Below are 144,179 nucleotides of genomic sequence, written 5' to 3' on the forward strand. Positions count from 1 at the left end.
CAGCAGGTCCCATCCCTTCACCCCAGTGAGGGGAGCGGGGCAGCCCAGGGCTGCCATCACCAGGTAGGGACACAGGGATGGGTTACACTCAAGGCATGGCAAGGAAGCCATGCTGCGAGGGTGTCCTTCCCCAGGATTGTGCTTGGGGTACTCATTTGTGAGGTGGTGTGGCCATGTCAGGATCATGCATGTTATCCGCTGGGTCCCTGGGCGGGGGCCCAGGAAGGCACTGCAGGGCTATCTCAGAACGTACAGTGGGGAGAACTTAAGATGGATGGATGAGATGTCGGGCACAGTTTATCAAGGACACTTTATTTTCAGGGGAGTGAGAGAAAAGGGAGAATTTTGGTGTCATTTGACACCAAAGTGGGAACTTGTTTGTGTCCTTAATTGAAGCTAGAAATTCTGCGACACTGAATGCATTGATACACATGACCCATTTCTTTTTGAATCTGTCTTACAAAACCTCTCCCCCTTTGTTTTTTTTTTCTGCTCAGCTGCTACCCTTCTCAAGTCTGGTCTGTGCTGTCTGTTTCAGCACAGAGACTCGTTCTCTCTACAGCCCCTTCCTACTGGTTCCAATAGGAACTAGCTTAGTTATAAAAGATCTGTAGGATATTTTCACCTACTGATAAGAGTAATTGAGGCCTTGTGAATCCTTGTGAATGCACCCCTCTTTTGTGGTATTACAGCCTGTGGCAAAACCAGGCACAGAATTTAGATGGAAGAAGGACTCTCTAAAATACTGTGTAATTACTACAGTAATTCTCCTCTGCTGAACTACCTATAGATATGTGTGTAAAATGATTATCAATTAAACTTTTCTTCATTAAAGCTCCAGTAATTTTATCTACGTGAGCATTACAAAATGCACCAATATAGTGATCCTTGTTAGAACAGGGACCTACACTGTATGTGCTTTAGATAAGACTGGGATCTCTGTACTTCATATCTGTGAGCTACCAACCATTCTGTGGGTGTGATAGAATACTAAATAGCAGTAACATATTTAAAATATAATTACAAGTATTTGACTACATTCATCCATGGCATAATGGGGCAGCTGTATTATTAGGCTGTCCTTAGGAAATTGAATTACTCGAATAAATGGAAAGGACTGTTATTTAAATGAAAGACTATTTGCATAAAATAGGCCAATGCTAAGTGACCAGCTGTTAAATAGGTGTAAAATCTAATCTGAAAGTTCTGGGTCAAGGATGGATGGGTTCTTGCTAAAGATTTTCGTATTTGGGCACTTAGCCGATATATAAAAATTTTGCAGTCAGAAGAAGCTTCAAGATCTGAAAACTGCAGCTCAATTTGTTCATTTTCCTTTTTCATATTTTTTTATTTAAGAACAAGCTAGTGATTGTCATTCAACAAAATCAACAATTTCTCTCAAATGGAAATAAAGAATAAAAAGTCAGATGATGCACCTCCATTTCATAAGGAAAATGAAGGGAAATGTCACTGTTGGACTCCTGGCATTTCTGAGATAACTAAGTGTTTATTTCACTGTTATCTTATTTGATATCAGGAGCTTGGAGATAATTCAATGCAAAAGAAATAATTAAAAACTATCATCATCTTAATAACATATGTATTCACTTTATCAACAGAAATGCAATGAGTCCGTATCTTCCCAGCAACTTTCCATACCTTATTGCAGCTGGGGCTCAACTCAGACTCCTGTGAGTGGTCCTTCTATTTTGGAAAATAATGCCAACTCTTACGACACCAAAGCTTTTGGAAAGGCAAGCTGGAAAAGAGTTTTTCAGCAAGATTCTTGTTTAGAAGAAAGGTTGTACAAGTTACCTGAAAGACCACTTTCTGTAACGCTCAGCCTTATGTTCCCTGAGAAGGCTGTCAAAAGTTATAAGGCTTACATCTACGTATCTCCACAGCACGCTATGGAGCAAGAAGGTGAGAAGTTTTTCCTTTCACATATAATTTTTTAACCAGGAGGGAATTCAGCACTTTACTGTTTGCCCACTGCTGCCTTTTTTGTCATGAGGCCACATTCTCATGTGATTGGGCATTGGTACTTTTCCATGTCCATTAATAGATTTATGCAGCTGATGAGCTACGTTATAATCTTCTTGGTCTGTAACTATAGTGTAGCTTGGTTTATGAATAACACACACTAGCAAAACTGCACAGTGAAAAAAATCTTGAACAGAGCACAATCTTGGAAAGGTTTTTTTGTTGTTGTTTTCTGTGTCTCACAAGTAACTTCTGCAGAAAGCAGATAATTTGGATATAAAATATTAATTTGCTAAAAGCTCAGTTTCCATCAAAATGGTATCTTTTCAGCTAACAGCTTTTTATATTGAATATTACCCTTATTTGTTTTCTCACAATGACTCTCTGAGTCACTCAGATGTGGAAGAAAGTGAAGCAAGAAGTCATGTGAATCATGTGACTGTTCTGTGGCATTCATGTGATGTCATGTGATTGGTCCTTGTTTGGGCTCAATTTATTTATTCCATGATGTGGAAGGGAACTTCACTTTTTGTGAAGTTAAGGAATTTTTTTCACTGGAGATCCTGAACTCTGTATGTCAGAAGGGGACACATTCTCCACACATCTCTCTCTTGATTTTGCTTTGAAGACTGGAATTTAATACCCTTTTAAACATGAATGTCCTGACTTCGTGTGTTCCCCTGCCATCTGCTAAAAAAGAAAAGTACTGCAATAATAGACATCATAGAAATGTCTCCAGCATTTTCAGACCTAGCCAGCTGATAAGTTTAACAACTTTCACTAGTTCTACTTGAGGTAAAACAAAACTTATATAGGGTTATAAAGGGCTGCTGGATGCGTACCTCCGAAGGAACGTATCTGTAAGTCTGATTTTTCCTTTTCTGTAGAGCAAATGTTCAAGCCATTCAACACTGAGAAAACGGTTTGCATTTTGGGGAAAATGCTTCCAAGCTTTACTCCTTTGGCCTTGTCAAGTATTTATTTAGAGATAAAAGGAATGAAGCCACTAAATACTGCAGGATATAAACCAAATCCAGCTTCCTGTCATTTTTAACCTATAGACTTTAATCTGTATTCTGTTGTCGTGGTTTAACCCCAGTCAGCAGCTAAGCACCACGCAGCTGCTCCCTCACTCCCCCCTCGCTCCCAGTGGGAGGGGGAGGAGAATCGGGAGAGAAGGTAAAACTTGTGGCTTGAGATAAGAAGGGTTTAATAACTAAAGTAAAATATAATATTGACAATAATAATAATGAAATATAATAATAATAGTAATGAAAAGAAATATAACAAAAAAAGAAGAGGGGGAAAAAAAGAAAAAACCCCAGTGATGCACAATGCAATTGCTCACCGTGTGCTGACCGATGCCCGAGCAGTGGTTTGCCCCTCCCGGCCAACTCCTCCCCATTTATATACTGGGCATGAGGTTCTATGGTATGGCATATCCCTTTGGCTAGTTCGGATCAGCTGTGCCGGCTATGCTCCTTCCCAGCTTCTTGTGCACCTGCTTGCTGGCAGAGCATGGGAAACTGAAAAATCCTTAAGATAAGTGCTACTTAGCAACAGCTAAAATATCAGTGTGTTATCAACAGTATTCTCACACTAAATCCAAAACACAGCACTGTACCAGCTACTAAGAAGAAAGTTAACTCTGTCCCAGCCGAAACCAGGACATCTGTACAGGTGGCCCAAGTTCCACAGTACTATGAAATTTGGCAAGTTCTAAGGGAAAAACACGATCTTTGCAATTTAATAAGAATGTTGAGAAAGTCTACCTGGCAATTCTGAAACCCCAAAGATCCACTTTTACATTTAGATATGTTATTTCCTTTTTTTTTCCCCATCAAGAAAGAGAGTACCTACTTTTGGTGGATTGCACCTCATTTCAAACACTCTGAATCAAACCAGCTTCTCCATAAGTATCCATCTAGATATTTAGATCGATAACTAAATGTATTTATCTGAATTTAGATATCTAAATATCTAGAGTCAAACCACAGCAAACAGGATTAAGTAGAGGAGACTGATACTGTGATATGTAGGTGAATATGTAAGTGACCACTTGGTAAAAGGTGACATGGAATTTACACTGGTTCATTTCATTAGCTAAGTTTGGGCCCAACAAGGAGATGTTGACTGATACCTGCTATCTTATTGAAGTATGTGCGGTTAAGTAGTTCTCTCCAGACATGAGAGAAAATGAGAGCATTTCTGGAGAGAGGGTGTCTAGGGCAAAGTTGTTTCTACAGAGAGAATCCCTAAACAACAAGGAAAAGTGAAGAAAAGAATCTCTGAACAACAACAAAAAAGGGGAAACAAATCTGAAATTTCTATTTTCATGAACTCGTACTTTCTTCCAGTTTTGGTGCCCTATTCCTTGAGTTAGTCACACAGCAATAGCTTAGATTATCTCTTTTTCTGTGTGTCTTTATTCTTGTACTGGTAAAAGTGCAAAATGGACAATATTAACTCTTCTCTGCCTAGTTAAAATTCCAGTTCTCTAGTACATAATGAGCCAAGACAGCTCTTAGATTTTTACTTTCTCCCCTAAAGAAAGCTTTCTTACACCTTGAATTATACTTGCCAAAATGAACAGAGTTATTGGGTTGCATCTCTTCTAATATTTTCTTAATTTAGGAGCCCTTTCTTCTGGAGTACAAGGATAAGATAGCTACAGAAAGGATAGCATGAGCATAACTATATTAGCACACTGTGGTAAATTTTCATGCTCAGCATGAAATCCCTGTTTCTGCATGTTGGAGTAGGCTTGAGCTGCTACTCAGAAAAGGTTCAGGGACTTCTAAAAAAATAAGACCTCCTGAGTGTGTTCGCTCACCTAACTGAATATTTCAGTAGGCTTAATGCAATTATTAATCAGAGCGGGACTGGCACAGAATGTGTGAGTAGTCCCACTTTCTTTGCTATGTTTATAAAACTGCCCAAATTCCATTAAATAAACTTTTCCTTAAAATAATAATTTTATAACTTCCTGTAACCTTCAGCACTAACCTTTTTTAGATACTTGTGAAATTAGATCTCCTGAGCCATCCATGATAACATCAGAAATGTGTAATGCATTAGCATTGTATTTGTTTAACCGCATAAATACAGGCAAGCAGATTTATTCATTTTAGCCCTTGGTAACAGCAGTCTTTCAGAGTGCTCTCATCCCCATTAAGTCTTTCTAAAGACACTGTTGTTTTTTTTCTAAATGTAAGTGGCAAAGAAAAGTATCCTAGGCATGTAATTTTAGTAGTATCTTCTTCCCTTATGACTCATTACTGCTGAAATCAACACAGCTTGGGATGTGCTCAGGAACTTCAGTACCTCTTTAATGTTTTCAAATAGTAACATCTGTGCATGCTTATGACTTCATGCTCTGCCTTAGCATTAGTCTTGGGCAATGTTTCTGGCTGTTAAATGGTTGTACTTTTGGAGAGTAAGGTTCCTGCACATTGCGAGAAGCAAGAGAATTACCATTATTGAATATTTCATTGAGCAGAACAGCAGCAATGCTGCAGAAAGAGACCTACTTTTATCAGAACAATACAGGTTTGTTTAGAACTTGCACCGTATATTCAAAGGTAATTGATACGCATTTTTCGCCCCCCCACCCCCCAGTCATGACCAAACCCTTCCTTTCACTTTCTACCTTCATTTAGAGACAATAATGCTTCTGGATTTGAACGCCTCTGGATCTTCTTGCAGACCAACTTATTTTAGCTTGCCATCTACCGTGATGGCTGGCTGAGGGCAGAAGAGATACAGAGGGGGAGAAAAGACAGAGGTGAAGAAAAGGCTGGCTTGAAGATAGATGGTGAGAATAGGAGAGAGTGGATCTCAGGGAATGGTAGTGACCTAAAACACCCCTGCTTTAGGAGATGGCTGAAAAGGAATCTAGCAGTGGAAGCCTGCAACCATTCTTGCTTGTACTTACGTAAATGTGTATTTGTATAGAGGCTCTATAAGAGAAATATCTTAAAGGACAATTACACATAGTCTTGATGAACCTTTTGTCATCACCTGACACTGTATCTTGTGTACTAATATCAGAATGGCTGATCTTTGAACAAAAAATACAATGTACAAATTGCTAGACGTGAAGCTGCAGTCTGGCAGGACTGCTGGTTTTGCTACTCTAGACAAAGGGCAATTATACTAGATCGATTTCTGGAATGCTTTCAGGATAATTATCTGTGTCTGACTGTACTCCATCACTATCTTGCGCTACATCTTTATATAGTGTATTCAAAGTTCTGTGGCATCTAGATATAGCAAATAAATGAGCTATCTTTTAAAGCTCAAAGTGCTAATAAAACTGTGAAGTATGAAATGAAAGTGCCAAAATGTGAGAGAGATGTTGCAAACTTGCATGCAAAGAGGAAAGACAATATCAGCTGGAAAAGCCATGGGATTAATGCTAATATTAAGTCTTCTCATAAAAGTTGTGTACCTGGCATTTGGAATGGTAGTGTACTGCATGCTGGGGAAGTTACAGATGTCCTGTAAAGCCTTTCCATGTACTTGATGATACATAAAGAAATCTTGAAAGGTTTATGCCAAAGACAGAATTTTTCTGCTTGGTTTCTATATGTGAAATTCAAATTCTCCAAGGAAAATTCTCTGTTGATTGGGGAGCTAATGACATGTTAATAATCACAAGAACAAAGAGACTGAAAGATGTACAACTCAGAGGAGAATGGGTTTAGGGTCATTCTGTTTAAAACAGAGTTTGCAAAAATGCATAAATGTATTGAACACAAAACTGAGGAAATATCCAAAATAAAGAGAAGACCAAAAATATGCAGCCTGCCTAACTCCCCCTGTGGAATATGTGAATTTACTTATGGCACTGAAACTGGAAAAACTTTTACCTGTGTTAAATGAACCTGTACGCATTTTAAATACAAAAGAGGAAAGATCTTTGATTTCAAAGTGATATATTATAAAGTACGATATAAATCAGGGGGAATTTTATATTCCTAAGCTGGTACAAATCAAGACATCAGCACTGCTACTCTGGGTTTGGCACTCCGTCTACTAGAGATACATGCTTTGGTGGTATTTTTTTCTGTCTTATACTTGAGTGTGCTAAGGCTATACAGGCGTATTGCCAGGCTAATGGGAGTGAGCTGTTGCTGGGTGCAAGTTGCATGGGCTGCATTGCATCTGCTGCAGTGAGGTGAGAGCAGCTCACAGGACGAATTGGAATTGACTGATTTCTGAATCCCCTTATATTCATTACTTTCAAATTAGAGTTCACACTTGTATTCCACTTCGTTTTACTGAAATTAAGGGACTTCATTTGTTTTCTTCCCAGTGTTTTGTTTCTCTCTGAAAAGTATGAGTGTTTGTAAGAGAGAGACTTAAATAATGATCTGTTTGCCAGTGTGCTGAACTGGCATGGTGGGGCTTGGAGGAATACGCATCTTTGGTTCTACCTCACCCATAGCGTACTGTGGTATGATTACGTGGGTGCTAAAAGAAACAGAAAGCTTCCAAATTCATCTGTCTGTGTGTGTGAACACAGTACAAAATGTAAAACATTTTTAAAACTTAGAATATGTTAATTTGGGGAAGTAAATGGGAAGTAAATACAGAGGGAATATTTTTATTGTTTAAGGAAAGCTTCTGAAGGGAGCGAGGGGAAAGAAATGGTACTTGTAGTGTACATATTTGAAGGCTATTGAATGTTTTTGCTATCTTTGGTACTTTTAAAACAATTGCTGTATGTGTACATTCCTAATAAGATCTTTTCTAAAGCAATTTTTATGCTTAAAAGTGGTTTAGTTTTCTCCGTGCTTGTGAATATAAAACAGAGCTATGTGGAGTGTGTGGTCCACTTGCATAATGGTTTGGAGTCCAAAATTAAATGCAGAGTGACATTGGAGATGTCTGTTTGCAGTATGTGCATATGTTTGTAGTTTTCCTGAGAAGTTTCTCATACTCTTGTAGAAAAACATGATGACTTGGTGTCTCTCTTGAGCTGGCTGTGCTTGTATATATAGAAATAAATATATTTTAAATCTTTGTTATATCACTTACTTTTTTCATAGAGAGAATAAGTATAACAGAGTTGGTGTCCGGGATTGACTCTGTGAGTAAAGCTTTGGAGAATGAGAAAAAGGAGAACTTCTCATCTCTCAGGTAAGACTTGGGATAATTGACTGGACTACTAATTGTTTTTCCTCTCAAAGCCAAATAAGAAGTTGACTCTGCCTTTTTACAGGTTATATGTTATATTTACTGTAAATTTCTTACTGTAAATTCTTTGAGAAATTATAAAGTTCTACAACATCTAGGAATAAAAGTTCTGTTTGATTGCTTGTTTACATTTATTGTTATGGAGTTCACTATTGCCTCTTCAATATACAGATTATTCCCAAGATCTCACTGAAAAATGTAGGATAAGCTATCTTTCCAACGATACGCTTTAAAGACTTTAGTTCTTATAGTAAGAAGAACTGAACCTTCCTTTTTATATGCATAAACTTACTAGTTTAAATTCCCAATGTTTTTTCTCATTGATTTTAGTGGTCAAACTCATATTTACATCCTGTGATCTCTGGTCAGGCCCTATACCTAAACTAAAACACTACAGAAACGTAAACTTAAAAAAAAAAAGAGAAAAAATGCACTTATATAATTTTTAGAGTATCTACTTCACCTTTTTAAAACATCAGTTATGCAATAACCTACCATATCTACAAAAAGAACAAGATCTTTGGTTGCCTTGACCTAAACAAGTTGGTGATCATTTACAGCAGCTGAAGATCTGACCCAGTTCTGCTCCCAAAAATCAGCTTTTTCCCTTTGTTCTGTTCCGATCAGCATGGCATAATCATTCTGTGGCACATTTCTCCCTTGTGGTAGCACCACTTCTTGTGAATCTGCATTGACCTGGGCTGCGCAGCTCTGAACTGTTTTGGTAAGTATTTACTCATGGCTGCAGCCCATGTGCTCTGATGAGATTATGTGTATGAACACATGCCCGCCCACCCACCAACATGAGTAACAGAGCACACTCTAACCCATTATGGATATTTATTTGCAATCTTGGCTGATACTTTGTGAACTGAATCTTCCCAAAGTTGCTTTATGCTTTTGATAGTTTTAAAGATTTCTCAAACATCCTTATTACCATTTCAAACACCTTTCTAATAATGCCTCAAAACTGTTGACAATAACTTCCTTTTATCATCTGAATTCTAGCACTTTAAGGAACATTCTTAGTGGAACATTTTCAATTTCAATTTGAGATTAAAATATTGGTGGAAGAATATAGAGATCTAAGTGTGTAGTTTTAGAGACTTATCATTTTATCTGTTTAGCTGGGTAATTATATTTGCCTTGCATGAGCACAATGAAATGGCTGCTCACAGAAAACAGTTTAGCCATATCAGTGAGCTTTGGCTGCTTCTATCCACATATCCTTAAAGGAAGACAAAATTATAGCTTATGAAAGACCTTTCATTTGCTTCTGCTTCCATCCAAAAAGAACAAACCTTAATATATTTACTAAAATATTTATTTGATGATTTTGAAGGGTTTCCACTGTTTAGTATCCCCTCTGCATCCCCCACTTCTTGTGTGCACCTAGATAGAAAAGAGAAATGGAATCATAATGAAGGGAGGAAGTAGGGAGTAACAAACAAAGAAGACCACTATAAAGCAGAAAAAGCAGGGGGCAAGGATGGCTATGTGCAAACGGATTTTGCATTGAGGTCTATAATCCTGAATTTTCGGGCTTCTTTTTTGATTACTTTGAGTTTACCTGCACCTTTGTGACAACATTTTGCAGACTCAACCCTGTTTACTGGCAATCCTTCTGTGTGCCTGTTACAGTCTCCCACACCTGTGGTTGCATTTGCACCTTCTCAAGTGTTTTCTAAGTGAAGGTAGTAACATGAAGACATTGCCTAGCTACTTTAAGGGCACACGCACATGCACTGCAATCGTATATATCTATTGAAGTGCGGAGACCTGGCTGAAAATAAGATTGATAGTGGCCCACCATCATCAGTAGTACATGAACATGAACCTTAAACTCAAAATCAATGGAAAATCCTATTCAGAATTTCTCTTTTGCCTTCTCTTACATCAGGCTCTTAAGATTCTTCAAGAATTCCAGGAAAGCTCATTTAGTCTCTCCAAATCCTTGTGAATTTATGTAAAGTTCCAGTGGTGACACTCCCAAGGAAAAATAAACTACAGCTATACTTGTGATTTCATCTTATGTTGCTTTCAGTGTAACCTCTTTTCAGCCTGAGTATCTCAAGTAACCTTTCCTTCACACTTGGAATTCACAAACAACTTAAGATCAGCCTCCTGATCACTGCTGGAGTACATTATAAGAGAACATGAGAGATTTAAAACTAGGGCATATAATCTGGATTTTATTTTTGGAAAGTGTAACATACCTCAGTAATAAAGCAGAGTTGGGCACTATGCTTCTGCATGATAACTGTTCTTGGTGGGTGTCACAAGGTCTTGGGGTAAACAAAAGGTTAAATACCTTTAACACTGATGAAATCTGATAAGCCTCTAGTAACTTTCCATACATATTGTATCCTAGATCTTCATGAACATGAATTTGGCTGTTAAATAAATAAAATAGGAAAAAACCCCCACATTCTTTACAAGATGGCATACTTAAATACCAAACTCAATTACATCCCTGAGTTGTGATAGTGATTTCCTTTCCATGAATTTCCTGTTGATCTTTTGGTAATATCTGGACCCTTGTGACCATGGTTGCACAGCAGATGTGGGAAAAAGTGCTCAAGTTTTAAAAGTACTTTGTGTTACTCTTGACTATGGCAATTCTTGATAGCCTTATTTCCAAGCCAGAGCTGAAACTGAACTGTGCCCATCCCATGGAGGCTCCTGTGGCTCTTAGTTATTTCACAACAGTTCTAGAAACTGGCCATGGGAACAAACTTGTTCCCTGGGATGAGTATGTTTTATGCATCCAGCATCATGCAAAATTAACCAGCGAAGCAGCTAGGTTAAAACATGTTAGATAAACTTATTTATGTTAATATAATGTATTTATATATTTAATGGAGCCCAAAAGCACAATCTCCATGACTGAATTAAAATTCAGCAAATCTGTGACTGGTACTCATGAACAGAGTAGTTTTCAGTAATTGATTTTTCAAATAGAATATACTTTTTTATTTCTGAAAATTACCCACCATGACAGCTGCACATCACATTGTTTTAATGGCAAAATAAATGAAACATCTGGAACTGACAGAATTACTCCACAGAGCATCCTGTGAACAGATGAGCAGACAGATTGGCATGGCTATGAAGAAGCAAAAGCCAGACCAGCCTGCTCCCACCCATCCAAAAGAGAATGAAGCTTCACAGAAGTCATTCTCCTTGTCTCACTGACACCTGTTATTCACATAACAGCTACAGCATATCTGTAGGCGATGCCACTTGCCCAATCTTCTTTACCAATATGGACAAATCTGTGTTTTGCAGTGCTACCATAGAAAATATTTGTTTACTTTCATTCTTTGACTTCCATACCTACAACACCAACATGAGTGGCAGCTAATTAAGTCACAATGACAGAAGTCAGTCTGTGAAGAACTAGAATGAAGCCATCAATTTATTTCCTGTTATCACAAAGCAGTTTTTAGATTGTAATGATTTTAAGCACATCTAATAAGAACAGCTAATTTAGAAATTAAAGACTCTAGCATTAAAAAGTCCGCAACCCAAAAGCTAGTGTTTATTCAAATGGTTAATTTTGACTTTTAAGTGTTTAAAAACATATTTGGAAGTGATGTTTTACATGGTATGAGACTTTAGCTTATAATGTAAGCTTGTAGAGATAGAGAAAAGAGAAAATTCGGCTTTGTTTTTATTTTTTTAAAGCAGATCCTTGGATTTACCCTGTGCTTCTCCTAGACCATATGGTATTCCTGGGTTTCGGATCACACACAAAGGTAAAGAGGACTAAATTCTGTTCTGGTACAGAGAGTACATATAATCTGATTAACCTATACTGAGTATTAGAAAAGAAAAGTTATCTTGAGTTTTTGGAGGGAGAGGTATTTTTTAAAAATCCCTCATGTTGAGTGTATTCTTTCTAATGTTTTGCAAAACTTCAAAAGGTTTACAATATTGATGCTAGACAAATTTAGATTTTTTTTTTTTTTTTTAATTTCAGAGTTTTTTGTAAATCCATGTATCTCAGGGACAACACTCCATATTTATCTCCTAATTCCCTCCTACTGAATGGGCTTTGCTAGCTTACTTGAAACCTTTATGCTCTGTCCTTCAAACCCAAAGTGAAAGGTGTCTGTTTTCCTGTGTATTTCCTGCGTATTTCTTTGTATACATGAGCACGTACCAAGAACTCGGCTGACTGACAGTACTATTGTCAAGTCCCATTGTGCCCCCTCCTGTCTTGAGCAGTTCTAGCATGCATCAAACCCCTTCCAAACCTTTCTTGGATACTTGGGCACCTCATCACCGTCAGTCCAAACAACAATCAAATGGCCTGGCCACAGCCTGTCCCCCAGGGATTTAGATACTGGCTTGAAAGCTTGGCTGATGGTTTTCCCATCAGTCAGGTTTCCCCATCAGGCACTTGGGTGTAGCTCTGGTCTGTGATCCTGAGACCTAACACCAGTTTCTATCTGCTCCAGCCTTGGCTCTTGATCCCGACTCTTGGATATGTCTCCTTCTGTCCTGCCTCCTGTCCCAGCTTGTTCCTGCTGCCAAATAGACAGCCTAATTCTGCTCCAGCCTTCTTTGTTTGACACCTCCATCTTGCAGGATGGATCTCATAACCCTCAGCTGAGTCTTCCCTTTGCCAGCATCGACTGCTTGAATCCTGACTTTAGCTTGTATTAGCTTTTCACTGGCCTAAGCTGCTGTAGTATAAGGGCCAGCTGAGAGCCTGAACCCCTATTCCTCTGTGGAAACTCACTAAAAATAATGTGACTGAAAAGAGATCTGCAGTAAAAGCTCCCGATTCAAAATTGGAGACTTAATGCTTTTGAGACCTAAGGAACTTACTCAGTTCCATCTCTTTCAGTCAAAGGGCACTGAGAAATAGAGAAAAACATCTGACTCTTGTGAAAATAAGACACTTATCTGACCTGAGTTTTCCTTGATAAACAGAAACAATAACAAAAATGTGTTTGCCATAAATGCTTCTTAGGGCTTTCACAGACTTAGCCGGGCTCTGAATCATGATAGTCACTAAACATTTTCTTAATCTACTGCGCTTAAAAGTCCCCAGGTAGACTGTTGCTAGCAGTAAAATGATCTGTCTGCTCTGATCTTCCTTTTTTCTCTGCTCTCTATAATCTTGGTATACAGAAATGTAAGACTATGAAAAGCCAATGGATTCTGAGACAATCAGGTATTGAGAATGAGTTAACATCTGTTCTGTCTTCCAATGCCTTCTGTTTAGGTCTTTTACACATTTCAAAATCTAAATTTTCATGCAAGCAGACAAAAAAGAACTGATTTAAGCTACTATCAATAGGATACTGCTGTCTCAATGAACGGGAATGTTTAGACTATATCCACAATGTGTTTTTGCAAATATTGTTTAGAAAGGCAAAGAAAGGCTCTAAAAACCTTTATTTGATTGTTCTTTAGGATTAAATTGCAGCATGACAACTTGCCTTAAACTGACTCAGTGGCAGCCTATAGTTGTCCACCCCCAGATCAGATCAGGCAGGGAGCTAGCTCTCAATTACAGTTTGTGCTTTGGTCCTCCATTCATTACAAGGAGGAAGCAATCTGTTACAGTCTATTCAGCACAGGATTACTTCTCCTTCCTAGCTGGTCCAGATCTGCTGGCCAACAAGGCTGGATATCCTGCTCCCACCACTCATGCTGTGCACATCACTGTATGCGATGAAGAGTAGAAACCTCTGTGGAGTCACTGATAGAGCTGTGACGCTATTCAGTGGAACAGAAAAATGTGAGACAATCTTGCAAAAAATTGTAACTGTCCTTTTTAAAGGACATAGTTGTTTTTACTTTGTGACAGTCTCCTATTTTGGTCTATTAGTCAGAAACATATACTCTGGTTCTTTGAGCTGATTAGTCAGAAACATATAATCTGGTTCTTCAAGCTGATATACATGAGTAAGCCCTAGACATGTGCAAATTTCCCTATGTGAATGCTGGCAGATTAGATTGCAGTGCTGGGGTCATGAATGAAAAGAGAGAGGAACATAATTTGACAGCATATTTTAAAACAAAATAAGTGATTATTTTATTGGTACTACCTGTACATTTGTACTATAGGTAGAGAAAGTTGAATCTGAGCATCAGCTCAGCTATGAGGTGATGTTTGTTACGTATCTTTATAAAAAAGCCTCATGATGATATCCTTGCAATGTCTGCAAAAATGTTGATTTCAAAGAAATAGTTTTTAAAAATCTGCTATTTAATGCTTTTAAAGCTTTTAAGTCCATGCATTTGTAAAAATATGATTTTTTTTTTTAAAATATACTAAAAGAAAGCAAACTGCAGGTTATCCCTCTCTGAGGTAAAAGTGATTCTTTCTTAGGCTTAGTGGATTTTATCATTAATAGTGATAAACAGTGGTGAAAATGGCTAGGAATATGCAAGAAAAATGTTTTCTAATAATTTATTCAATGATTAGTGCCAATATTCCTCAAACCATATTCAAGCAACTGTCAAACTAGCTGAATACCTAAGTCTTCAGTAAAAATAGTAAATTATTTGATTAAAAATGTCCGGATTAATTCTAAAATGTTTTTAGCAAATGACATTAGTCCAGCTGCCTTGTAAAGTAAGAGGACCAGAGCTTTTTCCATATCTTCTGGGAACAAAAACTGACTAATTCTGTAAATGTATGCACAGATTTGGTTGTATTCCTTTGAGTCTAAACTGCATATTAAATTATGAATATTGTCATTCCTCTTGTGGGAGAGGCTTGATACACTGTTAAAAAACCTAAATAATTCATTCAATTAAAAATATGAGGCAAGAGCTTTAAGGCTGTAGACAAACATCAATTCTTGTAGGTTAACATCAGTGTTTGTGTGTATATCACTAAGCATACATAAAAATACATTTGAACTCCTAAGATCTACTGATCCACTTTCCTTACAGATAGAGCAAAGTGGATACAGATACTTTGTTCATAGTATGGAATGGATATGATCTGTTTATTTGTTAATGCCAAATAGCAGCCTGCCTTTTTTGAAACATTAATAACAAGAAGAATATCTCTTATTAATGTTCTGTGAGCTTATTAACATAGCTCCTTACAGTATTTACATGACCCTCTGTTCATGAACCCTTAAGGTTCATACTACCATCTTGCATGACGGAGAGGCAACAAGTATTTTTGTCGGGTTTCTATCTGGCAGTCTTCCTCCAGGACTGTGGAGAGACATTCCACAAGAGCAAAAGTGTGCAAGTGAGGAGAGACTGAGGGAAGAGGAGTAGAAGTGCTTCTTTTGCTGTCTTCTACTCGTCTTTGTTGAATAAAGTTCATATGAGTAATAAGATATAGAGGAACTAGATGGGTTTAAGGTAGTGTAAACTGTGGAGAAGCCCTGATTCTTTTCTTCTGGTAGTCCACTGTGGCCTGCAAGAGCCTAAGGGGCCCACAGGTTGACCTGGAGCCTGTTTTTCATTCCTCCTCCTCTCAGCAAAAGTGTGAAATTTTTTGAACAGAACTTTGAGGCTGTTTTTTTGTCTTTATTTTCTGCTATAAGTTATTCCGTATATAAAGGCGATAGAATGCAGAATATTTCTCTTTCAATGAGCTAGATAGCTAAAGATGTGAGTTAAATCAAGGGTCTAGCTTATCTCTATCAGCCAAAAACAATCCAAGCCAAAGGAGCTGATGACAAATATGTGAGAAATCAAACATATTTGATGATAAGGAAATAATGCCAGAAACCTTGCATTGACTTGGTTCATCCTTATTCATGAACAGAGATGAGTCACAATCAGGCACTGGTTTGAACTTAGTTCAGCTTTTTCATTCTGTTGCCCACCTCTATTTCTGTCGTATGGAATAATGATTTTCTAGCAGAATACAAGGAGGCAAGTTGGAATTCAGTTTTTGTCTAGTAGGGTGTTTTGGGTTTTTTTTGTTGGTTTTTTTTTGTTGTTTAAAGATGCATATGCTTAGCAAAGAAAACTTTAGCTTCAATAGTTGAAGTTCCTCTAAGTAGCTGAAAACAGAGCATTGTAATGGAAAAGCGTTGATCAGTTTTCATGGGAAGGGCTTATGTTGCCCATTCATGCAAAAGCATGGTTGAAGAAAGACTCACTGAACATATTGGCAGCACTGTCAATGTTGAGTGAGGTGCTTCAAAGAAGCCATCTGTTTTTTACTTTGAAAAAATAATGCTATGATTGAAACTCTTGCAAGACCACTCATCTTTTATGGTTGGACTTACTCAATAAGGTAATACTGCTCTCTCCAGAATGGCTCATCCTGGCCAACATAGCCTGATTCATATTCTTGACCTTTCTTTTAATGCGTTGAAATAGCGAGCTTTTTCCAAGTCACTGTTAGTATATACGTTCTCATAGTTAGGCTATGACAGATCTGGTACTGGAAAGAAAATAGAAGCCCAGAAGCCATACATCTATAAATATCTGCTAAACCTATGTTTTCTACAGATAGGTCCTATATGAAAAAATTCATTAATATTGGCACTTCTGAATGCCCTGATGAAAATTAACTTTTACAATGAAAGTCAGTTTTCCTACCCTGACTTAACAGATGATGCTAATAAGAAATCTGTTTTCTGGATGAAAGACTTGGTGCAATAGAGGCCAGAAACTGAAAGGCCAAGTGTTGGATGGTACTGCTTTATCTATGACAGCTGAACAGTTTTGAAAATCTGATCTTCAGAGCTGAAGGGCTGCCAAAAGCTGGAGGCCTTTGTATGTTGCTCGGGCTCCCTAGTAAATAGGGGTTGCAGAATCACACTCTCTTTTGAGTTCACTCAGTGTGAAAACATCTGCACCCCCTTTTTCCTCTATAAAGGGACATTGGCTAGTTGCTGAGCTTCAGCAGAAGCATAAATCTAGCTCTAATTCCTTTTTGTGTCACCATTTTAGGTGATCTGTAGTCAGTCACACCTGACTAGAATGGAAAAAATCAAGGCTGGGATTCAATTTGAGTCCTCAATATAAATGGGTTTTTAAGAAACAATCAAATTACTCCTGTCTGCTTCAGGCACATTTACCTAATTCTTTCTTATTGTGCAAGAGAAATGGCCAATTTTTCTGTCAAAAAGAAAAAAAATAGTGTCAGATGAAGAGAAGTTATCCTTTTTAGATTCCAGCGTAACTGGTTTTCAATTACGTGCTCCTAAAATGGTGGGGCTATTGGTAATTAACACTATTACAAGTGTAAGTTCAAACCATCTAGCACAGTTTGTGGGGGTTACGTTTTATGATGGCTCACTTCCATCTTACAACAGGAAACTCTGGAACCGATTATTTGTCTTGCTTGATTCATCATGGTTCATGGTCATACATCGATCAGAAAAAAACATACTTGTTTAATAACATGAGAATACACAACTGATGGGGCTTTTTCATGGGAAAGCATGTGAAATGTTTCATTTCATAAAGGGCAGTGTTAGCTGGAAATAAGATTTGCAGGAAGGAAAGGAGAAGAAAGAGCTGTAGCACTGCAAATAAACAGTGCATTTTCAAATACAGCTTGAATCGTAAAATAAAAAAGGTGAGGAGATTTCACTTTCTAAGACAGGAAAACAATTTGACCTTTATGAAAGATATTCACACTATGTATTGCTCAGGCACTTTGATGCTTTGTTAATAAAATCAAAAGCTGTTTAGAGCAAATTAAAGTTATCTTGATTTTGAAGCAATTGAAAAAATGAGAACAGTTTGCAGCAGTGATAAAACAGACTTCTGCTCTCCCAATCAAGGCCATAGTTGTTTGAACTACAGTCTTTGTTCTTTCCTCTGTTTCTTCTGACCCAGTATTATTTCTTCATCGTCTTGTATTTTTGCATTCCAGTTTAACAGAAAAGCTTTGCTGAATGGAACAGGGTTTGTTTGGGACTACAGCTTTGTATGTATTTCTAAAGGGATTTGTAGGCAATCTTTATGAGCGCTGCTGTATTTTTAGTAGTCCTCTCACTTGCCTATTAAATATAGGGCTGAACAATAGTAATTACTGCACAAATACCAAGGTCCCAAAGTAGTGCCATTCACTTCAATGAAGAGCTGCTGTGAAAGCACATTTGAAAAATAACCCATGGTGACAAGAGATGGGGAAGAAGGGAAATAAACTGCAGTTCAAAGGGCTTTTTCTGAGGGAGCATAGTTCATTCATGCGTATACAAGATTCTTTTCCCTGTTGTTTGCATTTTCACTACAATAAAGTAGGCCCATGGAAGTGCCTTGTGGGCAGGAAGTGAATTCTTTAATGGAAAGGTTTATATGACTGAAGTAAAGAAAGGCCATGAAATAGGGTGTCGCTGGGAGGCTGGAAATGAGCTGGATCAGCTAGGAGGGGATCAGCTATACAAGGGGTAGCAGGGAGAAAATTAACTGTGGGATCAGACTTAGAGAGTAGCAGGTGGCAACAAAAGACCTGCAAGGTGTAGCAGGAGAGATGTCAAGGAGTGTCAGTGATGACACAGTATCTTTTCTGAACTGGAAACTTTAGGGCCGTCTTCCATCAATGTCCCTGTGCCAGTGCAATGACAGTGAGGGACCCCCAAGCTATTCAGGTGCATGCTAGTGTAACTTCTATTTTGTTTGTAAATCCAATATCACTTTGGTGAAAGTGAGCCGTTGTAGTGGCATAATATTTTCATTATTTGCAAGCACTAGTTGTACACTGCAATGGAAAACTCTATATTAATTTATTTTTTCAGGTTACGTTTCTGCTCTTTCAAGACTGCTGCAAACTAAGAACTGTTCTTTTTATTAAGCTTTTCCCTTTTTTAGAAATGAAAGTTTTCTTGAGAAAGTATCACTTGTCTAAGGATTTATTTTGTTTTTGCTAAAAAAATATATTTTTCTTATACCTTCAATTTTTTTCTGTGTTTATGGAGCTCACAATCTTTTTCTTTTAGGTTATAAAAGGAATTAGTGAAGAAATAAGGAAAGAGAAAAAGGCATATGTTTCCTTTTGTCCCAAAATCTTAAGAATATAGAAGATAGGACATTTGACATTGTTTTCACTCATTCCAGAATTTCACATTTTGTCTTTCTTTCATACATTATGTAGTCCAGATCTCAAACAAACTAATACTGTCCCAAGACAGGTCCACTGCTTGGTTCAGAAGACTGTGTCATCATTGAACTCTGGCATTAGGGAAAAAAAAAAAAAAAGGGTCAGTGGCTTTGCTCACATTTCCTTTTAAACAGGATAGCTTTGTAGATCTGCCTCATCCCATGTTTAACCAGTGAAGTACAATTCATCACAAAAAAACCCCAAACCCCACAACCCAAAAAACCCCCAGGCTTGCCAAAAATGCTGTCTGCAAATGCTATATGGGAACCTTATTTATAACTAGATTTCTGCCATTCGGGTTGAAGACTCCTTTCCCTTCCCTGGTGAGGTGTGGGTGTGCTAACCAAGCAGCTGAACTGGGTAAATGGTACTCTGATACCACAGGTACTTGGAAGAGATTTCAAGATTTCTAATGCACAAAAATAAAGCTGATGAGACCATCATGATGTAAACACTTAATATTCTTCTTAACACAAGCAGGAAATAAGACCAACTTTCAGATGTATTTCTTGAATTACTGTGGTTTTCTAAGTGCCCTTGAAATGTGTTGCATGTAAATAAATCTGTCCTCTGGGTGGGATAACCAGACTAACAAACACATGCATTCTTGATTCTTCAAAGCGATTGTTTTACTTGCCAATATCAAATTCAATTCTAAAGCCTAGGAAAAGTTTAAGGACATATAATTTCAACATATCTTCTGCTTTTTTTGACTAAAATGTAAAACAGAGTCTGACTTGTTTATGATTTGAAACACGCTTAGAAAAAACACACAACTTTAATTGAGGGTTAATTTATTATAACTCTAGTATGGGCCCGCTCAGTTGCAGTATATAGCAGCTTTACCACAGGACATTTTATCAGGGTTTGTGCTAAGCAGACAACACCATAATAGAAAGTTCAGTTTGCAGAGAGCATGTTTATTTCAAGTATTTCATGCATGTAGATGTTTTCAACATGAGCTGGCAAAAACACTTTACATAAAATGTGCAACAATGCAGCTACCTTTCCTAAACAAAACAAGGTTGTTCTGTTTGCTTGTTAAGTCAGCTTTAGCAGTTCTTAGAAATGTCATTTATTAAATGTCAAGCTAATTACTTGTAATATCAACCCTGAAAAGCAAACCTTTGTGGGTGCACTTTCAGAGCCTTATTCTTCTCTGCTCACAGCCTGTCTGGTACATTCCTAGTAAACAAATTGATGTTTTTCCAAAGATACTGAACTATTTGCTAAATATGTATCTTTGTTTAGAATATAGAAGGATGTTTCATAAAACTTTAATGAAAAGAAATGCAGAATATATTTTTATTTTAAATAACCAGGTTTTAAAAAAGTGGCTATGATACACAACAAATGAATTCTAGAAAATATCCCATGTCTGGCAGGACCAGTTCCACTTCTGTGGGGTAGTGGGAATTGGTTTTGTTCTTGCTGCTGAACCTGACACCAAAAGTACAATTAGTGTCGATTCAATAGCTATTTCTATACCATGAATCATTACATCTTACATTGGCTGCTTGGCACTGGAAGTGTGCTACCAGCAGTAACTGCACTATTAGGAAGAGTAACAGACCTCCTTTTGTTGAAAAAAAGAGGTTAGTAGAAAGAAAACAAATTTCAGTGTTACAAGTGCTTTGTCTGCAATGACATGTAAATCAATAAAAAAGAAATGAAAGTTGTGAACCAGTAGAAATAAAAAATAAACTGAGAATTTCTATACTGTTTAGACTACAAAAACAGAATTCTTGCATTTGAAAACTCTTAACAAGCTCTGAAGTAGCCTAAGTATATATCTGCAAGGGAAAATGAAGATGGGGACTGTTACGGTGTGTTAGTTAAATCTGGTTTACGCAGGTAACTGTAAAGTAAAATTGCAGCAGTCCAAAGGAGCTAGCATAGGGTGAAAGTTGAGAGTAGAAATGACAAAGGTTGAAGCTTGGAGGTGAAAGAGGTTGGGAGTAGAAACAGTAATTTTTGCATTGGTAGCTGCTGTACCTACGCATGGGCACAGGCAGTTCCCATTCTGGAAAGTTTGCATTCTGCATATCAAAAAAGGCAAGTAAAATTAATACATTCACAAAATAGACCAAAACTGAGGCTAAAAAGTCAGACTTTACTAATGTTTTGGCATGTCAAAATGCAGTCTGAGCACTGGATATTTTAGGAAAACCCATCAGGTTTTAATTGTTCTATTGATCCATATGGGAGTTAAGGTCTTAGATTGCTCAAAATTCCATTAGACAGATAGCTAAGTTTTTGTATACTTTTAAAGTTTGCCCCAAACAAATCACATGTCAAGGAAAAAAGTTAATCAGCAAATATTTTCAGATGACGTTTTGAAAACAAAAATAGTTCATAACAAACGAATTCACTAGCATGATATTATATCTTTAAATGTTACGAGTTTCTAATGAGATCTTGAATGCTCTTATATCTTATATTACCTGAGAATTGCAAAGACATTGTAACATTATGTTTATTCTGGAATATTTAAATACTTTCTGGCTGCTCTGAAGTTGTACTTTTAATTCTTATATATGTATATAATCTCTTACTATATGTACACATAAATATACATAAAACATTTACATAAATTTATATAGAGTTGCATAAAAATATTCTAATTCTATTACAGCCTCAGCCACTGGAGACATACAGAAAATACTTATTTCTTGTTATGCAACTTTATTTAAAATAAATGTAATGGAAGTTGCAATGTATACAGGGAGTGCAATCTCCTATTTTGGTGCTCGGATGAGCCACAATCTTATTTATGCTATCCTGGCAGCGTAAAAGACATCAAAGTGGATACAAACTTCAACCTCATGCATTCTATGACTGCTTTATATTTCTAGAACCTGGCCACTATTTTTCCTGTTCACTGTTTCAAAGCACTTATAGACTGACTTTATAGATAAAATTGAAATGCTTTGCACTAATTCTCTAACACGAAGTTATTAAACTAGCCCCTCCCTTTAAATTATACATATAAACTATGAACTGCTAATTCTATATTCTAGCTAATTATTGCTTGTAAGTACTATAGATTAAAAATGAGTGTCCTATTTAAAAAGGCATTAGCTAGCTGTGAATTTTCATCAACTTCCTCCTCTTCCCTCCACGCACTCATTTTTGGAGTGAAATGGTAACTAGGAAAAAGAGTGCTTTTGTGAGAAGCTTGGTTTAAACTCTGGCTTTTCTCACCCATTTGTTGGATCACATAGACGTATCTTTCACAGGATTCCTGCAACAACCTTTGACTTTAAAAAGGGTCCATGAAGGTTAAAAGCACTCCTGGCTGACCTTGCAGAAATGTTCTTTATGGGAAAGCGCTAGATAAAAATGCCTGACATCAAAATGGAGCACAAAGGGAATTCAGAAGAGAAGTTAATTTGGGACCTGATAAAGTTCAATAAGTGTCAGAGAAATTGGGAAGGTATAAAGAATATTAATTTGTTTATTTCCTTTTTAAACTGAATTTTGACTCACTGGTTCCTGGAATTGCAAAGCGATGTAAACTCATTGTTTTTTCCTCACCAATCTTCTTTTGATATTGCTGATATTTATTAAGTTCTCAGGCTGCAAGGTAAATGGTGTTGTGCATAACCCATTCCCAAGCTGCGGGAATAAACAATCGAAGCAGAGAGCCCCAATATGTTGTGATCTCTGAATGTCTCTGCATTAAGATATTTGCCTGTGATCAGTACACGGCTCCTTTGTCTTTCATACCTAGGTGTCTCAGACATTTTTCAAATATAATTTCTCTTCATAGAGGAGGTATTAATGCAAATACAGACAATAGACAACATTCTGTTTTTAGAAGTGACTCAAACAACTGAACTTTGCAGTGGATTCCCTGAGTTAGGTGTTCACAGAGTTAGAAGTTGTAAAATCCATCCCACTAAGCAGAAACGTCCTTAACCAAAGAAATAAAAGGTGCAAAACAAAGAGATGTATCTTTAAATCCTGTTCATTCTCACATGTAGAGGCTTAACTCAACATCATTTAGCTGCATGTTTCCTAATGGTATGCTGTGCCTGCTCTATCAAATATAGAGCAGAATTTGCTGTGGGTTTTTTTAAATATAGTCTAGGACGTCATTCAGTCCTAAATACTTAGTAGTTAGGAAACTCAACTCTCCTGGTAGCAGCCATGAGAATACCATCAGTTCCCCGCAGGAATTAAAATTATGTTACATTAGAGAGAATGCTAGATCTAGCTGGCAGCGATGGCAACTCCTAGGCTGGCAGAGCTTGCAGAACGTATCTGACAGAATAGGAAAATAGATAAGCATGGCCTGAGTCTTAACCATTGTATCACAGCATTCTTTACATTGTCATCTTTCCCTAGTGTTTTTCATCTTTTATCATCGGTGAATCCTTGACAGAATTTTTGTTGGTTTTGCGTAGAAGGCTAAGCTCTCATGTGCTATTAAATGTAAGTGTTGTGACCAGGAGAATAAAAGAAAGCATATTATGTTGTTAAGGGTTAATATGGCAACTGCAGAAAGAATAATAAAGTTTCTTCATAAATTACCGATGCAGCCTCCTCTGAAATACAGTGTGCAATACTGGTCACAGCATTCCAAAAAGCATGTGGCAGAAGCAGAATGGCCCTTTTACAGTCCAAGGCCTTGACAAAATTTACCTGGAAAAAGCTTCAGAAAAGATGACTATACTACAAAAAAGGGACACTTAAACAGGTACATGTTAAACAGGTATGTGTTAAACAGGTACTACTCAGGCATGCTGAGTAGTAAAGAAAAGATGGATCAGGAAATTCCATCTTCATGTGCTCCCTTGTTCCTAATGGAAAAACAAGAGGGATTTTTAAAAGAGAAAATAAACCCCCATACTTTTCACAAAGCTGCAATTACTTTTTGAGGTCATTTTTTAATGAAATTATTGATACCAAAATGTAAAAATATCAAGAACAGCTAGTCATTATTAATTGTAACACTAAAATGCACTAGTGACATTAAACTTCATGACTGAAGACCAGCCAATCTAGAGAGGAGAAGAAGCTCTGTTGATTAGAGATTTCTCTATACAGTTTGCAATTAAAATTTTTCTCAGAAGTGTTTAGTGTGTGCTATTTTTGGAGAATGAGTCCTGGACAAGAAGGACTGTTGGCCGCTTTCAGTAAAAGGCGGCTTCTATTGTTACGTAAGTAATGGGCAAAACTGGCACGATTAAGATTTTCATTTCGTTAGCCAAATTTGATTCCGTTTTTCTGAAATGGTCACATCTACTGCAAGAGGTATCAATGTCCTTTGATCTCCCTGGTGTTGCAGTGCACTTGCTGAAGTCAAGGTTGTATTTTCTTTTTAAAATCTAGAGCAGAAAATTCTTTCTCCCATCAGTATCAAAACTATGGTGGTATGGGTTAAGTGTGTTACCATTTCAAATTTGTATTATTATATACAGAACATAACAATCACTACCATCTGATGGAATAACTTGTATATCATTCTTTTCTACAAAAACATTAGATGATCTAATTGTTTTTGAGAACTTTATAGTGAAGTACTTTATCTTACAATGTAAGCTGGCAATTCATGATTTTAAGTAATGCATGCATTTTCATTAAATAAGGTTGTATAGGAACAAGGAATTCAATGCAGTTGAAGTTGATAGGGAAGGGGTTTTTTTACAAAATAATGTAGTGTATGTGCATTTTACCATTCAGAATATTTTGAAGATAGAGTATATTATCACATTAGAGCAAGAACTAAGTTGTGACTTGACACAAGGCACTCATACTGACTGTGGTGGAGTTGTAGTTTGATAAGAAATCAGACAGGCTCTTTAAAATACCTTCAAAAGCAGCCCTGTTCTTGGTTTCAGCCCTGATCTGAAAAGATATGTACTTTTCAGTTAGGTAATTTTCAGGAGATGAAAGAACAGTAAGTCTTGCAGCCAACATGCTTGAAGAGAAGAACAGGAAACTATGCTAATTCTCTCTGTGGTAAAGTGGGTGGAAGAATGCAGAGCTGCTTTTATGCCTTTCTATGGAGGATATCTGGATAAAAATTAGGCTTTTTATTAAAAGCTATGCAATGAGATGCAGTTTTTGAGATTTTACTAGTTTTGTTGTCATTGATCTAGCCAATGAACTTAAGAATATTTGAAGTGATTTCTGGAAACTCCTGACTGACCCAGTAGGAAGCAGAGGTCAACCCCACTTCTGGGAACTGAAACTACTAATCCAATGGCTTGAGTACAAATAGATCACGTGAAGTAATTTGGATAAACAACATCTTTTTCAAAAACACACTGATCTTCCCAACAGGCAAAGTATACCAGGACTGGAGAGGCATGATTGCACCAAATCCTGTGAAGGAGTACAGCCAAGCAAGGCAAAAAAGCATGAAAGGCAAGGAGGTATGTAAAATGACCAAGCATTGGTTGGGAAGGATCAGCTCTGCGTACATTAGAAATTCCTGCATTTTAGTAATGAACTTTGCTTTCTACATCAGTGATCTATAATATAAACAATATTGTTATCAAAACAGAGAAACAAAGTTTATAGTTGGAGCAGTAGCCATGATTTTGGGTCCAGAAAATTCTCAGTTTACCAGATATCCTTACATTATTACGAGCACTATGAGTCCATTACTATAGACAAAGCAGTGCTTCAGTATTGGTGCACTGCCGTGAGTAGAACTTCCATGAATGTAAGTCTATTGCATTATGTATATACATATGACATGTTACATACAGACCATCATATAAAGAACAGATCCCTGTTTTAAACTAAACCAAACAGTACATCTAGATTTCTGGAGTACACAGACTTAAATGCTGATAGTCACCATGTGTTAGATAACACAGGCTAATGTCAAAATTGAAATAACTTTATCTAGATATACCCTTTCTTTAAGAAGAGGGACAGGTAGACTGATATTTGTTTTCCAGTATTCGCATCTTCATGGCATGGCTATCTCACTGTTTCACCAACTTGATTTTTACAACACGCTATCTAGAAAAGTAAGCTTTTTGCCCCAGTGGGCTAATAAAGCTGAAATTATTTGATCTAGCCTCATGTAATGTAAGGCAGAAACTGGATAATTTAAATTATCATATCTTTATAGCAATTTTAACAAATATTTTATGAAAAATACTGAACACTGCAAAGTTTACAGATTCTCAAATTCATATCCTTAAAATGAAGTAAGGCTCAGAAAGCAACAGAAACATTTAACAAAACTTTGCACATTCTAAATCTACACAAGATTTAGAAACTATATGGTTTTGAGGTACAAAGATTAAATGTTAAAAGTAATTTAAGGTAGAAAAGAGCTATTGGAGGTAACTTCCCTACTTAAAGTTTTCTGTTTGACCTTAGAAGTTAATAGATCCTACTATTTAATAAAATAATTTTAAACCTATTTTAACCTGTTGGAAAACACTTGTGAAGACTGAAAGGCTTGCAAGAAACAAAAGCGGAAGTTTTCTTTTTTCTTTAAATATTTCTTTTGTTCTTAAAAAGGAGCATCTATCTGTGAATAAAGCAGAATATAAAAAAAGAGATAAAGTTTGATAGCTTAAAATGAGTTGGACAGGATTCTGGATAGTGGCCGTTGAAATTCTAGCACCTCTTCAATTGAAAGATGTTATCCCTAAAAGCGTCTTATAATGATAGTTACTTTTAAATGAGTCATCCTCAGATAGATACAGTCAGATAATTGTTCTCTGTATTCTTTGGAAAACACTATGAACATAGCCTTTGTATAAACCAGAATTTTTCTTTCTGTACTGGAATTCATTTCTCTTTGTAAATTGTCCTAACAGTCAGTTAATTCACAAAGAGATTGGCTTTGGACCGATAAGAGTATTTTCACCTAATGAATCCAGGACCTTGCTGTAGGCGACTGTGCCATTTAGATATTTATTAAGCACTAGTTTTCACCTAGTTAATTTTTTTTTTTCTTTTTGCTCCTATTACTTCCATGGAAAAACAACTCTTGTCTCCTTTGGTGGTCAGAAACCTGCAGTTTTCAGCCTAAATTTAGGCAAGGCCAGTTTGTACTTACTCTTTATTTTGTCAACATTGCCATTTGGTTTTATAGCTCTTCTCCCTCCTTGACTTTTTACACCTGCTACTGCCTGAATCAATTGTGTCCGCTGTCAGCCTTTGCCTCTCTGGGCTGAAAAAGGTGAAAATACTTTTTTCCTCTCATATGAGACACTCTTCATTGCCCTAATTGTCCTAACAGCCATTTCTCTGCACTTTAACCAGTCAGAATTCACCTTGTTGGAATGCTGAGTGACCACAGTGATACAGAATATAACAATTCACAGAGTAGCATTAAGCTTTTCCTCGTCTGATATTTTTAGGATCAAATTCACTTCTACTCAGCTATGGCTTATTTTCATGCTGGAAATTGCTGAGACATCCAGGTCTTCCTCCTCCACCATTATCTCTAACTAAAAAACTTGTATAGAATTTCTTCTCATTAATCAATTTATAAACTGGTACTTTTACTGTTCACTTTGTTTCTATAACTCCAGTCTACAGTATCATCCAGTTCTTCTTTTCCTATATGACCCTTTGATCTTCCAGGTTTATCGGTGCTGTACTCCAACTATGTGTCACTTCACTGGTACACTCTTATTCTATGCCAGTATTATTAAGTTCACTAGTGACACAGATTTTGGAGGAAATCCACCAGTAACCTCCTGCTAGCCCATAGTTTCTTGTTTAGATCAGTGCACCACTCTCCTTTACTCAGCTCCTTATCCACCTTACAAATAATGAGAAACCACAGCTAGGAACTAAATTTGAGTTAGAATTGGTTTAATGTAAAAAAAAGCATAGCTAAGAAATTAATTTTTTATTGTATTTTAAAAAAATAGGTTTGAAAGGGTAAATAACTGTGCACCTATGCATACTAAACAACTCATGGCTGTGTTTCGAGATTTACTTGTTCTCCATCTTAAACTTTGTATTTTACAAGTGGCCTCAGAAATTAGCTGCAAATTGGTGACTCATATTGTTGTTTCTGGTTTGAAAACTGTACTAGAAAGTGTGATTATCTAAAGATCTTTTGGATGACATTCATCAGTAAAGACAAAGTCTAAAATTTAGTTTACAGTATGGAATAGACTTACCAAAATAATCTTATCTTTAGTAATATTTCATTAAATGTTTTGTTAAACAGCACTGATCAGTCAAAATGATTCAAGATTACAGGGACAGGGACAGTGACAGCATGTCTCCAGAGATAGTTCAATGACACTATTGTATTCCTAAGTCTGTTGTCAATATTAATGGCATGCCCAAAGATGTCATATTTAGTCTCTACTACAAGCTTAGACTGACGGTGGCTAAAAGCAAAATGTAACATTCAGCCTTAAGAGTATTCTAACAATTGGAATGTCTTAGGAATTTATGTTAAGATCATTTAAGCTGCAATAAAGGTGTTAAATGAAGAATCCTGCAGATTTATGAAATGATGGAGTGAAGTAACTCTTGCTAGGTGATGATGTGCAGACCTTTCTGAGGAAGTCTTCCTGAGGAAGAGTGAAAAGTCCACAGACTACACTCACATTTAAAAAATAGTACGGAAAAAATAGAAAAAAGAGAAATAAAAATCAGATGGGATGGAATTAGTGTCCTTGTCCAGTTTTAGATCAAGAATAAAGTTCAGAAGAAGTATTGCTGAATGCCGTAAATTTTCAGCTTTGACAGCATGGAAGAGTCTTGAGGAGTCTACATAAAACAGGTTACCTCTTGCCTAGAGAGTCACCAGATCATTAAGTCTAAATTGAAATTGCATTTTATATTTATTTGTAGTGTGTTGTTTTTAATCTTGCACCAAAATGCCTGACCCTATCTTTTATTAAATAAAGAGTTTCTTGATTATTAAGTTTGCTTGGTGTGAAGGATGGAAGGATCAAAAAGAAGGACTAAGTGTCATGAGCAGACATTGCTGAGAAACTGTCGCAGGGTGAGTTTATGGAATTTAGGGAGTTAGAGTATCTCCTGCTACACTGCAAACACTTGCGTTAGGAACAGGGGCTGACTTTACTGTGTAGTGCTTATTCAAAAGTGGTTTTTTCAGCAAGGATAAGCCAGCATTTCCTCTACAAGGAGCAAATGACTGAGAAATATACCCTGACTTTAGGCAAATCCTGAAGCTCTACAGCTGAAAAGTTTTCGCCCCAGAAATGAGTTTCAATGGCATTTTTGTCAAGACGAATTTCTCAGGCCTAGAGTATCTGCAGTGGGGAGGAAAGGAGAAAAATAGAAATTCTAACCCTCTCATGAAACCAAGCATGCAGAGGGGGTTTGGGGTAGGCTGTGAAAAAGTGAAGTTGAAATCACTTTGCTGACTTATTCAGGGCATTTTATTCAATGAGTTTCTGGCATCACAAGTGAATGCCTTAGCCATTGTGTAGAATCTCTTGATTTTGTTCTGCAACATAACACAATTGAACTTCAAAATCTTGAAATGTCATGTGAAGTTATGAGTGAGCCTGTAATGAACACATTATCCAAAGACAGGACAGTACTCTTTATTTGTATAGGTAAACATAGCTAAACTACCTTCTCAAAAGGGCTTTGATGATAGGCCTGTATTGCCAATGCAGTTATGTTGTTTTCACAACTGAATCTAGGGCACATCCTTTCAATTATTTTCAACATTAATTCAGCTTTCTGTTTGCAATACCCATGTTCCTGGTAGGTAAGTTAGCATGTAAACTTATGTGCTTGCTTCATGGCATTTTGATTTGATTAAAGCCAGCTACAATGTCTAATCTACCAAGAAGAAAAGCTAACCTGGATTAAAATGCAGACAAGAAGTGAGGAAGAAGAAGTAGAAAGCACGTCATGCACAAAGACATCTTTGTTACTGAACATTTCATGTGAAAGAAAATCACCTTGCAGAGTATTTCCATGTCTGATTGCATTTTCTTTAATGAGAAAAGGCAACAGAGATCACTGTAGCTTATGAATCTGGATAAAACAGTGAGTGTGCTCAGAAAGTGCCTGTAGCTTTGCTTACATCTACAAACAAGGGGTATTGTTGTTTCAGAATGGCTTTCGTGTACTCTCTGAAAAATTAATGGAAACAAAAAAAGTGAGAATGGTTCATTAAACTTTAAAATACGCTTAGTAAAATCTTTCACCAAAAGACACATGAGGAAGAATGGGTTGTAGACAAGGTGTTACGTTACCAGAATGCCACTATTTTGAATTATTGATTTATTTTCTTTGGGAGGACATAGAATATAGCTGTGGTGTTTTAAGAGATAAGAGATAGCTTGGTTTGCTTGCAATTTGCACTTTAGTATGGTTTTGCACTTGACCTAAAATAGGAGACAGTTATTTAAATCGAAAGCTCTTTCAAAGCTAGCTGTGAATTACCCATTTCTGCATTATGATTCAAGGCTGATAAAGCGTTCTACTGTTTATCATGCAAAGTGGTTCCATGGTTCAAATTCACTAGTTTAGACAGAATACCATAATAATCTGAATTGAACAAAATATGAAACATCCTTTTCCACTCTATCATCTCTGATTCACAATAGAATGATCAGCTTCTATTCTTCCCATTGATGAATGATGCCAGTTTCAATGTTCCAGCATGCAACTGCAAGTGTTTTTCCTGTGCTACCTTGTAGGTTTGGCAGAAACTCTTTGTAGATAGTCCAAAACAACCTCTTTAATGCACTTTATGTTCCTTCTCAAGATTAACATTTACCACACTGTCTGTTCTAAAGTAACAACCATTAAGCTCCTGATGTACTGTCACAACTCTGTGTCATGCCAATCAAAATCACTTCATTGTTTCTTTGTGTTACTTCATTTGTCTCTATTCCTCTGTTGTCTCTTGATTTTTACTGCAATTGTGAATTATCTGAGATAGTAATTGTTCTATGCTTATTGTATTTAAGCAGTGTCCAGCATTATGGGGCACTGGGACCAAGACTAAGGTCTTGAGTTTCTGTGGTGTGGTACCACTAACAATAATAGATGAGCTGAATTTTTTCTCTGGTTGCAACCTAGTCACCTCTTCCAGTCTTTCATATGACACTCTTAGTGCAATTTCTTCTGGGCTGCAGTGATCTGTGGTCTTATTGCAAAAGTTCTTTTTTTTTTTTTTTTTTAAACTTTGGGACAGAAGTCTTAACAGTTGTTTGAGTCATCAGAGTCCTGCATTTCAGCTTCTCCCCAATTTCAGAAATGCTGGAAATGTTGCTTTCAGAAATTGCTGGAAATTTTTAAATTATATTTTGAGTAATTTTTCATTCTTTTTGTAGATTAATGTAATTATTATATCCATATATATCCTATCCTAGTAAGAAAATTTAAGGTATTTGCAAATAGATCTTGGGCCCTGTACAAACGAGGAAGCAGACTAGCAGAGCTAGAATGGAATAAATTAATTTGCTACCCCTGATTCTGGAGCAGTTTTCCATGCAGACATTATTCTTAAATAAAAGTTACTTTTATTCCAGAATAATTATTCTGCTCACAAAGCAGCACCGGCTCTGAGACAAAGCTGAGACTTCTAACACTTTGTAAGTTTATCTCTGAATTCCTGCTGTGCAGATGGCACAGTGGGCTGGGGAGCAGCAGGACTGGGAAGCAATAGAGGAGTTGGCAGGTTGGCGAAGAAGATAACAGGTGGCTTGTGAAGTGGAAGCAAGGTCTTTATTGCAGGCCACCCTTGCCTCAGGCAGAATAAAACTTTGAATTCAAAGGGGGGAGGTAGTCTCACATGAAAGCATATGCAACCTACTGGACCACATACTGGAGACTTGAAAGGTAGTTTGGGAAGTAAAGGAAAAGAATTGTGAACTTTTGGATGGCCCTAGGTAAAAACTGGAAATCTAGGAGGAGGAATGGCTGTTCAAAGGGTAGCTACACACTGAGATGGTGGACCAGCACAAGTAGAGGGCTGTGGAAGAAAAATACTACATGAGGTCTTCAGATGAGATAGTTTTGGGGTTTTTTGTTTGGTTTTTTTTTCTCTCAGCAACCGTATCAGAGTACAGATTGCTGTAACAGCCAATTAAATTCCTTTTGCAAGTGGGAGGCAGGAGACTGAACTCAATTGGCAAGTGGCTCATCATAGTGTGAAGTGGGAACAGCTCATTCCGAGTCAAACACATGCTTCACTGCACTGTTTTATATGGAAGATTCTGAGAAGATAAAGCCATTTGACTCCTTTGTTATAGCAGTGTATCAAATAGCCTGGGGAGTGCAAATTGTAAAGAACCTTTGCATGTATTTCTCACCTCCCACTTTTCAGGGGTTGATGATATGATTTTCCTTATTGTTAAAAGGGAACATACTTCAAGCTATGGGGTCAACTTACTTTAAAAAAATAAGATAAAATACACCTTACTTAAGAAAGAATACTTAATACTTAAGAAAGTAAGGTGAAAAATAGTTTTCACTCAGATGTATTAAGCCTTATGGGTAGCAGTCTGCTGATCAAAGGTTTATCTTCTCAAAGTGTTCATTTTTGAAAAGAACAATACTTGTAAGTATTTGAAACTTGATTTGGGAATACCAGAGGTATTCAGAGATCTGGTCCTGGCACATACTGATCACATGCATAGTAGGATTTTAGTTTCTGTTGTCAGCTCATAATCAGAATCATGTACTGATAAGCACAGCTGGAGGACCTAAGAATCCCTTGGACAATGTCTTGATAGCATTTGGGAAATGTCGTGTGAATTACTAAAATATATTTGAAGTAACTTAGAAAGTTATCAAGTATCTATCTTGCTCTGAATTCATACATTTATACCCAGACATGTGCAAAGTCACTTACTGTAGTGTTGGATCTTTGCCCAGAAATTCATTTTTGGAGAACGACTCTTGAGGTTTTATGCAGATAGTATGCTTATTGCACCTCTATGTCCACTCTTTCTCATGTTTTCTCTCAGACAGCTGGTGTTAACATCCAGACTGCATTAAAATAACTAGTCACATCTCAATTGCACAAGATGTGTAATTTCATCTTCATATTAAATCATAGATGGTAACTTTATTAGGCATTGGCTTGGCTTTAGACCACATGAACTAAAATGTAGATTGCCTTTCAGCATATACCTAACACGCCTGACAGGGTTTCCTGTGAATGGGGTTGACAAAATGATAGGCTTTAGCCACTCTAGTTCTGGGAGGAGCAACTTCAGGACTCAAATCCCTAGATCAAAACCAGAAGCGAAGACCAAAATATAGCAAGCTAGTATAAAAGCGAACCAAACTGGACAAGACTACTCAGTGGTGACACAGAACTTAATAAATAAATGAACAAAGAACTATACACCTACAAAATGAGGCACTAAATAAGACTATTCCTGAGCACGTGCATGCATTTTAGCTCTCCCACCAGATAACAGTTAATTGCACTGGTGGCTGATGATCCTAAAATAAACAAGGGTGTGCAGAGCCAGGTCTTCTATTTGCAATAGCAATTACTTGAAGTGCATTAGCAACCTCCTAAGAAGAATGTTTTTCTCTAACTGTTGGGTAACTCATACCTCACTGCTTGAAATCTGCAATACAAATCAGTGCACTGACTTGCAGCCTTTAAAACCTGCATTCTTTGATTAAAAAATGATAATCAGTGTCTAGCATTCAGGCTCTGTGGGTAGATTTGCTAAATAGAATGCTTGAAAGAGTGGTTTAGTTGTACTTAATGCATTGCCGACGTTAATCTAGCATGTACCACATCTGATTTTTCAAACAAAATCATGTTTTGTTATTTGTTCATCAAAACATTCTGGTAATTGAAAAAGTAGTGAAAACGTTTGGTGGAGGGAATCACTATATGCATGTACACCTGAATGAGCTCTGAATTTGGCATTTTCACACAGGCAGCAACTTGGAATCATTATGGTTAGTTGTCTGAAATTGCTAACCAAAGGGAGTACAAAACACAGTAGGAGGTTGGGTATGGAAAGGAAAAGAACTTAGGGCTGAACAGAAAACATCACCATATCTGTGTACCTCGAGGCAGGTAGCAGCGTGGAGAGAGGCTACAGTGAGCAGTTAGTGACAGAAGCCAAGCACATGAGGTCAGAAGAAGAATCAGTGGAAGTGTTGGGAGAATAGCACGGCTGGGAGCTGGGCTGAAGTATCAGAAAGTCCATAGAGCACGGTAGGGTCTAAGGTGGTAGATAATAGGCAAGGCTAGTGTACAGTTGAATATGAGACTGGTTTGAGTAAATGAGACTCAGGAACAGGATCTGAAGCATGAGGTAGCCAAAAATATGTGGAAACATGCAACCAGTAGGACTCACTTTTTCATGAGGTGGATAGGAGCAAATCATCTGTCAGGTATGCAGTCTTTCCTTCAGCTGAGTGAATGCGTCAGGTCCTTAACTGATAGGAAGACTCCTAAGATGAGGTGTAGCACTGATAATCTAATTGGAATTTACTAAGAATATCAAAGTACCTGTGTAGCTGGCTGCTGATCGGGATAGAGTTCTTACTACATCCACAGTACACCCATGTCTTAAATACCACATGTCAGTCATACTGTGCTAAAAAGAAAAGGAACCTAGAAGGTAGTGTATGGGATTGCCAGAGATATGGAATAGTTTCTGTCATAAAACAGACTAAATAAGCTGGGATTCATCAGGTGGGAAAATGTTTCATGCTGTATTTACTGATAATGGATATCATATACCATTTTACCATCCATTGATTCAGTATCATAAAATCTAGGCAACAGAGGTAAAGGATCAGGAATATAATCTTGAAGGTAGGGGAAAGGCTAATAAAGAATAATATATATTGTTTTTCTAGCTCAAGAACTAGAGGGGCCTGATGAAATTATCAGGTAACAAATTTAGAACAAAAATACAAAAATCTTTTTCATATAATGCATAATTAAATTGTGGATCTGGCAGCCACAGGTGTTGCAAAGTCTGAAAATAGAAAAGGGATCAAAAAGGGATTAGACAATTTGATATCTGATTGGTTATTCAGTGGCTATTGTACATAAGGCTATAGATGCTGCCTCTATCTCAGTCACTAAACTGCTGATAATCAGAACTCTATAATGGAGACGAATCACCCTTGAAAGCGCCATGTTTCTTATGCCTGCCTATACTCCTTTGTTGGCCATTGTTAGGAAGAGCATATTGGGATGGGTGGTACTTTGGGGTGACGTCAGATATTCGTTCTTTAACATGCTTTGTTTATCACTGTGTTTCAGGAACACAGGAGTTAAAATGGCAAGGACATCTGAGGGGGTTATAGTTACATGCTTCAGTTATATACTGGATTGTTCTTTTTTTTTTTTTCTTTTCTCTGAGTCTTTTACAGATGATGTATCCTTTTTAAGAGGTAGCCAGATAAGAAAGCATCACAGCAAAAGCCAGACACCCTGATCTATACAAGTGATAGCAAATGTTTGTGGGTTTTGTGTTTTCATAATTCATTAAATGAAAACACTGTTAGAATTATAAGGTAGCAGGACAGAGAGTAGTCATTGAGGAGATGGAAAGGGGAAAGCAATATTTCCCCTTTTTGAACCTGTACATCTGAGCTTAAAGCAAAGTATTGCTAGGTTCATCCCTAACATTTTCAGTTACTGATTAGGTTGGGTTTATTTCTTTGAACTTTTTAGTTTTGCTCAGTAAAGCTGTAAGTCAGGTCTAAATTTAGAACTTTTTAAAGTATATGTGCAGTTCTTGAAATATATGGCAGTTATGAGCTCTCTTAGATTTTACCTAATTCACTTGGTCTTTCTTTTGTCTTTTCAGATTACAGTAGACTTCCAAGTCAACAAAAGGGGAGTGCTGCATTAAGTGCTAAGTCAGAAAGGAGGAATATGAGGTGCTTTTTTCCTATTCATCTTTTGTAAAAATGACAGCAGATGAAACTGATGTACTTATTTTCAAACTTATTTTTTAAAGTTTTTCTTTTGGAAATTAATATTGAAAACTGACAAAGGCATTAGAAAGCATGAATAGGTCTTAGTCATACATTTACACTATTTCCAAGTAGAATCCACAGATTCTCAATGTCATTAAGTTGGAAAACCTCAGAATGGTGATTCTGAGTTCTTCAGTGTATTCCAGTGATGAACGAGATCTGTTTGTGTATATTAACCTCTCATTAGCATCACTGCAGCCTCAGGAAACTAGCCAAATTTTAGTATCAGGCCCTGAGACCAACTAAACTGGGCCCACCAAGGTTGAAAGCTGTGTCTTCAACTGGAAGTGAAATCTGTTGTTGTGCCTGTCCTTATGGCTTGTCTTTATGCCTCCATATTGTTTTACTGTCACATTTTGTCTTCTGTGTACATCCTGAGTGAACAATTTGGGATGTATCTTTGAGTTTAAGCAGTGTTTCATCACCTTCTTAATTTACGTCTGCATGAATTGTAATTAGCTGGGTCATCAAAATTCTGCTCAGCCATACCTTGATTATGTATATGCATATCTTCAGATTTTATTTGTAAAGTGATAATTTCTGGATTGAGAACATACTGACACTTACAAGTAATCACTGGGCTCCAGTTCAGCACTCCATCTGTATTCAGCAAAACACTTAAGCGTATGCTTAATTTTAACTTTAGCTCAGGTAAGCATGCAATTGCCTCCATCCAAATTCAGCATAGCATTTTAAGTATGTGCCTAACTTTAAGCATATCCTTAAACCCTACTAAAGCTAAAATCAAACACATCCTTAAGTGTCTTCATGAATATGGATAACTACTGAATGAGGTTTGATGAAATGAACTCTGTTGGCCATTAAATAACAAGAAATGCCTGGCCATGATTTCATTAATGTCCTACAGGCAGGGAAAATGTAACAAAGAAGTAAACCAATCTATTTGTGTCTTGAAATTCTAAAAACTAAGCTGTGTACTGTTGAAGACAAAGTATTTTATAAACTGTGGGAGGTCTTTCTATCCCTTAAAGAAGACTGTATCCGTAGGAAATCAAGACGTCATTCTCAGTGTTTCATTAAGTTCAGAATGTTCAATAAAATTCTTTTTCATTCTTTGAACAAGACATTTCAGATAATGTCTCTAAATCTGTTTAAAATTACAAATAATAATGAGAGTGCAACTGGTCACAGAAACTTACAAAGAAAATGAATAAACTATATACAGGTGGTAAGCATGTTACAGCTTATAGCACATTTTCTATGATTTTGTTTTATTTTCAATGCTAAAGTGTTTGATTCACATCACCATTCTTTGTTTCAGTCCATTTTCAGTTTTGCAGGTTCAACCTCTACAATCTTTCTGCACTATTTGTGAAAAGCTCTTTGCATTTTTTATTTCAGATCTCTCCTATTGCAGTTCATGAAGTCTTTCAACAGTAGGCTGTTAATCCTTTGCAGATTAATATGATTTCAGTGATAATCCTTTCATTTGTTGAATTTTTAAGACATATAATCATTAAAGAAAATGCTTGACAGATTTTCCATTAAAGTAGTACAAAGCAGGTGGTATGTCTTTAATGTACGTCGGTAGCACTTTATGTTGCTCATTTATAAGATTAAGTTTGCAGATGAAGCAAATAAGTGTAGGGTTAGTTATTGGTCTTTTCCCTTTGGTATTACAGTTCAAATCCAGTCAAGAAAAAAAAAAATTATTCAGGGGTTTGCAGTCAAACCAGGGTTAGAATATCAGTTTGAATACTCTTTAGACAACTCCATTGCTACTTTTCATCTGGAGTAAGGGTCAGTTTGGGTTCTGTCCTGATACTGTAAAGCATCAAGTTAAATATATGGAGAAAAAGCAGGGTATAATTTAATACATGAGATTTGCCTTCAGGTAGGCCATAGGATGTAAATTGTATACAGGAGTTATTCCAGCTCTCTGTACAAGGCTAATTCTTGTCTTCGTTTAAGTTAAACATATGACTGAAATACTCTTCCCCAGAAGGAACTGAAGTCTGTGATTATCTCGCAATAATGACACACATAAATCTCTTGCCATTAGAGTTTTTGGTTTGATGTTCATTCCCAGCTCACTGTCCACAACTGTCCTTTTCATCCAAATTCTTTACCCTCTTTTTTGTCTTCTTTTTCCTCTGATATTTCCCATATTGACTTATTTCTCATTTTCCTGTGCACACTGATGAAACAATAGACAGGAAGGGAAGGCACAGGTATTAAAATACAGTGATACTGAGTGCTCTTGTAAGCCACATTTTAGTTAAGATCCCAGAAGCAATGCTTCAAAGTTAATATACAAACAGCAGAAATGCTTTTTAGCTAGACATCTGAAAAAAATTCAAAGTTTATTAAAACCTCTGTTTAAACAAGTAGATAGTAGGTGTGGCCTATCACAGTAGGCTGAATTTTTGCTTTTATATACTGAAAACTCATAGATACTTTAGGCAGGAGGGAAAGGAAGCAGACACCACAGCTCTTTAAGAAAATCAGGTCCTGAACTTGGCAAACCTTTAGCTGATTTTGTCACATATTTGCAGCTTTAAAATGATTTGGCCTTTGCAACAGCCAAAATAAGTGTCCTTTAATCACTTCCAACCTATTAACAGATGGGCAAACAGCTTTTATAAATGGGGCATACAAAATACTCCAATATCAGCCAAAACTAATTAGTAGCATTATCTGAACTGAAATTTGTAAGTGATGGAATATATATTAATGCAGATAAACTGTTTGATAGAAATTCCTTTTCAAACATCATGCTTGGTATTTGTTCTGCTCTAGTATGTTCTAAACACTTATTAAATAAAACCCACTTTTTTTTTCTGTTTAGCTATTTTCTTCTATTAAAACAATAATTTTTCCTGTAAAAGTTATCATTAGAGATAGTGTAACTGAGAGAAATTACATTAAGCAAGAGGTAGTTTAGCATGCATTTTTTGTGGCATATAAGAGAAAGAACAGTGTAACTTGAACACAACCTTAAAATAAATTCATCTTTAAGAACATCACAAAATACTGATATAAGACATTATTTATACAGCAGTGCCAGAGCATATTAAATATTTCTTTACACAGCACTATTAATCAGAATATGTAAATTGCATGAAATTAAATTGTGAGATTATAAAAATAATAGCCCCATGTATAATTCAGTAGGAAGAGCCATTCAATGCATTGCCATCAGATCTGCAGCATGAATTTGATTTTACAAAGACATCTGTAGTGCAGACGGCTGCTGTACCTAAGTGATGATTTACTTGTACACTCGATCTTTCAAACAGCTACTTGTCCATATCTTTCATATAATTTTTATTATCATGGATCTAAAAAAGAATGTAATGGTTACAAAATCAGAATTGTTCTGAAATACATTTTCATTAAAAATAATAAAAATTTGTGGATTTTAGGAAGACTTTCTCTCCTTCCATTTGAGTGCCCTGCCCTCCCCAAATACCCTACCTCTACCTCAACTTACATAGTGATTTGAGGATCTTGCTTGAAAAGTCAAACTGTATCTAGAATCTGAAATAAATCTGAAAACAATGTTAAGAAAACATTTCCAACTTTTCTTCCTCTAAGATAGCACAATGGGATCCGCCCTCCCAACATAGATAATTGCCTCTGATATACTTTTTCTCAAAATTTGGAAAAAGATGATCTCTAGAAATACTGTGTATATTCTATATAACCATGTATCTAATAAGTCACGTAGTTCCCTTCCTGTCCATCTGACATGATGTTGTTCCTTGGTCTTCAAAGACAGTGGTTTTGATCAGTGCAGAGATGTAGCCCTTGGATATCCTCATGCTTGGCACATTCTCATGTCTCAGAGTAGATAGACATCACCTGCAAACTGGCTAGACCTGTCTAGAAACAGTTGTGGTGATGAGTCCATTCAGGGTATTCCCTGTGCAACCTATGAAACTGCAATTTCTTTGAAATCCTACAAGCACATTAAAATGCTGCTGTTCTCTGATGGAATCTCTGGGGAAAAAAATAAATGCATAGCCTCTGCTGGTATGGAGCTGAATTAAGCTGGTAAAGGGTTCAATTCTTTGTTCAGTGGAAAAGGTTAGAGGGTGTATCAGATTATAAGTGAGCGGTGGAATTGTGGTCCCGTACTGTGAGGTTATATGCAATACCTGAAAGATTTTTTAGCCAGTAGAGAGATCAAGATTGATGGAACAGATTTGTCTTCGTGGCATAGAGTGGAATGATGAATAAGTGCAAATGATATTTTTTAATTATAAGAAGATGGTCTGATGAGAAATCCTGCAGGCTCTTGGCTAGAGGGAGAAAGTGCTACAGAATACCAGAAAATAACCAGTTTGAAATTCATCATCTATGTTATTTTGTTTAAAAAAAACCCCAATATAGTATAACTTCAAAAACAAATACAAACAAAAAAACCCAGCAAAAGACAAGATTTTGAGAAATACTCAGATCTCAATTTCTCAGGCATTTTATCTGACTAGCACCTTGCTTAATTAAGACCAGACATCAAAAAACATTTTCCTCTCAATTCAATGATATTTCAAGCAGATTGGTTTAGTCTTGGCACAATCTGGATGTGGTAAGTAAAATTACAACTGACTTCACAGCACACAGCTACTTATGACCTTAACTATTCACAATTGTATCTTCAGAAAAAAAGAAAGCTCTAAATGTGGTCGATGAAAAATCCTCATCTACGTTTTGTTTTACATTTCTGCCAGTTACACTGCTTGAAGTGCAAAATCTAGCATTTTGATTATTCATCACACATATTTTGATCATTTCCTCAGTTGGGACATAGTGAAGTAATCACACAGGAGGACTCTAGAGATGAAACTTTGGAGAGTTCCTTTCTACTCATTCTGTATCAAGACAAAGTTGAGAGCTCTCAGGGTTTTAAAATTACTTTCACTAACTTTACTGTAGCAAATACATGTACAATTCAGGTTATTGAGTATCTTGGCTTTTCTGGTGTTTCTGCTATCTTGTTTCGACAAGAAAATCTCCAATACAGAATTTCCTGGTGTGTTCTTATGAAAAGGATTGGGTTCAATATATTTTTATGTTCTTGTAAAATCTTTTTTTTGGGGGGGACATTTCCTGGCAACTTTAATGAATATGCATTAATAAAATCAATGGAAGTTAGCATTCAGATTGAAGAGACACTTAAACGTTTCAATGTGTCTATCTACTATAGTTCATATTATCAGTTCAAATGTAAGAGCTGGTAGGTAAATTCTTACTCAAATTAATTTTTTTGAAATGGTGTATTTTCACACAAAATATGACTTTTTGTGTTCTCCATTTTGTAAAAAACTGTACAGTTGAATAGGAATTCAAATGTTAACAACGTTGAAAATAATAACTTAATCCTTATAGTTTACAAAGCCATGGGCATTGTGCAGATCTACGCAGCTGCAGCAGAACAGTTGGCAAGCAGATTTGGATGCTAATTCTGTAATTGTAGATGGTAAATGACCAACAGTTCCTTTTCAATCTTTTCAAGCTATTCATGTAAATAAAAGGATTCTACATGATTCTGTAATTATTTTAGGTGCACATTACAGTTTCTCTTCTAGAATTTTGATTCATAGTTCAAACATTTGTCCACCAAACTGAAAAATGAATCTCTGTACTTTAATTTCTAATGACAAACGCCTCGACCTTCAAACTCAGAAGAAAAATGTAACTCACCTGGAAGTCTTCGAAGCTTCTCGTGAAAGCATCCTAGAAGTAGAGAAGTACTTAAAACAGTCATTTGCATTCAAAGATATGTGAGAGGATGCCTTGAACACAGGGCACTCAAGAGAGTAAAGATTAAGGTAATGTCTTGATTGTTTAATCTTTGTACCACTTATATTCTAGTAGTGTAAGAATTCTTGATTATTACTATTTTGCTGTGAAAAAAACCCCATGCTTAGCTAGTCTGTCTGTCATGACTGTTCTGCACCTTCAAGGTTAGGGAGAATTCAGTGATAGTGAGTGCTCTGCTGGGACCCATTTCCATTACTTGATCTGAAGAAGGCTCTCTCATAGTTTTTAGAAGAGAATGGCATGTGTGACATTTGATCCCTCTGCCTTCAAAGAGTCTTGGTGTACATGCATATTGTACTGTTAATTCTGGGGTTTGCAGTTTTTCAGGTAGAGAAACAGGCTGTAACTAACAGACTGTTTATTGCACTCTTCTTCTCCCACTCTGTTTTAAGCTTCAATTACTGAAAAAAAAAATCATGGATTCTATAGTATAATTACTGTTTTTCATGTTTATCATCTAGTATTGCTAAACGAAATGCCAGTTCCTGAGAAATGACATACTAGAATGTCGTAATATGCACTTTTGCCTTCTACTCAGAGATCATACCAAGTTAAAAGAGCTTATGCACGTTGCAGGTTGAATGCTGATGGAGACTGCATAACTTCAGTTAAGACACCATTTTTCTGGTGATGCCTAAGCCTCCTATCTAAGACGCATACCATAAGAAAACTTGTACCAAATTCAAATAAATGGGTCAAGTAGGAACTAAGTAATCCATTAAACAATCTATTATATTAGTTTTCCAGAATCCTAAAATAGAGTAATAAAAATCAGGTTACATTATTTGGTAATCATCAACTTTTCAAAATATTCTTTCACTTTATATACTGGAGGAGAGGGAGTTTTTGCTGCTGATATAATTAATGATGAGGTGAGACAGCATTTCTTGATATCTACTCCTGGGCTGTAGAAAAGAAATATGTATTTTTCTGCCCATGACATACTTTTAATCAAAAAAATGAATGTTGAACACAAGAGTTTCTCACCTTGCCAACTTTCACTGTTCCACTTTTCCTCTGCTGAGATACAGAGCCTTGTCTTTGCCCCAAGACTCTGATTATGTGCAGATAGTATTTCACATAGTTTCTGATCTGCTTCTGTAATTTGGGATAAAATGTGTTTATCACAAAATAGTTTTATCCAATAGTTTTATCCAATCACCTTCGGAAAGGATCATCCCTTATCAGCACTATGGAGTAATTATTTTTACGTTTCTGTCCATATGAGTTTATAGAAATGGAATTTGTTCTTGCTTTCTTCCAAGATTTTCTTATACGCTGCACACCTCTTAGTTCCACCTCCTCATCTGTTTCTTTAGTCACCCTTCACTTACAGTACTTCACTTACCACTGCTTACAGTAGTGAAAGTGAAAGATATCTGTTATTACAGTCTACAAGTCGTGGACCATCCCTACCAGCAGTTGTAAGGTACTACTGTAAAATGATACACCGCATTAAATGTTGAGCTGATGTTTTGGATCTCTCTACACCACTTCGGTAGTTTGAATTAGAGGAGTGGATGGACAAGAAAAAATGTAACTCATCCCATTTTTTAATAGAAATATCTTTTAATTTCAGTGTCTGTCTATTCTTAAGTAATATTCCATGTCTGCAACACAATTATTTTAAAGTGATTTTTGGTGCAAGGAAGATTTCATGTCTCCATATGCACAGCTGCAGTTCTAAGATGTCATTCTGGCACTGCAGAACTGCAGGATTTAGCTTGAATAAAGAGATTCTCCTGGTCACTTGATGAGGAGATTAATTATTAACTATTATCATTAACTATTTTATCTCTTGCACACTGCACTTTGTGATTGTGTCATTGTGTTGCGGTTCTTAGACTTTGTTAACTGTTAAATGATGGGCAGTGTCACAAACTGTCAGGAAGGAGGATTTGTAATGAGATAGTAGGTGAGAAAGTGCAAAACTAAGTATCATCACAATTTTCTTAACACTTTATCCTTTTCATTCATTCTTGCCAATTTTTTTTTCCCTAGTGTTATTGCCCTATTGTATTTTTGGGGGATTGTGTGGAAAATGAATAGCACTTAAACATCTCTCGTAATTAAATAAATAACTTGTACGGCTCACTGTACAGTCAAGCAAGTGTGGTAGACAAGATAGATGTTGTTCAGCTGTATGGTAGGAAATTCGTGGACGCACACAATAGCATAAACAGCAATGGTCAGGAGAAGCATAAATGATAATAGCTTGAAGGCATAATCAAGAGTGCACAGACACAAGGGCTGCTTCTCCTGATACATAAGCAGAGAAGTGTTGAAAGAAGAGGAAATAGTTGACTAGTACCAAAACTGCCTGTTCCTTAGCTCCAGATGCTCTGCTCACTGCCTTCTGCATTCTTCTGAATGTTTCTATTTGTGTAGTCCTTATCACACCAAGGATTATATGAAGATATTAAGGAAAATAAAAAGCAGTTTAGACTGCAAAATTTAATCTAAACTTTCTTTTTGTCTGATCCATTGCCCTTCAAATTCCTCTTCCAGAGTAAGAGGTGGCCATTTCATCACAGAGGATATTTAAGATTAGATGAATGTGTACACTAGAAAATAGCTTACCTCATGGGAAAAAGCTGAGAAAAAGAGAATTAGTATAAGTTTTCAACCATGCATCAAAACACAATACTGCAAGTTGAACTTAGGTGACCATTTTCATACTTAAGTGTTAGAAATGTACTGCTTTTTTTTTTTCTTTCTCTCCTTTAAATAGGCATTAGCATTCCAGAGAAATAAAAATGTACCACCCATTAAATACTGAAATTAGATTCTAATTGATTCTTATGCGTTTTGAGCTTGATATGTATTAATTGTTTATATCTTGATTCCCATTTCCATTCAGTCCTTTAATACTGCATTCATAAAGCTTTATACTTCAGTATAAAGTAGGAGGATTGTAATACTTAATTTGAACATATTCAGTGCTTAGGCTTTGAGTTCCCTCCAAATGCCTTACTGATGCAAATCATGTAATCTGAAGATTCATGGTATAGTTTCAGTCTTGACTACTAAATTTCATAATCAGGTCTTCTATTCCTAACATGACATAGAAAAAAAATATATATATGAAATGTATATATATATAAAATTTGATTTTCCCCATGTGTTAGGAAAAAAAAAAATCAATAAAACTAATTGATTCCTAAAACATAACCCATATCCTCCTAAAAAGGTATATTCTTATCCTAGGCTGTGTAACTAATAACATACTGTCTAATGCTGTCTGACTGAAAAGTTTGTACTACTCTTCATATTGTAATGAAATGCTGGTTGATGGTTGAGTCACTGATGCTTTAATAGGAAGTCTTAAATTTATACCTTCAAAGGTGCTTTGTTTGTAGATGTGATACTATGCTGCAGCCCAATGTATTGTCTTTTTTTGTTTTTTTGTCTTTATGGTCTTCAAAGACTAGAGCGCAAACTCTGTCTTAAAAGACAGATGCTGTTTTCCTGAAATGTTAAATTGACATTAGTTTGCTCTGCTTTGAAGACAGAAAGAGACATGTTATAGATGCTCATGCATAATATAGAGTGTAATAGGATCTATTGCTGTTAATTCTTACAGGAAAACTGGTGGTTTTGTTAATTAATAGTAAAGCAGCTAGACTAGTATCCTCTGTTTCTCCGGGAGAAATATTTGCAGAATTGCACCAATTCTGCAAAAATCTGTGAGCTTAGGTAGATCAGGTGAAATGTTCTGTGGACGTGAAAGTATAGGAGACTCTGAAGTTTTTTATTTTTATTCAGTACTTTTTCTTCCCTGAGCAGTACAAAATAAATCACACAACACCTATCTCTGAGTTAGTCTCTTTGACTGAAGGTATATTATTTAATATATTAAATTTATCAAGAAAATAATTAACTGTTAGCTTACCGGTATAAGTCCTCCTTGTTCTTTTTTAAAGTAGCTGTGGCAAGGCATCTATGGGCATTTCCATTACGATAATACTGGGGACAATGTCTTACACTGTGAGTTTTCCCCTTGCCTTTTACCCTAGGAGGAGCAGTTTAGTGTACTGCTTTAGGTAGGTTGAACATATCTGCCAAGTAAAAAAGAATATTAACCACTCTAATTATCTACTTACCTCGATCTCTTTCTACCAGCCTAGTTCTGCAGAGTCCATCACCTTTCCACACTGAGAAATTCTAATATGGGCAAGAGATGTTTTTCAGCCTAACTGTTCCCCTTTGCATTTGGTAAGGATGATCTGTGAGTTTCACTTTAGTGACCTCTGCATAGGCCTAAGTTTTCATACTAACTAAGTTTATCAAGCATATTAACTTGATTCTGAACAAAATAGTTCTAAAAAAGAAGAAAAGATTCTGAAGAAAATATTTCTAAAAGAAATCAGTGCCTAATAACTTAGTGTAAATATGTGGCTGACGGAAGCTTCTCTTCAGTTTATGAAACAATGTTTTCCAAGAGAGAATTTGACAAAAAGATGGACAGAAATGATCTGCCTGAATTTTTGAGAGACTGTGGATATTCAATATCTGCTAGTGGAACACAGCGTGTCTTCCAGCTTGTCTGTCCAGGTAAGTGGTTTCTTAAAAATGCTTTGCAATGGTACAAAATTTCAACTGCAGATGCCACAGGCTTTGGGTTTTTTGCTGTTTTGTTTTTTCCTTGCTTGAGTAAAGAAGCTACTATTCTTAAAAGCATAGTCAGGACAAACCCTACCTGATGTTGATGATCTTTTTCAAAATGCAGCATTTTATCATTATACTCGAAATAAAGTACATTTTCTAGAATTTCACTGTGTCTAACAATGCTGGAATATAATCCCGTACTATCTTGAAATATACTTAAGAGGGTGTAGAGCAATTTTGTGGCAGGTCTGCACTTGCAGATGTTTCCAGGCAAAACATTTGCCCCCTTTGTAAACTCAGTGGTGCTTGCCTTCCAACATCTTTAAACAGCTCAGCCCAACAAACTTTTACATTCATCTATGAATGTTTGTAAACAAAATAAGATGTCACAAGGCAAGAATCAAGATATCCTGTACGGTAAACAGGAGGGAGATCATTACCCTTTAAAAATAGAAATAAAATTGTAACTGTTTAAGCCCTTCAAATAAATCTAGAGTCTCATCTTCCTTCTGGCTTTTCTTTTTCCCAAGGCAGTCAGTGGAGGAGCCTGCAATGCTCCGTTCTTAGTGTAGAGGAGCAGCAGCAGCTCCTGGGTGAGACTTATGAAGACAGCCTCTTTGGGCACCTCACAAGTTGAGGTGGGAGATGCCACTTGCAATTTCTCCTCTAGCACACTTTAGTAGCACACTTTTGGTTTGTACTGACATGTGTAGGTGCTGTGAACCCAAGCTGGTCTAAACATGAGTTTATATTACCTCTGTGTCTTCCTAAGTTTGACAGTCATCACAACTGGGAGATTCTTGCAGACAGTGATCTTCTTTGGAGGTTACAGTTAATTTTATGTATCAGCAATTCCAAAGAATGCTTTTAAACTGCAGCTTTGTTTAGTGAGAGAAACCCATGTTTAATTGGTACTTTTGATTTGTTAATGACCTACATGTAGTTTATTTTTGTATGCTTTCTTCCAGCCAGCTCTCTGTTCAAGCTGCATCTTTGAGAAGGTGGTCTCTTTGAATGCCTGACCACACACCATACTTGCACATTATCTGCTTCTCAGTGTTGCTTCCTAGTAAACGCAATTAATCTCTCATGGAAAATCATGTATTATATGTCATTTAGGTCACATTCCTAAGACAGTGTGAATAAGACCAGGTATTTTTAGTCGTTTGCTCAGTCCCCATCACTATGGTAACAGGATATTTTGTGACTGTGAGACAGATTTCTGTCTTATATCCTAGATTTGGGAGACTATTGCTACTTTTCACTGTGTTCACAGACAGACTAGGAAAGGTTCATGCTTCCCCACTCATTATTTAATTTATTTAGAGTCTTTTAGCTATGAAGTGTCATCAAGGCTTGTTCGGCCATTTGAGGCAGTGTGTAGGCTTCTTATTCATTTTGAGTTCAAAACTCTCCCAAATTATGAACGTGTAAATGATGAATAATTGCTGAAACGTGGAGATGTGCCTGTGTCCAAAGGGCACCCATAAAATGATTTCTAACATGGAAGCATTTTGAATAAATGGCACTTATCTGTAAAGTGCCCTCTCTTTCTCGATTTTATAATACAAATGTCATTATTTCTGAAGATAAGTTATTAAGAGAGTATAACCTTGCTAAATTGCCTGGAAGAGACACTGCAACTGGTTGAATGTTTTGAATTGCTGAATACTGATTTGATGCAACTGTCTTCTGTGCCAGTGCAGAGCATCCCATACCATCAGACCGCCTATTCAGGAACGGAAAGATAAGGAGGAGGTGGGGTGTATGTGTCTGGGCAGAATGGTGGAGAGATCTACTGATAATTACTATACTGAGCTTTTTTGGGTGAACATTGCATCCTGTATGGCCATGTGACCGATTCATGGAAGGTTAAAACAAGAAAAGGGACCCTGGCCTTGTGGCTATTTATTCTGAGCACAAGGGGAAAAAAAAGATTCAGATTTTATCTTGAAAATTTTTCCATCTCATTTTACTCTTACTGTTGTCTTTTTTTTTTATGAATCTAAACATTGCTGAAAAACAAGGCCTGTGAAAATAAGTGCCCAGATGTTAAATGTCCTGTCACTTTTCCATTTCCAGTAATGAAATGATGAGTACTCTCTTTGGCTAACAATAATTTAGGCAGGAAAAGCTTGAAGACTTTTTATTTTACATGTTCTCTTGAGAGTTTTAATTACATCAGTCATACATAACTACAAATCTGATTTGTATGGGATCTGCTTATTTGATGTAAAGGTTAGACACTGAAGATAAGATAGTAAAATTATCAGAATAAAACAAGGATATTTGTAGCAAAATGCTAATATTCATAATTATATAACAAAGAGCTTGCTGTCAAAATAGGAAAGAAGAATATCTGTTATAAAATACCTGCGAAACGTGAATTGGAAATATTAGGTGGAATAGAAAAAATATGGAATATATGGAATGCTACTAGACATACTGTTTTGAGTCTCTGTGTTTATACAAGCAAAGCTAATACAACAATTTGACCAAATGAGACTATAGTAACGATGCTGTCGGGAACTAAAGAAGACATTGGTACCTGGAGTGGACTTATGAGTGCTGAATGGAGGCTTATACAGAAAAACGTGTCTGTGGTTTCCTTTTGAAATCTGCTTTTTAACTTCTGGGGAACAAAGGGAGCTTCCTTTAGGTCAAATGAATTTAACCACAAATGATTCTCTAGATGTATCTACACATATCTTGTTCCCCACAGTGTGAGGAAAAATAAGTGACTGCATTACTAGCTAACACATTGCTCACTGAGGAGTTAGGAACTGACTAGAAATAATTGAATGGTTTTCTATCAGTGACGAGGTTTAGCTGCTGGTTTTAAGAAAAAGCCAATTAAAATCAAGGTCATAGTACAGTGATTTTTAGATTTCATACACAAATAATGATGCTATTTCATCATATTTCAAAACAATTTGTGCTGCTACTTTATTCTGCTATTGAAAAGCAGAATGCCATGCACTATGCAGTCAGGAGAAAACCTCAGTGCAACAGTGATGTACTTTGTTTGAATAAAATAGGAAAAATAGAGGTAATGAACCAATCAATTTTGACCATATGTTTGAAGTATCCATTGAAATTATACCTAATTGTTATGAAAAATGTCTTTAAATATTTTTCAGAAAGCAGTATTGTAGCCTATGTTTAAATACACCTTTTTTCTCTGATGCAAAGTGCTACATGTTCTATTCAGGTATATATTTACATCGAGTTCAGAGGAGCTATGCATGCATGTAGGTTAGATGCTGGGACTGCTAGTTATTTTGCTTCTAGATTTGCTGAGGAGTCTAGCAGTAATACCTTGTTATTTAATGTATTCTGCAGTCGCTGGAATTACTGCTATTAACGCTGGTTGAGACTGGGTTAGGTAAATAGTTGTGAGCTGATCCTGGTATCTGTTGTTAAGGCAAACTGTTCACAGTTGCAGCATCCTGATAACTGGAGTATTTTCAAATAAAATGTAAACACAGTAAGGATTTTTTCTGCAATTGGCCCTTCTGAGCTGCCTCTACTAAAAAACAGATTTTTCCATCTTCATATTTGTGATCTTGATAACTAGTCTTGTATTTATACAAAATATCCAGTGTTTAGGCTAAGGATATGAATTATAACATATTCTACTTGAATTTGAATTGTTGCCTATAAGCCATCTCAATTTATATTAGCCTTGCCTCATTGCTGATTGTTCTGCCTTTGCAGGGAGATAGTAAACCATCTTTTCATTTAAGTACTGAAGTGTCCAGAATATTCATATATTTAAATTTTCATATATTAGTGGAAGGTAAGGTTTTTTACAGGAGCTTTTAGGTTGCAGACTGGTCTGGCTTGATTTGAAACAACAAATGATAGTGCAAAACAATGAACTCTAGCAGACACGTCAAAGCAATGTGTCTTCATTAAAGCCAATGCCAATTCCCTTTCAAGCTGCAGACAGGAAGGGGGGATGCAGAAGTTCCCCAGGATGTGCTTCCTTGCATGAAGCTAATAGAGGGTATTAGAGCAGTCCCACACTGCCCTTGTCACAACCTGTGGTTCAGAGCTTGACTCATGCTGAACCTTCATCATTTTTCAGTCCCACTGGGCTGTTCCACGATAACTGGTGCCTGTTACTGGGGCTTTTGGAAAGCTCTCATGTTTTTGGAAGTTCAGCTCAGAAATGGCACTGTCTGACTGATGCTTTCCCCAATGCACCCTGCAGTTATTTTCTCTCTCAGTTCTTCCTTACTGTAGTTCATATTTGTGACATCTTATGCATAAATTGTTAAATATAAACAACACCTAATAGCAATTTCTGTTGCAGTCATGCCAGAAAAGCCTTATTTATAGAGCAGGACACTTCTGTGTTGAGTGCCGTGCACATTCTGAAGAAAAACATGCTTCCTGCATCACTGATGGGAAATTGCCTCCTAAAACTGTTTATTTTTCATTACACAAAATCTTACAGGACAAGCAACAGGAAGCTATGAATACTGTAATAGGAACAAAGGTGTAATAGCTCTCGTATCTGGCAGAACACAATACTGGGGAGTTTCTTTCATTGTACTGTTGTTTAATAATGTTCTCCACGCCGATGTGGTAATGAGCCCTGAGGCAGACGCAGGCTATCATTATGACCATTTAAGCCAAATATAACATCAAGAAATTTAAATTCCACCGTGGAAGAACTCTACAACTGAGTTAGTAATAATGAATAGATGCATTAATAAAATGTCTTAATAGAGCTATTGCAAAGCTTTGCATTTCCTACGTAATGGTTACTGGATCAAGGCTAAATGCAAATCTGATCTAATGATCCCTTCAAGTCTTAAAGACTGTGGGTCATTCACTATCAACTGCAGCAAAAGGAAATAAAATATGTATAGTATACCCCTCTCCTTGACTGCTGATACTCTCCCAAAAGAATTACAGATTAATATGAGTTTAAAAGTTTGAAGAACTCCCACAACATTTGAAAGTTTGTGAACAAGCATGCAAGGATCCCTGCTGGATCCAAAAGCTATCTAATCAATGTTTGTCCACAAGCATCCTTTCTGACCTACCACGTATATACAAACATAAGCCTGTGTTTCTCTTTTTGTTTTTTTCCTTCTAAAGGAAGGTAAATTTCGTGCTGAAGAACTTAATTTGCTTGAGTGTTTTGCTGTTAGCATATCATCAGTATGCTCCTCCTGGGGTTGGCAAACTGGAACAGGAAATTCAGTTTGGGTTACCCACACAGCCCAGAGTACCCTAGGCCAGCCACCAACCTTGTTTTAACATGGTTAAAATGTTATTTCTTTTTGACAGTAATAATAGTCCGAAACATCATTATGGATTTATTAAGACGTTTTGATAATAAAGTTGAGACCTAAACAAAACAAATGTCCTACTTAGTTGATGAAGAGAGTTTTTGCAAGTCTGTTCACATTTTGCATCACATTTAAAATTATTCTAAAAACCTACTTTGGAACAACAATGCAACTATCTGAGAAGTAAATTTACTCCTTAAAATTCTCCTTTGCTACAATGTCTACAGAATAATTGACAACAGTTGAACTAGTTGTATGCTGACACTGCTGCCTGTCAGCCAGACTGATGCTGTCTTGTTTATATTCTCCTGTCTTGTCTCTCCCTCTTATACCTAAGCTATAAAATCTTGGACTGGCTTTTTGTTCCATCTGTGTTAGAATCTGGCACTGAGGGTCTTGTTCTGTGCCTAGGGCTCCTGAGCACTATCCTAATACCAATAGATTGTACAAATAATGATGCATTGTCAAATATGCTTTAAAGAAAGTTGGGGCATTTTTAAATTTAAATGATGGAACTTCTCTACACCCGTATAGGCAGAGTATAAGTCCTTACATTTGACTAGTTTTCTATGCCAGCTGTGTCTCTCTACCCCCAAATATAGGAGGGATGATACCTTTCACAGTGAATCCAGTGGCAGGTTATGAGTGGGAAGCACGACAGGATTGCAGTACTTATCCATCCGTGTATGGCCAGTGGTGGAACACAGAGCAGTATTTATGCTGGTCTGACTGCTTCTGGGACCATCTGGCTGAAGATTAGGGAGAAAGGACCTTCCCTGGGCCAGCATTTTTCATTGTAAGTGCTTATCACAAATTTGTGGGGTGTAACCTCTTGACTGAAGCTTAGGATGGTTTTTTCCCTGCTCTCTCTAATGACACCATTTAGGATCACTGCAATAGAGTGGCTTGATCAAGTTGCCTATCTTCTCTCTTAGCACTTTGGCCTGTCTCAGGCCGAGAAAGACAATTTCATCAGACCGCATCCCTTTCCACCTGGCAGTTTGTGTTTTCATTAGTGTCACTACAGGGAATTTATATTTTTATATAAATATTAGTGGCTCAGTTTGCTAATATATTTCATGCAATAATATCAAGCACAATTCATTCCCTTGATACAATAGCCCACACATTTTAAAACCTTTTTAAAGATATAAGTAAATTAGCAAGTGTGCCACACTGAAATGATTAACAAATAACCATAATGCTGCTTTGTCTATTTTGCATTTGTGGACTCTTTATCTAGGAGATTTTCCAAATCATCAACTGGTACATGTAGGCAGTCCCAGTTTCGTTATTATGGACAAACATGAAAGTATTGTAGCAGTGTACACACACTGATTTGTCTCCAGCTCATCCTCATCTGTCTCTGGCCTCAGGTTTCCTCTTTGCTGTGGGTGGATCCTATTCACCTGTTGAAATCTCTGACTGTTGGTGTGTTAGTATCCACATGAAGTAAAAAATGAAGTGCCTTCCATTAAGACAACTCATCAAGTTTACTTGTGTTTTAATGGCTTCAGCTTTTTAAACTTTTTTTTCATGTAGAATTTGATTTTAGTTCCTTAATTGGATGAACTGCTCTTGAAGGCCCACCAATACTGATGGAGCAGGTTCATCACCTCTTATGCCTGAATGGCAACGTATCTGTTAAAACATCTCAGGATGACATTTGTTCTTTTTACAATCGTGTTGTTAACTGCCGTTCTGTTTGTTGTCATCTATAGCACAAATCTTTATTGCTGCCTAGACAGTTTCCCCCATTTTTGAGCATTTGATTATTTCTTTCCAAGTTTACTACTTTGCACTTGTCTTTATTGAATTTTATCTTATTGACTTTGGGCCATTTCTCCAATTTATCAAGATAATTTTGAGTTTGACTGCTTTCCTGTAAAGTGCTTGCAACTCCTTCCAGCATGGTGTCACCTACAAGCTTTATAAGTGTCTTCTCTATTCCATTATCTTAGTAGTCATTAATGAAAATATTGAATAGAACCGGACTCAGGACAGACCTCTCTGAGACCTCACTCTATACTTCATCTCAGTTTTGACAGGAAAGTATTTATCCACCGTTTGAGTAGGATATTTGAACCCTAATAAGAAAAAATGAGTCAGCGGAAAATATGAGCTTAAAGATTAGGTAGCTATTGAGAGATTCACAAATTCTAGCATAGAATAGAAGTATGTGGGAGAGAAATTAAATGTTCACCATTTATTGCTACAAATATGTCTTTTACATGATTTAAGAAGGTTTATTCTCCCATAATACATGAAAATATTTATCATTGCAGTATTCTTGGTCAGAAAGATATATATTAGGTTTTAAAAGTTCGAAGAACTTCTTGCTGTCTGTGAGGAAATGGACTATATAAATTGACTTAACTATCACTCCTATTAAAATATATATTGTAATATTTATAATATATTTTAGTATATGAACAGTACCATGCAAATATACAGATATGTGGATATGTATGTATAGTATAGAATATATGAAAATAAAATTGAAGGCTTGCATAATATATCTTGAAATAAAAAAGATCTATATCCAGTGAACAGAAATCACTTGTTAAAGAGGAGGAAATGTGAATAATCGCTGCTCCCATACTCCAAGATCTCTTGACAGGGCAATGAATGTAAAGAGTTTAAACATCTTATTTGATAACTATGAAGGGAGAATCATTCTAATATCCAGTTTATGTATTAGTTTACGGATTATGTTAGAGTTTCATCTTTTTTTGTGATTTCTATCCATACTTTAAAAGCACAGTAATCTTTCCAATACTGCTGTGTTGTAGATAAGTATATATTATTCTCATTTCTTAGATGGAGAAAAACAGAAAAAAGTTTAGATTATTTGTCTCTGATCGTATACTGAATTGGTGTTAGAAATTTGGCCTGAATTATTTAAAATTAGCTCAGAACAAGTTCTTACACCCATGATCATCCAATAGGTGATTTCTAAGGAGCAGCTTATTTTTTGTCTGTCTTTCATATGTGTATGCATATCCGCACTCATACTTAGTTCTCTCCTCCAGGCACGTACCTAACACACACGTACTCAACTTCAGCTAGTTATTGTTGCCTGTTGAGACAGGTACTACTCATGAAAAAATGTCCTTGAATTCTTTCTGTCAGCAGTGAATGTGTGCAGGAGACTGAGTAGCGTACAAAGGCTTTTAAACAAAAAGTAGACTTGCTTTTTCTGTTGAAAAGTAGTTGTCAAAGTAGAGAAACTGCCCAATTTGTTTACTAGAACCCTAAAATCTTAACTTTGCTTTGTTTTTTTTCCTGTTAGGTTTTGATAACTTGACACATTTTAGGCAAATTCTAATCTATCAGTAATACCAACATTCGGCTTTTTGTCATGATTACAAAAGTAGGGGCATAGGGGCTTTGCCCCATTAAAATTACTTTGCTGATTAACTCTATGTTATTATACAGGATCCTTTTCCAGTTGAAAACAGTGGCAAAAGAACCTTGTAAAGTGGAACAAATAAGATCTACAGCAAAATGGTTTTAACTGTAAAATTGGTCTATACAACATTATATTAAAAATAACAGGATTGTTCTATGCTGTCATCTGCTTGACACTTTATTTGTAATATTTTCTTAAATTTTTCCTTACTTCAGCAAAGCTAGTCTTTGCCTTCTGCTGTTATGTAAGTTATTTGAGTAACAACATTTTGTTATTTAAAATGTCTTGTCATGTGTTCCTGCAATCCATTGTTGTATTTAAAGCTCTCTCAGGTTAGATGGCATAAACTTAATCAATCATTTGATTGACTTAGATATGCTTCCTTTTTGAAGAATAGTCCTCTATAAAACAACTCATCCACCCTTCAAACCTAAAGAAAAAAGAATTCTATTAGCAAAATTATATTGTGCAATATCATCACATCAACCATTTGTGATATCAACAATTGATGTTGATATAAACCATTTCTGTTAAATTCATGTCCAGACAAATATCTTGAGCTTATTCTGCCCCTTTCACACGCGGTTTAAAAATGACACAACTACAAAAAATATAATTAAAGAGCTCGATAGTTATGTGAATTTTATCATTTAGGCATTCTGTGTATCAAGACTTACCAAGACCTTTGTTTCCTTTCAGATTATATCTTTTTGCATTCTGTTGTTGTAGTAACTCTATATGAAGTAGTAGTTCTTGATCTAGTGAATAATTTTTTTTTTTTTTTCCCTCTAAATCATCTTTTGCATTCTATTCAGTAGAAGGATGAAATAGTTGTCTGGCTATCAACTGTTATATCTGCTCGATCAAAATCAACACAAAACATCCTCTTTAACCGTATAACTCTCCTAGAGAATTACCAGTCCTTCTACCAGCATGTGATTTGGCTATCAACGTTTGTGTTGCTCCTAAAGAAAACAGACTTGATTGTCAGTTTTGATGGTGAGTAACTTTTTGGTTTTCTGTTACTTGGCTTGCTGGGATTACATTGGTCTCAGTTCTGCTATTCTATCTGAAACTGAGTTTTAGTGTAGTATCGCTAATATTGTCTGTCACCCAGCAAGAAGCTATGTTTCTGCACTGGGGACATCTATCATCGTGACCATCATTGTTGGAGTTTTCTCCTCTGGTTCATGAATTATTATTTTAATTTCTTTAAGTTGTGCTGCAAGCTGCATACTTGTGGTAATTTCTTTTGAATCCGTTGTTTGAAACTGCACCCCTTGCGTTGGATCCCTTTTATATAATGTTGTGATAACCATCCAAATTCTTGAAACAAAGTCTCTAGAACATATATGGAGAATAAGATCCAAGATGTGTCTCTGCTGTAGTTCAAGACAGCATCTAATAAATCTCTGTGTGGTAGATGACTGAATACTTTAGGATACCCATCAACAGACTGCATTTTCTTAAAGTAAGTCATCAACACTGTCAGCTAAAAACTGCACTTAATATATTTTTGCCACTTTAAAAACTATAAAAAATGATGGGTTTATGCATTTCTATATTAATAAATGTTTTCTTTTAAATGGAAAAAAAATTAATAATACCTATATCTAGATTTCTTGTTTCTTATCCAAGAACATGCAATCATGGTATATGTAGCTTAATACAATGATGGATAAAATATCTGTAACTCTTTTGTTAGAAAACATTCCAGACTGAATGATTAAGTCTCAAATAGATATTTCAAAGTGTATTGTCTTCTAAATATACAGACAGTAGCTCACTTGTAGGGTTAAATCCAGAGGCCAATGACATCTAATAGAAAAACTGATTCAAATTAAGCTCATCACTCCAAACAATTGGTCTTGGCCATAGGTTCAGAGACATATGGGCAACTCTCATTTAAGTATTGGCATAACACTGTCACACTGAGTTAAATATTTGTGTGAAAGTAATTAAATAATTACTTCAGTCACTTATATCCCTTTTTTGAAACAGTTCATGATAGCAGATTAAGTCTGTAAAACTTAAGTTGAAAGTTTATGCTGGTATAATGAAAACAGTTACTAAAGCTGCTTTTGCTATTTTGTTTTTCCAGTACTGAAAGGCTATTTGAATGTAACAGAAAGGGTCTAGGTAAAAACCTAAGAATTGAAAATTAAGATTTTTATTAATGTCTTTATCCTGGAAAAAAAAGCAGCATGTGTGTTACACAGCTTTACTTATGGTCCATTCCATTAAATTCTGTAGTAACAATTGCAGGAAAGTCCCTGGAAAATGCTGATATTTTATGAAGATTTATCAATTTCATCAGTATTCCTAGGTCAAGGAGAAAATTGGCAATCTATTATGAGAGAGCATTTTGACAATGTTCTGTTTTATTGACAGTTTCAGGAATGCTTTTTTCCAGAACTTTCTTCCAATGAGGAGTCAGAAAAGAATCTCACTGTAGAGGAATTAGTGGGAACCACCCTGTTTTGGTTGTATGGATTTAACAGGGTTAATGATATGTTTTGTGTTAAAGACACATGTAAACATTTGAAATTGCATGATCCAGAATAGAAATTACATTTTTATTAATTTTGCTGTCTGTCATGGCATAAAGTCTTTGCCATTTTAAAACAAAATTGCACCTGGATAACAAAAGTTATTTAGACTTTCACAGCTTGATCCTACGCTTCCTGCAGCTGAAAACAAACCTCCTGCTGACAATAACGATACAGGAAAAGAAATTTTTTACTTTCAGAAATGACCAGGAAGCCACTGCTAAGTGTAAACTTGTATTTGTTAAATATAAGCCACTGCTTTTATATTGCCAAGTTCATATGGAACATTTGTACATGGAAGAAGTGGGATTTTCAAAAGCTCATAGAGATATGTTTAGACTGTGTGACAGATTGTGGTTTGGTACCCTTCAGAACTGTGGCCCCTTGATCAACCAGGGCAGAATTAGGCCTTTTGTCAAAGCACTAGGAAAAAAAATGCTTATTACACTGGTTCTTCCTTTCCCTTGAATGTGGAGTAGTTCAAACAATACCTCATGCAGAGGAAATCTACATGTACATTTTCTGTTACTAAATACATTGTCAGTGATACCTTAACATAATAGCTCATGAAAGGTACTGGCCACAGATATAATTATAGAAATGACAAGGAAAGGGAAGAATGTAGAAAATGGAGATAACTACCCAAAATTGTCTGATTATGAATCCTAATAGGTAAATCGACTTTTTGGTACAAAAAGTACAAAAGTTCAACTTAGAACAATATGAAATTCTTTTATTCTTCTGAGTTCAGCTCATATATAATTAAAATTTCACAAGAACTATCACCTGCATGAACATTCAGCCCAATGGTGAAAAATTTGGCATAGTAGCTTATCTTCTGCCACCTTTAAAGGTGGAAATTTCATTACGTTTTAGAGGATCACTGTTTATAACCTTGGTTCTGTCAAACGCAAACATGTTCCTAATTTATCTTCACACTTCATTCATGACCTAAACAATTTTGAAGGCGTAGAGTTATCTCTTCACCCCAAGACTACTGATAGCATTTGTATACCCCAATTAGGAGGTAGTAAAGCACACAGAATTTTTATAGTTTTTTTCTAGCTGGTGTAACTCTTCCATCCCTTTAAATGAACCTAAAATTGAGGTAGATCTTGTCTTAAACATTCACAAGAAGTAATGGGCCATGGTGCTTTGTAGAAAACCTGAGATGGAATAACATGTGTAATAGTTGTTTCCCTGACACAGCCTTTGTTGCCTTAGGAGATGTTGCTCATCTATGTTTTCCATTTACCCCTTCTCTAAAGCATGATATCTCCTAGAAAGAATAAATTTCAGCTTGCACAGTTTTCAAAATACTATATACTGTGTGAAATATAAATATGTAGAACCGGCTTAATTACTGAAAACTGTTTAACCTTTCAGGCTATCAGAATGCCCTTTGTAGAAGATGGTGAGCTTTGGATGCTTTTACTGAACATTAAATACAAAATCATATTTTAAGATATAAGCCAGGGCCAACATTAGGACTTGCTCTCTTCAAAAGCAGTGGCAAAATGCTCATTAATTGTAATGGTGAATGATTAGGGGATAACATAGGAGACTCAGAGTTAACTCCCATATGCCATTTACATGTTCCCCACCAGCCTGCTGTCCTCAGTTAATTTTTATCAACGTGGGAGATGAGGTTAGTTTATATGAAGTAACAGCTGAAACTTTGAAATTCTGGTGTCTTTTGTTGGTTTGTGTCACAACCTGAGTGTTATTTAAACATCTATTTTTTCATATTTAATACTGGATAATACTCTAGAGGCCTCTTTAAAACAGCTAATGTTCCCTTTGGCACTGAAATCCACTTACCTTAACTGACTTCTGTTATACTTCAGCCTGATTCTCAGAGTCACAATGGTAATATTCATTTTAATGTCCCAATAGGCTCTTAGTATTCATCAAATATTTGATTTACATTTCTAATAAGGCTTATGGAATGCAGAAACATGAAACCCATACTCTGCCATGATTCTAACTACTGTCTCTTTCATTAACACTGTGAATTATTTCTCCAAAATAATTAAAATCTGTAATTGAATATACTAGAATAATTTTGGAAAATTAGTTTAATTATTCCAATGTTTCTATTTGGAAAGATCACATAATTTATAATAACAGAATAGGCAAATATAAATTTACTCTACCAGAGTCCTTTTGTTTATAGTTACCTTTTAAGAAAATGTGTATACTTGAAATGCATATGCTTGTTAAGCAACAGTTACAATGTAGATGTTTTGTACTCCAGAATTCTACTGAAAAAAAAAAATTACGCTCAAAATTATTTCAACAATTAATAGGTGTGTTCTCCCCGTTAGGAATTTGTTTTTTTCTGTATGCATAATGTAATATAGAAAATATTCTTTACCTGAGCTAACTGTTGTATATTTAGCCACAGTAAAACTGAATACACAAATGAAGCATGTATACTATATGAAGAATTACTTATACACCAGAAATCACTACACTATGTATACAAAAACAAAAGTGCAACAGAAATAACTAGGAGATGAATTGAAAGGGTTAAAAATTCCTGGCATATCCACAGTTTTGGAAGTATACTGCTGCTGTGTAGGCAACTGCAAAGTCTTGCTAGGGTTCATCAGTGGCTTCCTGTGCAAGAAACTAAGGAGGTTTGTGATTCTTCAGAGGCATGACCAGAAGGTCTGAAAACTGGCCATAAATGTCCGAACAGCATTTTCCAGCTGCTACTGCAACGTATTGAGTTGTGGGACTGAATGGCGTTTTGACCGATATAGATGTAGGTGGGAAGTATATTGAAGAGAGCAGAAAAACTAGGCTAAGAGAAATCCTGAACTGGAAAATTTGTAGGAAGGAGAACTGGAGTGAAGGAACAGGACAGGAGATCAGCACAATAATAAAAAGACAGATATCTTAGTAACTTGAAAAAGTTTTTAAAAAATCTTCAAATTATGGGGCTCCAACTGCCCCAGGGATGGATCCCAGTCAGTTCTTTGGTGTGGTGCCAAATGGTACCCACTAGGGACCTACTCCCAGCAATGGTTATATCTAAATTCTCTGAGTTATTGGACTGATGTGGTGTGGGTAAGCGTAGGGCATGCACAGCTATACCAATGCATTGCTCACATCTAATTCTAGTTATACAGAGGGCTTGTGGGTGAGTGGCTTCCAGGCTGGCAATACTGCCGTGCCTAGAAACAAATGCCTCATCAGCTACTGATTCCTGTTGTGGTAATCCCTGTATGGCACATTTCTCTTGTGATGCACCTGGCACCTCTCATTCATAACCTGCACTGATTCCTGTATTCTTTTCAGTAGGGTTTGTAGTGTTAGTTTAAACCTGTAAAATTTTAAATGTCTTGTGTGTGTGTGTTACTTCAGAGGTTGCTTTTGCTGCATGTTGGAGTATAGTTTATAGCACTGCAGGGCTAGCTCTTGAACCAGGACAATACCACCATGTCAGCACACATGCGGAACCTGGACTAATTAGCCTTGCTGAGAGACATGGCTAATTAGTCCAGACTTAACACAAATGTCACCATGCTTCTGTGAGCTGAGCTGGTATTGCTGCATGGTAATACGTCAGCCTGCTAATTCATTCAGAGCTCTCTGTGGGATCTCTGAGTGGACTGGGTCATCAGCTACGCCCTCAGATGGCTCCCTTTTTGGGAGACCTTATGGCATGGAAGCTCTTAGGCTCTCACCAGGTTTAACCTCAAAGAACTGACAAAGGTGTCCAAGATGGTTTCCTTATTCTAGATTGTGTTTCCATACTCAGTCTGCCAACATTTTCTGTTCTTCAGTTCATGTCAGAGGCTCGTTTGCTCGTCCAGACTCCTGACCTTTCCGTTCTTGTCTGTCTTACTGGCTCCGGCGGGTGGATCTTCAGTGGCAGAGTCCCCTTTCCAGTCCTGACAGGGCCACAGGCTCTGTGCAGGGTGCAGGGGACATTATTCATTACTGCTCCCAGCTTTCATGTTTTGGCTTGGTCGTTGTGAAGCAGCTGAGTGCTGAGACAATGAGTAATGCAGAGGGTCAACTGCTGGATCAGACACCCACCACGGGTGTCTTTTACAATATCCTTCCCAAACCCAGGATCAGGAAAAGTGGGATCAGATTTTTTGTCTAAAGGCAATTATTTTCTGCAGTACTGATATGAGAGGAAAGGGATAGAATCTGTTTGATTCTACCTCATTTCAGTCTGTTTCAAATCACTGGCTGGTATTTTGTCATCTAACCTTGCTTGGTTTTGTATTTGGCTCCTGCAAACTGTATGAAAATGTTGCCGACTGCCGCATAGGAAGGATAAATAAAAGCCATGTGAGGGGAAGACAGGGTACATAGTAGGAGAGCAATAGTAGGCTATTGCCCTGTGTTCTTCCCTCCAGGCAAACAATGTTAAGCGGTTGAATTGTTTAGTGAATATCACTCTGTTCATCTGGTCTTATTCCATACATTTTACCGAACTGAATAATGATTATTAATAATAAGTGAGATTTTAATAGTTCTTATAAAAATACTATTCCATGTAAAGATTGCTGATTTAGCCCAAAAAAAGCTATTACAACAGCTGTGTATAATCACTTTTTTTCTGTCAGAAATACTAGAGTTCGGACAGCTGGGGCTGCGTGTGTGCACTGGGGGCAGAAAATAACTTTTATTGTTGTCCTATTATTTCAAGAAAGGAGATTATTGAGTAACCTAAGAATTCTTGGAGCTGTTTAGCACTTTCCCTGTTCATGCCAGGGAGAATCACACGTTCACTGCTAATGAGCAGAATGCAGCTTTATGACTTTGTCTGAATATTTTCCCTGAGATTACTTCCTTTACTACTAAAATCGTTGGCAGAACCCCTCCTGTTGGTTTTAATGAGGAAGGATTGGACCTTTAATAAGCATCACGGTCACGTAAGCTTGGGGTTTGTTTTTTTAGCATCGTGCTTTTTAAGTGTTTTTAGTTACTGCCTGCAGTGTATACAGCTGTGAACTTGGATAATAAATAAGGATTATTTCTATGAAGAAACCTTTGGCAGCAATTTTTGCTCTGCTGAGGTAAGCTGTTAGTCATCTGCTACCAAAGGGTAATCAGCTAGATTTTAAATATTGCTGTGTCTTTCTACTTTTACTGTATTTTTGATTAGTCAATAAATACATGTTCAGTCTATTTCCAAAGCCCAGCAATCAGTATAGATGCAAGATACATTGCTGAAAAGAAACAAACCAACAACAGCTAATTGTAAAGCTTTTGGTCGTTCTAAGAAAAGGTTGAACTCACTTGGAAGTAGTGGAAGGTGGTAAAGCTTCATTATAAAAACATCACAACCAAAAAATTGTGTTGACAGGTGGTAAAGTATATTCTCAAGACTGAATAAACTTATTCAGATAGTAAAAGTGAAGCCAGAGAAACTGCACTTACCGATACTATGGGTGAATTTGAGCTTGGGTACCCTGCAGGCAAACACAATTCAGGTTCAAGAGCCTAAACTTAATTTAGGCTTCTAAATCCATATTTAGGAACCTGCCTGATTTTCAGAGGTGCTTAGTACCGAGTCAAGGAGAGTGTCTTGTGTAATAAAGTAAATATAGAGATAAGAGAGGAATCATAGTTTTCTGTTCTTGCTTGTTATGAAATAATTCAGAGCCAAAAATCCTTACTATCCTAACTCTCCCTCCTGAATCCCCAAACAAAAAGTGTTGAAAAAGTCTAAGAAAAAGTCATAACAAAATGTTCTGTGTAAATGGAATTTTTTGGCATATTGAGTAAATAAAAATGGCAATGGCCTGACATGGTTAAAAACCAATAGATGTATCCTGGCTTACAGGTAGAGGGTAAGGAAATTAGCTGTTTGGGTTCTTACTTACCCCGCCAAAAAGAGAGTTATTAGTTGCATTACGGGCAAACTGGGCATGTGCTATATTCAGTCATTGAATATGCTGCAACAATACACCAAATAAAAAGTTATGGTTTAGCCGTACCTAAAGAAACTCTTCTGATAAATAAGGAAATATGGTGTATCATCGGGTATTTTTCTGCACCTCTGCTATTTTTTGTCCATGATATGGATGCAGAGAAGGACATGTGCACTATGCAGATGACACTTGGTTCAAATCTGGTTTGAATAAACCTCTATTTGGTATTTTAACTTGTAAAGCCTTTAGCTGATAGCAAAAGATTGGGATGCATAATATTGCTTCACCTCAATAAGCAGTCCTTGCTTAAAAAGACTTCATTCTTTGTAATAATCAAGATCATATCTGTTATCATGTAGCAAAGTCTTTCTCTTTTCCACCTAGTTCAGTAAGAGGAATTTTCATTTAAAAAAAGGTAAATAGATAAAATAAATATTGCTGTTGCACAAAATAGTCAGATTTGATTATACAGTTATAACAGATATGAAACTGGGAACACTTTAAGGCCCATGGATAAAACTGTCAAGAGAAACTGCTTGAATATTCCACTTCTAAGACGTCAGTCAAGTTTGTACTGTAGGTATGGATGCTTGCAGATGTTCAGCTATTGATTTTCCACTGCTATATCTTCAACAGTGCATCAGCATGTATGTTATATGACATACCAAAGGATAGAATTTAAGGTTTCAATTAGATGACAACTTTTACTTTATGCCACTTTTTTCAGACTATGCCAGTTTTTAGGAGAAAGCTGTCCTTCAGCTCTTTGGGCTATATTCAGTCATTGGCTATATTTCATCAATACATCAAATGAGTTGTGCAATCTGAATGTAGAAGATGAATTTATTAAAAGAGTGTGCACCACATTGTTCATTTTGCATATCCCCATTTGTTCTTAATCTTTGGAATGTAGTAGTGCCTTAGAGGAAATCGTTAGATAATGGTAGGCCAAACTGTGAATTTGAAAACTTACAGTTTTGCAAAAAAAGAAAATTTAAAAAAATCCTAAAATTAAGAAGCAGTGTAGAGAATCCAGTAACATAAGTAATTCTGACACACAGCAATAGTCTGAGCAAAATTGAAGCACCTACAAAGCTGGAAAATGTATTGCAGCCAGCCAGTGCTTAGCTGCCATTAATGGCACAAGAACATACAAAAGGATTAGTTGATCTGGGAAGCAGGGCACACAAACAGAACTGCAGAAGCTTGGGAATTATGCCCAGTTCTGCTACAGTCTTACTGGGCAACCTGAATAGTTGTTTCATATTTTTGTTTCTTCCCAACACTCAGTTTTGACTACTCCTGACCTGATGTTACAACATGGATGTTGATGGGAAATCGAGGTTTGAACTGTAAATTCCCTGGGCAGAGCACCATCCTGTGCGCTTGTACAATGCCTGGCACAATAGAGCTGGTATCTCTGTGGGGGACTGAAGGCATTACTGTAATATAAGTATCAATATTTTAATCATCTGCCTTATTTCATCTGTTATCTCACAATTGTTTAGAGTAATTTGGACATTTGTTTCCTTTGCACATTTAAAATGGTCCCAGGGAGACTTCAGTGGATTGAGGTTCAGGGATTATGTGGACCTGATTATTCAAATTCCCTGCACCTGCGGGGGTTTCTTTTGATATTGCATGTTTCAAACTGAATGTTCGCTAAATACAATGAATTTAAAATATGGAAAAAATGAATTAAATGAAAACATTAGAACTGCATCTAAGTTTATAATCAGCATGATGTGGGGGATGGAAATGAATGTGGAACCCAGCTGAACAGTGTGTTGGCATAAGAACTCTTGACTTACAGCTGTTCCTTTGTTCTTTTTTGTTAGTTTTACAGCATTTTTTTCTAGAAAACCTTACTTTGCATGAAAGACAAATTCATACGAGAAGATTGTTTAGCTTTGTGCATCGTAATTTAAACAGAGTGAATTGAAATCTTTTAAAGTTGCACAGCATTCTGATGGAGTGGGCAGTTTAGCCTAATAGGTCATTTCTGTCCAAAATTAAAAACTAGTCTTTTCTGAAATGTAAAAATCAGCTTAGACAGAAATATTCTTACTGTCTAGTAAGGTTAACATGTCTTTAATACCAGAATTACTGAGATAAAAGAAGAAAATAAAAAGCCATTACAAGAACTATACATGGAAATTGCCTGTAAATAGCTTCTCTAGACATTGTGAAAGAAGGAGACGGATGGATAAGAGCGAAGGACTGTGTCTGGTAAGCACTCCTAGTCTGCTGCAGGTAGTTCTGAGGTCCTCATAAGGCATGGTTTCAACTGTTGCTTTTTCCACAGAGTAACTGGTGAGGAAGGCCACCACCCACTTTTCCTGTGAGAGCATAAAATAATTCAGATTGGAAGGAACCTGAGGAGGTCTCTGGTTCCACCTCCTGCTGAAAGAAGGCTTAACTATGACATCACACCAGGTTGCTCAGCATTTAGGTATGCCATACATACATATGGGTATGGATCATACCCAGTATGATCTTGAAAACCTGAAGGAATGGAAACTGCACAACCTTCCTGGGCAGGCTGTTCTCCTCCTTGACTGCCCTCATGGTCAATAAGTTTTTCCTTTTATCGAGTCAATATACTTTGGTTTTTTGCCTGGGACATGGTATTTCAAGTTCCAATGCTTTACCTAACCTGAAAAGATTCAAATCTGTGTTTCCTGCCTCTCGGATTAATCTCATAATCGTTGTGATATTGGCTGGGTGGGTGGGTTGGATTGTATTACCTGTTGAAACTGTTCTGCTGGGCAGAAAGGACTCCGTGGATCACTAGACTAGAGGAACAGATCTAGGGGCAGCAGGAGTCTAGTCTCTCAGCTAGGGGAGAAAGGGACTAGGAAGAAGAGGCATTTGGTTTCTCGTTCATACTGTAATAATTGTTATTATGCATTTCATGTTAAATAGTCACCGGATAAAGTACATGAACAGAAACATAACCCAGGTTTCTTGCCACCCACAGGAGTATCCTGTTTACTGCATTAAAAAGTCATGTCGTGGTTCTGGGATTTTGTTTTTTCCACAGTTTCATCTAATGAAGCTTGAATACATCTTGCTGAGGTTGTCCAGCTTAAACAGGAAAGGTATCATATCCTGTATAGCCAGGTGGTGAGAGATCTATTCAAACAGATGGACTTTGAGCCTCCTCCCCCTAAGGTGGTTTAGCCAACGCTTTAGCATCAGTGCTTTGATCTCTTGCCTGTTACAGAACAGAAAGCACTTTCACTAACCCCTCTCCTGGACGTCTAAGTGAAAGTGCCATATTCGTACTAAGTGTCAGCCCATGCTCACAGAACAGCCACTGACTGGCTCCATCATGAGGCAGGTTTATTCCCTGCCAGGTTTGTGAATTCAGTTCAGGTTTAGGTATTTAAGTCAGCCTTCATTAGCTTTAATGGCAACAATGTTAGATGAACAGCAGAAGTGTCTTTCCCACCAACATCTGCCCCCAGGTTCTCCAATTTGCAAGGAAATTAGAAAACACAATAACAAAAATATATCTAATTTCTCAGGTTATTATTCTTTTTCTTTCTTCCTTCCCACCCTTTTTTGATTGCCTGTTCATTTGTTGCAGAAATTGTAGTGTGCAAGGTGCAGAACTGTTAGGGTGGAAGGGTTAGTCTCATGGTTCAGGTGACCAAGTGCCACTGTGGGGGACTGGGTTCCTCTCCTACCTTCACCAGCATGTTCTAATGAGCAGATTTCATCAGAGTTTTCACAGATTTTTTACAGATATTTTCTGTTTATGGTCATCCTAAAAGCTCATGTGTAAAGTACAAGTTAATAGGGGCTATATTTTAAACATGTGCACTGCTACATAAATTGCAACTTCTTCCCCCCCTGGAATACTTAGTTGTATCAAAGCAGGCACCCAAATTAGTGAACATTTAGCAAAGTGGCCTTTGTCTCTCTGTGCTTCAATTATATGATTTCTTAGAGGTGTTGGGAGGATAGATTAATTATAGTGAGAGCTGAAAGCACCGCAAAAAAGCTGAGAAAACCACAAAAAAGCCTATGAAGAAATTGGTAATTTTGTATTCAGTGCAGGGTTCTGATGATGTGTGCTAAATAAGGTCTGGAATCAAACATAGAAGGATGAAGATAAAAAGAAAAACTGAATAGCTCCCCATTCAGTTAGTGTCCATTTTATACACGGTCCTGAGTAAGTCCTGTAAGGGGGAAAATGCAACATTAGTTCTCATATTTTATAACTTCTGAGTTCTTGAATCTGTAAATTTAACATTTGTGTAGCATGAGATTAGAGAAAATGCACGGCAGAAATGGCACAAAAGAATGTTCTTCCGTGAGGACATCTCAGAGATTTCATTTAGGCAAGATATAAGAGTTTGTGCAAAGTTTTATGTACAAAGAGCTTTTGTTACTGTTGTTGTTAGTGCCGGAAATGAAGCTGCTTGTTATCAGCAAACTTCTCAGCAGCTGCCTAGCCAACAGGCTGCCACGTTTCCTTGTCCAGCTACACCGTGCTGTGTACGGCAAGTACGTCTGGGGGTAGTATATAAACTTGGAAGAGATCTAATATTCTTGAGCTGGCATAATGGGCCTGCCTTTTTGTGAAAAGGAATTGAAGTGTGGGATTCAGATACATGGGATTTTAATTTTTAAGCTTTATGATTAGAGGTACAGTCTTTACTGCCCTCACCTGTAGTCTCCTGTGTGAATCGCAGTCCTCTCTGGAATCAAAAGGCAAAGGAAGCCTCAGTTTTTAATTTCTGCCTGTCAGTCACTCGAGCAGAATTGATTACCCATTCACAGGGATTACTAAAGCTACACAGGCAGGAACACATTTGACAGGTAAAGGAAAACTCCCTTTTTGTTTGGTACCTTCGTGGCTGTAATTAACATTTCTGTTTTGTTCTAATTATAGTTTTTGTATCTTAGCCATTATGCTAATGGTGTTGTTCAGTAGTATGTGAGATTGCATTCATTATCACTGGTGAATTAAACCTTTATTAAAGAAAAATTCCCCCAGGCCTCATTCTGAGGTTAAGTAATTATTCATTTGGTTTTATCCTGGCAATTAGCTTATATACTGTAGCACTCGTGATTGAGTTTCTATACCTCCCCAGATGAGATTAAGACCACCATGGTAAATAAATGCCTAACAGCTCCCAACATGTTGTTTTAAGCACATTATTATATAGCAAAAAAAGAGACTCATCATTCAGTAAAACAGCTTTTGAGTTCCTAGCAGACAATACAGTCAGAAGGAGATTGTGCTGGACATTTGGGGCTCTGTGGAGCAACAGTAATAACAAACGAGTTTGTGAGGCCCTCCAACAGAGCAGTTAATTCTTTCTTCAACTGCAGTGACTTCCTTGGTCAATATGCTTCATAACTGAGATATGCACTATACTCAGCCACACTCACATTGTAAATCAAGCCCTCTGAGAGCTTCCAGACATAAATAAATTTCCTGCATGGTGTAGCCTAGCTCTCAGTCATGAGAGGGGAAAAAAATGTCGAGGAAAATCTTATTCGCCCACCCCTACATATTAATAGTTTGTGAATGCCTCACAAGCACTATTGAATTCAACAATACTTCCCTGAACAAAGATGAGTTTTTATGCTTATTTTGCCACCAGAACATGGAGGCATGGAGAAATTAAGGATTTGCCAACAGTCACACAAGAAATCATCAATAGAAATGGATTCTGACTGTGGTTCCCCTGTGGCCTAATCAGATGTTTTACTTGTGTTAACAGTTTTCTCTCTCATATCTCTTTTTAGCACACATTCAGTTTAGAAATCTCTTACAAAATGTGAGTCAAATGCATTTGAAGTCTCTTTTTACTGATCCAATTCATCTTATGCTGCTCTATGGGGAGAGGCAACCATTGTCCTGCCTTTAATTACAGCTACAGTTTTTAGAAGTATTTTTAAATGGAAACACCTTAATGGCATTAAATGAATCAATCAAGCATCCTTGATTCCATACAAGACTTCAGTGCTGGCTCATATATAATCGTTGCATAAAGTGAAACCTAATGTGCTACCACAGCCAAAACGTTAATCAAGTACCTGAGAGTTTTGCCCCAAGAAGTAATTTAGGATTTGACCTTGAATTTGGGTAGCTACTATATATGAAATGCAGGCATTACCTCCACTGTGTTGTGAACCCAGCAAATTTGCACAGATAGGAAAAATTAGTATACAGTGGTTTTTGATAAGCATCATTTAATCTCTTGTATATTCTGGCAATATCTACCATATACCCACAGGACCTAGGAACCACCTTAAACATCTCCACTTTCAATTCCAAATGCAAGCTGCATGTCATTAACCTTGCCTCAATGTCAAACATGTGAAGCACAGCAGACATAAAATAAATAAATGAAAAATAATTTTGAAAACTGCCACATAATTTTCCCATTGGGAAAAAAAAAAACAGAGAAAAAGAAAAAGGGAAACACAATGCTGTTCCTGTCCTTTAATGGATGTCATGAAAGTATTTCACTTCAGATTCTCAAAGGTTATCTGCCTCACTTGCACTACTATTGATGGAAGTTGCACACCTAAATATATTTGAGTTTCTGGGCTTCAGCTCCATGCAGCTGAAGGTAGGATGAAAATCTGAATAGAATTCAAGATCATTAGTAAATCTTATTAAATTATGCATTATATGTGGAGTTATAGATCATGTAACACAACACAATATTGCTTACAGTAGATGTTATCCCACCTCTTGGGATATTAAGAGGTTGCTTGATTAATATTCATAAGGTGTTTTAAAATAATAAAGTGATATATGTGACAAATTTTATTGTATTGTACTGTATCTCATTACTCTAGTAGGTTTGAATTGTGTACTGTAAGACTTCCACACAGAAGTCATTCTCCTCTGAATGTGCTTTACAGACCACTGCATCCCTTGAGGGCTCAGTGGCAGTATGGTGCAATGATCAGGGAGGTTCAACTTCCAGGCTTTGCTCTTAACCACTTTGTGGAGTAGCAATTACATCACTATGGAAAGAAAGCTCTCATCAATAAAAAGGAAATTGCAGATACGACCTGTTGATGAGTCCAAAATGAGTGCTAACTGCTATTCAGGATGAAAGGGAGGAGTAAACTTGGGTTTCAGCTGAAAAATCATCCTGTCAGATTGCATTAAGAAGGCTTCCATGTTTAATCATGTGTCAGTTATTTCACAGCAAACCTTTTCTGCTTATCAGCAAATCCATTTTTGATTTCCACAACAGCAAAGGAAATCAGGCTTGGTTTTTATCCCTCCTGCATTATTAGAACTCATGCTTTCATGGTAATGAAAATCCTGAAGACCAAATTCTTCTTTCACTGTTATCTATTCAAGTGAAATGCTGCCTGTGCCCTGACCATCCAGTGTTGGGATGCCAGTAGATAATGCCGTGCCTCAGGACATCCATTGCAGTTGTGCAAAAAGGAAGTAGGTTTCCTCCATGTATAAATTATCCACAATATGATAGTCCTTTCAATCATGGCCCCTCAAAGTTCTCCAAAAAAGAAAGTGGAAAAGAAAAGACAGGAAGAAAACTAAACCTCCAGAATTTTCCACTGCTGAAATTGTCTTCTGTTGACTCTTACTATGGATTTTTGTCTCTGCAAGAATGGGAAACCTCAACCTGCATTCTTAATTGAAGAGAGACATTTTAAAAAAAACTGTTAATGACACAAGTGACATTCACCTATCCTTTGATGATGGGACATCAGACCAGCTGAGGTAGGCAGTAAGCTGTTAGGCAGGGCCTGCCAACGTGTTGATTCTGTTTCCAGACACTTTTGCCTCTACCAAGAAGTCCATTAGCTGCTGTGCATGCTTGTACTGTAGCAGATTAAGTTTTACAAGCTTATTTAGTTAGCAAGACTGATTTTTTTTTTCTCTTTTGTGTAGGAAAAAAGCATTTCTGTTTATTCTTTTGAAAATTACTTTCTTATTGGAATGCTGAATTTCCGTTAATTTTGTCATAACTGTACTCAGTGTAAACAGGAAACATTTGCACTTTGAATCAGGCTATCATATAAAAGTAGAAGATATTTCAGTGGGAGAACTTTGGAGATGTCTGTTTGAATGCTCTGCTGTTTTATGATGGTACTATGGAGAAGACACTAGGTGGCTGTGACAGGAATGAAGACGGTTTGGTTTGAGCAGTTTATTGCTTCTGGTAGACACTCCAACAGTGAAACTTGTGCAAAGTATTTGAAATTGTTATTATCATTGAAGAACTGTAAAAACCATATCCAACTGGAGAGAGAAGGACATGTTCAAAGCTGGCTGATTTAATTGGTTGATGAGCAGCATATTTCTCTCAGAGGGCCTTGTATGTTAAAGTATTCAAATATATCAGCCTTGCAATAGAGCAATATGTAATGAAGTTGGAGAACAATGCAACTCTAGCTTGTTTGTTGCTTTGCATCACTGTCTTCAGTGGTGATCATAACAACACATAGAATCATAGCAACAGTCTTTAATTTTAAATTAGTAGAAAAAAATTTCTTGCTAAAAGGAGCTATTGTTGATTTTCTGTTAGGCTCCAAGTCCTTGAAGCAGCAAACAGTGAAATGATGACTATAGAGGTTGATTAGGAAAACAGGCCTTGCTTTGTAGGCACAGGTCCCCAGTGCTGTTGCCTTAATGAAATCTGATCATCTTGAGGAAAGCTTCCAGATATTCCAGTAAAAAGGTGCTAAAAAAATGTATTTATTAATGGCCTTTAGAAAAATGTTAGCTTCACATTTTGTATGCCATTGCCTCATTTACATCTGAATCACACTGATTCTCCGAGATGTTCAGAAAATAAGTGTTAGCCCATTAGTTATTTTCACAATTCCTTATATTTACTAGATATGGAATTCCTAAAATTTTAAGTTCTTCATTCAGGCTGCTCTTCAGCTGTAATATATAGCAGTTTTTAAAAGATAAATTAGAAAAGCTATCCATTTCAAAAGAGTATCCCAGAATTTACCTACAACAAGGAAGTCCAGGACTCCAATTTCTTTTTACTTTTAGAATCCTTCTAGGAAGGTGGTCCTTAACCATGGTAATCTTGAAAATATTGGTAGCCACTTGAAGTCAGGGATCGTAATTCTGCAGGGTACCAAACCTGCTACCTACAGTTAGGGTATAGATGATATTAGTCAAATTTTCCCCTGAAATTTCCTTTGTAAATAGAGTGAAAGTCAGGATATACTCAGATTCTGCTGTCATATCTCTAGACAGATGTTGGCTTGAGTAGTCAGCATTGTAATATGCTTTTGAAAACCTGCAAGTTTGTTTCACCTCCATTTGGCTCTGTCTCTTAAGTTTCTAGGTATACATCCAGGCATTTACTCCTACTGCAAATGTGAAGCGAGTATTAGGGAAGTTTTAGTAAATTATCAGCACTACTTTTTATAAAATTTGAAAGGTGCTTCAGATTTCTGCTGACATATGACGAGAGCTAATCTGCAAGTAAAGAGATCGCAACATGCTGTGCATATGAGCAAAAGGGCGTGTTTTTATTCCTGGTTCTTTTCCAGATTCCCTTAAAAGAACTGGACAGAAATGATACCATTCTTGAGTCTTACTGAAGCACATTTGAGTTCCATTGTAATAATGACCAAATTAAGCTTCTCTATATTGAGGCTGGGAATGGATTTCCTGAAGAAACAGAGAAAAAATAGTTTCAAATCAGGAAAAGCTTTTGCTTACTCTTTCCACAGTCAGGTGAAATAAGACCTTAGAAGGTTCAGAACCAGGAATGGAAAACCTGCAAATGACTTTGCCACAGGCAAATATTTAGTAATGTTAAAGTATTTTTTAAAACTTTTTTGTTATATTATTTTAGGAGGTTGCAGGGTCAAAACTAGAATTTTCAGAAGGTCGAAATATCAAAGAACATTTTTTAAATCACTTTGACATATTAGTGTTTTTATTGCACATAGCACAGTAATGGCTTGCTGCCAGTCAGACACATTCTGCTTGCTTTATTTACACATTGAGGTCAATGAGATTCCAAAGCAGGATTACTCATTTGTCCCTAACAAATTTAGATTTGCCGGTGAAATGACCTATGTTGTCAGCAGGATTGTCTTAAACCAAAGATCCTGAGTCTGTGCTACATGAGTTAAAGGGGTTACTAGTATAATGGTGATAACAACATCTTTGGTAGACCTACACTCTTCAGTTCGTTTAAAGAGTACCGGTTATTATGCTAATATGATATTATAACAGTAATATTGCTCACAGCATGTAATGTTGTTGTTGGCATTTTAATGACCTCCTTTCCATTTCTGGAACCCTGACTTGTGGTTATGAATGGTCAAGCATCTCGCATTGCCTGACTGTGGTGCCAAGCTGCAAGCTCGAAGTGACTTAGAATCCTTTGGTGATTCTTGTTTGTTTGTCTTTTCTACGTGGGTAACCTTTGTTCCAAGATTAGTCAACACACAATAGGAAATACAAAATTTAGATCACTTTTGTAATTCACAGTCCTGCGTTTTGTAATTCTCTAACACCTGGGTTAGGTGTTAGGACCACAAGAACTTGCATTTATGCAGTTTCTCTCTGCATACCATAAATGTTATGTTTTTAAATGTTTTCTTTTCACTATTTACCCACGGAAGGTATATTGCTTCCCTTTCAATGCTGAGTTAACATAAAATGTATATTAGCCTGAAAGAGATAAATTACTTAATGTAATTTTGTAGCTACAGTCTTTGTCATACTCAGAGGCTTGTTATTTACTCGTCCAATTGTATAACCAATTGTTCCCATAATCCTCAGCATTTAAGAATAAGGTTTCCATGGTAATCTTAGATTTTGTAAATGCTTATCTTTTCTCTAAATGGATAGCTTAAATAAATAAGTGATCAGCTATCTTGTAGCCAGAATATACTTTATTGGTATAAAAAGCAGAAATATACCTCTGTTATAAAAATAGACTAGTTTGTTCAGCCATAATAAGTTCACAATCTGCAGAATCATGACCCTACTGATAGTGTTAACAAAAGCTTGCTCCTTAATTATCTGCATTGCATTCAGCTGCTGTTTCCCTCCTAAACTCAATTATAATTCTAATAGCAGCTGTGCTGCCATTGTTTGTTGCAATTCATTTTAAAGAAGTTTGATTGGATGTCATTGGTCTTTTTGACTAAATGTGCAAGGTTCAAAGTATCCAATGCCACTAATAGCCTTCATCTCATCTCAAGATTATACTAATTATTTACATAATTATATATTATACATTATAGAGCTATTATGTATTATTTCTAAATGATAGTTCTCCATCAAAGATGTTGAACAAAAGAATATATATAGTTTTATTGTCCTTACACATATTTCAGTGTTGGTGAAGATATCCTTATGATTAGTCTCTGTTTCTGTGTTAGCCAACAATTGAAGTATCCTTCCAGTACACTGGAAATTTATTAGAGCATTCAGGAGTCCCTATTGCTTTCAATTATGACTTTTCATTTATTATTTCTTCTGTACATCTATGTCTGCAATGGATGTGATAAACAAATACTTTTACGGGAACAAAAATGTCCTCTGATGTCCTTCAAGTTTTGTTGTCCTATTATATGACAGATCTTAGTTTGATGATTTAATGTAATAATTACAACAGCTAGTAGAAATACACTTCATGATTACCACTTATATAATTGTAAAAAGCCAGCTCATCTCTAGTGCAATATAAGAATTTATACGATGGAATATTTCAGGTCATTTATACAAGAGTAAACAAGAATAAATGAAGAAATTGCTGCAGGTCTTGGATTTTGGATTGGAGTCCATGTGTGGAGCTAGTTCTATTGACTTTATATCACTGCTACAAATATAACTTTATTTCAGGATAACTCATATACATCAAAGAAAATAAAACAGTAAAAAAAATTAAATGTTTGATTATCTTAAGAAAAGGCTATCTGTTTAGGTACAGAACTGGATTTCTTTGATGTTTATAGGTGAAATGAAGTGACTTGAAGTGGCAGTTTTATTCCGAGGACTGTGGAAGCCTGAAGTTTGGTTTGGGCACATCTAACACAAAGGCAAGGCCATGAATTCTTCCTTCTTATAATGGAAATGATGATAATGGTCACCTGCATGTATGAGGGGCATCAAAAGTCTTGGTACCTGTTGAAAACTCTGGAGTGTCAGTGCATTAAATCATGAGGGCAGTCTTGCACTTTTTTTCTGTTTGTTCTTTCTAATATCTTAAATGTTACCAAAACAACCCCCAACAACTCCACAAAGCATTAAAAGAACCCTGTTGCAGTTGTAAAGTCAAGTGATTTATAGTTTGCACATCAGCTGCACTGCATATGCAAATTGGCCTCTACGTATATACATAGCGTAATGGTCTTCAGTTGCACAATCATGTACATATTTGTGAGAAATTGCTGCCCCGTTCAGTACAAGAGATTCAGAGTTTATGGCAAAAGAGATTGCAGTCAAGACTCCTCTGTTTTTTGCAGAAGCTAGAAGGTACGTAGCAAATGATGATGCGAATTGCAGGGAGAGAATGGTTACATAGAGTATTTGAAAATTGCCCACAGCAGCTCCACAGAGTTTCTTTTTGCTGATAGTTCATTTATGTAAAAGTGTTTGCAGAAGTGTTCAGTATTTTTGGATGCCTGACTTGGGATCTTGATGACTGATATGCAGAAATGCTGAGGATTCAGAGCTACAACTGGTGTTTAGATTTCTGCTGCAGCTTGAAGCTTGTGTTTAAAGCATATAAAATGTTAGTAGAATGCCAAACACTCTGAAGATGAGATCCAAGATGTCTGTGTGGGAACCCACAGTTCATGGATACCCTCATCCTTAATGTATTTTGGTCAGATTTTAAAATATATTTGCATGGCTAGTGATGGGCATAGTCTCATAGAAGAAATTTCAAAAGCACCTGTGTGCTGGAAATGAAGTGTTTTAGCACTTTTGGGAAAAATATTAGGCTCCTTCATGCATTTTTTGGTACCTATTTAACTGTGAAAAATCTGATCCTATGTGCCTTAGCTCCTAAGCAGTAAAATGGCCCTAATAAAACCCATTCCTCCCTTAGGTTGTTGCAAAGGTGAATTTGTTAATGTCTCTGAACATCTGATACTCTCGTGATGAGTCCCATGAAGAAGCTCATAAGGAAATTACTAATTCCATCTTCAGCTCAGAGCATGAGTACTGTATGATAATCAAGTTCTGGGATAACACACTGAAAGAGGAGAAAACAAAATACTAAATAGCTGCTCATAAGGTGAACACTGTCAGCTTGGTGCAGTGAAGGAGACAGGGCTCATGTGGATCATGAAATTAAGAACCTTATCATAATGCACATGCAAAAGAGATTCTAATGCTTGAGTAGTACTTGACTTTGCAACCTCAGTAATGATATCAGACATAGTTCTTTTATATGTAATATTCTATAAAGTTTTGGTTGACAGTCGTTTGAGAAAATACATATATCTAACTTATAACTCTGCCACCTGTTATTAGTAGAGGCTTCCTAAACCGGAGGCAATACAAGCTTTATTGCACCTCAGGTTGTCATATATCTATATTAGGAGAGTGATGAATGCACTTTTTCTTTTTCAGAGCTGGCTACCAAATACTTACAACTGAAATCCTCTGAAAACAAATATGAATCTGGATAATGAGACAAGTTTGCCATGTTGATGAAAATAAATGTAAAGTTTATTCTAACAGAGCTTCAGAAGCACAATCCATTTAGAGGAGTATAGCTGTTCCAACTATCTCATTGTATGGAATATGAAAATGTATTTTAGAGTTATGCATGGCCTTTCACACAGAATCCAAACTTTAATCATGTTTTAAGCTTTAAAGGGTAATTTCATAAGGGAAAAAAAAAAAATCCACATTTTTAGTGTGAAATCTACTCCACCCTCCATCCCTTCTTTCTTTTTTTACTATGTTCTTGGTATCTCTGCGTATCTGGAGCTCTAGTCTGGACTTGGCAAATTCTGTGGATTTTCTTAGATCTTTGTTCCAATACTATCAGGTAATTATTTTTTGGAGTCCTTCACCCTGTGAATGTATTTCTGAATACTTACAGAAGGCAACCAACAAGTGGGATTCATGGTCATTTTAGTGTTATTTCTGCTGCTTCTTTTTTGCCCAGTGGATGAGGAAGAGCTAGCAGTTGTACCATGCTACTCCAGTTTGAAGCAAAATCTTTTAACAGTCTTATTTTTGTCCCATAGATGGACATTTTAAAATAATTTAAAATTAACTGAGGATTCTGTTTGGTTCCACAGATTGTTTACAGTTTGACTTGAAAAACTGAAGGAAAAGAAATGGAGGGGAGCAAAATAGAATTCCAGGGTACACCGTTAAGAAATTGCACTTTTGAGATTCCAGCCTAATCTGTATCTGTTTTTCTTGTTTATTATTCTAATTAGCTTGGATCACTCTTACATTCCTGTTTACATTTCTTTTTAGTTGATCTTTCTGATTCCACATTTTTTCCTTCTATTTACAAATTAAATGCAAAGTGGTGTGTGGTGTGAGGTACCAGATGTGGATTGCTTTCTTACCTCTGAAGCAAATAACACATAAAATAACTAAAAGTATTAGGGAAAAATGGCAATACCTTGTATTTGATTGGAATCATAGTTCAGAAAATATAGATGAATATTCAGAAGTAAACCTGTATTTTCTAATAGCAAAGGCATAAGTATATAATTATATAGAATAATTATAAAAGTAAAAAAAAGCAAGCAACAATGGATAGATTTTTACAAATACATCACTATATAGTTTTTGAAAGAGATGCAACACTAATGGCAAGCAAACCAAGCATGCATTCTTATGTTTATTGTATTATTGGTCATTCTAATCAGGTCTAACCATTCTAGCCTATTATTTTCTCTTACATTAAAAAGAATTATTATTATTACTATTATTTTGTATTAAAATAAGTGATAAGCATACCTATCTCTGCACTTTTTAGATATTCTCATCGAATACAGGATAGCTAGCAGAAGTGAAGTCTTCAAAATGAATTATAACAACTAGAAAATTTCTGAATAGCAGTAAGAAATAATGTAAGTAAAACATGCTGCTGTGACTTTTATAGTCAGGTGATATAGACCTGATTCTAGTAGTAGAAAGCATTTCTATTTTATAGAATTACAGAGCAAATACTCTAATCCTTGCAAGGAGAACACTCACTCACTGCTTGTGGAATGGGGTAAAAGATGTTACGTTAGCAGCAACATAAGTCTGTCTAGTTAAATTTGCACTTCTTAATAGCTTAGTAAGGTATCTGTGTTCCTTCTGGTTTGTGCCTTTGCTTGTGCCTGGGATTATCTGCCTCACTTGCTTTTAAGAAGCACAGGAATTTTTTTTCCTCCATCAGTTTGGAAAAGGTACTCCCTATATGCTTTTTTCTTACCATATATATCAGCACAGCAGGAGTTAGGATGTGAGTCCCTAGTCCAGACAGAGTGTCTACATATTGAATTTACTTGTGGCATGTGCAGGAAGCTATGACGTGCCAGAAAACAGGCTATTGGTAAAGAAGAAGCAAAAGTAAAATGGTTTGTCTGATTGTTCCTAAAATGGCATGTATGTTCAAGTAAAGAAGGAGCTTTAAAAATGAAGAGAATTCAACTGTTGGATTTTTTGAAAGAGAGATATATATATATGTTTGTTAAAATGGAGAAAATGATTTATTTTCTGGAACTTTGTGATGTATTCTGGAAAAGATGAACTCATTATTTATCCAAGTACTTTAGGGCTAAACTGAACAGGGAATCAATTTTTTTGTGTTAACCTGGCTGTTCTAAGTGTTTCTGTGTTTGCTGGTTTCTAGTTCCCGTGTCCTGTGGGAACAAAGAGGAATCTATTTTTATCGTTTGATTTTCAACATGAGAAGCTTCTTGTAACTGGCAGGGAAATGACCTTCCTAAAACACTGCAAATCAAAACCTGGCAATTGGTTCTTAAACTCTTTTTGTAACTGATGAGATTGTAGACCTAATCCCTATACAGGAATATCCCCATACAAGTGTAATAGATCTATGTTCTATCTTCTGTTATATGTTGTAAGTCTTTTTAGTGTACTCAGCATGCAATTTAAAGCCTACTATTTGACAAATGCAAGGTGGTCTAATGTTGTAAAATGTTTGAATGGTATAAAGGGGCATTACCAAAATAAAGTTTTTCTGCCCAAGTGCTGGGAAGCAATGAAGAATCGGACCGGTAAATTGTTCCTCCTGAAGTCTGATGAAAGGTGACTATTGTACTTGCTGGCACATGTGAAAGTGTCTTAAGGCAGCCTGATTGTACTAAGTGGTTGAGTGGTAGCAATAGCACTGAGCAGGAGGCCCGTGTTCAAGAATATTTATATCATAGACATTGTCTTTGCCAATTCCTCTTTCTATTGTTTATCATCCACCTTTCAGCATGACTTTCTAGCAGTTTGCAAACTGACTGCTTTGCTAGCTAACTTGGCAATTTGAATTTGAATTCTCTGTTCTGTAATTCCTCTGGTAGGTTGGCTGTTTTTTATTTTTTCTCTTCAAAATAGGTAATATGGTTTGTCATTTCCCAGCTCTGGGACCTTGGCTGTTCTCCACTAGTTCTGAAGAATAATAGCCAGTGGTTCCAACACTATTTCTGCAAGTTCCATTAGCTCGCTGGGATGAATTCCATCTGATTTCTGTGAATTTTCTTTTGTTGCAATAAGCGTATTGTATATTGAAAGATCAGTTATTGCATTACCTAAGAAAGCCTGGGCAAATCTGTTCTACCAGGTTTTTTAGAAAGAAGGCTAGGAATGTGTGTATTAGTGTCTGGATGGCAAGTGAGAGCTGGATTTACAAAGGACGACTGAACTGCTGCAGTGATTCTAGGGGACAGAAATGTAACGTATCACAACACCAGCAGATGAACTGGCCAATGGTACATTTGGCGATGTTGCACACAAATGAATTGTCTTTATAAATAATAACTATTAACCATTACTCTTATTTAAAATTGGAATAGTGACAAAAAAATCTATTTTTAAAATACTCTTTATTAGAATAGCAGTGCTTCTTGTTTATAAACCTGACCCTTCCTTAGTACATCTGCTTGATTAGTCCTGCATCTTACGTTCCAAGTCATGTTTTAATGAACTCTGTTGTCCTTTCTCCTCGTCATGTGTTGCGTACATTTAATTATGATATCGGAGATCAATGATGCTTACATTTATTTTCCTAGACTGTATCACTCGACGACATGATTCTGAAATGCTTTTTTAGCAGTTTTGCCCTTCAGCTGTAAATTTTGATTCTGTATTTCTTCATTAATGATCTTGGAGTGCTTACATAACTACCTAAGAGAAAATATTAAATGTTAGACGGTTCCATTAATTTGAGGCAGGGACATTCTATTTAGACTCCCCTTTCCTTGCTCAAGGAGTACAGCATTTTTCATTTTGATAAATGATTTGCTTTGTTATAACTTTTTTAACTAATGGGTATAGAAAAAAACCATTAAATAAAAATGGTATGACAAAAAAGTGTGACATTCACTTTATTTTATACAGAAACAAATGTAACACAAAGTGATTTTATTGAACTGTAACAACAAAACATTGGAAGTTCGGTGCCGAATTGGCCTTGAAATTTATTCTTTGTGTAATATAGATCACTTTGCCTCCAGATGTAGATTCAGATACAGCCCAAACAGTTAAAGACCAAGACTGCTAGCGATGCAGTGCTATAACGCATTTGGCTCATTTCCCTTTTCTAAAGGATGCAACAGGTGTTCTTACCCTGAGCATCAGCATCAGCATCAGCATCCTGGACATGGGTTGCAGTTGGATGTTAATCACAAGGGAAAACTGCCCGCCCCCACCCCGCGCCTCCGACATGCTTCTAGAAAGGTTATTCTAATTGTTGCTACAAAAAGATCATAACCAGAAATTTACATTGCTTTAACTGTTCCCGCGGTCAGGAACAAGGCTATAGTTTCCAAGGAAGTGAGCTCTGCATATGTGAGTGCCAAAGCTCCTTGGTCTCATGAGGACTCATGCTTCCTCAGTGCAGTAGAAGTACATGCGTGAGGTACACTTGCAGGATCAGACTCCTTTATGGACTCCTTTTTCATGTCGGAGTTGTTCCATTTTTAAAAATAAGTTATGATCAGCTGCTGTTGAAGATCAGTGTATAAAGTGTGGTGAGAACAGTTTCTTACTTGAAATTTTAGCTCTTTCTGTTTTTTAATAGGATACTGTTAGCAAATATTTCATTTAACCATGTAATTTAATGGTCTAACTTCAGGTGTGCTACAGCTTCTGATCAATAAACAGTAAGTATCAAGCTTGAGATTTTCAAAGGGGCTGAGGAATAATTACACATTCATCTCCCATTAAGTCTGAATGCCTTTGAAAATTTTAGTCATGCTTATCACTGGACTCTACTCAGAAAAGATTGAACCGTATTATTTAGTGAATGTCATTATAGAACACATCTGCATATTGAACTAGCTGAAGTATTAGGACAGTAATCAATTAAATCTTTCCAAACTGGACACCTTTGTCCTGTTTTTTAATCACATCCAGCAGCTTCACAGCTTATAAGCCTACATACATCTCAGCCTTTTAACTTGCAAAAGTTCACAGCTCCATCCTAATGTGTTTCAGTTAAGTAATAAAAGGAAATCTATCTGTACAGGTTATTACTGTGAATGTCAATTGCATTTATACATACATCAGAGGAAAGATGTTGGTCATTATACATTTTTTTTTCTTTTCTTCAGCTTCCACTGCTGCTCTAAGAAGCATCAAAAAGCATCAAGCAATTGAAATGGCATTCACATTATTTCCACTTCTTGGTGCAAAAGTGAAGAACCTAATTACAGTGCCGCTACCATGGGTGCACCCTCTCAAGGATGGAAAAGATGGATCCAAGAAATTAGGTAAAAATTTTAACCCCTCAGAAGGATATTAATGTAATGAAGGGCATGAGGGTGTTGTACCTTCCACATCATCTATTAGAACCTGTTGTTGTGGTTTAACCCCAGCCAGCAAGTAAGCACCACGCAGCTGCTTCCCCCTCCCCCCTCCAAGTGGGGTGGGGAGGGCGAAAAAAAAAAAGTAACACTTGTGGGTTGAGATAAGAACAGTTTAATAACTAAAGTAAAATAAAATACACTACTAACTAATAATAATAATAATATAATAATAATTGTAATGAAAAGGAATATAACAAAAAAAACCCCAAACCAAACACCCAAGAAAAGACAAGTGATGCACAATGCAATTGCTCACCACCTGCTGACCGATGCCCCAGCAGCGATCCGCCCCTCTTGGCCAACTGCCCCCCATTTATATACTGGGCATGACGTTCCATGGTATGGACTAGCTCTTTGGCTAGTTCGGGTCAGCTGTCCTGACTGTGCTCCCTCCCAGCTTCTTGTGCACCTGCTTGCTGGCAGAGCATGGAAAACTGAAAAATCCTTAACTTAAGTGCTACTTAGCAACAACTAAAACATCAGCATGTTATATCAACAGTATTCTCAGACTAAATCCAAAACCCAGCACTATACCAGCTACTAAGAAGAAAATTAACTCTATCCCAGTCGAAACGAGGACACCTGTATATGTGGTATATACATCTCCACAAACAAATTTACCACCACCATCCCCGCTGCTGCTGAAGAACTGATGTACGCTTTCCAAAAATTGAGTTAGTTTACCTATTGGCTTTCCATAGGATGAGGTAGAGTCCTTAGTTTTCAGTAGCGTCCAACACAAAACCTAGTAATTCAGCAACTGAGCATCACACTTAACCCGTAACATTTTTCCTACATGTGTTAATATTAAGAATGGCATGTTCAGTTGTCATCTTTTTGAAGGTTCAAATTCAGGGGTAGAGCTGTTTTTCTGCCACTGTTGCTTCAATTGTAGGCAGAGGATAGAGGAGAGAAGGATGCCTCTCTGGGTTGTGCTAGCATTGAAGGTACAGTGCTACTGCAAAGTCTAAGCTGATACACTTAGCATATCTCAGGGCATGATTCCACTGAGAAAGGGACGATGACTGTAGTCAGGGATTGTGTGAAAATAAAAGGAAAAAAATAAATTAAAAACCTCCACAAATCTATGAAGTGTGTAGCAGGATGGGGTTTTGGTTCCTTAATGTCGGAATAAGAAGAGTTTTCCTTGTAACAAGCTTGGAGTTAGAGAAAACATCAGACTAAAGTCTGTATGGGAAATGGTCCATCATTTGCACTTCTTATACCCTTTCCCCTTACTCTGCCAGGTAGTAGCAGCCAAGCTATATGTTAGAAACTCAAGGCCAAAATCTTGCCGGTTTCTCTCACACCTTCATGGGAATTTCCTGCAGTTCATTTAGGCTCTAAACCTATTTCTTGGATGTTGGCCCAAAGACAGCACTCTGTAGGCTGCACAAAAATGTGGAGTTTAAGGACACTGAAAGACAAATGTCCATCTCTGCAAGCGCAGATTATTTTTCAAATATGTATATAAATCACAAGATTGGTGGAAAGAAGGAATAAGTGGCAGAGGAGAGTGGGAGCCATCCCTTGTCCAGACAACTTTCAGTGTTTTTGTGCTCCATTCAGATGAAAAGAGCACTGGGTTGAAATTAAGACAGTTGTGCTCATCCTTGATGTGTTAACAAGACAGTCTCCTTTTCCCATCACTTTTCACAAGTGTCCTCATGACAGCTGCTGTGCTCAGGAAATCATTATTCAAAACATAACTTTCTATATCTCACTTGAACTTTAACTTGCAGGATCTGTTTTTAAACTAATTTTTCGTGACTATATTTTCAAAAGTAATAATTCATGACTATAACACCTGGAAGCCTCCGATTGAAAATAAAATGGAAAAGGATTTTTTTTTTACCTGCAGACATAAAAGGTACTTTAAGACAAACATACAAGTTTTTCCCTGTTCTTGATGTACCATTAGCACTGTCTTTAACTGTGCTTGAACTGGTACTATGCTATGCTGAATTACACTTTCTTTGGGCCAGATCCCTGTCTGCTGGAAATAGTCATAAATTCATTGATTTTAATGCAGCAAGGCTGGTATACAACACAGGCAGACAGGTGCCATTTTTGTGAGATTATTGAAGTCTACCAAGAGTTGAAGTATTTAAATGCTCTCATGCTGGTCAATATTCTAGATAATGACTTTTCATTTAAAATGCTTATCCAGATCTTTGATAGCATATTGGTCTGTTAGATTTTGATTATAATATAGACAAGAATAGTGGAGGAGACAAAAATAGATCTTCAAATGAGATTATGATGTATATGGTAAGATCTGCCTCTGGAGGGCTTTCGAGCTTTTTTGCTCGGTGACTAGACTATTGCATCTTCTTGAGTTACAGCAGTTATTAAACTGGTTGACAAGAGAGATGCAGTAGTTGCCTTGAAAAGAGATTAGTCTATTGAAGGAGGACTTTCTGTAGCTCAGAGACTCCTCTTCCAATAAGCATTTTAGCTCTGGATAGGCCTGGAAATTTATTGTGTGTCCCACCATTAATACTCATAAACACTACAAGATTCATACACCTCTTTTTTGCTTACTGTGTCTGTTTCTGTGGCTTCTGAGATGCATTGAGCTTTCAGTGGGTAACTGTGAAGCAGTGAACACCCACTTACCAATTTATCTGTAGGCAGGGCTTTTACTATTTGATAAAGATCTAAGCCAAGATAAATAATCCTTCAACTGTGATTGTACTTAATTCAAAAGCGGAAGTTCCCATAGGCATATATTTACACTATATATCTAAATTACGGATTCTGGTGCAGTGTAAATTTAATTTCTAATCTAAGTATAAAAATTCTACGTGTGTTTAAATAAGCAGGAATTAAGCTTTTAAGCTTTGAAATACAATAGTTTTTTCCTATCATTGATATACAAAGCATGTTTTCATAACATTTCTGCACTTATATCAAATATTATTGCTCCTACATTACCAGTAAGTAGTGTGCTAACATCTCTTTTAAGGATGAGTAATCTTCACTGTATATTTAACTGGAAAATGGAAGATAATATTCATTTCCCCTTGGAAAAATGACTATATGAAAATGCATCTTCCTACTCAATTTATTTGCCAGCTCTTGTATTCAGATTGCCTATACTGATTAAAGAGTCAGAACATCAAGGTTTAATTCACATTGAATTTTGTCACTGTGGTAAGTTTTGCAAGCATTTCAACTTTCCATATATGCCAGTTTCGATATTTGAATATGGGACAGTATTTCAAATTCACTTTTCTAACGTGCTTTTAGGTGAAAGAAGGCATGGTTTCCTTATTTAAATAATGGCATGGGTGATTGATCAATACATTTATTTTGCTGTGTGAGCAATTTGAAATAAATACTAAGCTGTATAACACTATCAACGATGACATAGAGTCAGCTTTTCTCTATTAGACTTGTGGTATAATATTTCCTTTTGATAGTTAAAGGAAGGACACAATTTTTTACTTTGTCTGTTACAAAAGTCTTGTTCCTCTATGGAACCAGGACATGGGGTTCTTTTTTGCTGTAAAATAAGACTTTTTTTTCAATGTTTTACTGCAACAAAGAAGCAGTACCACAAAAATTTAATGTTATTGTGCTTGCTGGAAATATATATATACCTTAAAATTATCAATATTGATAGTACAGCAATGGGCTTAGTGTGGTTAATTCAAATGGAGAAGTAAGGTTGCAAAAGGTTTTTGAAGAGAAGCCTTTCTTTGAGAAACTAATTTAGAAACACACTGTTTACTACCAGAGCCTTTAGAAGTCAATGGAAATATTCAGTGGTGATGTAGATCAGTCCCTTATGACATGCTGGTGTACGCGCACAGCAGTCTGTTTACTCGTCGCTAGCTATCTCACAGGTGTAAAGAATCTTTGCCAGGGATGGTTTCCTGGCGATATTCAGAACAGACACAATTCCATCAACCTTTCCTTTCACTGCTAGACTAAACTATGATAAGAAGCCCTGAAAGTACCATGTCCTACCGATTAGGAGAATTGTAATATTGTTCGGTCTTATCGTGTATGTGAGAAGAAGCTTTGTAAACATGGACTCAGCAATTCCATGGGGAAAGAAAGAAGCAGAGAGGAAGCAATGTAAAACGAAGACTGAAGCACTCATACTTCAAGGGGTTGAGTGATTATTCTACTACCTGAGCAAGAGAGGATATGGCAGGTGTCTAAATGTCTGTATGTAGTGCATATTAGCTCTTTCTTTTAGCTTTGATGTGATTTTCCCAGTTTAATTTACATGGTATAGCTTCAAAAATAAAAGAGAAGATATTGAAGATCTATCATGGCAAGCTTTTCATATGGTGTCAGTTTGGGATAAAGGAATAAAAAGTTCTAATAATATCTTTCAAGCATTAATCTCTGCAAGATGTCGTGAAGACCAGAATTAGAGCAATATGTGGTCTTTGCCATCTTTGACTGTTGTGACTCAAAGACACTTTTGATCACTTAAAAAGAAAATTCAACACTTAAAAAGCACACAAACCAGTAGAATTTCCACAACAATCCAATTCCCCATTTACATCCCAACAGGGTCAATTTTCAATGCATTTCACATAAGAAAAAATATACTGTTCTCACAATTGTGTGTGTAGTTCTCCATACCCCATGCTGTAAATATACCCCACAGTGTCAGATCCATGCTGTGACCAACAATATATGCCCAGTGGGCTAGGCTAGCAATATCTACTGTATGTTTATATTTTTTCCTTTGCATTTTTGCAAAGCTGCTTCTTCCTCTGTCTTAGTCTGGCAGTATGGCTTGCTATAGTTTGGGGAATTGTAAAGCTGTCTCTAAAAAGCATATTGGAATGCAGCATTTGGACTCACAAATGAAAGCTCAAGCTCTCTACTGCAAGGTCTTTATTTTCTAAATGTTTGCAGGGTATGCAGCAGGACAGAAAAGCTGCACATCGACACGAGCGTTTGTAGAAGTTGTAGATAATGCAGTGGCATCTTAGTGCCTCACTTAAGGTGAGAATTGTGACTCTCTTACGATGTGGCATTTCACATTAGAGGACACCTTAGCTTCCTGAGCTGTGTTGGATATCAAAGGAATGTGAAGTAAAATTCAGCCTGAAAGTCCTTTTAAAATATTGGAAATGACAGCTTGACTGCTCAGAAAGGAACAATTTTATTTCACAAAAAGTGAAAAACAGTGTTTGAAATTTCTTTAGAAGAAGGCAAAAGAAAGATGTCACATCCCTTCTAGTCCTTTTTTCATATGATTCTGTGAATGTGGCATTTGGGTTGGTAATAATTTAGCAATGAAATATACCCAATAATTTGAGAAAAGTCAACCCTTGTCTAATTTTGTGTTTAAGAGGTTCTTGGAGTGGCTGCAGTTTTCTAAAATTTCATCCATCACATTGCAAAGTCGGAGTTTGAAATCTGACCTGTATGCATGTTTGTAACTAGTCAATTAAATCTCACAGTTCTGTTTCTGTTTCCTGATTTGATTAACTGAGCCCACTGAAACACAAGTAATAGAGCATGAAGACTTCATATTGACTTTCAAATAAGCTTTGCATTACTCAAGTCTGTTCATCTGAAAGTTTGCTCAAAAGATGCAGAGACATGCCCAAGGTGGAATTATGGAAAAATGCCACTAAGTACTCAAATTATTCTGGGTGTGTATTCACAGTGTCAAGCCTGAACCATTTTGAAGTGTTCTAGGATTATCTAGAATCCTAGAAATGCAGATTTAGGATAATTTCTAAACTGTTCTACATCTACTAGACTAAACTGATACTTCTTAAATGTAAAGCATAGTTCATTGCAACTTGTGACGACTAGTATTAGTGTAGCATTTCTTTCTCAGTTTTTGAAAACAAACACAGCATAATGTATCTGCTATGAACAAACTTTCCGAAAGTCTTTAATAATGATAAATAGAGAATCGTATATATATGTGCCTACATACATACATTTATGTATAAATATATAACATATGAACATAATACTTATATAATTATTATTTATTTTATCACGTCAATTTTTTTTAAGGGAAGTGCAGCTACAGATTTTTAAAATATTTTTATTTTTGACTGAAGTAGTTGGCATTCTTTTTTCAACATCCTCTGAGTGAAAGATGTCAGTATTCTTCAGTGATACTTTTTTGTTTAAAAATCTCCTTCAATGTATTTGAAACACAAATTTCAAACTCTTCAAAATAAAAGAGAAAATTTTTAATCAAGCTGTCACTTTTTTGAAGTTCTACTTAACTGAAGTATCATTATTTCATTGTGAACCAAGACAAATTTTAAAAATATCAAAGATAACGGCCAAAAATATTTGTATGTTCTTTTCTTAACTGCTGTTTGTTACTGGATTGTCATTTGCTGCTTATCATGAAGCAAGATATAATCCTTTCTAAGGAATGATAATCAAATAGTATCATAAAGAGAATTTTTTAAAATTTGCAATTACATGATTAAATGGAGTTACGTGTCAACCTAGTGGGCCAAGAACATGAATCCTAATTGAAATCCAGAGTGAAGTTAGTCTTTGTTAGAGAGTTTATAAAATTAAGGTATCTTAAAGGTCTGCGAGGATCTTACAAAGAGATCATAAAGAATTCCGGTATGAATCTAGCTGGAATTCTGCCCTTGAATTAGGGATTTAAAGATCTGAGAAATATTGTTGATGAATTCATGGCAGAACAAGAAATATTTGTCCTACTCTGCAAATACTCTGGAGGTAATTTGTGTCCCAACAGTTATATGCAGAAATCTGTGCTATAAAAAAAAAGGAGTGAAAATCATTTTTGCCTGCAAATTAACCAGAATGCTGGAAAGTTAGTTTAATCCAAAAAATTCTACTTTTAGTTACAAGAATATAAAATTAAATTCATCTCCTGACCAGGAAAGATAATGAAATTGTCCCATTTATTAACTATACTACTAGTCTGTTTATTAGAAATGCTAGCAAAATATGTGGGTTTGTTATAGTTCTTGCCTACCATTTGAGAGCTCCGTTGAATAAGGATTTAATAATTCATATAGAATAATAAGATGTACGCAGTTCTTTATGGAGAACTGGTAGAGTAGGAACACTGTTTTATCCTTTAGTCCCTGTATTAAAACATTACATACAAAAGGAAAAATTAAGTTTCAGCTTTTGTGGTTACTGGCATAGTTATGCAATCAGTAATCAACTGATTTGCTAACATTTTTCTCAGTTCAGGGTAGGTGGCAGAAGAAAATTCTGAGCAAATTCTAAAAGGCATTCATGTTTGACTTTAGTGGTTGCAACAAAGCCTTGACTTCAGAGGACCATAATTGCCTCAAAGAAATTGCTGCACTGTATTATATCTATAGTAAATATACAAAGACATACAATTTTAATAACTTAAAAGCTTTGGAATTCCACAGCAAGAAGAGCTGTATTTCAAAATTCTGTTGGGAATGATACAAGTGTAACCCTGAAATCAGATCTCTTAGAAACCAAAATTGCAATATTACAGTTAAAGAACACGATACTCAGAATGGTGAAGCTGTAAGCAAGACAGGGTTTCAAAATAACAATTGTTTTTTAACATCACAATTACCACCTACCCTTCCCAGACAGATATTTGGAGATAGCTTAGTATCTTCCTGATAATTTTAAGAAAAACAAGGCTAGTGTGAGGGAGGGGTTGGGGGGAAAGGTAATTGTACTAGAGAGGCCTTTTGTTTTAAAAAACACTTTTTCAATTAACCAAACACAAATGTAGCTTCATGGGTACAGTTAAGAAATTTGGTATTGTCAAATCTGTGATTCATGCCTGCAGTCCTTAGAATGTGAAATCCATTGGTAAGATTGATTTCTAAAACCCTAAAACTGAGTTATATTTTACAAAACTAGAAATGATTTAAATTCTACTTTCTTGGCTCTTGAAACATATTTACTGTTTGTGTGTGTTACCACACACCTATTTGTAGTCTTTTTGCCTGATCTAACTAGTTAGTGTGCTAGTTTTCACAAATATGTTTATGTTGTTTTTCTGTAATGTTTAAAAATTAAATTGTTTAAAAGTATGCAAAATATTTAGTGACTGAATTGTCTGTCTTTGAAATCAATATAAACTACGTGCTTTGTAATCCTGCTAAAATGCCTGCTTGCATTTGCTTTCAGTACTATAGGCAAAACATTGCTTACATCTATTTCACTTGATGCCAAGGGAAATTTTGAATATAACAGGAATCAGATTGCTGAATATCTTCTATGGCTCAGGCATTCCACTTTCTAGTATTTATAACTGCTCTCAGGGTTTCAAGCACAAGAAGAAATGCTGAATCTGTTGCTTAGCAAACTCCTTCCTTTACTAGCAGGAAAGACATTTCAGAAGATATAATTCAAATTAAGAAATTTGAACCAATGATTTTAGTGATCTGATTGATCACCAGATTTGAGTTCCTGATGACATCTCAATACTGGCTAGTGAGTATGACAAATTACCCACAGAGACATAAGAAGCTGCATACCTGCAGTTATTTTCATTGCTACATCCCATAAAACCAGGCTCTGGGATTAATAGACTCATAGATCAATAAAATATTGGCCATGTTATAAGAAAGTGCTAAGCATCAATGAGAAGACAGTTTCTAGTCAAAGTACTAGGAAAATAGGAATCCATTTATTTCAGGGCATTTTTTCCTCCCAGAGTCATTGTTACTGGCCTTACTCCTGTATCTGATTTGTTCTCTTGAATAGTCTCCAGCAGGTGCCATATTTAATACAAATGCTTCCAGTCCTGAGTAATGCACTGGAGTTAATAATGTAGTGGCAAAGTTTTAGTAGTCGCTAATCTGTTTTCAGTTGGTTATCCTGAAAATAATGTCTGCTTGCCCTATCGGCAGCTCCAAAGACTCTAGTGAACAGGTGGGGCGTTTTCTTTCCAGGAAATGTCAGTTTGATGTCTGGAAGCAGATGTAGTTTTCCCCGACTCAGTGCGGGTCTATCTTCTAACTTAATAGGAGCTCTAAATAGCTGACAGGTGATAATACATCTAGTCAGCTCAAAGCATATTCTGACTATACTGCCAGCTAGTAAATGGGAAACTGAAGCTTCTGCAATGGTGATCTTAAAGTGATCACCTTTTAGAGCAAGGAATCACGTTTAAAAAACTTTCTGGTTAGAAAATCAAGTCAGCCACCTTCATAGACATATGTAATTGATACAGCAATGTGTATAGAAACATTATTTTGTAAAACAACTGATACATCGGTTATCTGAAATTAAAAATAATTTTCAGGGAAGAAGAGATTATTTAAATCTCCATTACAGACATCTCTTAAATGAGGGAGGATGCAGAAGTCTGTATCTAATCTGACCTCTGATGTCAGCTCCAGAGCAAAGATCTAAGCCTAAACCAGTAAGTAATTATTTTCTTCCAGAAACCCATTTTCACTTACTAAGTATTTTGGGTGGGTCAAGCGTAGCTCCGTGAGTGCAGTTCTCACGGGTTGAAAGCTTTGTCTCCAGGCTCTGGTACACTTTTGGTGACTTCTGCAGTCATACTAGTTATTCCAAACTTGCATTATTTAGTTCTTCTGAGAGACGAGGGCAAAGAGAGGAAGACGAGGGGAGTTCAGATACTAGTTTTTTTTCACTTGCCCTCAATCCTACTGTCTCCCTTCAGTCTTCCCTGGTCTGAGAGAGAACCATCTGTTCCTCTCACCTTCCAATTTTTCCCAGCAGTTCGTCCAACATTTAGAAAGCAATATTTTCTTAAAGATATAATAATTTGTTCTCTGAGAGCTGCAGTGCTAAGGATGCTCAGCTAATACCCAACTTTTATTCTTGCTCCAGCTAGTTCTTGGTGTATGTTATTGCAAACTGTGTACCCTAAAGTGAATATTTGATATCATGCTGAGATGGCATCTAACTCCAGGTTATGGTCAATTCCTGGTTTGGATCACAGCGCACTTAGAAAGTAGAAAATCCATTTTAGGGTTACCAATACAGCACATGGAAGAAAAGGAGATTTAAATCTGAGGCAGCTGTTCTACCACCATTAATATGTAGGAGCAACAGTGTAGTGATCAGATTTATGAAACAGAAAAGTTCTTCACATTCCAACCACATGCAAGGCAGATGGGCTGTTTGGGTTAGATAGATAAAGAAAATCCTGTGGGAATGTAGGATGTACAAGGTGTGAGAGCTGAGCTGTACTGTAGACGTGCTGACATTCTTGGGGATGGTAATCAGGCATCCACAATCACAGAAGATCCCCTGTCTCTGAGGCCAAAGCAGTTCTAATATGAAAAGAGGAAGAGGGAATATTTATGCCTATGGAGATGGTGCACAGACCTGGTGTACATGGTGCACCAAAGCTTCAGTCTTCTGGGGCTGCCCGCAAGACCATCCTCAAAAGGAATTGAGTAGCGGCCAAGATGATCTATGAGAAATGATACTTGCACAGTTTAGGAATCCACAGATCCTACATTTCCTCCTGAAATGCAATGTCTTTCACTTTTTTTTCACTTAGCAAAAAAGATGGGAATCATATTCCCTTTACCTTCCTTGATGTAATCTGGCAATCTGAATTATGAGGATTTGACCCTTTGTATATTTGCAGTTGTACAAAATGTAAACTTGATTTTCATGAACTTGCTCTGGTATGTAATAATCTCCGATACAGAATATGCTGTTGAATGTGGTAAAATTTCTTAATATATTATAAGATATTAAATGTGCTCTCAGTTTGTGATACCTTGTTATATACCCATTCTGGGTGAGAAAGATCTTGGAGATTTACTACATGCAAAGAACCACAAGCCATAAGAAGCAAATATTTAAACCTCAGTCCTGCAAATATTCAATTAGATCCTTTTTGTCATCAGGAAATCCAAATTAATTTGACTGTATGGTGAGTAAATCATTTGCCAAACCCCACTTTTTAGAACAACAGTGGTTTTGAGCTGTATAAAGTGATATTCTGAATAACTCACCAAATGGATGATTCTGTCAGTCGGCATTATGTAGTGCAGGAATGTAGATTATGTGTGTAGATAATAGACAGACAGACAGACAGACTGACCGACCAACTGACTGACCAACTTTATTTGCTAAGTCCGAGATTCAAGGAAGAAAAATTACTGGCAAGTTAAAAACTCCTGAAAAACAAGATTTAAAATAGAAAGGATGACACAACTCTAACAATAACATTGTGAATGGCGACATTGTCATTCTGAATGGAGATCTGCTTGAGTCAAATTGAATAACAATGCTCTTTTTCTTCATTAAGGCCATTAAAATCTGTAAGGCTATGGGACCTGGATAGACATAAAGGTTTTAAAAAGCAATGAGGGGAGACTAATGCTCATTGCTGCATACTTACTTGAAGAGTCCAATTAAGTAAAAGTTAGTGCTAATTTGTGCTCTCTGAAAAATCTAAGCAGAAAAGCCTCATTTTTGCTATTGCATTGGTTCAGAAAAAAAACCTTACAATTTTTTCTCAGTATCATCATATAAATATTAGGAATTCTTTTTGGAGTGCAAAATTATTTTTACTATTGTAACTGGAGATAGATGTTATTTGTGCATAAAATCAAAATATGAGAATTCATCAAGAATTCTGTGCCTCACTATGCTGTTTCAATGGAGTGTCTCTGGGAATATTGCAGTTTTCTATTGTTTTTTGGAAGTGCTAATATTAGCATGAAATGTGATAAGAATTATTTAAGAACCTAATTGCATGCTCTCTATTTGGCATTTGCATTTTGCATCTTTGGAATTCGTCTTTTCAGAGTGCTTTATTTAGTTTCTATTAATACCCTGTAATTTTATAATTGTAGTAGGAGGCTAAGGAGAATATGGAACAAGGAAAGATTTACATATTTCTTTGATACAGTAGTTTGTGATACGTTCTGACCTTTTTTTTAGACTGATCTTAAAAAGCAGTTTTGCTAAGGCTGGCGTGAACACCATAGAGCATGGAGAGACCAGCTAGAGAGACTATTCATCCTTTATTCCATTCATTTGTCGTATGACTAAGGGAAGGCTGAATCAATCAATCAAAGCTCTGCAAAGCAGTATTAAGCAATGTAATTCTTGATTAAATCTTGCTTTCAATGTAGATATCAGCCTGAAAAAAAGATCTTTTAAACTAAATCTTACCATGAAAGCAGAAAAAAAAAAATACTGCTTTTTCTGTTGCCCTAAGACTACGCTGAAAAGCACATCTGAAAAAAATTGTGGCTGTGACTTCATGTTTGAGTTTTTGCCTGTTAAAACATATTACTACAGGCCTCTGTTTTTTACACTTGTAACCCGAGTAAGAAAATGGCATGCAAGAAAGAAATCTTCTGGAAAGATTGGCTAATGGCTATGTAAACAGCAAATGCTTGCCACATATGGGCATTAGGAGTTTTTACTGCAAAGACTCAGTGACTACTGTGAACAGGGTAGAGCTCTGAAATGTGGTAGTGAGGCAGATCTTTCGGGTGAGGCTTGGAAGTAGTTTGGTAATGTCCTTACCAGGGGCTTTGGGACTTTTTATTCAGGGCCTATGTGAAAAAAGGACTAAAGCAGCTAAAAGACAAGGCTGTACTGTGCTGCTTGGGTCTTCTGCAAGGGCCTGGGGTGATGTGAACGAAGGGAACACATAATCAACCAAACAGGGCTTAAGCAGAGTCACCTCAAACATTTGCATGTAAGCAAGGAAGTGCCTGCAAGGCACCATTACAGGGAACCTCCTCCCCGACGCTTTCTGGGAAATCCATATGCTGGGGTGCCTCTCTCAAGTGCCCATACATTAACATATGCAGTATGGGGAATGAGCATGACAAATTAGAGATCTGTATGCAGGTGCAGGGCTGTGATTTTGTTGGGATGATGGAGACATGGTGGGATGGCTCGCATGACTAGAGTGCTGCAATGGAGTGATATAGGCTCTTTAGGAAGGACAGGCTGGGAAGATGAGAGGGAGGAGTTGCTCTTTATGTAAGAAAGTAGCTGGAGCACGTGGTGCTCTGCCTGGGGATGGGTGATGAGCCAATTGAGAGCTTATGGGGATGGGAGACATTGTAGTGAGTGTCTGCTATAGGCTACCTCATCAGGAAGAATAGGTAGATGAGGTCTTCTACAGAAAGCTAGAAGTAACCTTGTGTTCACAGACCCTGGTCCTCATGGAGGATTTTAACGACTCCAATATCTGCTAGCGGAACCACACAGCAGGGCGAAAGGAGAGTCTAGGAGACCATCGATGACAACTTCTTGACAAAAGTGATAGAGGAACCAACAGGGGGAGATGGTCTGCTGGACTTCATACTTACAAACAAGGAAGAGCTTTCTGGGGATGCGAAGGTCAAAGGCAGCCTCGGCTGCAGTGACTAAGAAATGGTGGAGTTTAGGAACCGGAGAAGAGGGAGCAGGGCAAAAAAACAAGATCACAACTCTGGACTTCAGAAGAGCAGACTTCAGCCCCTTCAGGGAACTGCTTGAAAGAGTCCTAAGGGATAGGGTGCTAGAGGAAAGAGAGGTCCAAGAAAGCTGGTTGATATTCAAGAATCACCTCTTCCAAGCTCAAGAGCAGTCCGTCCCAAAGAGCAGAAAGTCAAGGAAAAATGCCAGGAGGCCTGCATGGATAAACAAGGAGCTCCTGGCCAAACTCAAACACAAAAAGGAAGTATAGAGAAGGTGGAAGCAGGGATAGGTAACCTGGGAGGAATATAGAGACACTGTCCGAGTATGCAGGGACACAGTGAGAAAAGTCAAAGGCCACCTGGAGCTGGATCTGGTGAGGGATGTCAAAGGCAACATGAAGGGCTTCTACAAGTACATAAGTAGCAAAAGGAAGACTAGGGAAAACATGGGCCCCCTGCTGAATGGGGCAGACCTGGTGACACAGGACATGGAAAAGACTGAGGTACTGAATGCCGCCTTTGCCTCAGTCTTTACTAGCAAGAACGACCTTCAGACATGCAAGGTCCTGGTGATCAAGGGGAAAGTTTGGAGCAAGGAAGACATACCCTTGGTGGAAGAAGATCAAGTGTGGGAATACTTAAGCAAACAGGGCATACATCAGTCCATGGGCCCTGATGGGATGCACCCACAAGTGCTAATGTTGTTGCAAGACCACTCTCAATTATCTTCGAACTATCATGGCAATTGGAAGAGATTCCTGAGGGCTGGAGGAAAGCAAACGTCACTCATGTTTTCAATAAGGGCAAGAAGGAGGACCCAGGGAACTACAGGCTGGCCAGCCTTGCCTTGGTTCTTGGGAAGGTAATAGAATAAGAGGCAATGGACACAAACTGAAAAACAGCAGGTTCTGTCTGAACATCCAGAAACACTTTACTGTGAGGGTGACTGAGCACTGGCTGAGGTTTCCCTGAGAGGTTGCAGAGTCTGCATCCTCGGAGATATTCAAAAGTCATCTGGACATGGTCCTGGGCAACCTGCTGTAGGTGGCCCTGCTTAAGCAGGGGGGCTGGACAAGATGACCTGCAGAGGTCCTTTCCAACCTCAACCATTCTGTGAACTGACAAGAAAATTGAAAAAGAAAGGCTTCAAAATATTGTGATGGTCCTGAAAGAAGTGGGCTCCCTGCTGCGTCTTTGGCAAGGATGAAGTAAAAGTTTCAGGAGGCTTCCTCAATAACAATGAGTGGAAAAACTGAGTTTCTACTCTCAGTCTACTTTTTGAGGGTTGGAGAATGTGCCCAGGACACAGCAAATACTGGGGCATGACAGAGGGGAAAAATACACTCGCTCATGGAAGTAGGCATCTGAGTAACTGTCCAATTTGCATTTCTAGTGACTGTCCCCTTTCCTCAAATAACATTACCTTCTGTTTTTCTTGTTAATAGGGAAGGATCCTAACTTTTTCTACAGATTTTGTATATAAATTATATTAACTACCCTATTTATAGGGCTAAATACAGACCATAAACGGAATGGTATTTGAGGTCAGGTCAGCTTAAATAAACAGAGTGCATCAAGAGGAGAGGGTTACTGTGATTTAACAAGGAAACCCAGTCTAATATATTTTTTGTTGGTTGCATTACATCCATTCATGGCTTATAACCATCATAGTAATTCTGAAGTCAACTTTCCATCAACTAGTAATAATAGTCCTAAAAAATAAGGAGTCTTTGTACTGTGCTGCCATTTCTTTGCTTGCTCTGGAAAGATCAGGAAAGATAGAAGTAATTGCCACAAGTCTCTGAAGTTTGCACAGAAGTTTCCCATTTTCTGACAGTGGATGTCTGATGTCATGAATGTACAGCTAATAGTGTTTAATCTTCATAGCTTCTCAGAGCAGAATTATTCAAAATAAATTTTTGTATCTATGAGAGCTGAAAATACAGAGAACAATAAAATTTAGAACCCCCAAAAGCATAAAATATACTTATTTATAGTTATTCATATGGGTCAGTTAATTCTGACAGAATACTTAAGTGTTACTTTTCCAAGATTCACTCATTGATAAAACAGTAAATCCTTATACGACAAAAGATGTGTTTGTTGCTAACTATGTACTGGCTTTCAACTGATGAGGAGTTTTTTGCTCCCAGATATAAAAATTATTGGAAAATATGTTTTGGCAAAATGGAAGAAAATGCAAAGGGATTTAATTGAGTAGTATGCATTACCTCTTAAATTATTGATTTAGCATTTTTATTTCAGCATTTCTATTTCATCACCTGACTCCCCAGCCACTTTCTCTGAAAGAAAATGTTGACTTTTCAGGAAATTATGAGCTTTGTTGAATGGCTGGAATTTGACTAAAGGCTGAGTAAGGATTACTTGCATGAGAGAGATTTTACAGCAACAGCTTCCCAGATGTGTGGCTATGTTTGCATGTTTCAGGAGCATTGTATGAGGACATGAACTAATATTCTGTTGTGAAATCCTAATTTTCTCAGTTTCTCAGAGTTCAAGGAATTCTTGCTTCAAATGCAGCAGTAGAAATGATATTGTTCTTTAGCAAACAGTCTTGGACAGATTGCAGAAATCTGTTAAATATTAATTCCTTTAACGTTGACTATTCAACTAAAATTAATTGCAATGCTATGTAAAAATAATTTCATGAATTTCTTTAAAAAGGGATGCAATGAAATGTATAGAAACTTGTAAGTAGTGTTTTAAATAATACAGTGAATCTTCTAATAATTTAATTGTATATTTGAGGGTAATATAGGTACAAACTTGAGAAGAAAAGATCATGTATATATACTTACACATATATGTGTGTATGTGCGTATGTTGCGCATGCACACACACACACATATATAAAAACATGACTGGTGAATCAGGAAATAAAGCAGAAAATAAACTGGTCTTGGACAGTCAGCCTACAAATGTCCTATCTGTGGTTGTCCAGATTACTGGTCTTCTGAATTCCTGCATCCATGTGCATGAACCTGTTCGCACCTCCATTTCCTGGTATGTGGGTTTTAGCAGCACGACTTTATGGTTGGATCTGTGTTGATCCAGACTGATGCCTGATCTGGACATTTTGGGGAAGCTGCTTACTGGAGCATGGTGTAGCATAATAAATTAGCAAGGAAGTACAGATGCAGTGGCTGTGTCCTCACTGAATATGATTGGAGACGGTAAAGAATTTAGAATATTAGGAAAGAATTATGGTGCCTGTTCTCCATTTGCTGCAGTTTTTTAAGGGAAATAAACCTTTTCAATTTATTTTTTTCTTGCTCAGTATTTCTCTCTATCCTTTCTCATGTGGCCCATCAGCCATGTGGATATTTTACAGAAAGAATAAAGACAGATATATGAGTAGGAAGGGAGAGAGAACTCAGTATAACTACTTTTTCCTTTCATATATGTCTTTTCTTGTGGTATATTTCCCCTCAAGAACATTCACAGGGTGAAAACAACATAAGGGCTACTGAAAATACGTAGCAATGTGCTGCATGCTTCTTATCCTCATTAATTCAAGACAGATAGCATTTGAATGTAAAATATCCCTCAGTATCACTACAAAAAATGGAAATACAAGATGAGCAATGCAGTATTTGTTTCAATGATCTTAGCGTGAAGTTCAATGCACCGCAAGGGACTATGGCATAAATATTCAGAGGTATTCAGTTTTCTCACCCTGCATGTTAGAGAGTACAAGAGAAAGCTTTGTGGGATGGCTAATCTGCTTTTCTGAACCAGATAGGTATGTAGACACCATTTCTAACCCCTGGTTGGAGAGTGCAGCCACTGTGGGGAGCTACTTGTTCATATCCAATGTGGGACTAGGTATTAAACTTAGTATTAAAGGAGTTTGGTGGGAACCTGAATGCTCCTCTGCGAGAGCAGCAAGTCAGTGGAGACCTCACCCACCACACAGGCACTTGGCCTGCCCATGTGATCTAGGCCATCAACAAGTGAGTTTATGCTCTGATGAGAAGCTGGCATGTTCTGCATTGGCAGCCAGTACCGAAACCATTAGTGGGTTCATGCCTAGTCCTGCCTCTTTGTTGCAGTCCGTAGCTAGCGTGTTTGTGTGCTGCGATGCTGAAAGGCTCCAAGCCCCCACTGGTCTGACAGGTTGCTGCTTACAGATACCAGCCTTGATCCTATGGTTTTGGATGTCAGGGAAAGGTTCCATTAAGTTTGGTGGGCTTATGAAAAAAATCTCTTCTATTTCATGCTGTATCAAGTGGTTTTTCAAACGAAGATTAGGGTACCTGACTGTCCATTCTCAGACATTTTATTAAAAGATTAGCTCAGGGCTTTTTTCCTGTGCTTCCTGTTCTTTTTTCTAGGAAGACCAGTTGCTACGACCAAAATCAATCACCGTTTCAAGATTCCTGGCACACATATGTAAAGACGAATCACTTTCTGTCATGCTTCTATTATTGCAATTATGTGATGAAAAGGAGAACGCAATCCAAAATACAGAAGCCCCAAATCTTCAAATGCAAATGCCCTTGCAAATGAACCCTCTACTCACATGGAGAGAAAAGATCCAGGCTTAGATTCACAGTACATAGCCTGGCTCTGATTCTATGTATGAGAAAGCTTACTGTAAGAACAAAATCAAATTATCTCTGTGTTCAGAAGATAGTTACCATTAAATTCATCTCTGCACCATCTAATTTCATTTTCAGATTTTTGCATAGTTTATCTTAGCTAATGAAGAATGTTGACACAGCAGATCATGTTGCACAGAGAGGAACTCAACTTTACTGGCTTTAAAATGGTTGTCTTCAAAATGCTTCTGGGCAGAATGACATGAATGGAATAACAAACCAGACTTCTAGCTTCAAATCTGTATTAGAAAGCTTTATGTTAGTGTTAGGGTATCAGGGTTGCATTGTCAAAGAAGAGCAAAGATGCTAAGAGCATGAGAAAGGCTTTATTTTGTGAATATTTAATTCCTAATGAAAGAAAAGTAGTATAAGGAAGGAAGTGATTATTTTTCATCATTTCAGACTGTTATGTTAATGTCAGTATATCCAAGTGCATTTACAATGGGATTTATTCTAAAAGTACCAATTTATTTGTACTACAGCATTGTTTCAGTAGTTTTTTTTTCAGGCTGCTATTTTTATGTCAGGGAATTCAAATTAGGAACCTTGTGAAGTCAGAGATGTTTCTAGTAATTTACGCAAGATTTTCTTTTTCTAATTCCTTCATGATTGTTCCAAGCGCTTTTATTTGATTTTATTCTGCAGAAGATTAGACCTCAATATTACAAATGTTTTCATTGGGACTGGTATATAAGGCTGCTAGGGCAAGATACCACCTGGGTAACGTTGCTTGCTTTGAGTGAAACTAGGACAAAATGCCAGGACAAATAACTCAACCTTTCTATCACATGAGCACCCAAAATGTGTCTGACGTGCCACTTTGAAACTCATGAAACCACTTCAAAGACAACTTCTTAACTGTGGCCATCCTCAGAAGAGTTAACTGCTTGTTACAGCTCCTGCGTGTCACCCCACAAAGCTTGAAAGCCCAGGGAGTCCTACAGTTGTACCTGCAGGAGCCAAAATGCTCTCCAGCTTCTGCTGTCACTCCTGCAGCAGGGTCTGCTCCAAATGCCATTCCCCCCGGCACAGGTGAGGCATCAAGCCCCAGGGTCCCTATGCTTTTCTATGCAGCCCTCACTCTGATGTACCCACCGTTAAGTGGTCCCCTTTGAACAAAATGCAGAACCTCCTGTTCTCTCCCATTGAAATCTCAGCTCTTCAGCTGTCTTGCATTTTGGTACTTTGCATCCGATAAATTTCTTCTTGGAAAACTGAATTCAGGATCACATACTCAGAGATTACTCAGCCTTTCCAAATGAAGTCAATCATCTCCCACGTGTTAACTAGATGATTTAGAAGCTAGTCCACAATTAATTTTACCCTGGAAACAATAGAGATGAATATTTTCTTGAGAAAAATCTCAGGAGTTTTACTTTAGTTTGGTTGTGAGGAATGGCTGGTACAGGGAGAATGTGAATTTGTATTCTTTATATTACATGTATATTATATTACAGGGAACGTATTCCAACAGCAGTGTTATTGTACAGCATTATACAGTAGAAAATGTGAGCAATAGCACTTTCAGGACCCATAAGAAAACTGAAGATAATGCCTTCCCATCCTTCTACCAATGTTTATTAGTCCCACACCAATAAGACCACCCTTTATTGGCAAATGCAGTTATCTCACTTGGCATCTGAGAAGCTTAAATACTAACCAGTCTGTGGCTTTTTCTTCTCTCCTTAATACACAGAGGATTACCCTTGTGAAGGACTACATAAATAGAAAATGTGATGGCTTTGCTTTAACTACACTAAGCCTGTCTTTTTTTTCCTGGCAACAGTTTTAAGCATCAGTGTTGCATCCATATTAAGTGTGAATTCCCTCGTGTAAATCCCATTAAGGTTAATAGAATTTTAGTTTTACTGCTTAATAAATTTCAAAGTGGATTAACTTTTGAGAAATATATAACCAGCCATAATGCACAGAACACAATCCCATATCAGCATACATATACTGTAGCTAAGATATGGGAGGTGCTAATGGAGACATGATGAAGCAGCTTCGTATTACATGTAAAGAAAATAGAACAGAATATTTTCAAGTTTGTAACTTAGCTAATATTTCAGTATCATTTGTCTTTTATTGTTTGTTGTTTTCTTTTGTCACTTCTACTCATTTTGAAATTACATTCTTCCAGCTTTTGTTCTTCTGGATTTAAAATAATAATGAATTATTTGATACACCATCTTTTGCAAGCTGCTAGATCATAATGCAATCTTATACACATAGTAATCATTGGACCCATTGGGGGAACTGGACAGTGAGAGCACTGGTACTCAACTGCATGTATTTTAAGAGGATCATAGAATCATAAAATCATATTTTAAGAGGATCCCATGACTTTACGTCACTTACATAACACTGTATGTATTCAAACTTTGTGAATTTGAAATTGGTTTTAAGTACAGGCTTCTTCTAAAATTACCATATTTGTCTCTCAGGAGCTTTCAGAGACTCGGGTCACTCCAGTTGCCTTTCTCCAAGTGCTGTTACATTGGATTTGCCAACTTTGAAACACATGTTTAAGGTAGAGGAACCTTTTTTTCATTGGAGGCAGGCAACACTCCTGAACTTTGGGTTATTGGTGCTGCGCTGAAGTCAAGGTGAGGCTGTGTTTCCATGGGCTGGCACCCTTTCCCCTGACCCTCTGTGGGGCAATGCCATTCCTCATGGGTGAGGGCCAGCCCTCTCTTCTCAACCCCAAATTTAGCTAACAAAAGTAGACAAAAGGTCTAAGCTTTCTAATGCTCATCCATCTCTGTATTTCCGCTAGAATTCTTTGCTTTTTCCCATTGTTCACATCCCTCTGTACATCTCACTTTTTATTTGTGTTGCCAGTGTGGTGAGTTGGGAAATCTGCTTATGTAGAACAGTAAATTGCAGCCAAGGTTGTGAAACAGCAGACTACGTGATGATTAGTTATATTCAGGAGACTGGCCGAAAATGTCATTACAGGTTTCCATATTTATTATCTCAGAGAATTTCATATCCAATAAGAATATGATTTTTTTCTTTACATGCCAGCCCTGTAACTCTGCCTATGATCTGAAAGTCAAGCTGTCATCTTTGCTTTTAATGAATTTTTTGCAACAGAAACTTACTTTACAATATTGCTGTTAGCTTGAGCCAGCATAGGACTGAGGCTGGTTTTATAGCTCCATTGCTTCTGCAAAGAGCTGAAGTGAAAAAGGAAAGAAGTAAAAAAGAAAAAACCCAAGAAAATATTTTTTTAATAAAAATAAATAGTTATGATCGTAAGTAGTTACAGGAACAGCAGTGGTTCAAAAATAAAATGGCATGTCTTCATAGTCCTTTTTAATGACTATAACTGTACTTTTAATGTCTAATGGCAGTAAACAGATGCAATAGCATCCATCTAAACAGGCAGGGTGACTTATGCTTCTCTAATGCACTTAATATCTTAATATTGAAAATCAACTTAAATATGATTCATTCATGATAACAAGAATTAGCTAGGAAGCTCAAGAGAGGTACCACTCAAGATTTCAGCCTATAGCTTCCTTCTTGGGGAAGGATCCAAACTGACCGTGTTTGCTTTACCTTCCAGTGTTCCAGGTTATGCTTGATTTCATCTTCAATTTCAGCAGTTTTTAGCGGCCAGCTATGCAAAATCTGAATATCTGTATTTGTCATACTACCTAAAAATGCTTTCCCTTAAGAATCATTTGTAGTTCATCTTTCCTCTGTGACTAGAACTTGCAGTTAAATTTGCAGCCGACCGTGTGACAAAGTAAGTCGTACAATTCTGCCTTTATTCAGTTCAGGGTAACTGCCCAGGGTGAGTTAGGCTGCTGTACCTCTGATGCTGACCAATGTAACACGTATATTTGCTGCTGCAGTTTTAACACCAAGCGATACATAATTTTTCTATAGCTTTTAAAAAAATAGTTGATAATTCACAGTTGCGAAAGGGTTCAGTATTATCCTAACTTTCAAGGTGAGGAAACTGAGGCGGATGACTGAGGCAATCTGTTACAGTGCACTACCACAGTCACAAAGTGTGTTTGAGGCATTTATGAAAAGCAATGAACAGTTGCAGAAATGGACACGTCAAAACCAATCCACTTAAATGATCTGTTTTAGACTTTCCTGATTTTTTTTTCCCATAGGAAAAATATTCAGTATCAGTATCTCATCGCAATGTGTCATTAAGAAGTTGTAAAGTGACTGCCTCTGCTGTGCAGTATACTGGTACTGCTTCATGTGTGAACACTACAAGTTAATTTTTAGGTAGCATGGATTTATCTTGGAGAGCTGGCTTATGGCAGCTTCTTGTTTATCTGCTCTATAAGTATCTTGAGGAGTAATTGTGAAAGATACTCTGTGTGGTCAGTTTTTTGTTGGTTCAACAACATGATGGTTCTTGGGTTTTTTTTTAATGAAATACTTCTGCTGTTGTTTCCTGTACTTCCCACTACCCAGTCACACTTCTGACACATCTCAGTGCTGATGAGACTTTGAGAAGCAACAAATGCTCTATCTAACAAGGAGAGTTTTGGTGAGACAGTCTCCATGTGCAAAACCTGAAGAGACCAAGTGCACTATGCAGAGGAAGAAATCAATTTCACTTGACCCTTCTTATTTGGACTGTTCTCTAAACTATCAAAGGTCCATTTTTTTTCTTTACTTGAGCAGAATAGGTAATAGCAAAGTTTAAATATGTGTATTATTTAAATCTTTATTTGGTAATGGATTATTTTATACAGTTCAGCTCTATGGATATGGGTCTATTTTCCACAGATCCTGCCAAGAGAGTTTCCATTCTGGGGCTTCCTGCTTATTTCTTCCAGCTGCTTCTCTTTCTTATCCCTTCTGTTGTTATTCTCTGCCTGTCTTCTTGTTTTCACTACTGGTGGAGGAGAGACTTGGTTAGACTTTGAAATAATAATATAAATGTTCTTGGCAATTGTTTCTTTCTATACTCTTTATAATTATTCTCCAGTGATTCCAATTGTATTTTCCAGTTGGAGACCATCACTGAGGACTGCATTGCTCAGTCAGAATGTTAAAGGTGCAAATCATCTTTTAAGAGGATTCATAAGGAACATGCTCGACATCAAGACACGGCAGGAGTAACACAGTGGCCAAAATGGTGTTGGCTGCGTTGACCTGAGTGATGCCGGAAGGAAAACGCTTTAAACAGCTCTTCATTTCCTGCCTAGTCCCTAACCTGCCCCACAAAGTCTGTCTGCAACACAAAGCCTCCTGCCAATCTCACCCTGCAAGTTCACCACCAGCAATAATGGGATTTGTGGGACTTGTTGACCCAATCTTCTTCAATGGTGTGGTACTGGTTAAATGCATGAAATCGGGGTGTGCGTGCATGTGTCTGTGTGCATCCTTTGAATCCTCTATTGTTCTAATGACAGTTTTAAAAGAAAAAAGAAAAAGTTGTTTTACATCTGTAGAAGTCATTTGACTACCTGCTACTCCGATGGCATTAATCCTAGTCTTGTCAGAAGTGAATCGGTCCTCCTTCCTGCAAAAATAACAACTGGCATGGAGGCAGTGAAGTGCTGTTTTCTCACATGTGAACGTATTTGTGGAACAAAGTCCTTTGTTTGTTTGTTTGTTTGTCTCTGTGTATGTGTTTGTTTTCTCTACTTTTGGAACGTATTAGAAAGCATCCTGCTCTTGTTATTTCTTTTGAATAGTCTATTTTCTGTAGAAAGTAATATCCACATGGTAAACTCCTATTCATCAAAACTGTGCCAAATATGTGCCATTTTAAAGCTAAATATATGTTATTTTATTTTACTTTAAAGCAAGCCAAAATACATACCAAGAACATAGCTCTGGATGGTGTTGGTCCTATTTTCAAATGAGTATTTACTGTGTGAGGCACTTCTGTACAACAAGCTGAGTTGGTAAGGGGCTGCTTTATGACTGCAGTACAGAAAGCAGTATTTCTTCCTCCTCTTACTGTGAGCTTATCTTTTAATTGTAAAAATATGTATTTTTCTATTCTTGGTGAAGCATGTGAAGTGTGACCCTGTGTGCCTAATGCAGTCATACCTGGCTCCCTAACACTCCCCTTTCACTTGCATTGTAGGAGTGTTTCTCCAGGGGACATAAAGATTACAAAAAAGTGTTCGGTTTCGGGGAAGTAAAGTGTTAGTACTTAGGAGCTTCTGTGTCAACTCTTATATCCTTCTGTAGGTATGACTGGCTGATGTACAGGAGTGTATTTTTGGTCCCCTTTTTCTTCCCTCTTGATGGGTGCTAATAAGTCTTTCCTTTTGTCGTGTGCTGGTGATATTTTTCTTCCTTGGCTTGGTCAGGATGAGAAAAATTTCTTAAGCAAGCTCTCCCATTCCTCTACTATACACCAAAACAAGGCCCCACTTCAGGCCAGAATAAATAAAATAGGGAGATTCCTGGAGTTACAGGACCACATGGTAAATATCTTCCTTTTCTTTTATTTTGCTTCATAAAATGTTAAAAATAGTTCTTCCTGTAAGGATTGCATTTTACATATCTGGCTCAACTTTTCCTTTTCTAAAAAATAAAAAATGTTGCTGAGCAACTGCGTTAACAAATGCTGAAACTAAAAAACTGTATGTTATAGCATGGCCAAATTAAGGCTGTGTTATGAGGTTTATAAATTTAAAAAGATATAAAGAATCAAGAGTAATCCAAAAGAGCAGTAATTTCTCTTTGATCACATGGATAACAGTTCTACGTGGCCTGCAAACTTACTGACTTAGGGGAATCCAGTAACTGAAACTAGGAATAACTTAGCAACTTCACATCTTACTTGGACACTTGAACTGAGCTTTGCTTGCAAATGGAACAGAGTCAGGTCAAGTTACTCTTGCTAATAAATTGTTTCTTTAGAATATGAGCTTGGTCTCCTTGAAACAGTCTGAAAATTCATCCTAAGTTTTCTGAATAATCTCAGCTGGGAAAAGACATTTATCAGTCTTCTCCGAATAATGTAGAATTTGGGGGTTTTGGTGTTGAAATGTTATTGGCCTTTGTTGTCAAACTTCTAATTATTAAACTTCTGATACACTTCTAATTAATAAATGTTTCTCTTTTTTTGCAGCATTTTCCCATCAAATGTCAAAGAAAGCTGATTTTCAAGTGTCAGCTGCATTAGCAACTTCTTCAATGAGAGTGGAAAAGAAAATCAGCTCTCTGATCAGTATTTCTGGTGCCACTGCATGAAAGTAGCTGGTGAAGTCTTTAGAAATCAGGTTCCAGTGTAGAGACACTCTTTTGTATGGGAAGAATATTACATCTGAGAGTAAGCAGGACACAGGACTCCTTCATGTTGAAGAACTTCTTAATGAGGACATAAAAATAAATGTGAAAATCCAGCAGGTCACATAATTTTAGACCATTTTTTAAAACATATGTATCAATTTGCATATGATAGGGTGAATCAGTGTGCAATGTACATAATGGATTCAAAGATCAATACACTACAATATAGTCAGTTGATAAGAAAAATGTAAAATTGTACTAGCCAATAACCTTCCTAGGGCAACATATAAGCCCGTGGGTTTCTTTTTTTAGGTCTTTTTTCTTTAACCTGTATAAGGGACAAATCTTTATTCTGACAGTCTTCCTGTAAATTCAGAGGCAACATCCCTCTAAAAATTCAGCAAATATTTCAGAATTTGGGGCCTAAATGTAATGCCAAGTAAATGGCACCTCTAATTTTTCCTAATGGGTGCAGTGGTACCTCTGTCCCTGAAACTGGCATAAATCTGTTGTGCAACATGGAGGCAAGTATTGAGGATTGCAGGCAGGGCTTGTTTCTTTTGTCCTGTAAGCACAGCTGACAACTGATGCAAGAAAATCGTTAAGGGATATTATTTTCACAGGGATATTATTTTCAGAGTTTTTTTCCCTGTTGCCGCACAGGCACACCAGCAGCTGGTTCAGCATCCAGCCCACCTGGAGGTGAGAGGCAATGGGGACCCTCTGAAATAAATGTGCTGCTTAGGGAGAAGTGTCTGTCTACTGCCAGCTGATGCCCTTTAGGGGTTTCCACCCATCCATCCCCAGCTGTTCATGCCCCTTCTGCCAAAAACAAGGTGCTTAAGCATCTGGCAGAAGGAAGTCAATTGATTATCATTTCTGAGATTAAAAATGACCTACCAGGTTATCAGTTAACCACTCTCCTGCTGATTGATTGGTTTGAAGGCAAAAGCATGTTGCATATGAACAACTGATACTGCAGCTTTGAGGGTAACTTAGGTGCAGAAGAAAATTTGGAGAAGAGTTGAAGTGTTTTCTGCAGCTGCATGGATTCTGCCTGCTTTCTCTCAGTGGAAATAGTAGGGTAATTGGAAGGCTTCTTCTCTGCTTTCCTTCATCCTTTTTAACACAAATGTAAAAAATAATCTGAATAGATGCTGCTGTGGGACATGTACTCTGGTTCCGTCCAACTACTAGAAGGAAGGTACATGTGTTCCCCTTTGCCTGTTTCAGTCTTTTTCAATATTTTAATTATTATTATTTTCTGTTATTTCTTCTTTCCTATAATTTTTTATTATTAACTAAAATTTTCTATTATTATATTTCTACTATTTTCTAAAAATTCTTCTGCCGTGCTTTTGACCTTATAAGTAATGCCTTCCAATAGTGAACACCCTAAGTAAAGTAACTAACATTAACCTGAGTGATTTACTCTCCCTCATCCTCTCCAGACAGTGAGTGCACATCCGTCATCTGTTATCACTGCCAGACCTTTGGGTACGGTTCACCACTGGTTCCTCCGCTCCTCCACTCCCCATAGCGCCTAGGTGCAAAACCGTATCAAGGACCGAACTCTGTTTTGTGTTTGCCCAAGCCAGCTGCAGCCCCCAGCAGGCCGGCCACCTCCCTCTGCCTTGCCAAGCTGTATTTGTTCCAGCTGTGAATCCCTTAGCATCCACTATTAGGAGCGGCATCCAGGTTACCCTCGGCAGGCGGCTGCCCTCTCTCCCCACTCCTTCCAGCCCAGGGGATAGTGTGGCTGTTTGTCCAGCTCGAGGGAGCAGCAGCCCCCACACCTCTGCGTTGCCTGGCCCGGGTGCTGTGGCACTGCAGGGGTCAGCCCCCCCACCAAATCCAAACCTTGCTGGCTGCTTTACAGTCAATGCGGTGACTTGCACTACCAATGAATGCAACCAGGGCATTTTACTACGAAACTTGCAGTTGTTTTGATGTTTATTGATACCATCTTGCTCTACATGCCTTTTTGGAGGGATGAACTTGCGTTTAGTGGAATGACAGTATGTCACTCCAGATCTGCAAAAGACAGTGTAAGGTCAGTGAAGAGAAGCCTTCACTTTCCAATAGTCGGTTTCTATGTATAAATTGGCACTTGATGCTCATCAAAGAACAAGAAATATTGGATATGCTCTAAATGTTCATTGTATTTTTGAGCCAACTACCTGATGGAAGTCATCACTTATATGTAAATGAACTGTCAATGGCTTGCCTCCGTTGGCAGTCGCTGGACTGTGAAGGGTATGTCTTAATAAGAACCAAAGCTCTTCACAGGCTTTGATTTACTGGAAATAAAATAGAAAAGTCCTCTGAGACTACAAAGGACACTTGTTTCAGATAAAATGTCTAGACAGTAGCAATATATTTGGGGCTTTTATTATAGCAAAACTGCAAATTAGAATAGAGTGCTGAGAAAGTTCCTATGACCCAGCTGAGTTCAAAAACACTGTTTCAGACTGATCCTTGAAACACACTCAAATTAAGTTCATGAGCATTCAAAAAGTGAAAGAAAAGATGTGCAAGGTCAACGTTCAGGTTTGCTAGAACTCTAGAGCTGCCCAGACTTTACATTCTCTCTGACAAGGAGGGATTTGCAATTCAGCTGTGATTTAAATCAGTTAAAGAAAACACAAATCACACATTGTGTTTCACTGCATTAGATAACAGTCTGCTTTACAGTCCGTTCCTGTATGATGGCTTTTTTCTTTGATTATTGAAAATAAAACACAAAAGAGTGATTAGTTCTGTGAAATGTTACATTTTGGGGAAGAAACAATCAAAATGAAACTGAAGCATGCTTTGGCTGAGACATGTCTGTCTCTTGTTTTAATGAAGGCAAATCGTACAGCATTTCTGATAAAGATGTGGAAATTTCAGAACATCCCGTTTACCTGAAAATTATTATTGTTACTAAAATTGTTATTTTATTATTATCATCATTGGTGGTTTTTTACCATCCAGAATTTTTGGAAGCTTTACTGAATTTAAAAAAAATGATTGGGGTGAACCTATGGCTTTTATCACAGTCTATGTAACCTGGGCTCAGTATTTTTGCCCAAGAGAATTTACATGCCAAATATAAGTACTGTATTTGAGAGCTTGGGTACTGAAATCAGAACCTTGGTTGCCTGTATGGCTAATGGAGAATCCAGAAGGCAACACAGTGAAGCATCAATTTCCAGCACCAGAGTGCTCTGAATCATCTTCTGTGTGATTTATCACAGCTTTCCAGGAATCATCCTGCACTCCTTGTGATCACCTCCTTTTCCATCTGTACAGAGATCAAATGGAGACACATGGTGGTGCACCCTACCAGCATTTCTTCCCAGTTGCCATCTTTGGTGTCGGAAACTCTGACTTTGGAAGAAACACATTAGTCACTAATTTTCAGAGGATTAATGCATTCATAGTTGTGTTTCCACACACCTGAAACAACAGCTCTGGGAGGTGTGAACTGCCTGGGAATCTATGTGACACATTGCATCAGATAATTAAAAAAAATCAATTTTGTTAGCCGTCAGTTTTTTCACAGCGCAGGTTTATGATGCTTGGAGTGTAACTTGTCTGTGACGTGGGTCTCACAGCAGAGATTTGTATGGTGCTTTCAGTCTTTGAGTGCTAGTTTTGAAGTGGAAGGTCAAGGTGGGATTCAGACAGAAGGCTGAGTAATTCTTGCTGACCTGAATGAGATAATCCATTTGCCATTGCTGTCCAAATATAAAACCAGAAATAGTTTAAGAGGATCAGGCTGAGTCTGCAAGCAATCTGAAATCTTATCTCTGAGAGGTACGAAAGGCTCCTTCCAATTCAATAGGCTACTAACCCTGAAAGAGTAGCAATTCGGTGTCCTTTTGAGTGCACAGAAATCTAGATTCACCTCAATGCTTGTGTACCTAGGTAGTCTGTTAAATGATCGTGGTCTATGGTTTTAGTTCCACTGTAAAATTAATATAAGCCCTAAGGTTAAATGGTACACATTGTCAGCACGATGACTGCATCAGCTGTAGCTGTTCCAAAAACAAAATTTATTTCATAGTAACAGAATTTCTACATAGTCCAACAGATGAGTCATCAGGTAATGTCCACAGAGATCAATTTTATTTATAATTTCAGGAGATTAATTTTCACTGTTTTCTAAATCTAAGGGTATGCATAACAACAGACTGAATTAAATCTAAGAAATGTAAATGGATAATCAGAATGTCTTTTGGGGCTTCCTACTGATTCAATATTTGATACTCTGATCATAGCCATGGTGTACCATGCTATCTTTTATCCCGTCATATGGCTGGTAAATACCATTACAAATACAAAATTAACGGACTCAATCCCATACAAGTATAATTTGATGCAAATCATAGTAGATTGTTTACAGACTCCTCAAGAAGGCTTTGTACCCCATCTATCCTGGCATGCAGTCCTTCAAATATTTGACAAGCCACTGTTGTCAGAGAGTACAAAGCATGAAAAAACCACATGCAATATTAGAAAATCAAGGCTAAAAAGCACAAAGAAGCCAGATTTAGAACATTATCTTTAAATGAGCAAAGGGCAATATTCCTACCTACGTCTTCCTTGTTTTGAAATATGTGATTCAAACATTACCTGTCGTCACGGAAATCATGAAAAGGGCTGTTTTCCCTGATTCCCTGACATTATACCTATAAGCAGTACAGTGTTGTAGTAGTTTCACTGCCTGAAGTATTATCTGGAACATCTATTTTGCGTTCAACTAAGTGCTATATTTAGAACCTATTTTTATTCTGCCTGAAGTATACAGTACACTAGACCTTAATGTACCCTCTAACTACAGACATGGGCGCAGAAGATGTAGGCTAAAAATAGTTATTACTCTAGAAGCAATAATTTGTTTGAAAGCCATCACCTGAATTCCCAAACAGCAGTGAATGATTAAGACTCGCTTCCTTTCTCTGCTGGAGAGAAACCTCCTCAGCAGATCCTCTTTAGCAGTTGGCAAATTTGAAATTTGTACAAAAATAGTAATAGAAAAAGTTAGAAAAATTTCAGCATACTATTAACTCCTGCAGGAGGACGAAGTACTATTTGTGAATTCCTCTCAGCAATAGTTACTTTTCAGTGCTTTATTTTCTCCATTGGAAATAAGATAATTATCAGTAGGAGTAGCAGTGAGGAAGAAAAATAAAATTGTTTATTATTGGACCAATCGAGCCCAGCGAGATGAAGGCCAAATTGTTTTTTGCTTGTCTGAGTTTGATTTTTAGTCAGTCTGGATGTGTTTTTTGTTTAGCAGAGAACTTCAGTGAGGAGTATGTTATTTTATGACTGAGGCCAATAGAAAGTCATTGGCATAATAAAACTGCAGATTTTACAATTTTAACGCAGCTGCTCCGTGACTTTTAAGCAACTGTGAAATCACATTGTTTAAACTGTGTTTATAAGGACTGATGCCTGGATCCATCTTTTTTTTCTTTTTTCTGGAGAAGTCAACAGAAATCCCTCAGATCAACAACTGGTATTGCAGCCTGACCATTTTAGTGAGTGTTTGCAAACCTCCGTTTAGAAATAACTACCTGGTCACTCTGTGCTACACTCATCTATGAAAACGAACATGATGTTACCAGTATCATCAATGAATTTGCTCATACTAATTCACCAGTGAAAATCCATTCATTTAATGACAAACACACTTGTTTGGCTGACACACCGATTACGTGCAGTGCCCTGAGCAAACTGGCTTTTGAATTGTTTTTACAACTCTTTTATGACTTCTTAAAGTGCTGCAGTTGGTAATATATGGACATATTGTTATACTGCGTTATCAAGAGTATATATACCCCACTTAGAAGAAGTATTGCTTGCTTCTCATGGACCAAGTTCTTTGCAATGAGAAGTGAATTCTGGACCTCGGCTGCAGTCGGGACCTATGCCTTCCTGCTCTGAGCCTGTGATCCCATAAACATCCACAGATGTGAGTATATACACAAGTGATATCTAAGTGGGGTTTTTTTCTGACATCCCAACACTTAAGTAAACTTACTTGTTTAGCAGATTAGGACTTAAAGCTAGATTTTAGGTCTACAACCCAAAACGTCGCATGTCAAAGTCGAATCCCCCCTTATTGACAACAGGGTATCGATGTCTGGCAGCTCTCAATGAATTCAGTGAGTACTGAGGGTTCAGCCTGCCGCCTTGCATCTGCAAATGTGACAGGCCTCACTCCTACAGCTGTGGATGCAGCTGGGGAAAGATGGGTGTTTGCAATAAAAAGGGGCTAGTGATGTGGGGAGGAGAGATGTGAAGCCAGCAGGTTTTGTGTATTTGCCATAAGAATGGTGACAAGGAATAGCTTGTCTACAGTAAGGGTCACTATTAAGTTACAGGGTAGGAGCAAATTCTTGTGGTGATTGACCCTTAAGATTGAGAAGACCAATAGGTCAAGAGTCCTGTAGAAAGATGGAAATCTAGTTCAGAGGTTTCTGTGTATCTTTTTTGGCTTTTGAGCTTTGCTGAGAGCCTCAAAGAAGGAGCCCAGCAGCTGCTGCTCTGAAAGAAAAATGAGATGTAGAGGAGGCTCTGGAGAGACAGGGAAAATGTGACAGAGCATTTGAATTGGAGACAGCAAGTTTGTGATATATTTGAAAAAGGGCATAGACTTCAGAGGAACCTAAAAAAAAAGACCACACCGGTATTTTCTGGGATAAAAGTACCGAGGATATCATCAGGATGGTGTACATAAATCATATGATCAACACAATGGGTGAAACTGGCAACTCTGAGAGTTCAAATGGAAGGGATTGTATAGCAACTTTTTAACTGTTTCTTATAACTTAAAAATTAGTACCAAGGAATAAAATTATCCTTTTCTCTTCAGTAGATTGACTCAGTTTATTGTATCTGATTCCAAGGGTCAAATCTTTTTATTTACGCAAGTTTTACTCATGGGTGGTTTGTAGGTGTCAGTGGAGTTATTCTAACTCTTACAGATGTAGAGAAAAATGAAAGTTTCTCCTCGCAGGATTTTTGGTTTTTCATTTTACAGCCCATGTGCGGCATGAGACAAAAAGTACAGTCCCACGTTCTTAGGCAGGTGAGTAGCCACACTGAAATAACTGTGCATCACAGGACCAGCTCTCAAGATTACACCGACCCTAAAGTTACCACAGCCAAAAGGTTTTTACACACTCATCAGCCTCACATGTAGGGGTCATACATGGTAGCCTAATGCCTAATCCACAGAAAGGATGTGTACTCCCAAGGCGTTATTCCTTTGCAATATGGGGTATTTCCAGCGAAATCAATAAAGTGAGGCACGTTTTAGATTTGAGTCATGTATGCACAGACATTCCTCTGGATGTAGGAAAGCTTTTGGAGCTGTACAGCCATCCTTGGCTTTTATTAATAATACCATCTCTCTCTGGCATTAATATGGTCATCATTACTGGTTAGTTATTTCTATACTTGGATTTGAATGATGCCTCCTGCACACTGAGGAGAGAAGAGGGAAATTGTTACCATTTCCCCTGCATACAGTGCTCCTGCACAACTGAAGGGAGACATCATTTAGCCTGCAGTGCGTAAAAGGAGTGCGTTAATGCATGAAATGTACTGGTTAGATAAAACCTCGACTCAAGACTGATATCTTTTTTAATATGCATACAAAAATAATAACTCAGGGATTCAGTTTCTATTTTGTTTTTCCACTGCACAAAGAAAACAAAAGTACATCTGTTGCTAGTCTTTCTCACTCATTTCTTTGCCATCTCAAATTAAGATGAATTGCTTATGCTTGTCCCTTGAACAATAACACTGCTTACATATATAAACTGGGATCTCCTTCTGACAAGTTTTAATTGTGGGATGAGTGAAGCTGGCATTTACCTAGAAAGTTCACACATGCAGAGACTCTAGTGTCAGACACTGTCTATGCTGCATTACAAAACCAGGAAGCTAAATTTCTCAAATGTAGTAAAGAAAAGGTGTGGCATTTGCAGTGAGCCTGGAAATTCAAGTACCATTAAAAAACTTCCCAGCAATGCATGTAACAAGCACATATTAAGTTCCCTTGCAAGGAAGGGAAGAGAAGGCTGTATCCAACTGGCATGTCAGGAACGATCCCCTGGGTCCATGCGTAACGGTAGGAGAGGAGAGAGGAGGTGGATGGGAATGAAGAACCCAGTAAATTCACAAACTGGAAAGAGCAGAGCGCCCTGCTTCTTCCTGTAAAGAAAGTCTGCTTGAAGTGGGTGTTTTCCCAGAGGTTTCTGCAGAGTTCGGGAACCAGATTATATACATACAGTTCTAAAACTAGGACCATGGCGAATGTTTAGCATGTTTTTAATATGTGGGAGTGTATTCTTTCATAGCTGTAGAATGAACAGAGGAATGAATGGATATGGTACTGAATGTCTACTCCTGAGGACAGAATTGATCTGTTTGTTAATACATACTTAAGCATGGTACAAGAATATGAAAACAAAATTATTCAAGAAATCCTGTGTCTCCATTCATGTCTTTCAAGGCTGCCACCTTGCTACAACATAGACATCAAACAGCAAAACATCTGGGCAGCCCCAGAGCTGGGGTCAAGAGAAAAGTACAGAAGGGGATACCTATAGTATACCTGAAACTTGAGAAGAGGGGGCAGAGTAATGTGTTGGCTTTCCGGTCTTGGAAGACCTCTGTCTCTCTGACCTTCTTGCAATCTCAAATGTTGTGTATGCACAATGTGATGCTTAATCTGTTCATTATTTGTAAGCCTAAAAGCTTTGATATAGTGGCATAAGTAACTGTAATTATTGGCAGAGAGAGTTCCTCCAAAAATACAGGGGTAATGTAGAATTCACCCACTTACTGCTGACCTGGGACACAAGCAAATGAGTTTATCCCTTCTGCTCACACCTAACCTACTGGCTGCAAATGTACCCCAAATTAAACACATTTAAATTGTACTGGGTTTTTGCAAAGGTAGCAAGATTTATTCTGAATTTGACTTGATGCCATGAAATATAATAGATCTTTGCAATACCTTGATATTATGTAACTGACACACAGACAGCACACACAAAAAAAGCAAATATCGAGTTCACTGTGCTTTACAAAAAGACATTTGAGAGACATCAGCATGGTGGGTTAGGATGGGGCTGCACAGCAGGGACTTATTTTTGAGTGGGTAAGGAGCACCTTTAAACCTACCCACTAAAACAAGAATGGATGCATATTTCTTTCCTTCCTGTTCAGCAGAAACAGAAAGAAATCAGTAAGTAGGAAGTTCTGATACTGCAAGGTTATAAAAAGCAAGAGCCTTAACTTTCCAGTAGAAGTGAGGATCTGGTAACATTTATACACTTTGCTTTGAGTTTGCGGAACATGACATGCATGTTGCTTTCCACAAAACAAAGAGAAGGGGTGCTTTATTAATGGGAATTGGGCTGCTTTTGTTTCTTCCTGGCTTCTCCATTTGCTTTATTGTTTTTCAAAAACTTGGTGCAAGAATTGAGAGAGCAGCAGAACAGCACTGATGTAATCGTAAAATATACATTTCAGAAAACAATAAAAGCAAATATATTTTAAAAAGCAGGGGAATACTTGATAGCCTACATATTTATAATTGAAAGCTGTTCAGAAAGGAATTACTTTTTTGTTCACTCTAAATTGTTCTAATCCCAAGACAAAAATCTTCCTGGATTCCAGGAACTAATAAATCCATCAATCAGCAACCAAGGGATAAAAACACCTGAAATTGCCAATAGGAAATAAAAGTCAATAACAAGAACCCTCTGTTGAAAATAAATGTTTGTCAAATGTAGAAAGGTAAAATTGGTATTACAGAAAGCAGAGTCCAAAATATCTCTCTGTATTTTTTTTTCTTTTTTTTTAACTAAAGCAGGTCACAGTGTCCTCTTCAACCATGGATTTCTGAGCTCTGATTGTTTTGTGTAATGTCATAATAATCCTTTAATGAAGTTTTGATTGGTCCATTTAAAAAAATTACCCCCACAGTTTGGCCGAATTGTAATCCATGAACTAAAACGAATCTGATTTTGCAGCAAGAGTATCTGAAAGTGGATACAGTGCAGTTCTTTCATTGATATCACATTAACTTTTGGAGCTAATCCAGACTCACTGGAGGTTTACATGCAAACCTGACTCACTATGGGTCTTCCATTCATATCTGATCTGCTTCCAGATCTGATGTCAATGGAAGCACTGTATACTCTGTGCTGCCACTATCCAGCTTGGCCTCCCTCCAGAAACCTAATGTTTTTCTTCAGTTGCATCAGTGCCTCTGAGCAAAAAAAGAATGACATCCGTATGTTTTAAGATTAAAGCCGAGTCAACACTTCAAGTGAAAAAATATATGTGTTTGTAGACCTACAGTAATATGGTGAAAGGGTAAATTTCTGAGACCATCGTGTATGTTATATTCTCTAGAAACAGATCAGCAGAAAGATACATGTAGATTGTCATGGTTTTCTTTTGGCAGCTAACTTTTGAACTATATAATTTACTGTATTTTTTTAAATCAAAGAAGAGAATTTGGCAATAAATATGTTGATAAACTCCCACTTCAAGCAGGTGAAAGAGCAGTTAACTCAGAAAGCTGATGAAGAGAGCTAGGAGCCTATTGCTGCACGTGAACAGGGCTCAAAGGTGTTTTCTGAGGAGAAATTTGTATTATTGCATTTGCATAATGCAGCAAATGCAAATAGATTCCAAACAATATGAGTCACTGGCACGCACAGTGAGACCAGACTGGCATTTTTAAGTCCTTTATTGAAGAATTCTTCAAACTCTTCCACAAACTTCAGCATTAAACATACCACTCCGAGGGGTTTTATTTTACCTAACGTGCTCTGCAAGGCAGTGCTGCACTGGCTGTGCCTGGGCACCTCTGCCACGAGGGCATTATATAATCTAATGTTCCCTCCAGCATGCAGAAGACTGTGCAAGGGAATCAGTGCTCCCTCCACCATGTAAAAACATCACGGACAGAGAGAAAATAGTTATAAATGCATTGTGGAGAGAGTAATTTAACTTGTAATCTGGTAGAACCACCTACTCATACCTTACTCCAGGCTAAGCAGGACCTTACTGGAGACACAGTGATGGTAAGATCATCTCATATGCATACAAAACAACTTTAGGAATCAGCACTCAGTTCATTTTGTCTTAAGTCTCTTACATACTAGTATTATTCTTCCAAAAGCATGATGCCCTCCAAATATATTTTGTAATAAGCTGTGAGGGATCTGAAAGGCTAAAAAGGACTGTGTAGGGTCACTTCAAGAGGTCTTTTTTTTAAAAATGATCCCTTTTTTTTTTCAACGAGAGTGAGATGGGAAACGCTTGGTCCTTACCAAATTTCTTTGTTTGTTAAGAACAATTTCTGAAGCTGTTTTCCTATATTAGCAGGTAAAGTGAGCTAAATTCTTGGATCTCTATGAGATTAAGATGACTTCAGCTCCTGTTTGCTACGGGAACTTAACAGACAAGTCTAAGCACCACCTAGTTAGATAAACATGACCCTGATTTTAGCTCATCTGTGTCACTTGACCAAAAATCTGATTACAGTTGTTTGAACTGTTTGTTAGTTTCCTTGAGTCTTTATTCACAAAACACCAAACCATATCCAGAGCATTTGTAATATACCAAACTGCTTTGTAATGCGTAATATGGAGTAAAATGTGCAGCGTTCTGCGAGGGTGATCACTTTGGAAATAGCTGAAGCAGTTCAGGATAGGTGCCTATATGCTTCTTCACCCCAACGCCTGGTGAAAGTGTTGACGGATTGAAGCAAAGGCAGAGCGTGCCAGCATTTGCCTCTTCTTCTCCATGGTGGGAAGGGGAAGAGCCATGGCATGCTGAGCTGGGAAAACTCAAGAAAATGGCAGCTGCCACCACTGCTACAATGCGCCTCTGCCTTCTGGTCGGTCTGCAGGCATGTTCAAGTGCACTTCACAGATATTTTTCATAGCTTTCTAGAGCATTTTCTTACACTGCTGTGTAGAAAAGCCACACGAGAGATCTTTTTTTTATTAAATCTAAACATAAAAAGAAAATTTCACAAATCTGTTGGTCTGGCTGTTTCCCAGTCATATGTCATCTGAATTACATTACCACAATATTCCAGACATTAAATTAAAGACAGTAGGAACAAGTATAGTTGACATCTGGGCAAAATTTAAAACTAAGGAACTTCCAGTGGTTTCTTTAATCCCAGCCAAATTATGGCTTTTACCACACTCTTCCTTCTATAATGCCAATTTTTTTTTTTTCCTCTCTCTCTCAAATACATTCACAAGATCACAACCATGCAGCTGCAAGACGTCCTGTGCTGTTCCTGTGTGGGCTGGCCGTGCCAGCAGTCACCCCGGGGAGAGGGTGCTGGCTCATCTCTGAGGGGTCGCTGCCCTGGCTTCCTTGTCTTTTGGTATCACCAGGCATGTGCAGTGCCTGGGAGAGATAATCTCTGGTGTGCCAGGCATAGCTTTCATACCTTTTTTTGCCCAACATAGGGAAGAAATCAGTAAGAGTTAAATTTCCTTGCTAGGAGGAGTGTGCAGAACTGGAACATGGTATCCAGGGGGACTGTGAAACCTGTGTCCTTGGGGGTTTTCAAGACTTGCCTTGTCACAGCCATGGCTGACCTGAGCTAGTGCTACAGGCAAGGGTTTGGACTAGATCACCTCCAAGGTCCCCCTCCAGTAAACATTGTAAATAGTCACTGCTCTGTCGTTGGGGAAATGGGCAATGTCCAGTGCTAGTGGCAGAGTAACTATGACTTGTGACCATCTATCCACACTGAGGGGGAGGAATTTTGCTTTTTCTCCTCTTCATAGGCTGAAAGATGTTAATGGCTTCTAGTGAACATGTCTACCGAGCAGTCAAAGACATGGTTAAAGTGAATGAGCAACCTTTCATTCAGGGCAACTAAATGCCCTGATGAGTAGTGGTAGTGGAGAGAGCCACAGCTCAAGGCAAAGCCTGCTGTGGTCAGACCAATTAGAAGCTAAATCACATGCACACACTTAGATGGGGGAGAGAGAGAGAAACAACACAGCCACTCAGCTGAGGCTGGCACACTCCTGCCCTAAATCAGTGGGGCAGGCAGCGGCTGCCCACACTGGTGCTGCAGGTTCCTCCCGACTCCTGCCCTTCAGTGCCCACCACCATCCACGGAGCTCCTCTCCGCAGCATGCCCATGCCACAGGCTGGCCCACACGGGAGCGAATCAGGATGCCTTGCGATTCCCTGCATCCCCTTGTTTTCCTCTGTGTTTGTTCAGCTGTGAGTATATTTGGAAACACATTGGTGGTGGATGGGTTTCTTTGACATTGCAGAAGGAAGAGTGTGGTAAAGACACTGTGTTTTCCACATTATCTGATTGATACCATTCTTCTTTCCTCTTAATAGAAACAATCCACTATGGCTTTGAGATTGCCTTAACCACATAGGCCAGAAAAAAAATGGAAAAATGTTCCATTTTGGCTTGGTATATCTAAACATAAATAGTATTTTCTGTGGAGCTGATCAGGCAAAGGTAAATATAATGTTGTGTATTGCCTCAGAAAAAATATCATTCCTCTACCTGTAATGTTTCCATCAAGAACTATTTTGGTGTGGAAAAGCTGGGATTTTGCATGTTCTTTTCCCAAGGGGGAGAGGAGGAAAATAACTTGAGAAAACATTGATGCTTTCTACCACAATGAAATGAATGCTTTGCATAGAAAAATATCTGAATGCTAGTAGAAATGAACTTTTCATTTTCCGCTCTAAATATCAGTTCAATATACTTCACTTTTTGTTGTATTTGGAGACTCTGAGATACAGAAATGAAAGCTGGGAGTATACTTTCCTGTTTTTAAAACTGGAAGCCATGTTCTTCTACGTAGGCTTAGAAGAGATGGCTTACAAAGACTGGACATTGCAATGAGAGCAAGGGGGACCATGTCTTAATCTTATTTTTACAGAGCACCAATGGCCCTTTGATGTATCCCTCTGTGTTGTCCCTCTGAGTTCAGTGTTGTTAAGGTTGTACAATCTGTTAAGCAGTGGATAATGGAGGGAAAGTAGGATCTTCTCATGCTTCTGGGCAGAGTTGTGTTTCCTATGGGTTCATTATCCCTCAGACATGAAAACTGAATTGGGAACTCTGCTTCTCACATTGCAAGGTAGGGTGGTTGGATATGGTTCCTGGGACAGGGAGGTGACAGACACTCATGGAAGCCAAGCAGACCATGAGGAGGACCCTGGCACATGGTAGCTGAAGTATCAGCCTCAATTCTTCCCCGTCTACCCAGCCCACACATTTATAAGTGAAACCAGGATGAGATACTGGTGCTCTGGCAACTACCACATCAACAGAGCGGTGCATATTACACCTTGTTTGTCAGGCAGAACGTACCCATTGATCCTCTTGCTCTTAGCTTGGGAAGGAAGTCATGAGACCTCCCCTTTCCTGGGCTTCAAGCAAAAAGTGGAAATTAAAGCATGTATAAGACTCCGTCACGTCTATTATTTGTTTGTTAGGTGCTGGCAACCTGCTTACAGCACTGCAAGGCAGAAATATGAATTACGACCATCCCCTGTAACATCTTCACTTTATGGTCCAGACCTCAACTTGAGTATCTGTATAGGCCAAGTGAGTTTTAATGAAGTGTGTGGGGAATCTCCTGTGACTAAGTCTGTGCATATTGTTCTCTCTGAGGGATCAGAGAGGAGGGAATGATATGTGATGTTTTATTTCTATTTCCTTGTTCTTTTTCATTTACTTGCTATTCAGTTATGGTTTTTAAACAGCTACAAACAATGAGATTCAAATACAAAGTCCAACTGTTTTTAACATCAACCAGATATCTGATATCTTCTTGGCAATCTGGGATCCAGAAATCAATGAATAAATTGCCATCATCCAGTGAATAAAATAGCCATCTGAATAAGTAAAGCACAGATGTGCCCTTTCACTTCACTAACATGTACTGTATGCAGAATACCTTAAACATGATGCAATTTCATGTTTCATAATACATGCTTTTTTGTGAAACAACATATGTCTTCAGTTGTGATTGTTTGAAGGTACTGCTATAAACTTGATGGCTATTATTATGTCTGTTGCAGTTGGCTAGTCATTCTAGAAACCATTTTTTCCCTGCTAGTAAAGAGATCACTTTAATATAAATTAGCTCAATAAAAATATTTATTAAAACAACAGTCAACAATCTGCTCCTCCTAGCATGCATCTTGTACGGTATTAGAGTGAAAGCACATATTATCATGTTGCTAAAAAGAAAACTACTGAAATAAAAAGATTTATAAAAGAATAGCAGTAAACAGTCTGCTCAATCAGGCATCCTAACTACTTAGGTGTGTAATTATAGAAATGACACAATGTTTATGCAAGTGTCTTAAGAATAACAATAAAGTGCAATGTGTTTTCTACCAAGGAAGATTTACTTAAATAAATATGCTATAAGCCCAGCAGGGCTACTCACATGACAACAGAGGAGTAAACAGGGAGAGGCATTCCCTAATGCACAGTCAAAAGGGCATAAAGGCAAGGCTATGGAATATGAGGTTTCATTGGCGTCTGAAAGGTTAGTGGTCGGTCTCATTTTTCTTTTGCTGTGTTTCAAGTATTTGTGCAGAAGGAGTGGGCAGCGTAAACAAAGCTTAAAGCTAGGACACTCAAGGCTCGCCACTGTGCCAGGTGAATAAGAAGTTGAAAAGCTGGGAGGATGCCTATTTGCATTTAGTGCTCGTGTGTGTCTCGCTTCATCACTGTCTCTGTTCCACTTTTTATATCTCATTTGCTTCTGGTCCAAGAAAGAAATCTAACCTCTGTGTCTTACTTCTAGATATCTCTCCTAATCACTCAACTTCTAGAGCAAATTCATCCTTTTTGCATCAAATTCTTACTCTTTATAGCCCTCTTTCATCTCTAATCTTCCCACTGTGACAGGAAAATGTGCCCTGCAGCAGTGCCTTATGATGTCAGAATGAACGGCTTCTGACTGGATGAGCAAAAGAGTATTTAAAAGGCAATTTTAAATATACAAGTTCTGATCGCATAGTCATCACCGGCCTCAAAAAAGAAGGGAAAGGCCTCTCTGTAGCTTGACCTGCAGTTTCCCTTCTTCAGCCTCTAAAATAATACAGAATAGAAAATACTGCTGATTTGAGGGGTGGCCTTCTGCACCTGTTCTGTGCAAGAGTTCATGATGGCAGGGTGTCGGTCCCTGGAGTGTCAGGTCCTCACTGTTTGTGACCAGTCTGTTTTCTGTGATATTTCAGCAGATCTGAAACTGGCCAACTGCTTTAATATAATAGTCAAAACAATTTGTCATGGTATTTGGGTCATATTAGTAGCCTGCTCCCAGTCCGGTTATTTCCCTGCAGTACTATGGCCTGTTTGACACTCCTATCTGAAGTGGAGTCTGTGGTGTTTTCACAGCTGAAAAACCACTCTCTCAAGATGCTGGTCAGCAGAATGCAGGAGAAACAGCACACCCCTCCAATGTTTTGGCTGCATCCCACTCATAACTGACTCTGCTCACTGGTAGACATTACCTTACACCCTTATCCTGGGGTGGCCCAAGGTGACGTCCTCGCAGTACTAGTAAAACTGAACTGGGTTGCCTCAAGGGTTCACAAAGATTTTGGCCACTTTTGCCATAGGTGGAAGTGGAAGATGGGATCTAGGGTCAGTAATCTGGGGTGAAAGCTCTGAAGACTTGGGTGCAGTGCATCTTCTATAATGGCATGATAAGACAAATGGGCAGCAGCAATTGCTGCTGTGGGGAACAGTGTTTCTCTTCTTACATAGCCAGTCAGTTAGCCCCTTCCAGGTACTTCTCAGGCCTGACCCATAATGTTCTGCAGATCACAACTGTTTTGAGGTTTTCCAGACAGGATAGTAGTTTTCCTTTTTCAATACATTATTTGTATTATGTTATGGTAGCAGATATGTAGGAATATTTATGGCTCTGGCTTGAAGAATTTCCTGGTTGTGGTAGAGCCTCTAACCCCTCAGGAGCCTGGAAAGTAACTCTGGTTCAAAGGAAGAGGATGGGAAGCTTAGTGGTGTTATAACACTGATTTTGAAAACTAAGGTTATCATTTTTACCTGGGATAGTTACCCTTAAATTGTTGCCTTTTCTCCTTACATAAACCTGATTTACTCCCATTTTTGTAGCATTCCTCATGTTTCCCTAAAGTTTCCAAAGGGGATCCTGGAAACATCAGCATAGTGTTTGCTTTAAGTTATACAAGGAATTTAACACACTTAATCCAGACTTGAACACAGGTGCCAAGAATGACTAGAAATATTTTTAAGTCCATGCTGATTGGGATCACTAGGGCCCTTGGCGTGAACAGCCAAACGCTCTGCACCCTCTGCTCGCTGAGCTTAGGAGGGAAAGAGGACTCCAAACAGCTATTGACCAAAGAAGAGCTACAAAGCAACACCTGTAAGTGCAAATCCATGTTGTGAAGGACAAGCTCAGCAGCTAAGGGTGGGCACTGTTTCAATAACTAGTAATGAATCAAGGCATTCCTGTGCAGGGACAGGGCTGGGTGTGCACTAAAAATTAACAAGATCCAGCAAACCAGCTGCTGGTTTGACATTCAGAGACACTCCCCCTTCCAGCAAAGGTATCCCAAAAAACCACAGAGTATGTATCACACTTTTAGATCCTTGATTTCAGGGTGGTGCATGTCACATCTTGATTGTACGGTCACACCCCTCCTGTTGCTGGGCCGTTACTTTCTCCAAAGCAGGCTTGACACAGGGTGCTGATCCCCAGGCTTCGACCAGGGGAGAAAGGCTTTCAAAGCCAACTATGTTTGCATTCAGGGGCTGGAGATGAGCAGTACAGAGGTCTGCATGAACATGCTAATCACACTGGGGCATTCAGTGAGCCTTGCGGCGGCGTGACCCTGCAGCGTTGGCACAGCCAGCCAGTGCCAGCTTACCCAGTGCTGCGGTGGTCCGGGAGCCCCTGGGTCCTTGACCTGCGTCGGGCCAAGCTGTGAGCCCTCCCAAGTGAACTGTGGGAAAGTTAAATGACTTTTGGGGCACCTAAGGAGACTGTGGAAAAATGTTGGAGGGCTGTCAGCACTTGCATGATTTAGCCTAAATCCTCTCAGTAGAGCGAATGTTCACAGTCTGAGGGGAAATCTCGCCTGTAGCTGTGTGCAAGCCAACTAACCTAGTCTGAAAGGACCAAATTAACCTTGGATAAGAGGTTTTTGTGCATGGATGGTTAGTGGATTAAAGGAGATGTCTAAGTGAAAGCCCAAGCTAAGCGAGGGGAAGGAGCAGCCCGGGCCGTGCACCTGCTCAGCCTGGCCCCGCGCCACAGGCCTCAGGGCTGTGGGGCTGCAGGTGGCCTTAGGGCCGTGGGGCTGCAGGCGGCCTGTGCCGCCCAGCCTCCCCTTCTCGTGCGCCTTCCAGGGCTGCTGGCAAAACTCAACACGAAACTTGGGCCCACAGTTTAAAATTTATTTACTGAGAGCCAGTAACTATTTTTTGATTTTTTTTTAGACCCACGCACCCTCACTCAGCAGGCGGATAAGGGACCTCCTGCCGCTCCCCGGCACGTGGCCGCGTCAGCCGCAGCCCACCAGGTGCCCACTGCAGGCTCAAATGCCCACCTGCATTTGGAGAGCAGAGATCAGGTCAAGGAAAAAGGGTGGCACTGCATCCAGGGGGCATGTTTGGTATGAAAAGTGGATCTTGGGTACGATCACCCTATCATGCCTTGTTTTAAAAGTCATTGTACCTTGGAAAGAAAATACTGTGTGTTACTTTTGGTAGGGAGAAAAAATACATCTTTAATTGGATCTCTTTTTAATGGGGTTCAGTCACTTATCCCTTACGTGGGAACTGGCTGTCCATTTGACATCAGAAAGTTGTGCATTGTCAAGCTGAGTACAAGCAATTGCTTCATCTTTTTCAGAGTGAAAAACTTGCATCCATCAGGCCCCAACTCCAGCAGGGATGGCAGCACTGGGAATTCATGAGTGCAGTAACCCTTTTTGGACATCATCATCTGTTTTCAGTGAGCAGCAGAACTAGTGGTGTGGGACCCACATCGCCGTCTATGGCCTGGGTGATACATTCCAGCTATACCGCACTTGCTGTGGGAGAATAAAGATGGCTTATGGCAGATGAAGGCATTTGCAGGACATACGGCGGCTGCTGTGTATCGGCTTCATGATGATACAAGGTCAGCAATCGCCTGACAGATTGAGATAAGACCATTCCTTGTCAAGATGCTTCCAAGCTACTGAGAATGTAAAATCAAAGACTGTCTAGAAATACTGCGCTGTTAGTGTCTTGGAAAATGGCATGCACAGAAAAAGGACAACAACCAGCATGCATATTCAGAGCAGGAATTACAGGCAGGACAACTAAACCAGCAGGTCTTTAAGATTCAAAATAACCTTGAAGCTGCCTTAAGCCATTTCTTTCAGGGTTCCTTTCATGTACCTATGGAAAAGAGGGAGTAGCTGACTTGCTGTTGTACTGCATGCTCTCCTGTGGCGCCAGAATAGTCTTCTTGCAGTCAAAGTCATACAGTAACAGTCTCGGATGTCTTTTAAGTTGAAATTTGGGTCCAGCCTGCTGTGTAATGAGCAAAGATCAGGGAATCACAGAGATGCTTATGACCATTTTTTGATTCTCTGAATTTGACTGGAGACTAAATGGATTAGACCAGGATCTCCAGTCTGCTCTCATTATTACACTAAAAATATTTTACTGTAACTTTGCAGATGGCAAGCTTGACATAATATCCACCCCATTATATTTAAGTTTTAAGTCATCCTTATGAGCAAACCTATTATTTGCCATACTATAGAACTAAAGCAATGCAAAGACATTTACAGCAATTACATTGATCTTGTACATCAAGCAGCAACATGAAATGAATATAAAAATACATGTATTTATGTTCTTTAACCAACAGCTGGAGTTAATAATAACTGAAGTTTGGAGTTAATTGTAACTGAAGCTTGGGCTATTCATTTTTATGTTTAGGACAAACCCCCTAATGTTTCTGTGACCAGGATTTTATAGCCAGAGACAAGAAATTTCACCACCATACATATTCCTATCAAGTCAGTTAGAGAAAGAAAATAATCATACTGCAAGAACACGCCCAGATAAACCCAAAAGGTAGGATTAGGTTAGTCATGGAAGAAACTTCTCTTTCCTAACTCCTATATATTGCAGATAGTAGGAATCACTGGGAAGACTTTAAATATTCAGAGGGAGACAGCAAATACAAAATAAATGGTTACAATGCCTTTGTTTTTCAATACCTGTCTAGAGTTACAACTAGCATCAAGCAGATCCAGCAAATGGATGAACTAATTCCTGAGAGCTGGAATTTCACTAGCCTGGGTTTGAGCTGTCTAGGAAACAGTTTTCCCATCCTGCAGAATTTAAGATTTGTCTTCTCCTCCCCATTCTTTTCACCAGAATGGAATCCAAAATTTACAAAGACTTTTTGTGAAGCGTGAAGGTCATTCCTGGCAGGCAGGTCCGTGGAGGGTCTTCCCAGTCTTTAGGGAGCCTGGGTTGGAGTGGCTATGTTGTCATTTTCTGCTTCTCAGGTGGGAGAGGTTTCTGTAGTCGGACTCTTCCACTCTCCCTTTGGCGAAAATTACACACTGGACAAGACAGATTATACAGGTTAAAGTTCAGTGGAAAATACTCTTGTGAAGCATTTTGATTTTGATGAAAAACACTTTCTTTTCCTTCATAAAAGGAAAACACGACCCCCACCCTGTAATAGCTCTATTTTGCATGCAAGCAAACACAATTCCCCCCAACAATAGCTCTATTTTGCATGCAAGCATACACACATTTCTCTTTGTTATTGCTCGTAGACTACTTTGAATAGGAAATCGTATTTGATGCTGAGCATTAGTGCAGCTTGCAGGCAGCTTGTTTGTGTGGTACCCTATGAGCCCCATGGAGCCCCGAGACACTTTGTGCTGCTATGAAGCAGCACCTCTCTTTGTTCCCTTCATGCCTCGTAGTTTCTTGGTGCGTGCAATAACAATTGTACACTATGTTTTAATTTGCATTTTTAAGTAGACATGGTCTCAGCCATCCTATGTGACAAGAACGATTAATCTGACCTGCTATATGAATCTGTCCCTGCCTCTTCAGCTGCCACCCTTTTGGCATTTTCTATCTTAGATAGAGGAAGGACAAAAGCCAAGCGTCGAAACTGAAATAATTACATTAATATGTGTGAACAAATGACATGAATATGCTTCTGAAGCCCAGATACTCTGCTTTTTCATTATTTCCACTGTCAGAAAGAGATCTCACAAATGTTTGTCACTGGAAAGAGTGCACAGAAAGGAGGGACATATGTAGGTAGGTAAGTAGGTAGGCAGGCAGACAGACAGCTACTTGAAGGAAAGGACAGAAGAGGCAAATGTGGAAAGATTTTATTTAAACTGTACTGAACATTATTTCCTGGAGACTTTCACAATGGAGTTAAACAACCTTGTGTCTAGCAGGTAATTGTAGTCTGCCAAGGTTTGATGATGGAGAAGCAAACAAAAACATCATTCATAAAACACGTCCACAGTACATGTGCTGCAACCAACTGGGTCAGCCTGCAGTGTAGGAAGAGCCAGCTGACAAGACCTGGAAAGTCAGAGCAGCTGTGCTCTAACCCCGATTCCTCTTTATTATTTATTCACTTTGTTCTGCTTAAGCTGGGACATGCAGACCAACACAAATTTGCTTTGCCTTTTAGAGTATGTTTGAACAGACAAAATGGGTGTCTGTCGGTGGGTTTACCTCATGTGAGAGCACTTACCGTAATTAACAAGGGGATGTGTGTCAGGGCAGGACTTGCAGCATTTGCTAAATTCAGAGCAGTCTAAAGCATGGGCTCACATGAAAGGACATGTAGCCCAGGGTCCTACAAAGCATGAGGCCTATTGCAACTGTGTTGATCTTGCTTGCCTACAGCCATCCCTGAGGGTAAGTCCCCTGAAACCAGCCTTGCTAACTGTAATGCTGCCAGGAGGCAAACTTAAAACACGCAACTGAATAACCTACATCAGCAATTGGACTTTCTTTGCCTATCGATTGCCTGTAGTAAGATTTCTGACTGCATAAAGACAGATTTCTTTTCATGCTGCCAGCCGATACTGCTTTTTTTTCAGGAAATCATGATTTTTTTTCTGTTTGTCCTACAAGTGGCATGACGTGAGCCTTCTCTGAAGAAGAAAGCACATAGCTGCAGTTAGCTTGGGAATAAATATGCTCTGGAGTACCAAAGCCTGGGCTCTGCACTAACCACAGCAACATGGCTTCTGTTTCAGAGCTGTCTCACATCTGTCCAAAGAGAAGCACAGGCAGCTGGAGTTCACATCTGCCTGGAAAATAGCATGTAGACATACCCATATGTACGCTGGCAAGTCTTTTAAGCATAGACGAAGCCTATGAGAAATAAAAGGGAACACATCTCATGCTAACTTCAGCTAGAGAAGTTTGATGTTCATCCTTACCTAGCTATGAAGCTAAGAATTTAGGTCTGCCATCTTGCTCAGGAATGGGAGTTTGATGCTGAAAGATGGATATAAATGGTGCATTCAGAGTAGATCTTTTTTTAATGTGTTGGTCAACCTGTATGTTTAAAGGAGGGAAGAAATGTTCTTTCCCTGAATTGGTCATCATTGTGCATGGCTATTTCTCAACATAAAACAGGCTTGAGCTGGATTACCAGGTCTTGGATAGAGTAACTTCTAATGTATTCAGCACTTTTTCTTGAATTAGTTTACTTAAATGTCAGTGCCAGACTAGCAGCTGTATGGTAGAGGGAGAGCTGACCCATGGAGTCTGAGAAAGTTCCCTGAAGGTCTGTGTCTTAACCAGCCATGCAAGTTATGTCTTCACAACTGCAATTTGCAGCAAAACCCAACACTGCTGAGGATCAATGACATAGTGACAGTTTCACTACAGGCTGAGTGGCCCAATAGTCTGGCCTCAGCGTCAGCAAGGAAGAATTTCTTTCAGGTTTCTTGCCTGAACTTTAGTTTCTTCTATTTGTGCTTAAGTTTCCATCTCTCTGTTTTCGCAAGTGAGCTGTGAAGCAGAAGCCATAGTCTGTGAAGGAGATCCTGCAAGTATTTTAGCCACGAATTACTGCCATTTTATTGCTGGGCTTCATTTTTTGTGCAGCTTCAACTCTGTGTTGTTGTCCCTGATGAAGTAAATGATGATACTAAGCAATGTCTTTTCAATTTTGTCTGCTTCTAAATGAATTCTAGTTTTATTTCTCAGCATAATGCAGGCCCTACATCTAGTTTACTTATGATTTATATTCTGTTCAAAGATATGAGCCTTCATGAAGCCTACTGGCTAATAATTAATTCAGGTCATTTTAAGTCATTAATCTATTGTTCTGCATGATCTTTCCAGAACACATTTAAGATGTCTGATGCAATGTTTATTCTCAGCCCTTTTAATGCAAGTCTTCTCTATTACTGCCTGCCTTTATTTTCCATTTGCATCACCTGCAAATGACTGCCTATACAAGCCTAATGGTTTACAGTAACCCTTTAAAAATTAGCTACTTGAGGTGAACCCATTTAAGATAATTTTTTACAAAAGTCTAGTATTCCACCCAAGCACCATAGCATACCTTCTGAACAGAAAGCCAAGTGCACTAAATGTATCAGCATTACGATAGCCCAAACCCATTTGCTGTGGTATTGAGGACTGACACACAAATGACCCTCAGTCTCAGTACATGGAAATTACTTGTAATTATTCTATATTTTCCAACCCTCAACCTGTTCATCTCATAACTCTGTGGTAGAGACTCCTTTGAGCTGGCTCTAACATTATCAGGGGAAATTCTGAGATCTCTGTTGGAGCTCTCCAATTTGCAGCTGAGTAGCTGACCCATTTTTGTTTAGGGCAATGTGTCTTTGGTTATAAAATCATCATTCTTTATAAGCCTCTTGCAGGAGGACAAATGGATGTATTTTTTACTCTATGTGACATTTTTAAACTGATAGACATTATTTGCCCAGTGTTTTTTAATCTCCGTTTCATGAAAAATGAAGGTCTTTGGCCTAGGATTTCAATTTGATTTATATTCACAATTTTTCTCAACGTGTTTGAGCTAGCTGATATCAAAACATGAACATTAGCTTTAATCATTACCAAAGGCTTCCATGTGATTTAATAGTAAGAGAGGATGTTGGTTTTCCTCATCAATTTTTAATTTCACATAAACTGAATATCATATTTGCTAACTTTCATCCAAAATCAATTTCTTTGAAAACCTGTAGGAAAGGAGACCTTGAAAGAATATCCTACCATAATTTCTGTCACTCTATCCAATCTTGGTGCTGTCTCTCGTTAGTTGGAATCATTCCTATACCTTAAAAGTAGCAACTTTGTGCAGTAAAATGGCACCGTAATGCTCAATCTAGCTGCTAGGTAGGAGTCCTCTGAATTTTTGCTGCACATTCTACTGAAGGTTTCTTTGTGTTTATTAACACTAGTGAGTCAATAGAGCTGTGAAAGTATGAATATTTCTCTATTCCAAGTCATCAGAAAATAATCCTGCTTCTCTTCTGAGGCCAGGATCTTTAAGAGTGGACAGAATGTAAATCAGAAGTGAAAAGGATTCGATTCCCACTTGCCAAGGGGAGGTTCCCATCTGTTCTCACTGAAATGTATGGGGATTTTTGCTATTGACTCTCTTGAGAAAAAGGTCAGACCTTAATTTGAGGGAGGAGAGAGCATATAGCTCTTTTGTATTGTTATCTAAAATAAAAATGCTTTAGCTAAATAGGCTTGTGACCATCTGAAGAAGCTGCTTAGTAACAAACTTTCTCAGTTTTGCAAAGGTGTAAACCCCTAGAAATTAGGTGATCTTGCCCACCACAGCAGCTAATCTACATAGGTTAAGGAGGTGCTTCAGTACCTCTTATACCCCATGGAAGCCAAATCTAACTCATCGAGGCCTCTTCTATTGAATATACATCTTGCTCAGAAAAGAATATTCAGAAGTTTTGCAGATCATCAAGGTTGTGGCTACCACCAGCCTGAGGAATCTCCTGGCAAAGAGCCAACCAAACATAACCTTACCTTCATCTTTTGCCACCAATCTACATGAACAACGTGCTCTTGATACAGAGACTACATTCTGGTCTGACCACTTGGACAATATTTTTTCCAGTAATTTCTCTAGTTCAATCAGTCTGAATAGTCACATATTTATGCTGAAGTGTTTCTTTTGTTACCTTCAGGACAGAACTGGGTACTCTAATTCCAGCTCAGGGTGGGGTGGGCTACATGATAGACCAATTTACCAGATTTTTACAGCTGCTGAGTACAAAATTGATACTGGTTGCCCTCCAGCTTGCTCCAGAACAAGGTAATTGCAATATTTATTTTCAGTGTGCAGTTTGTTACTTTCCCCTTCAAGTCAATCTATTGTTCCTCTTATTCCCTTTTCTTTTTGCCTTTGCAGTGGGTAACATATGTAATGTGAAGGCTGTGTTTAACACCAGACTTTTGCTGTTCAGGGAAACGAGCATTGGGTTCAATGTATAAAACAAAACTATAAAGTAGCCCTAATAAATTAGTTTATGAACAATGGAAATTAAGAAGTATTGCAAGAGGAGGTTAAAAAAACAAAAAAGAAACCCTTTAAAGCAATTATGAAGCATAGACCATATTCATACCATCCAACTCAATGTAAGATAAGAGCTCACAAAGGAACTTTTCTAGTTGGTAGATAAATGTGCATGCACAGAGTTCCCTATTCTGCCTAATCCCAACAAACCTTCTCAGGAGTATCCGTAGCTGTCTCATGAAAGTTAAGAGTCCTGTCTAGGACTATGTTAGTGTGGGAAATCATCATCTGGTATTAGAGCAGCCCTGGTCTTCAGTGACTAGCCAGACCTCCAGAGGACATCTTTTGTCATGCTCATACATATCTTCGTTTTCAGAGCCTCTGCTGGTCAGGACGCACTGAAATATTAATTTGTGTACAAGTATAACACACATGTACATTTTTATCAGCCAGTCTTTTTTAAAAGACTGTGTCCCATCAAATTGCTCAGCATTTTGTAAGAACTTGAAGTTCTAGTTCACAGTAAACACGTCAGGTGGGTCATGCAATGTAACTTGCAGCTCAGCTGCTGGCAGGGGATGTAAAGCTGCATGAAATCTATCTCTCTTTATCACTATAGAAAGATTTGTGGAGTCACTGTTTTCATATCATGCTAGTTACTGCCTTGACTTTTTAAAGAGCAGATAGTTTTCTCTTGCTTTGGTCACTACTTTCTGAGATAAACTATTGAAATTCAATGGAGTTGCGCCAGTTGAACCAGCTAAGGCGGCAGCCTTCTATTTGCTCTTACAGCTCCTGAAGGATGTGTGATTCAAATTCCATTGGGATTGCTCTTTTATCTTTGCAGTCAAAAATGCCCCTATTTTTTCTTCCACTTTTCCCAGAGCAACATAAGAACTGTGTGCTAATGTGTGCTGCAAAAATGTGTTTAAAAAAAGTAGATTGTAACTATCCATTTGAATAACTTTGATTTATTTCAGCTACAGTTCCAACATCTTTAATTGTATTTTCTAGTAATGTTCATAGGAGCTTGTTTGCAAAGAAGTAAGCTGGTATTGCAAACTGTCTTGTAAAATCTGGTTTCTTGCATATTCTTACAAAAATAACCCAAATAGCTAACTAGTTTTGAAGCAATAGCTATGGGGCAAAAGCTATAGTATGTTAAATCACACAGCACGAACAGCGAATTGTCGCAGTGAACAGTCCCACACATGTAGAGCCTGTAGATTGCTCAGAAAAAGCTATTCATCAGAAAAAGAACATATCTACACAAATATAGTTTGTAATCAGTTAAAGATATGAGGAGTTATATCTGTAAAGGACTCATTTGCTGTAATACAGAGGCAGCTGGAGCAGAGACACTGAATGGAATAGATCTGTGTTAAACACCTTGTCTCCAAGTAGTTGCTGAGCACCACATGGTACCAAGAATAAAAATAGCCTAAGTAGAATGGAGAACTTCAAACCTCTACCAGAGCCAAAACTCTCCAGAAATGTGGAAGATAACTGAAGGAAATTCAGGAGGCACTTTGTGTTTGTAAGCAAGCAGTGCCAGTAGAAATGAAGACATTCAGAAGGTAGCCTTGTTTTTGAGAGTGGCTGGTTCTGAAAAGCTTGTTGCAGTTAATAATTTTCTGTTAAGTAGAGCAGAGGCTGACTGTGAAGCGGTAGTACAGAAATGTGAGGAACTCTGAATTCCATGTAAAAATGAAACATATGTGTGAGATTGGCTCAGAGTAAGAAGAGTCTTGCAATTCTGAGGGCTAACTAAGAGAAGACTGGGTCCTAATGGGAGCTGGGAAGAAAATTCAGAGAAACTACTGGAAAATCCAGAGTGAAGCTGAACAAAGCTCTTATAAGGTGCTGGTTAATGCATGTTAGGGAGGAAGGAAGTCACTCGGCACAGTCTACAGAGTGAAGTCCACAGTTCTTTAACACTGCAAGCCTGATTTGTTATGCAAAAATGTCACCAAAACCCCAACTCCTTAAGGTAAAAAAGGATGCAGAGCCCTATCTTGGATCAAAATGAACAACACAGCAGCTTGCATACATTGGACAACCACCACTTAAAAGGATGGTGTCCAGAAAAAGAAATATATATCCAAAAAAGCAATGTGTTGCACCATGTTTTTAATTGATTGCAGACATTCCCAGAGTGTGGCCAGCGCAGGCAAAGGATGACAAATATGCCTCTAGCTCAGATGAACTCCACATAGCAGCAACAAATAATGCTCTGCCAAAATATGAAGACTGTCAACCTGAAAGTAAATATGACAGCTATTATTTCAAAGCTGCACACTGACACATAAACCACTGTTCCCAGAAACTCTATTAAAAGAGCTTAAAGAAAAGCCTCAAAAATAGAAGATAAACTGATGAAGAGTGTTATTTACACATCAGCTAAAGAAATATTTGAGGTAGAGCCACAGTTAAACAGTAACAAGCGTATGAATACTACTTCTTGAGTTAGAAGGATGCTGGTTCTTTTCTCTTATCCAGGGGTATGATCCTGAAGTGATAGAAGCCAAAATAGATAAGGATATCTTTAGAACATCTCAGAGGGGAGTGCTTTTGCTCCTGCTGGACTACTACAGAGCTGACAGTGCCCTCCCACTTCTATAGCAGTGCTGCGTGCATTATCTTGCTGCACTTTGAGACTGTCACACCAGAGGAATGCATGTGGTACGATATGGCACTATCAAAACAAATGACTTGCTGCTTCTTGATGTTAGTATTCGTGTATCAGAGGAGACATACAAGTTCAGGTGTCAGTAACATCATGGACTAACTGGACATTGTTGTTAAGGTAGGGTAGCAGACAGGCTGGAAGTTCCTGGGATCCCGTGTTACGTGAACACTGCTCACTTGTCATTCACAGGCTGCTCTGGGGAATAACTACATGGCATCTGGGCTGTTCAGAGACATGGGCTCGCACTGCCTGGGCAGTACCTAGTGCATGGGGGAAACAGGGAACGAAACAGTCATTGCCAAGGTCCTTGCTGCAGAGTGGTGACTGAACAGTGTAGGGAGCTTGAACTCATACGATTAACTGTTTCTATTCTTCTACAGTGCCCCAGTCAGTATTTTCCTGTAGCCAGAGTTGGGATTTTAGAAACCAGATCTCTTAGGCAATAAAGTAGAGCAGTGACTAAAGTTCCTCTGCCTGACTTGGACAGTAAAGTTAACTGGAAGAAGTCCACTTTTTTCTTTTTGTCTCCAGTATGAAATACTTCAGTGAAAATACATTGGAAATTTTGTGTCTTCATCAACAACTGGAAAGTAGAAGGCCAACTTTCTTTTTTCAGTTGTAAGTTTTGGTTTTCCACTCTTTTGAAAAAGACAGTTCTTTATGGCTACAAAAGAAATTGCAACAGAAATCATTAGCAGAGTTTTCCACCTAGCTCAAATGTCATTCTTCAAGCAGCTCTACCCTTTTCAGCTTCTTCTGATGGTGGTGTTAGACTAGGCAATTTGTAAAATTTGGTAGCTGTTATCATTTGTTATAGGAATTGCCCTGAGACATTGTATTTGTCCAACAAATCCATTTCCTCTTTTAATTAGGATTGATGTACAAGTTGCATCCTGGTGTTGAATCAGTTTCCAGCCGGCTCTGAACTTTTTGCAGTTGATTACAATGATTGCAATTCTTCGGCTAGTTCCTCCAGCGTAACTTTCCTGCTTTAAAGAGAGTGGCAGTGGTTGGTTCGAACAAAGCAGACAGCTGAGTGGATGTTTAGTAAAAATTATGTCTAATGTAACAGAACTGATGAATGTCATTTTCCTTTTAAAGAAATGTTCTCTGGAAGGTGCTGTTCAGCAGAGCACAGCTGATATAATGCTCTGGATGCCATAAAGGGCTTTAAGAAATGGCTGGAAAGAGCATGCACGTGCACAGGTAACTTTCAGTTACATCCAAGCACAGCCTCTCTATTCATAGCCACAAAAATAAAAAAGCCACAAATAACTTCCAGGGCTTAATTTCACATCACTACCAAATGTGCAGGATAGGACATGTTGAGCTTGTTGGGCTATGTGTTACCTGAGAGCTTACTGAACCTGTATTCTGTCAGCCACTCTGGCTGCTGCTTGGTTTCCAGATCAATGTGAAGATATTTTGATGAGTAAAAGGCAAATGACCTGTGATGTACCTGTCTGAGAAAGCCTCTCTCAGTTAACGATAAACTGATTGCATCCGCACCATGAAGGAGCTAAAGTCCCATCATTATAAGGGGGAAGATGTAGCTGTCAGGTTGCTCACACTTGGGACTCCAGATTTTTTTAAAGTCTTTTCTTCCCTAGATTGGTAATAGGCTCTTGTCTTTAGCTTTCCCTATGAAGTCCCACCTGATTTTGCTACTGAGAGGAGAAAGGTGCCGTATTGTGTATGTTGGCACTGAGGAACGTGAGGAGAGTGGCTAGCAGCAAATACAGTGGCCTCTGTGTGCCGGTATTGATTTTGCCTTCAGAAGAAGTGTGAATAAAAACAATTATTGTATATTGCTAGCAATTTTTCCTGCATAAAACAGAGGTCATACATGACTCTAAAAGGCAAAGATTTGGGCATAATAATTTAGTAACATGACTGAATGTTAGGATCAGGTATTTAATCACATAGGAACAGCTGCATACCTCATTGACTATGAAAATGCTCCCTGCGTGCTTTTTGGAGTGTGCCACATATTGCAAAGCATATATTATCCTGTAACTATTAATGGTAAGTAATTTAAGATCAGTAGTTGCCTTCTTTTCAGAACAACTCAGACGTGATGGTTACATTTCTGCCTTATTGGACTTGCTCTTTTGGGACCATTTAGTCAATCCTGGCTTGCTAGATTAGGAACCTCTTGAACAGATATAGTTCACTTTTTGTTCATTTTGATATACCCTCATAGAAGCCATTAATTGCCCAATGAGCCCAATTGACAATTAATGATTTCTGTGAACAATACATCAAACTGGTTATATATGAAACTTCTAAGTGGAGCATAGTATAAAGTTTAAAGGATACACACAGGAGTCAGGTGTTCTGATTTCTACATTCAGCTTTTCCACTGACTTGAAGTAACTGTAAGAGTTATGACCCTGAAGCCCAGGCCTAATAGAGGGCTGCAGAACGTGGCCCCCCAGCATGGACAACCCGAGGAGCTGTCTACAGCATGCCAATAAGATGGATGAAAGAGTGAAATACCAGCAGTTTTGGGGACATAAGTAGTTTATTTTGTACTTTATGGAGGTTTCTTATATCCCTTGGGTTTCAGGAGGTCAGACAACTACAGCCTTGTACTCAAAGAGCTAAAGGAAAGCTCTTTTGATTACATGAGGTTGGGAGGTAGTATAAGAGCTGAGAAACAGCATCTCTTCGTGTGTAATGGCCCTGCAGTTCAGGATTTATGCCGACAGTGGAAAAGCCAGCTGCCAGCAGGTGTGCAAGGCTTCCCCAGGAGTGTGCCCAAACCACCAGTTTGGGTGCTGTAGGCTATGCACGAACATTTCATGGAGTGGGACTAGAAAGGGGGATGCCTCCACTACAAGCTCACTGCCTGAAGCAGGACACTACCAAGCCCTGCTCCTCCCCTTCTTCCTTTTCAGTCCCATGAATCTTAAGACATTCAACCCAGGGCATCCCGGCTTTGGTAAGAGGGCAGTGTTCCTACCCAAATGAACTTGTAGGGTGCTCTCCCAGGGAGACAATGTTGGGGCTTTGGCTTTCTCAGGCCAAGGAGAGAGCTGCATCCAGGGCTTCCCCTTCCTCCCTGAACTTTCTAAACATCGGCAGTCAGTGTGTTGGAGACAGGCAGAGGAGCCATGCCGTTTTGACTATTTTGCTGCTAGACCCACCTGGGAACACTTTCCCACCATAGCAAATATGTCAGGGATGTGGAGGAGGGAAGGTGTAACTTTGGGCCTCTGATGGGGCTTGGACCAGAAGGAGGTACTGTGGCAAGAGCAGCATGCTCAGAGGGGCAGCCTGAGGTGCCTTGAGCACATTTAAGCAAAAAATCCAGTTTGGGGATTCACAGCATTAGATAGCAGCTGAGCAAGAGTGTTTAGGACCCTGCTTTTCAGTCGCTCTTGCAGTACTTAAGTCCCTTCCCAGATTCAGATCTTAATCTTGGTTACTCAGTTTTGCCATCTGTTGGAGTGGAATAATAATTCCTTTATATACAGGCTTTATATGAAGACATCTATGGAGTTTAATTTATAATCTTTCAACTTGGTTTAATTAATTCAGAAGGAATGTTATACACACTATATATGTTACTTCTGATATAAAATTAACAGTGGATGTTTCACTACAAAGTAGTTACAAATACGTTACCCTTCTCTTTATCAGCCAATATTTCAATTAACATCTGTCTAATTCTTCTTTCTACTTGTTTTCTACTTTTATCAACAGCTACTTGGTTGTCACAAACAAAAGGTTTGATTTTTTTTCCTCTGTCACGTTCCACGAACATATACTGCTATGCTTCCACCAAAATATGTAGATGTAAGTGACGCTAAGACCAGAGAACACAGTGAAGAATAAAGCACAATATTAAAAAAAATCCATTCATTCAGAGATGAATAAGTAATTTATTGCTTTCAAGTACTGAATGTCACACAATTCTGGAATCACAGAACATCTCCATTGTTTATGGTTAAGTAACTTTTTTTTTTTAAGGTTTTTAACTGGAATAGCATAGACTGATTCTACAGAAATTTATATGTGGAAATAACTTGACACACAAGTAATCTTGTTTAGTTCAAACAGAACTAGTGAATTCATAATGTTACCTTAGTGCATATTTAGAAGGAGTACGTTTTTACTTCTATATGGAACGTGTGTTGTCCTTTGTTAAAAGAAGAAAATATGTGCACATACATGTATGAAAAGAGATAAGAAAAGGAAAAATACGCAAGCTGAAAGCAAAATCCTTGCTTGCCCTTCAGTTTACTAAAATAATGTTTGTTTAATACATGTTAAACAAAAAAGCCAAACCGTGTTGTCTTACAGTTGGCTATTTTCCTAATGAGACTCAGTTTGTCCTCCTCTGCTTTCAATTCTGAGTTTGACAACCTGAAAATGTGTCTTCAAAATCAGAATATCTTCTCTATGAGATAAATATTGTCTTTGTGTATTAAAGGATAAATGTGCCTCCAATACAGAAGGTGTGATAACTAGAACTACTGCTAACTTCTTTTCTTGGCTGCCGTCCCACCAAATGAGTCACATTTAGTCAAGATTTTGCCGTTATTATATGCCTGGGGTCAGTATCCTGGAGATTCCGTGGTTACTAATGGTTACTCGGCCAGAGAAATGAAGGAAGAGGTAAGGTAAGAAAAAAGCATACACATAAGGTGTATTTTTCTAAGTCCTGCTGCGAGAGTGAAAGCTGAAGACACTTCCCCCCCCCAAATATCTGTCTTTTGGGGGCTGCAAAATGCACTTTTCTATGGTCGCAAAAAAGGAGAGTGATGGTAATCCCTTTTTTGAGTAGTCTTAAAAAAAACTGTGACAGCAATGCAGGAAAAAAGCAAAGATTTTATTTAGATCCAGCGTCTGTGAAATAACAGGTTGGCGACAATATACCGTAGGTGCTCCCCATCTCAGTCCCCCAACATCCAGCTGTATAACCCATGCTGTAAACAAGAGCATTAAAGGATGTAGCCAATACAAGGATAGATTCTAGATATAGCTAAATTCAACAGTTAGCCTAATCATAAAAGATTATTTTTCTGTAGTTCATGTAATTGTCTCTTTTCCAAAAGTCTGCTCATGTATCCGTCTGGAATTCAGATCATATTGTCGTTTCGTGTCACTCTCATTTGATCTAATGCCTGAAAGTTTTATTCATGGTTAAAGGCCTAAGTGAAATGGCCACTTAACCAAATGCCTACATTTCAGCAGCTTCACCAAATGACCAGTTTGACAGAATGACTGTGATAGGAATCAGAGCTAGCGCAGCTCCCTTATTAATCATTGCTCATTGACCTTTAACAGCAGCCAAATTGTATCTGAGTGTAGTTAAGGTGTCCAGGGGGTTTGTGTGTCGCAGAAGGAGGGGATGGAGTGGAGAGCAAGGAGGGAGGAGAAAGGATTATTCTTTTTTAGGAGTACATTGTCCCCATTGAAATCAATCACAAAAATACCATGACGCCAAAGGTGCATGGACCAGATCACTGAATCTTGAATGTTGCTGTGCAATTAAATGCTGGGTTTTGCTATTTGAAAAGAATGTATATTTCTCTGTCTAGGGCACTAACATGAATAATCCCTGTTACTGAAGGAAAGTTATGTGGGAGTAAAATACTCCTTGGGACTCTGCTGCACAGTTTTGCGGCTAATCAGGGCACACAGAAAGGGTTTCCAGCTGCTCTGCGCTTTCCCTGGGGAGGGATTTTATTGAGTGCTTGTGTGTATATGTGCGGCAGCACCTCTTTCAAGCAATGTATGCAATGGCCAGGGAGGCTTATTGGTGGGTCTGGTTTGTTGACGGGTTTTTGTTTGGTTTATTTGAGGTTTTTGTTTGTGTATTTGTTTTTTTCATTGTATCCCAGAGGAAACAGCTGGGGAAAAGATTTTGGAGTAGGCCTGCAGGCCTCTTATGCCAGTTTATTTGAGCTGTTTGTTATGTTTGAGTTAATTTGTCCCATGTTTAAAAAATGTGGACTCCTAAAGAATGTAGATGTGCATGAGAAACATTAAAAATAAACAAATATTCCAATAATACCACCCAAATTGTCCTAATGTTGTTGGATTAAATAAATCAATGTGGGTATTTTCAGTGTGATGAACCAACACTTGGAACATATTCCTAAAAGAGCTCATTCAGCATTGGCTATGATCAACTTTGTTACTTGAAGTCAATGAAAATACATTTGCAAGTAAGGATTACTCATACATGAATGTTCTTCAGTGCTGGAACTTGTACCAGCAGCCCACAGAATGAGACAAAACCTCCGCAGAGTTGTGTTAAAGGTTGGGTTTGTATTTGCTAGGGGAAAGATGGAAAGTTACAAATATCTAACAATGTTAACCTAAAAGTGTAGTTTTTTAATAAGTAGAAGTTCTTTAAAGCAATTGTGTAAAATCTCCATCTTTAATATGGTTTTCATTTGCTAAATAGCTTCTTCCCCCATTGCTATGTTTGAGTTCAAGGCTTCAAAATTTTGCAAGAAGCACTCATTTTTCACATGATTAACAGACAAAAGGAGCAGACAGGCAAAATGACATCCTCTGTTCCTTTAGTATTTTTAAATAATTAGTCCATTTGATTTTAATCTAAAATAGATTTTCTCAATTTTATTGTAAGAACATGATATATTTATGAAAAAACCCTAAGCACAGCTTTCTCTCAAAATCAAACCACCTATTTCTTGGGTTTTTTGCTCTTGCTTATTAGAGTATTTCTTTACCCTATACCAGTGAACAAGAATTAATCACCTTTTTTATGCTGAAAGCTACATTTCACTATATTAACCTTTTGTTTTCCGTCACTTACAGGGGCAGATCCTCAGCTGGTGTGAGATGATCTCCAATGAGGTTAGTAACCTTGTCTCTAAGTAGAGTGCTGAAGATCCAGTCCTGCTTTTTCAAGGCCATGTAACTGAAGTTCTTTATGATATAAATATAATTCACAGATTGTCTTTCAATTTGTTGATAATTCTGCCACTGTAACTGTTGCTGTCTTAGTTACTCCCTCATATGCACCGATTTTCTAAATTGCTGGTTTACCTTTTTTCTGTCTTTTTTTTTTCGCCTGGGTTGATCTCACTTCTTACTATATGCCAAAGGCTGGCTTTAGATAATCATGGACACACTTTGATACTTGCTTCTCAAATATTTCCTGTAAATCTTGTGGCCAAAAATCCGTATTTCTTAGCAGCAGAGGCTTTGCTTCGTTTCCATATACAGTTTTTTGCACACAGATTAAGTCATTTGTAAACATTGGTACCATCTAACTAAAGATATTTCTAAGAGACCAAAGCTGGTTTTTTAGTAAGTCATTATCATGGTTTCACTTACAGGGAGGAGTAGGATTCCGTCACCCTGAATCCAGTGTCACTGTAAAATCAATGCATACAGTTTCAGTGAAGAGCCAGAAATACGCTGCATGCACTGATTCTGCTTATGTGTTTATATTAAGCATAACTGTGATTTTCCATGTTGATATGATACAGCATTCAGTCTGTGGAAGAGACTGGGAGACCAAGACAGGAACCCAAAATACAAGCCAGCACATGGTGCCAAGAGAGAACGCACTCCGAGGCTATAGTGCAAGACATATATATGCAAGAGGATGTATTTCTTTACCAAACGGGTTAGGTAAACATCTGTAGCCTGTCAGCTGGACGCAGAGGAGTAAACAGCAACCTTTTAAATTTATTCTTAGTGCAAATAGATTAAGTGCAGCTTGCTTTTATTTCTGTCATCTACATCTATGTAATTTGTGTCTTTGCAGTTGGTTACCTTTTTTGGATTTTGTAAGTGTAAGTAATCTGCTTTTAACTTTCACTTAACTTCAGTGAAGAACTATTTCAAGGTCACTAGCTAGCACCAAAACCTTCTGTGGCTGTGGTTGTCCTTACAGCCAGAGGTCTGAACCACCCCTACAAGCGCCTAGCAGTTGCCTACTTTTCTCCGTAATACTCAAA

The 144,179-nt window shown here is 37.7% G+C and overlaps 1 protein-coding gene across 1 annotated transcript; it reads left to right on the top strand.

Annotated features, from left to right (window-relative positions):
* The first annotated feature begins 1,598 nt into the window (after nucleotides 1–1,598).
* IQCM (IQ motif containing M) lies at nucleotides 1,599–107,880 on the top strand. Its single transcript, XM_050896410.1, is given in 11 exon segments — nucleotides 1,599–1,923; nucleotides 8,037–8,127; nucleotides 11,872–11,942; nucleotides 25,526–25,640; nucleotides 36,008–36,046; nucleotides 41,767–41,828; nucleotides 41,831–41,940; nucleotides 43,324–43,468; nucleotides 46,352–46,486; nucleotides 82,458–82,616; nucleotides 107,759–107,880. Coding segments are annotated over 11 exon segments (1,374 nt in total).
* Nucleotides 107,881–144,179: the final 36,299 nt, after the last annotated feature.

Source organism: Gymnogyps californianus, chromosome 4 (genome assembly GCF_018139145.2).
Source record: "Gymnogyps californianus isolate 813 chromosome 4, ASM1813914v2, whole genome shotgun sequence".
NCBI classification, from domain to species: Eukaryota; Metazoa; Chordata; class Aves; order Accipitriformes; family Cathartidae; genus Gymnogyps; species Gymnogyps californianus.